The sequence below is a fragment of the Salvia hispanica genome, chromosome 2, assembly GCF_023119035.1.
Source record: "Salvia hispanica cultivar TCC Black 2014 chromosome 2, UniMelb_Shisp_WGS_1.0, whole genome shotgun sequence".
Lineage (NCBI taxonomy): Eukaryota > Viridiplantae > Streptophyta > Magnoliopsida > Lamiales > Lamiaceae > Salvia > Salvia hispanica.
The window spans coordinates 8833275-8958375 of record NC_062966.1 but is presented as its reverse complement, the minus strand read 5'-3'; the positions used below and the strand labels follow the sequence as shown (position 1 = coordinate 8958375).

Below are 125101 nucleotides of genomic sequence, written 5' to 3'. Positions count from 1 at the left end.
AAGGGCCAGAATTGTTGAGGCTCAAAGGAGTGATGAAGCATTAGAGAAGATTTATCTTAAAGTGAGGACGGGAAAAGAAGAGAGTTACCGCGAGGAGGCGGATAACGCCATCACTTTTGAGGGAAGATTGTGTGTGCCCAATGACGAGGCACTCAGAAATGAGATCATGAGTAAAGCGCATGAAACACCTTACACTGCTCACCCAAGGAGCACGAAAATGTATCAAGACATAAAGAAACAGTTTTGGTGGGATGGCATGAAGAGGAGCATAGCGCCGTTTGTAGAAAGATGCCTAGCATGTCAACAAGTGAAGACTCTACATCAACGACCCTATGGGAAAATGCAACCCCTAGAAATTCCCAGAGTGGAAATGGGAGCACATTGCGATAGATTTCGTGACAGGATTGCCAAAGTCGCAACGAGGAAACACTACTATTTGGGTGATCATAGATCGCCTCACCAAAAGTGCTCACTTTATACCGATTCGTATTACTTCCGGATCGGACAAGTTAGCTCAGATCTATGTACAAGAGATCATACGCTTACATGAAATACCGGTAACAATCACATCAGACCGTGATTCAAAATTTACTTCTAGATTTTGGATAAGCTTGCAACAAGAGTTGGGCACTAGATTGAATTTCAGTACTACATTCTATCCACAGACTGATGGGCAGTCTGAAAGAAAGATCCAGACTTTGGAAGATATGCTGAGAGCCGTAGTGCTCGACCGTGGAGGAAACTGAGAACAAGTACTACCACTTATAAAGTTTGCTTACAGCAACAGACAACTATAAACATGGCCCCATATGAAGCATTGTATGGAAAGAAATGTATCAGTGAGAGAAAGATGCACGGACCGGATTCTGTAGAGGAGATGATAAGAGATCAATCGTCAGATCCGTGAGAGAATCAAGGAAGCTCAAGATAGGCAAAAGTCTTACGCAAATGCTCGCCGAACCGATCTGCAGTTCAAGGCGGGAGACAAAGTGTTTCTGGAGGTATCCCCGTCTAAAGGGATTACGAGATTTGGCGTCAGGGGAAAGCTAAGACCACGTTTCATCGGGCCCTATGAAATTCTAGGAGAAGTCGGTCATGTGGCGTATAGATTGGCGCTCCCACCGAGTTTCGGGAATGTGCACAATGTTTTTCATGTGTCACAATTGAGGAAATATGTGTTCGACCCTAAACACATAGTCCACCAAGAGGAAATGGTTTTGGAACCAAACTTAAGCTATGAAGAGAAGCCAGAGGCAATCTTGGATAGGAAGTCAAAGAATTGAGGAATAAATTTATTGTAACAGTGAAGGTTCTATGGAAGCATCATGGTCACGAGGAAGCTACGTGGGAATTGGAAGACAAGATGAAGGAAAAGTACTCAGAGCTTTTTGAATAACATAAGCAAAATTTCGGGACGAAATTTTTGTTAAGGAGGGTAGAATGTAATACCCGCTTCTTTCATTATCCTTTTCGTTGATGTTTAATGTCGAACTAAAGAATCTTCACTCTATTGCTTCGTTGTTTTAAATAAGAACTCATTACTTACTGATGCTTAGTGTTGATAGTTCGCGAAACAAAACTTTGAAGTGAAAGTCAAACGAACTAAAGCAATTTAAGATATATATGAAACTTAGCAAATGTCGAGAACGAATACAGAGATATCATTCACGACTAAAACGTTCGTATACGTCCCAAACTACATTTCCACTTACATGATTAAATGTATGTGGGTTTATGAGTTTAAGAAAAAGGAATTAATGGGTGATATTACAAAATACACAAGTATGGGCCTAGAGCTTAAGAAACTATTTTGCTATTGCTTGCATTTTGGGCCTCTTCTTTCCCCCGAGCCCAAGTCGCACTCCACCGCGACCCTATCCAATCAGCCCATTGGGCCCAAGGCAGCAAGCCCGTCGAGGACAACAGCTGGGCAGCCCAAGTCCTCTACCAACCTGCAAGATAAAACAAGTGTTAATTGCTAAGAAACAAGGGAAATTAAGGAACTACTATTAGAAGAAAAGAAACAACCCTTCTTTGACAATAGGAGACCAAAAATTCACCAAAGAGGGCAAGTCAATTTCTGAAAATCCTCCACACCATATGGCAGCACCTGAAATGTTTATGTACCGGTCACTAGGTGGCCATATGAGAACAAGATGAAGAAAACAGCCAAATACCTAGTACTACAAATAACATAAATGCATAGTCCTTACCTCCTTAGTATACCACCAAACTCTGTTAAAGTTACTGCAAAAATCAAAGATAAGGGAGATTTGCTGCAGGAAAATAACAAAGAATTTCAACAGCCCCAATTAAGGCTACACGAGTACACATTCGTGCCTATAAAATCCTCCACACCACCTTTGAACACTCTCCTACACTTTCAAACTTTTTCCAGCAACATAGCAAGGTTGAGAGGAAGGGAGCTGAGGTTTTAAGAACTGTTTTTACCAAGGCAGCCGCAGCTTCAAGAGGATGAGCATAGAACAACAACACCATCTCGATCCCAACTTCACCACAAAGTATGAGGAGGCTAGCATGAGGAGCAAGGAGTAACAAGAAGCTTAGGATCAGCCACAATCATCAAGGATTCACCCAAGTCAAGGTAAAACACTAGCACACCCTCTGCTTTTGTTTCGAACATCATGCTAGGCTCAAGAACATAGAATCGTGGCCTTAGGAACCTCACAACAGTAGCAAGCTTCAATAATTAAAGAATCAACACTTTAGCCCCAAATACCAAGCTCATTCCAGTAACACATAATTTTTTTTTCAAAACCTCTAATTCCACATAGTTGCTGCCCTAAAACCCCAACTAAGTAAGCTAAGAATAGGATGGAAGAAACTTAGCTTAGAGTAGGGGGCAGGGCTGCACCGGGCAGCAGCTGCACAGCACGCTGCTAGAGGCGGCAGAAGAGCCCGACAGACAGGGCAGTGATACGGCAGCTCCGACGGGGACCGAACCCGGGCAGCTCGAAGGGACCGATGCTGTGAGAAAAGGGGAGAAGCCGGCGCTGCTGCTCGTTGGTCCTGAACCTGACGCCGCGAGAGAGGCGGGCAACGATGGCGCTGCTACGGCGGCGCTGCCTGAAGAAGAAGACGGCGTCGGGTGCCGAGTACAGTGGCGGCATCGTTGCGAGGGAGAGGCGGCGATGGTAGCGACGATTCCGCCAGGAGAGGAAGACCAAGTGTAGCTCCGCGTGGAGCACAGTGAGTGAGGATTATGAGAGAGAGATAGGGAGAGCCGTGCAGGAAGAGCAGTCGCCGGTTGGGGAATGATCCGAGAACACCGGAAAATTTCCGGTGACCGATTGATGGCGAACGGACACAGGAGAGAGGGAGAGGAATTGAGCCTCTAAATTAGGGATTTTTGACTTAAGTTGAGAAGAAAGAGGGGTTGAGAGAGAGAATCAGGGGAGGAGGGAGTATACGCCGGTGGAGTCCGGCGAGGAATCGGGAGGAAGAAGATTGTGGAGCCACCGATTTCTCCTCCAATTTTAGGGTTAGTGTGTGTGTTGATTTGGGGATTGTGTTTAGAGGGAGAGGCCGATAGTTTTGAGAAGAGGGAGTATTTGGGCCTCCCTTATTTTTATTTTTATTTTGTTGGGCCTCTTTAGTTTTGGTTGGGCTGCATTTTTTTTATAGGTTGGGCCACCAAATTAAATAAAGCATGGACTAAGAATTTAATTAAATCATGGACTCTCCTATGTTATGGATTAAATAATAGTCCGCTAATTATTTCCACGAGGATAAGTCTAATTTTCCGGAATTTAGTATGAGTGCTCAAATGATTAATTTTAAGAAATTATGATACGCTAACGATGAATAGACCTCGAGCCTATTTTTTTTAGTACTTAAATAAATGGCATAGGAGGTAACACCCCCTAGTTAAGTGAATAATTTTCCCCAATTTAATTAAATCATTAAATCTACTGATTTAATTAATATTCAAGAAATCTAGAACTCTTCTAGAAAATTTAGAGAAGAATAAAACGATCACGCACTTAGGATGCATTCATGTTTACGTTTAATGGATATCTCAAAATCTAATTAAGTATATGTATGTTATTTCCTAAAGGGACGTCTCCACACGTCGTCTAAGGCCAAGTTAAAGAACTTACGGATAGAGATTTTGCTTTGAGGTGGGCATTCTTTCAAAACGTGATTTCAGTATGAAAATGTGAATTTTTGCTCAAGTATGTTGTCATGCCATGTTTTGTTTTATGATTACCTATCTGCTTGGCTATGCCAATTTAAGTTAAATCGAATTCGGGTCCCAGTAGGGCCGCAAACCCTACTCGGACTAGTGTACACATAAGGGGATCGTGAGCTAACAAAGGAGTTGGCCGGTCCAGTGACCGTCGTGGAATGTGGCCACATTCCCGGTTCACACAAGGTTCAGATATGGTATATCTATGTTACGTGATTGCGCAATCAAATCTTCATGAAAAGAAAAGTATTTAGTGACTCGGGTCTTTTAAGTAAAACCCCGTGATCACTCAACTGTGGCATTGACAATTAAAGATAGAACTATTTTTGGCAATGTGCCCACTGAGTATATCAAATACTCAGCCCTGCATGTTATTTTCAAATGTGCAGGTTGAACGTGGACGAGCAGGAGAAGGTGTTGGGACAAGAATTTTAAATAAGTAGTTAGGTAGCCCAAAGTAGCATGTCTTCATACGTGCTATTTTGTCTTGGACTCTTCCGCTGCAATCTAGAGTTACGTGCTAGAAAGCTATGAACTTAGTCTTGATACTCTGAACACGTTTTGACTATGTACCCATATGCCTTTGATACTATTGACTTAAGTGATTTCATCCTTTTTATGTTGTCCCTTGATTATCGAGAATTGTTTAGTCGTGAAATAGCTACGCTCACTAGCACTAGGGAGTTGTGGTCGTGACAACTCCAGTAGTTTATTTGTATTGTGTTATATATAAATTAGTAATTTAATAAAACTCCCTTTGTTTTTTATTTAGAGTCTCATTTTGATTCCGCATGAATTAAAAAATGTGAAAGAAAGTAGTGAAAAAAGTTATTGAAGTGTAGATCCCACTTTTTTAGTAAAGTGTGGGAATTCACTACCTAAAATGAAAAATAAAAGTAAATGAAACTTTAAATTGTGGACATTACAAAATAGCAAATTGAGAAGTTATTTCAAGAACAAATGGAGTACTATTAGTTTATTTTATAATATCCTTATAATTCATATGTATTTTTGTTCACATAAAAAAAACTACTCATAATATCTACTTCGAATATAATCTTGGATACGTCAGGATAAAGACTAGCCTCTTTCGGCTTCCGCATATAACAAGGACGTGTTATGCTACACTTTTATTAAATTTTAGCCCCGGCTTCTTTAAATTTCTAATTTTGTCACTGCACGCGCACACTCGCGCTCTGATTGTGCACTAGCCATGAGTGCTTGCACGCGCGCGTGAGAGCGCGTGTGAGGAGCGGACTGCAGTCAGAGAGCCTTGCATGCAACTCAAGTTGCTGACTTCTTCATCTCTGATGGTGGGCAATGAACGGAAAAGAGAGGCGGATCGTCTTTCAAGCCACCGTTGTGAATATTTGTATGACGTTTTATTTTCTTTTGTAGGAAATCTGTAAACGTTGTTCATTTATTACATCTTCCCTAACGTTGTTCATTTATTACATCTTCCCGTTGGAATGTAATAGGGAAAATCAAATTTATTACATTTGACAAAATATTACTCCTCTATTGTTTAATTACTTGGGTGGTAGTAATTGAATAACATGAAAATATTGGAATGTTATTGCATAGAATTCGTGTGCCCAGTGTGGTATGATTATCCCCAAGAGGTGTTTGAAAAATAAATTTATTATTCAGAAATCTTTGCATTTTGAATTTTATTCCATGAATAATAAATAAAGTTTAAAACTAGAAAAACTCTTTAGAGAATTGATTTAATTCAAGTCACATAGGAGACAAAGAATTAAATTGATGGATTAATATAATCTTTAACGCGGGAAATATTGTAAAATAAAATGGAACCCAAGTTATTCGTAATTTGGTGATTTAGATGAGAGTGCACTATTTTTCTTTATTGGAACAAAATAATATTCCATTGGATAATATATTAAATCATGGGTTAATTGATTTAACTAGATATTTATCTATTGGGTGAGCCCAACATCTAATTCACTCCATGGATCCTCATTCTAGCCCAACAAGTCTTCTTATAAATAGTGATGTGATGTGGAAACCCTAGAATATATACAATACACATTTCACAACTCCTCCCCAAAACCCTAGCCGCAATCATAGGCGTTCTCTCTTTCCCTCTTTGCCTCGGTTTTCGTGCCTTGCACTAGGGAGAATAGGGTTCTTGTCTTGTTCTTGTTCTATCCTAATTCATAGGATTAGAACAAGACAATCTTGTGTTTTGTGTTGGTTTTCCTATATCTCATCTCACTATTTATTGATTCTTCGAGATCCGCCCACATGGATGAACAATCAAGGACGTGGGGATAGAATGGAAGATTTGTGGTCAAGAAATCAATGATTACCGGGAGGTTCAGCAAGCAACGTCAATCCTTCAACGGATCGAGAGGTAACAATCAGATCTACATCAAATAACATGTTTGTTTGTAATTTTGATGTGTTTTCTATAGATCTAGATTAATTGTATGAAAATTAGATTTAATCACATAGTCACCTAAATAGATCCGTAAGAAGCTGTTTGATTTCTGTGTCTTCCGCTGCGATAACCCCAACAATTTTGACTTGACATTGATTTTTTTAACATTATAACATATTTTGAAGTGTGATTGCTCTTTTTATAGTATAAATTCAAAATTGTTTTAAGCAACATATGTTTTTTTGGTGTTTATATTTAATACTTGTTTAAGTTTATATTCTTAGTCATATGATTATAAAGTGTTATTACATTTTTTGATATAAAACTCCAACTAATTATAAAGTGTTATTACATTTTTTGATATAAAACTCCAACTAATGATATTTTTTCTCATTTGAATTGATTAGTTGACAATGGTACAAAAAGAAGTGACTTTAACTACCGTCGACGATATTAAATGAGTTCAAGAAAAAACAAATCAATCGCGCATTGCTCGAGAGTTGACATTAGGTAAGGCATATTAAATCAGAAAAAATTAACTTCGATTTGGAATAATATAGGTATTTATTATAGATGGCAGTGTTCAATTCTATCAACAGTTGAAGATATTTGGACGTTTTGACGTTGATTTTTCAGCATTATATACTCCCTCCGTCCCATAAAAATATGTGCACTATCCATTTTTGTCAGTACCACAAAAATATGTGCATTCCATTTTTGGAAATATATATCAATTTAATAATGTAGGTCTACTTTACCATATCATTCTCGTCCTCTCTCTCACTTTATCAATTTTGTCTTAATTCTCGTGTCATACCTATTACCCATATTTTTATGGGACGGAGGGAGTAGTGTATTTTGAAATGTGATTGCTCTTTTTATAGAAGAAATTCAAAAATTGTTTACTCAGAATATGCATTTTTGCCGGGTTTTTCAGAATTATTTAAGTTTATGCTCTTAGTTGTATGATTTTAAGGTTTTGTTACATTTTTTAATATAAACTTCAACTAATGATATTGTTTCTAATTTTAGCTGATTACTTGACAATGTTAAATAAATAAAAAAAAGAAGTGACTTTAACTATCGTCGACAATGTTAAATGAGTACAAAAAATATTAAAATTACTCGTGCACAGTGCATCGCACGAGAAATGAGACAAATTACAGAGTATTTAAACATAACAAATTAATTTTTATTTGGAATAATAGAGGTATGTTATTATGGATGGTAATGTTCAATTCCATTATCAGTTGAAGAGATTTTGATGTTTTGACATTTACTCTTTTGACATTATAACATATTTTGAAGTCCGATTGCTCTTTTTATAGTATAAATTCAATAATATTTTAATTAGCATATGCATTTTTGGCGTTTTTATTTCAGACTTATTTAAGTTTATGTTCTTAGTCGTATGAATATAAAGTGTTATTACATTTTTTAATATAAAACTCCAACTAATGATATTGTTTCCATTTCAACTGATTAGTTGACAATGTTAAATGAGTACAAAAAAAAATTACTTTAACTACCGATGACAAAGTTAAATCAGTTCAAGAAAAAACAAATCGATCGTGCATTGCACGAGAGTTAACATTAAGTATGGCGTATTAAAACAGAAAAAACCAACTTTAATTTGGAATAATATATGTATGTTCTTGGACACAAGTTATTAGGCCCAAAATCAGTAAACATTTAATAAAGATTAGGTACTCAATTGAACTTTATCTCCTCTTGGTATTCTTTATTTTTCTAAAATTAGGTCTTTGCATATAAATATGATTTAATTTTGGAAAATTAGTAATTTAACTTTATAAGAGAGATTTCAACATTTATCTTTGGCAGATCTTATATAAGAATGTTTAACTAGGTCAAAATTGTAACATTTCATAAAAAAGCCATAAAAATTTCGATTAAATACCTAACTTAATGTGGAATATTGGAGAGAGAAAATGTGATTGTAAGTATTAAATGGAGAAAGAAAGAGAGTTGAATATTTAATAGGACAAAGAAAAAAGTGGGTGAGGCCGTGAGGTTATAAATTGGACATAGAAAATTACTAAAAGTAGAAATGTGTCATCTTGGTTGGGACAATCTAAAAAGAAAAGTGTGTCATCTTGATTGGGACAAACTAAAAAGAAAAGTGTGTCATCTTAGTTGGGGCGAAGGGAGTAATATTTATTTAATATGTTTATAATTATGATGACAATATTATATACTAATGAGTAAAATGACACATATATTCGAACATGAATGTTACAAAAAATAAGAAAAATTGCAAGGGGATTGCATGACACGCACACACGCGCTCTGATTGGGCACTAGCCATGAGTGCATGCATGTGCGCGTGAGGGTGGGTTTTAGGTGTTGCCTTTAATTTGTTTCGACATTTTAATTTTTTAATTAGGTATTTTAGGCGTTGCATTTAATTTGTTTCGACATTTTATTTGATTTAGTTAAGTAAAAACTTTAAAAAGATAAAAATAATGATGATGTGGATAATGGGGATGGAAGAATTTATAAGTTGGACTATTGCAGGTGTATGGCTGGAAGATAAATACTGATGTGGCAGGGAAAAAATGGAGATAAGTAGATTTATAGGACAGACTATAGTGAATTCCCTCATACTTAATCTATAAAATTGGATATTATTATTCGCAATTCATACATATAACATCTTATCCTAACGCTTATTCGATTAACCAAAACTATCATAAAATCGAAACAACTAATTTCAAGAATTCTAAATTTTTTTATTTTCAAATAAATTGCATTAAATCTTTTTTTACTATGGAACGGAGGGAATATTAAATATTGGGTTATACTCAATTGAACTAAATCTTCTCTTGACATTTTCTATTTTTTCCAAAATTAGGTCTTTGCATATAAATATAATTTTGTTTGGAAAATTAGTAAATCAAATTCATAAGAGAGATTCAACATGTATCTTTGGCAGAATCATACTCATCAGAATGCTTAACTGCTGGGTCAAAAACTGTTACATTTCATAAAAAATACATTAATAATTTAGATTAAATACTTGTCTAACATGCTAATATTTATTTAATATATTTATAATTATGATGACAATATTATATGCTAATATGTAAAATGACATATATATTCGATTAGGAATGTTACTAAAAATAAGAAAGATTGAAAGGGGTTGCATGACACGCGCAGCTAAGGACCTGCCCCCGCTCCAGCGGGGGCATAGCCTGTGCCGTCTGCCATTTTATATAGGGGAGTAGTCGAGGCTGTGGGAGAATGGGGCGGTGGGAGAGAGAGGGATTAATTGGGGCAGGAGAGGAGAGAGAGTGTTGGGAGGGAGAAAGGAGGCAGAATTGGAACTCCGTAAAAATGGATTGGGAATTTGGGATTCGTTTGATTGGGAATTCACTAGTAATAAATTTTACTAGTACATTTTCTTAACGTATATGGAGTATTAGTTTTAAAAAGTGTGAGGAAAAGTTATTATTATATTTTAATATTTTATTATTATTTCTTAAAATTTCAAGAAAAACAATTACTCAAAATTTTGCTTCATAAGTATTAATATACTTTATGTATTAATTTCTTGTATTATAGTACCCCAGTAATTTATTCATACTGTGTTATATATAAATTAGTAATTTAATAATACTCCCTTTGTTCTTGATTTATAGTCTCATTTTGAATTCCGCATGAATTAAAAAATGTGAAAGAAAGTAGTGAAAATAGTTATTGAAGTGTAGATCCCACTTTTTTAGTAAAGTGTGGGGATTCACTACCTAAAATGAAAAGAAAAAGTAAATGAAACTTTAAATTGTGGACATTACAAAATAAAAATTGAGACGTTATTTCAAAAACAAATAGAGTACTTTTAGTAATTTTATAATATCCTTATAATTCATATGTGTTTATGTTCATATAAAAATGAACTACTCCTAATATCTACTTCGAATATAATCTTGGATACGTCAGGATAAAGGCTAGCCTCTTCCGCATATAACAAGGATGTGTTATGCTATAATTTTTTTAAAATTTTAGCCCCAACTCCTTTAAATTTCTAATTTCGTCACTGCACGGTCACACACGCGCTCTGAGTGTGCACTAGCCATGAGTGCTTGCACGCGCGCGTGAGATCGCGCGTGAGTAGCGGACTGCAGCCAGAGAGCCTTGCATGCAACTCAAGTTGCTGTCTTCTTCATCTCCGATCGTCTTTCAAGCCACCGTTATGAATATTTGTATGACGTTTTATTTTCTTTTGTAGGAAATCTGTAAACGTTGTTCATTTATTACATCTTCCCGTTGGAATGTATCTATTGTTTAATTACTTGTGTCAACTTTGAAAAAAGTCAACTACAGTGAGATACATAAATTCGCTGCGTTGATGTTATATATAAACGGGTGCTCCAGTAAGTCTTCAATCATCGATTCTATTCATTTTAAAAATTTAAGGTTAGTTTTTCTTTCCCACTTTATTTTTCTCCAACCTAAATTTCTTTAGGTTGTAGCACTCCGATGAACGAAATTAAATTTCCTTTTTCTAATCTTCACCTATATATTGTGTGTGATCCTCTTACTGATTTTTTTTATTTTTTCAAGTTTGAGTATTTAATTTGTTAATCTTCACTATAAAGCTACGGCGATGTACTCCCTCCGTTCCGCCTTATTAGAGGCGTTTCATTTTCTGCACGAGTTTGAACGAGTGCAAAATATGAAACGCCTCTAATAAGGCGGAACGGAGATAGTATTAATTACAGTACTATAAATTAGCTATTTAAGTTCCACTCACACAAATATATATACATGTATGTATTTTGCCTTAATTTATTTATTTTTTGTGTCAAGTAGTTGTGCAATATTATTATGGTAGACTTTATTAACAACAATCTTGAATATATAGAGCATGTTTACCGAAGAAGAAATAGGCAATTTCCTTGGAGTGTTGCAAGTGACACCCCAATTTATAGAGATTGAATGTGGCAGCACCAATCCAAGATATGGTGATACAGCTGGCAATCTTAGGGTTTTCAGTGATGGGAAAGTGGAGGTGGATTGCATTTGTCGTGCTGATTGCGATAAAGGTAAATTAGAGATTTTCAAATTAGAATATTGTATGTGCGGAATCCCAAACTATTTTTTTTATGTGTGTTGCCCTGTCCTAGCTAGCTAATTGCTAACTAGGTTGCGTGCAGTTAGAGTATTCCCGGCGGAGTTTGCAAAGCACGCCGGAAAAATAAACGCGCACGAGAAGTGGGATAGGCAGATATGGGTGTTTGGCAAGGATGGGACTAAAATAGGGCTGTGGAGAACATGTTTGTTGAAGCATCACAAGCATACTTTCGTGAGGGGGGTGCGCCAACTCATCCATCGTGACGAGTTCATACGATGCTCCCAGTGCGACAAAGAGCGTAGGTTTAGTATGCGAACCAAGGACCATTGCAAGATCTATCATGACGCTCTTGTCAAACCAGATTGGACTTGTTCCGAAATGCCAAATCATACGTACGTAATTAATGATATAAATTAAATATTGTGTGTACATTAATTAATTAATTAATTAATTTGTGTATTGTGTTTATACTAGATTGAGTTGCAGTGTTGGTGAGGAGCGAGAATCTCGGAAAGTGAACAGAGGATGTCCCAGAGCTACGAAATGTGCGGGTTGCGAGCAATGTGTTTGTTTTGGTTGTGAGATGTGTCGATTTGAGACGTGTGCTTGTCAATCTTGTATTGATTTTATAATCAATATCTGATATTTTTTGGTCTAGAGTGAGTATGTAAAATGTACTATTAATTCTATTAGGCTCGCTCCTATGTTTTACTCTTAAAAAATAGTACTCCATCATTTCTTCACATCTGAATAATTTATGTGAATTTATACCCACATATATTAGAGAATGAAACTCAATAAATTACTGCAACATGTTTCTGAAATTACTGCAGACAATTTATTTTAATTTTTAATCGCAGCAATTTTACATTACCTCAATATTATCTCCAGCTAAGGAAAAGCCCCTTCTCCAGCGGGGGCTTAGCCGGTGTTGTCTGCCATTTTACAAAGGGGAGTAGTCGAGGCTGTGGGAGAGATAGGAATTAATTGGGGCAGTAGAGAAGAGAGAGTGTTGGGAGGGAGAAAGGAGGCAGAACTGTAACTCCGTAAAAATGGATTGGGAATTTGGGATTCATTTGATTGGGAATTCACTAGTACGGAGTAATAAATTTTACTAGTACATTTTCTTAACGTATATGGAGTATTAATTTTAAAAAGTGTGAGGGAAAGTTATTATTATATTTTAATATTTTATTATTATTTCTTAAAATTTCAAGAAAAACAATTAATCAAAATTTTGCTTCATATGTAATAATATACTTTTTGTATTCATTTCTTGTATTATAGTACTCCAGTAGTTTATTTGTATTGTGTTATATATAAATTAGTAATTTAATAAAACTTCCTTTGTTTTTTATTTAGAGTCTCATTTTGATTCCGCATGAATTAAAAAATGTGAAAGAAAGTAGTGAAAAAAGTTATTGAAGTGTAGATCCCACTTTTTTAGTAAAGTGTGGGAATTCACTACCTAAAATGAAAAATAAAAGTAAATGAAACTTTAAATTGTGGACATTACAAAATAGCAAATTGAGAAGTTATTTCAAGAACAAATGGAGTACTATTAGTTTATTTTATAATATCCTTATAATTCATATGTATTTTTGTTCATATAAAAAAAACTACTCATAATATCTACTTCGAATATAATCTTGGATACGTCAGGATAAAGACTAGCCTCTTTCGGCATCCGCATATAACAAGGACGTGTTATGCTACACTTTTATTAAATTTTAGCCCCGGCTTCTTTAAATTTCTAATTTTGTCACTGCACGCGCACACTCGCGCTCTGATTGTGCACTAGCCATGAGTGCTTGCACGCGCGCGTGAGAGCGCGTGTGAGGAGCGGACTGCAGTCAGAGAGCCTTGCATGCAACTCAAGTTGCTGACTTCTTCATCTCTGATGGTGGGCAATGAACGGAAAAGAGAGGCGGATCGTCTTTCAAGCCACCGTTGTGAATATTTGTATGACGTTTTATTTTCTTTTGTAGGAAATCTGTAAACGTTGATCATTTATTACATCTTCCCGTTGGAATGTAATAGGGAAAATCAAATTTATTACATTTGACAAAATATCACTCCTTTATTGTTTAATTACTTGGGTGGTAGTAATTGAATGGAAACCAAGTTATTCGTAATTTGGTGATTTAGATGGGAGTGCAGTATTTTTCTTTAGAGGAACAAAATAATATTCCATTGGATAATATATTAAATCATGGTTAATTGATTTAACTAGATATTTATCTATTGGGTTAGCCCAAAATCTAATTCACTCCATGGATCCTCATTCTAGCCCAACAAGTCTTCTTATAAATAGTGATGAGATATGGAAACCCTAGAATATACAATACAAAATTCACAACTCCTCCCCAAAACCCTAGCCGCCATCATAGGCGTTCTCTCTTTCCCTCTTTGCCTCGGTTTTCATGCCTTGCACTAGGGAGAATAGGGTTCTTGTCTTGTTCTTGTTCTATCCTAATTCATAGGATTAGGACAAGACAATCTCGTGTTTTGTGTTGGTTTTCCTAGATCTCATCTCAGTATTATTGATTCTTCGAGATTTGTCCACACGGATGAACAATCAAGGACGTGGGAATAGAATGGAAGATTTGTTTTCAAGAAATCAATGATTACCGGGAGGTTCGACAAGCAACGTCAATTCATTAATGGATCGAGAGGTAACAATCAGATCTACATAAAATAACATGTTTGTGTGTAACAATCAGATCTAGATTAATTGTATGAAAATTGGATTTAATCACATAGTCACCTAAATAGATTTGTAAGGACCTATTTCATTTTTGTCAGATCTAAATAAAATATGTGCACTTTCCATTTTTGTCAGTCCCACAAAAATATGTGCATTCCATTTTTGGAAAGATATATCAATTTAATAATGTAGGTCTCACTATCCACTAACACTACTTTAATTATCATCCTCCTTCTCTCTCTTACTTTACCATATCATTCTCGTCCTCTCTCTCACTTTATCAATTTTGTCTTAATTCTCGTGTCATACCTATTGCCCATATTTTTATGGGACGGAGGGAGTTGTATATTTTGAAATGTGATTGCTCTTTTTATAGTAGAAATTGAAAAATGGTTTAATCAGAATATGCATTTTTGTCGGGTTTTTCAGACTTATTTAAGTTTGTGCTCTTAGTTGTATGATTATAAGGTTTTATTACATTTTTTAATATAAACTTTAACTAAAGATATTGTTTCTAATTTTAGCTGATTACTTGACAATGTCAAATAAGTACAAAAAAGAAGTGACTTTTACTATCGTCAACAAGTTTAAATGAGTACAAAAAAAATTAAAATTACTCGTGCATAGTGCATCGCACGAGAGACGAGACTAATTACGGAGTATTTAAACATAACAAATTAATTTTTATTTGGAATAATAGAGGTATGTTATTATGGATGGTAATGTTCAATTCTATTATTAATTGAAGAGATTTTGACGTTTTGACATTTAATTTTTTAACATTGTAACATATTTTGAAGTGTGATTTCTCTTTTTATAGTATAAATTCAAAAATGTTTTACTCAGCATATGCATATTTGTCGTTTTTATTTCGGACTTATTTAAGTTTATGTTCTTAGTCGTATGATTATAAAGTGTTATTACATTTTTTAATATAAAACTCCAACTAATGATATTGTTTCCATTTCAACTGATTAGTTGACAATGTTAAATGAGTAAAAAAAAAATATGACTTTAACTACCGATGACAAAGTTAAATTAGTTCAAGAAAAAACAAATCAATCGTGCATTGCACGAGAGTTAACATTAAGTATGGCGCATTAACACAGAAAAAAACTAACTTTAATTTGGATAATATATGTATGTTCTTGGACACAAGTTATTAGGCCCAAAATCAGTAAAAATTTAATAAAGATTGGGTACTCAATTGAACTTTATCTTCTCTTGGTATTCTTTATTTTTCTAAAATTGGGTCTTTGCATATAAATATGATTTTATTTTGGAAAATTAGTAACTTAACTTAATAAGAAATATTTCAACATTTAACTTTGGCAGATCTTGTATAAGAATGTTTAACTAGGTCAAAATTGAAACATTTCATAAAAAAGCGTAAAAATTTAGATTAAATACCTAACTTAATGTGGAATATTGGAGAGAGAAAATATGGTTGTAAGTATTAAATGGAGAAAGAAAGAGAGTTGAATATTTAATAGGACAAAGGAAAAAGGGGTTGAGGTTATAAATTGGATACAGAAAACTACTAAAAATAGAAATGTTTCATCTTGGTTGGGACAAACTAAAAAGAAAAGTGTGTCATCTTAGTTGGGGCGAAGAGAGTATTATTTATTTAATATGTTAATAGTTCTGATGACAATATTATATACTAATGAGTAAAATGACACATATATTCGAACATGAATGTTACAAAAAACAAAAAAAATTGAAAGGGGATTGCATGACACGCACACACGCGCTCTGATTCGGCACTAGCCACGAGTGCATGCACGTACGCGTGAGGGTGGGTTTTAGGTGTTGCCATTAATTTGTGTTGCCTTTAATTTTTTAATTAGGTATTTTAGGTGTTTCCTTTAGTTTGTTTCGACATTTTAATTTTTAAAGTAGGTATTTTAGGTGTTGCCTTTAATTAGGTATTATAGTACTCCAGTAGTTTATTTGTATTGTGTTATATATAAATTAGTAATTTAATAATACTCCCTTTGTTTTTTATTTAGAGTCTCATTTTGACTCCACATGAGTTTAAAAAATGTGAAAGAAAGTAGTGAAAAAAGTTATTGAAGTGTAGATCCCACTTTTTTAGTAAAGTGTGGGGATTCACTACCTAAAATGAAAAAAAAATTAAATGAAACTTTAAATTGTGGACCTTACAAAATAGCAAATTGAGACGTTATTTCAAAAAACAAATGGAGTACTTTTAGTAATTTTATAATATCCTTATAATTCATGTGTTTATGTTCATATAAAAATGAACTACTCCTAATATCTACTTCGAATATAATCTTGGATACGTCAGGATAAAGGCTAGCCTCTTCCGCGTATAACAAGGACGTGTTATGCTACACTTTTATTAAATTTTTGCGCCGGCTTCTTTAAATTTCTAATTCGTCACCGCACGCGCACGCACGCGCTCTAATTGTGCACTAGACATGAGTGCATGCACGCGCCCGTGAAAGCACGTGAGGAGCGGACTGCAGTCAAAGAGCCTTGCCTGCAACTCAAGTTGATGACTTCTTCATCTCTGATGGTGGGCTATGAACCGAAAAGCGATGGTGGGCAATGAACGGAAGAGAGAGGTGGATCGTCTTTCAAGCCACCGTTGTGAATATTTTTATGACGTTTTATTTTCTTTTGTAGGAAATCTATAAACGTTGTTCATTTATTACATCTTCTCGTTGGAATGTAATAGGGAAAATCAAATTTATTACATTTGACAAAATATCACTCCTCTATTGTTTAATTACTTGGGTGGTAGTAATTGAATAACATGAAAATATTGGAATATTATTGCACAGAATTCGCATGCCCAGTGTGGTATGATTATTCCCAAGAGGTGTTTGAAAAAGGAATTTATTATTAAGAAATCTTTGCAGTTGGAATTTTATTCCATGAATAATAAATAAAGTTTCAAACCAGAAATACTCTTTGGAGAATTAATTTAATTCAAGTAATATAGCACACAAAGAATTAAATTGATGGATTAACATAATGATAAACGCGGAAAATATTGTGAAATAAAATGAAACCCAAGTTATTCGTAATTTGGTGATTTAGTGGAACAAAATAATATTCCATTGGATAATATATTAAATCATGGATTAATTGATTTAACTAGATATTTATCTATTGGGTTAGCCCAAAATCTAATTCACTCCATGGATCCTCATTCTAGCCCAACAAGTCTTCTTATAAATAGTGATGAGATGTGGAAACCCTAGAATATGCAATACACAACTCACAACTCCTCCCAAAACCCTAGCCGCCATCATAGGAGTTCTCTCTTTCCCTCTTTGCCTCGGTTTTCGTGCCTTGCACTAGGGATAATAGGGTTCTTGTCTTGTTCTTGTTATATCCTAATTCATAGGATTAGGACAAGACAATCTCGTGTTTTGTGTTGGTTTTCCTAGATCTCACCTCACTATTATTGATTCTTCGAGATTTTCCCACACGGATGAACAATCAAGGACGTGGGAATAGAATGGAAAATTTGTGGTCAAGAAATCAATGATTACCGGGAGGTTTGGCAAGCAATGACAATCCTTCAATGGATCGAGAGGTAACAATAAGATCTACATCAAATAACATGTTTGTGTGTAATTTTGATGTGTTTTCTATAGATCTAGATTAATTGTATGAAAATTGGATTTAATCACATAGTCACCTAAATAGATCGTAAGGACCTGTTTGATGTCTTCCGCTTCGATAACCCCAACAATTTTGACGTTTTGACATTGATTTTTTTAACATTATAAATATTTTGAAGTGTGATTGCTCTTTTTATAGTATAAATTCAAAACTGTTTTAATCAGCATATGCTTTTTTTGGTGTTTTTATTTAATACTTGTTTAAGTGTATATTCTTAGTCATATGGTTATAAAGTGTTATTACATTTTTTGATATAAAACTCCAACTAATGATATTTTTTCTCATTTGAATTAATTAGTTGACAATGGTACAAAAAAAAAGTGACTTTAACTACCGTCGACAATATTAAATGAGTTCAAGAAAAAACAAATCAATTGCGCATTGCTCGAGAGTTGACATTAGGTAAGACGTATTAAATCAGAAAAAATTAACTTCAATTTGGAATAATATAGGTATGTTATTATGGATGACAGTGTTCAATTCTATCAACAATTGAAGATATTTGGACATTTTGACGTTGATTTTTTCAACATTATATACTCTCTCCGTCCTATAAAAATATGTGCACTTTTCATTTTTGTCAGTCCCACAAAAATATGTGCATTCCTTTTTTGGAAAGATATATCAATTTAATAATGTAGGTCTCACTATCCACTAACACTACTTTAATTATCATTCTTCTTCTCTCTCTTACTTTACCATATCATTCTCGTCCTCTCGTTCACTTTATCAATTTTGTCTTAATTCTCGTGTCATACCTATTGCCCATATTTTTATGGGACGGAAGAAGTAATATATTTTGAAATATGATTGCTCTTTTTATAGTAAAAATTGAAAAACGATTTAATCAGAATATGCATTTTTACCGGGTTTTTTTTACTTATATATAGGACATACTATTGTGAATTCCCTCATACTTAATCTCTAAAATTGGATATTATTATTCGCAATTCATAAATATAACATCTCATCCTAATGCTTAAGCCTAAATGCATATACTCATAATCAATCAACCAAAACTATCATAAAATCGAAACAACTAATTTCAAGAATTCTAATTTTTTTTGTTTTCAAATAAATCGCATTAAATCTTTTTTTGTTATATTCTTATTATGGATGGTAGTGCTCAATTCTATCATTAGTTGAAGACATTTGGACGTTTTGACATTGACTTTTTTAACATTATAGTACTTCATTCGTCCCACTAAAAATGACTCACTTTTCTTTTTGGTGTGTCCCAACCAAGATGATTCATTACTAACAATGAAAACATCTTTATCTCTACTTTATTCACTCTTTCTTATTTTACCCTCTCTATTTTTATATAAAATAAAATTTCATAAATTCTCGTGCCACCCAAGGAATGAGTCATCTTCTTTGGGACGGAGGAGTATATTTTTGAAGTGTGATTGCTCTTTTTATAGTTGAAATTCAAAAATGTTTTTAATCAGCGCATGCATTTTCGGAGTTTTTATTTCATACTTATTTAAGTTTATGTTCTTAGTCTTTTGATTATAAAGCGTTATTACATCTTTTAATATAAAATTCCAACTAATGATATTGTTTCTAATTCAACTGATTAGTTGACAATGTTAAATGAGTACAAAAAAAAAGGCTATCGTCGACAATGTTAAATGAGTACTAGAAAAAATAAAATCAATCATGCATCGCAGGAGAGTTCACACTAACTACGGAGTATTGAAACATAACAAACTAATTTCAATTTGGAATAATATATGTATGTTCTTGAACAAGTCATTTTGGTATGTTCCATAGTAATGGAGTCATTTCCCTTTTTAGTAAAAGTCAATAGATTTCTTATCACTTACTTTACTCTCTCTTACTTTATTCTCTCTACATCTTTTTACCTTTTTTATTTCCTACTTTACTTTTCTTTTACTTCACTCACCTAAAAAAAAAAATTCTTAATCTTTGTGCCGAAAAGAATTGTCTTATACTCAATTGAACTAAATCTTCTCTTGACATTTTCTATTTTTCCAAAATTAAGTCTTTGCATATAAATATGATTTTTTTTTGGAAAATTATTAAATCAAATTCATAAGAGAGATTCAACATGTATCTTTGGCAGAATCATACTCATCAGAATGTTTAACTGGGTCAAAAATTGTAACATTTCATCAAAAATACATTAATAGTTTAGATTAAATACTTGTCTTACATGCTAATATTTATTTAATATATTTATAATTATGATGACAATATTATATGCTAATATGTAAAATGACATATATATTCAATTAGGAATGTTACTAAAAATAAGAAAAATTGCAAGGGGTTGCATGACACGCGCAGCTAAGGACAAGCGGGGGCTTGGCCTGTGCCGTCCGCCATTTTAGATAGGGGAGTAGTCGAGGATGTGGGAGAATGGGGCTGTGGGAGAGAGAGGGATTAATTGGGGCAGGAGAGGAGAGAGAGTGTTGGGAGGGAGAAAGGAGGCGGAACCGGAACTCCGTAAAAATGGATTGGGAATTTGGGATTCATTTGATTGGGAATTCACTAGTAATAAATTTTACTAGTACTCCCTTCGTCCCACAAAAGATGTCACACTTTCCTTTTTAATTTGTCCCATAAAAGATGTCACATTTCCCTTTTTAGAAAAAGTTCTCTCACATAAATATAAAAATTATATTATCTCTCTCCATTTAACACACAAAACAAAACCTCCTAAAATCATGTGTCGTCCCACAAGTGTGTCATCTTTTGTGGGACGGAGGGAGTACATTTTCTTAACGTATATGGAGTATTAGTTTTAAAAAGTGTGAAGGGAAAGTTATTATTATATTTTAATATTTTATTAATTATTTCTTAAAATTTCAAGAAAAACAATTACTCAAAATTTTGCTTCATATGTAATAATATACTTTTTGTATTAATTTCTTGTATTATAGTACTCCAGTAGTTTATTTGTATTGTGTTATATATAAATTAGTAATTTAATAATACTCCCTTTGTTTTTTATTTAGAGTCTCATTTTGATTCCGCATGAGTTAAAAAAATGTGAAAGAAAGTAGTGAAAAAAGTTATTGAAGTGTAGACCCACTTTTTTAGTAAAGTGTGGGGATTCACTACCTAAAATGAAAAAAAAAAGTAAATGAAACTTTAAATTGTGGACATTACAAAATAGCAAATTGAGACGTTATTTCAAGAACAAATGGAGTACTATTAGTTTATTTTATAATATCCTTATAATTCATATGTAATTATATTCATATAAAAAAACTACTCATAATATCTACTTCGAATATAATCTTGGATACGTCGGGATAAAGGCTAGCCTCTTCCGCATATAACAAGGACGTGTTATGCTACACTTTTATTAAATTTTAGCCCCGGGTCCTTTAAATTTCTAATTCTGTCACTGCACGCACACACACGCGCTCTGATTGTGCACTAGCCATGAGTGCTTGCACGCGCGCGTGAGAGCACGTGTGAGGAGCGGACTGCAGTCAGAGAGCCTTGCATGCAACTCAAGTTGCTGACTTCTTCATCTCTGATCGTCTTTCAAGCCATCGTTGTAAATATTTGTATGACGTTTTATTTTCTTTTGTAGGAAATCTGTAAACATTGTTCATTTATTATATCTTCCCGTTGGATTGTATCTATTGTTTAATTACTTGTATCAACTTTGAAAAAGTCAACCACAATGAGATACATAAATTCACTGCGTCGATGTTATATATAAACGGGTGCACCAGTAAGTCCTCAATCATCGATTCTAATCATTTGGAAAATTTAAGGTTAGTTTTTCTTTCCCTTTATTTTTCTTCACCTTAAATTTCTTTAGGTTGTAACACTTCGATGGACGAAATTTAATTTCCTTTCAAATCTCACATGCAATTCTTGTATGCATCTCATACTGTGTGTGATCCCCTTACTGATTTCTTTTATTTTTTCAAGTTTGAGTATTTAATTTGTTAATCTTTACTGTAAAGCTACGGCGATATACCCCCTTTGTTCCGCCTTATGAGAGTCGTTTCATTTTCTGCACTCGCTTTAAAAAAATAATATAATAACTAGTTAAAGTGGAGAAAAAGTAAAGTAAGTCGTCTCTACATTATTATCTATCTCTCTTATTTTATTTTTCTCCACTTTAACTATTTATTATTATTTTTTTTCAAAACGAGTGCAGAAAATGAAACGCCTCTAATAAGGTGGAACGGAGATAGTATTAATTATGGTACTATAAATTTGCTATTTAAGTTCCACGCACACAAATATATATACATGTTTGTATTTTGCCTTAATTTATTTATTTTCTGTGTCAAGTAGTTGTGCAATATTATTATATGGTTGATTTTTTTAACTACAATCTTGAATATATAGAGCATGTTTACCGAAGAAGAAATAGGCAATTTCCTTGGAGTGTTGCAGGTGACTCCCCAATTTATAGAGATTGAATGTGGCAGCACCAATCCAAGATATGGTGACACAGTAGGCAAACTTAGGGTTTTCAGTGATGGGAAAGTGGAGGTGGATTGCATTTGTCGTGTTGATTGCGATAAAGGTAATTACTATAAATTAATTAGAAATTTTCAAATTAGAATATAATGTGATATGTGTGGAATTCCAAACTTTTTTTTTAGCTAGCTAATTGCTAACTAGGGTGCGTGCAGTTAGAGTATCCCCGGCGGAGTTTGCAAAGCACGCGGGAAAAATAAACGCGCACGAGAAGTGGGATAGGCAGATATGGGTGTTTGGGAAGGATGGGACTAAAATAGGGTTGTGGAGAACATGTTTGTTGAAGCATCACAAGCATACTTTCGTGAGGGGGGTGCGCCAACTCATCCATCGCGACGAGTTCATCCGATGCTCCCAGTGTGACAAGGAGCGTAGGTTTAGTATGCGAACCAAGGACCATTGCAAGATCTATCATGACGCTCTTGTCAAAACAGATTGGACTTGTTCCGACATGCCAAATCATACGTAATTAATCATAGTCCTATAAATTATATATTGCATGTACATTATGTATTGTGTTTATACTAGATTGAGTTGCAGTGTTGGCGAGGAGCGAGAATCTCGGAAAGTGAACAGAGGTTGCCCTAAAGCTGCAAAATGTGAGGGTTGCGAGCAATGTGTTTGTTTTGGTTGCGAGATGTGTCGATTTGAGACGTGTGTTTGTCAATCATGTATTGATTTTATAATCAATATCTGATTTTTTTTTGTTCAGAGTGAGTATGTAAAATGTACTCCTACAAATAGTACTCCATCATTTCGTCACATCTGAATAATTTATGTGAATTTATACCCACATATAATGTAGATTTTTTATAAAACTCAATAAACTCAAATTACTATCAACATGTTTCAGAAATTACTGCAAACAATTTATTTAATTTTTATTGGCAGCAATTTTACATTACCTCCAAATTATCTCCATAGAAAAAAGGTATCATGTGCACGGATACAAAATACTTACTTATAAAATGGTATTTAATGCATAATAGTAGTAATTAACAATATAACAATAATGTAAAATTGTAATTTACCTTTTTCACGTAAATAAATTGCAGTCAATATAGATAAACCAATCTCCATTTCCAATTCCAAGCCAAACCGCGCGCTCAACAAAATATACCATCTCTTGGTATCGTTAATTCAGCCAAAGCTTATAGCAAAATAATACTACTAATAATAACTATAATGCCTCCTACATATACTGAAAAAGGTGATGTACTGTTCAAGAAATAATCATCAGCCAAATAACAAAATAAGATTGATCTGCTTAAACAACTCTTACAAGTCTGTCAATATGAAAATTGAGATTGTAAGATGTTCACTATGATTACTAGTGGTGGAAACTATCTTGTAGTAATACAACTATAATGACTCCTGCTCCTCAACTCATATCTCAAGGAACTGAATCCAAGGTAAAAGCTCGCGTTCCTTCCACCCCTCGGAGAAGAAGAGTTCTTACAATTTACCACTCTGCAATTCACCACTCATCTCAAGCAAACATTGATAGGATGTTCTTCTTTAGGGTGAATTCATCTGCCTTTGTTGCGCTGATTGACTGCATCAACAACAATGCCATGAAATGAAATGAATACTTCTTCCAGAATGCATGCAAGAAATCAAGGCTGTACATTGCTACTAGTGTAACGAAGCTTCCAACTGTATATCATGGAGAAGTCGAGGAAACTCAGTCGCACAAAACCATGTAGCAGAGATGTACCTTAGAAACTATGCGCTCCAATCGTAGGATTTCATTCTTCGCATAATCAGAGCCTTTTTCCATGCAGCTCTTAGCAGCTTTCACATAGATCTTCCCATATCTACACAATGATAATAAGAGGGAAGAAAGTAATCATCCAAGTTTTAATATGCACAATCTAGAACAAAAGCATGTTTTAACATCACTACACACTGATAACCTTGCAGTTGAACCCTTAAGCTTCCCAGCTTCTTCCTCTAACTGTTTGAATACAATTTTTTTTTCCTCATCTTTTGCACTCAAAAATTCGTTCACTAAGCTTCCAAGCTCCTCAATGATACCAGCCTATAGAGGAGATAAAGTAGATCAGTATCACAAACAGAAGTCCACGTGATCAAAATCAGAAACTTAGTCACAGACTTTGGAGGTCAGTTTTCCTTTAGCATCTCGGCTTGTTCCGCACTTCTCATTAATGAAAGTAACAAAATCTTCTAAATCTCTCCCACCATCATAATCTTCACCAGCCTTGTTGTTCTTAGGGAAGAACTTCAATGTAGGAAAACCGCTAATACCATACCTGCTAGGCAGAAGATATTTCATAAGAAAACCGATGCCACATTACCATCCAAAGGGAAGTGCACAATTCTCAGAAATCTAATGAGGACTTCAAGATGCCACTGATGGCTCCAGGCCAGAATTTATAAGAAACAACTATGTTTTTTAATGAAGTAAACTACTGTGCTTTCTGCTCTTACTTTTCAGCAAGATCTTTGTGTGCATCAGCATCAAGATTAGCGATGACCACATCTTCCTCCAGATTAAATGCTGTTGCAACCTTTTCATAGATCTACACGTCGAATAGATATAGGTATCAATATCTTAATAAACTCTTCTAGAGTCATGCTAGTGCAATTAACTAGGCAGTACTGCACTTACAGGAGCAAGGCTCTTGCAATGACCACACCTGGAAAACAAAAGCATCAAATCAGATGTATAAATTGGACATACTAATCAATTTGGAAAATATGTCATAATAAGAAGCCTTCACAAGCTGCTTTTTCAAGGTCAATCAAATAACTTAAATTGTTTGGACAACCACATCTCACATCACATTACAGTATTCAAGAGAGTGCAACTCAAGTACACTTACCAGGGTGCATAGAACTCAACTAGAACATCCTTCTTCTCATCAAGTACAACCTCATTGAAGTTAGCGGGAGTCAGAACCACAACATTTGAAGGGGTGGAAGCAATCTTGACATTGGTACCTGACAAAAGATCAAGTTGATGATCATCACTTACCTGGGTGACAAGTAAGCTAAAAGTAGAAACACTAAAAAGAGAGCATCACATTGTCCAATTCTCATCCATGAATTCATAACTAAAGATCTTCACGAAACTGAAAGATTGGCATACACATACGATTTGTTGCTCAAAACGTTATGCCACCAGAAATAACATAATCATTAAATAAAATATGATAAACCTACACAGATAATTGTGGATGATAAATATGACATAACTAGAAATGCTTTACCTCCTTCACTGTTAACAAATTCAGCAAGGGTTTCAGCAGTCCTTGCACCTTCATACCTATTAAATGAAATTTTTGGCTATTAGGCATGCTGCAGAAATGTTTTACCAGATACTTTAATGTTCCACTTCAAGGAAAAAGACAAGGAAAAAGATTTTGATAAGAGTATAACACACTTTTTGGGCTCCAATGAACCTTTAGGAAACCATTGGATAGTGGGATACCCAGAAACCCCATACTTGCTGCAAAGGCTCTTATGCTCATCACAGTCAACCTACAATAGAACACATGCAGCTGTTGACATTAAGCAATTATTTTATCATGTGATTAGGAATACAGAGCATCGAGTTGGGGTGTTACATCCCTGAGATCAAGATATTTAAAAGTCTGGTAACTGCAATCATAATTCTATAAGAAACATCTGCTAAACAGACCCTCAAATGAACTTAATACTGTGATTAAGGAACATTCTCAAACAAAAAACTTTTAAAATCACAAACAGAATTTGGCAGCATCAGTCAAACTATAAGTTACATTATATTATATTAATAGAAGAATAAGACATCAGAACAATATCAGCTGATGACATATAAACTGTTACAGTATAAAGCTACTAGGAAATCCCACAATGCATAATTATAACCTAGATGTGGAGGGTGGTGAGGGGGCTCAGGCCTCCCAAATTTCTCTGCCATTCAATAATCCCGTATGTGTTTTTTTTTATATAAGTTCTGATTTTTTTTTCCATATTTATTTCGTTGTCTCGAATAGATGTGTTCTACCGCACTAGCATAAAAGAAGATGTTTACTGTGAAGTCGAGAGTTCAAAAGCAATAATCTTGATTCTGAGTGACCATTCATCCTCCAAAATGGAACTAAGTAGAGCATTGAACATTTGACTGAACCGCAATGGAATATTTTGGGATGTAAACTATCTCAAGGCCTTTACTCATATATACTATGATTTCCAAGATTGAAAGCATGGCATGCGAATTACTAAAGCATGGGAAATGAGTATCACATACCAAATTCAGTCCCAAACATGAACAAGAACAAAAAATGAGCTAACCTTTCCAATAAAAACAGATTTTGCCTTCTTGAAACTTGCACCGAGCTTTTCGAACTCGGGAGCAAGCTTCTTACAGTGTCCACACCTGCATCATAAGATGAAGTCCCATATCACGAATCTGAAACTACATAACTGCAACAAAAGCGGGAATAATACTGAAATATTACACTGCTAGTTACAATTGATCAAGTTCGAATTCCACTTATTCTAAAATTTGTTGTCTGCAAATTGATAACTTGAAACTGAGATTAAAACCATTCATAATGATATGCAAATAGGCAGGGCTACAGCAGGGAATTGCCCAATGCTTACCACCTTTTATTACAGGATAAAACAACAACGCGTAGTCGCGTAGAAATGGATAATTAAACGCACCCACGACTTAACTAACTGACAAATATATCGAAGATGTAAGCGATCAAATCAGATCTTCATCAAAGATCTATCACAATCGTATAAATAAACATGGAAATCAATCACTTAAAACTAGTAGTATATTACTAAACACGAAACATAACATACGAAAAAAGTAGTTTAAAAACGCAGGTGAAAATTGAATAAGTAGATGAAATAAAGAAATAAATTCAATACCAGGGAGCGTAGAACTCGACGAGAGCACCACGGTCTTTGCCGACCTCTTGGTGGAAATTGTCTTCGGTAAGAACAATGACGTCTTCGGCGTAGGCCAAAGCGACCAACAACAGCGTTAGGGCGGCGAAACAGATCGGCGATCTCCACATTTTCATGAAAAGAGAAGTCTTTTGTGTCTGTTCTCTAATCCCTTAAGCTAATTTTGTGACTTTTCAGTGGTTTTACTTGTGTAGAGATGTACTATTACTTTAATTAGTTCTCCTCAACTCCACACTTTCTTTCTTTACATTCTTTTCGGCATAAATATTAAGAAAAATGCAACTAATATACTTATTAAATAAATAAAAAAATGTAACTAATATAATTATTAAGTAAAAAAATAAAGTAGAAGAGAGGAAAAGGTTAGAGAATAAAATAAGAGTACGGAAAAAATAAGAGTGATAAAATATCTAAAATGAAAAAATAACTCTATTACTATCAAACGGACGGAGTATGTTATTTCTACAAACAAGATAAGTATACACGGAACTTTTTAAAAATTTATTTTTTTCCACAAATTTTGAACATATAATATCACGAATTTAAATAGTTATTGAATTTTTTCCGACAAAATTTAATATATTAAAATGAGATGGATAACCCTATCTAGTTTTTTGGGACTTTACAATCACATCGCTATTATTTTCATTGGTAACCATATCTCATGTGATGTAAAATGTGCCCAAATTCTATTGTTGGTGGGAAAAATTCAACAATTGTTTAAGTTCATGATATTATGGGCTTGTTCGATCTTCCATATTTCTACTTAGAAGAAATAAATGTGGTCATATTTAATGTTGATGACCCCACCACAATGAAAGTCAATTGCATCATTGATCTACAAGAAATGAGTGCCAGAATTTGATGTGATGGGTTGGGTTGACTACTATTGTAGGCATGATTGTAAATATTGCCCCTGTCATTTCACACAAATTCCACCAACTACCCAATCCTATTAACCGCGCCAATACCAACATGTCAAATTTCATAGGTCAAATTGGTAATTTGACACACAATTATCGATGCACTGTAGCGGAGCAGTTTTCAAATATCAAGTAGGAGGGCCATAATAATATACGCCGAAAGTCGTGGCCAATAGTCCAGGCTCTTGGTCATATCGACTTATCGAGGGCCATGCATAAAAAAAGCGGAACACCGAACCATCATTATTCACTTGTTTTCACACCAATTATGTCCATTTAGCAAACACCGAACGAGTCCTATATGTCAACTTCAAAATTCATAAAAAATAATTTTTTTTAAAATTTCATGATATTAGTAGCCATTCTAAAGATATACAGACCTTGATATGTTTGTTTGGGTTCCTATGACAAGTGGGATTTTTTCAGTTAAATCAGCTATTCGGAATTCTCATGAAGAGGTTTCTCTAGTGCCACATTTGTGGAATAAGTATGTCCCTTTGCATATTGCAATTTTCAACTGGAGATTGTTTAATTGTCTATATCATTTCCTTGAGGTTCTTCGAAGATATGGGTATATTTTACAACCCTCGATATGTTGCTTCTGCCAAGGTGCTTATGACAATATTGGGCATGTTTTTTTCTCTTGTGCAAAATCACGTGGCATATGGACATATTTTTCAGAAATCTTGAATATAAATATCCATAATGACATGGGCTTATGGAATTATGTTCAATCATGGTCTCCAAAGGGGGTTCATCCTCAACTTGGAAAATCATTATTAAAGTGATTCCTTTGTTTATAACGTGGGAGCTTTGGAAGGCTAGAAACAAATACCTCTTTAATTTAGAAAAGTTTTCTCAAGATCGAATAGCAAAAGAAGTGCATATGCATGGAATATGCTTAAAGCTTAGGATTTAGGTGTATCTTCTCAAAGAGAAAATAACAAAATTAACAGTGCATTTGGGTTGAAGTTGAACATTATCAGGATGAATCCAAGTTATTTTGATTTGTTGGAAGCCTTCAAGCTCTTATATATGGTTACTATATTAGCTCTCCAAGAACGGCGAGATGCATATGTGCCCAGTGATCAACATGGTCACTTTATTATGGCAGAATCAGTGTTTTTGGGACATGTTGATAGTTTTACCGCTGAAATTATGGGAATTTTGATGTGGCTGAGGAAGTGTGCTTATATTGGTTTATGGAATGTGAGAGTCCAAACGGACAACACAACACTAGCACAAAGAGTGAAGGGTTCCCATGGAGGAATTACAACGAGTTGTGTGAAATTTATAAAATCATGGACATATATACATATGAGGTGGAGCATATTTACCGTGAAATGGATGCCGTCGCAAATTTCTAGGCGAAACAAGTCCTTGGGTATCTCAATCGAATACAATGGTGCTTCTATGCTCCCCCGCGCTGCAAGAGGTTTACTACGTCTTGATAGTATTTCCTACCCATACTTGCGAGAAAAAAAAGGGCAATAGCTCCGGGGAGACCTTCCAACATAGAAGATAATGGTGTGAAAATGCTCTAGTTGGATTTTTGTGTCAGAGAGTAGAGATGGGGAAGGAGAGGTGATGGTGATGGTGATGGTTAATGATAGCATAAGCTTATTGAATAGCTTCGCCATTTGATTGTTGCTATGAAAATAGAGATCTATAGTTTAAAAAAGAGAAGGCTATAAGTAAGTTGAAAATTTGTATTACTATCATTATATTTGAAGCTATCAATGGAAATGAATTATTGATTAAAAAAAATACTATAGTACTTCTTCTGTTGTCTAAAAATATAGATTAAATATAGTAGATTTTATAGATAACGCAGATTTTATTGCAAATTGATAAAATACAGGAAGAAAAATAAAATAATTAAAGTGTGTATTAATGAATAGTAAAAAACTATTCAAAAATAAAAAAAGATTAATTTTATGAGACATATTAAAATGACAACATGGACTTTTTTTTGGTGATATAGAAAGTACAAAAAATTTCATTCACGTTTTATTTTAACACATTTTGTCCGGTATGTTTATAAGTCATAAATTTTTTGTCTACTTAGTATACAAAACGTAAAACAATGATAAATTTTTCTTACCAATATAAAATAACGATGAAACTTTTTATATTGATGTGAAAAATGCTCATAGTTTGTACGTCATATACAAGTAAAATTAATATTGTCAAATATAATTGACAACAAAAACTATTACAAAAAATAAAATAAAATACAAATAATTTTTTTATATTATTAATGAAAACTTAAATCTTTATGTTTTTATAAAAAATATTGATAAAAAATTTGTATGATCAATTTTCTACAAAAATCTTCTCCTTCTCTAGAAAGAATAATTTAAGTCAAGAAAGCCCTCTTATTTTCATGGAAAACTAGCAAATTTCTTCCTTTCTGCATATTCCCGTTTTGAAAACTAGGGTTCAATCATCTGTCCATTTTTAAAAAAATTTCTCTCCCATTTTCCCCTTCTTCATAAATACGGGTTCCCTCCATCTCTACGCGATTGCTTTTGGTACGAATTCGGTGTAAGAGTCGGCAAACGAGCTGCATAATGCCTCAATCTGGCAACGGCGTAAGCACAAACTCGTGGTTCAAATTCATCTCTCTTTTGTGCTAGTTTGATTTCACTGACTCAAAGCACTGATTTTTTGTTGCTTTATGTGCAGGCTGCTGGAATTGATAACACTTTCAGAAAAAAATTCGACCGAGAGGAGTATCTGCAACGCGCCCGGGACCGCGAAGCTAAGGTTTGTCTATGGAGTAGCGTAAATTAAGTTTTTTTTCTTCAAGTTTTATCGTAATTTTGTTATTCCAGCTGGCATATTAGGTTGATTCTTTGTTTGTTCTTGTGTTGTAGGAAGAAGCTCGGAACAAATCAAAATGTATGGTTTCTGATCTAAATGTCTTTATGATGTTCTTATGCATTATGCTCTTAAATTATCAATCACAACACGTGGTATTATTATGCTTTATTGGTGAATGCTGTGTTCATGATTGATGCTTGCTATTGGATCTCTGTAATGATTTCCTATCTTTTGTGTTTGTTTGGTGCAGCAAGTGGTCCACCAGTGCAAAGGAAACCATTGAAGCACAGAGATTATGAAGTGGACCTTGAATCACGCCTGGGGAAGACTCAGGTATTGTTCAGAAAAAATTGTAATGTGTTTGGTCATCCAAGTATGCGAGTCATTTACTTACATTTATGGTGCTTAAAAAAACGAGTAGTTCTTTTCTTTCAGTTCATGCCCCAGTGAGGCAGTGATGAACTAACTTATTCACACATATATTATTGTTATTTAAATGAGTGGAAAGTGAATTTATCTACTATCTCATTTGTAGGTCGTGACTCCTATTGCACCCCTCAGTCAGCAGGTATGTGATCAACTATTATTTAAATACTATATGCTCAGTTATTTTTTGTACTGTCTTTAAAGGCACTGGTGTACTACTAATGCAGTTATATAGGAAAAAGACAGGACTCTGAATAGTTCTCATTTGTTAATACAAAAGCTAGTAGGATGAATTTTATTTTACACATGTTGCAGTTGGCAGGAGCCACTTTTGTGGTGTTATAAACTTGGAAAATCAATATGGATAGGAATGCTTATCTAGCTTTATAGTAAAACATTTTTGACCTGAAAGGTTCCCAATTTTCTCTTATCATCCCATGAGGTTTTAACTATCTGGTCTAGAAGAGCTCTTATCGATACAGAGAGTTAATCCATTGTCTCATCCACATCCAAGAAGCCTAAAACAAAGTAATAATATGAAGTCCAAGTTTTCGAACAGAATCTTATAAAATATGTTGTGTTTTCTATAATTTTATATCTGCAAATCATTTAGTTCGATTCTGTTGCAGGCTGGATACTACTGCTCAGTTTGCGAATGTGTAGTTAAAGATTCAGCAAACTACTTGGATCATATTAATGGAAAGAAGCGTATGTCAAAGCCCAGTCTGTTTCTTTTGGTTTTTAATCTGTCTATGTTCTATATAGTTACCAATTGATACGTGATTCTTTTTCTCTAGATCAACGAGCTTTGGGAATGTCCATGCGGTCCGAAAGAGCAACTTTGGAGCAGGTGGGCTTATTTACTTTCTATTATTGGGTACATGCATATTGACTGTTTAGCCATCAGAAATGTAGGTTTTAGCTGATTTTTGGTTTTCGACTGTTCGTCCCAAACTCCCAATGTATTATGGGATATAATTTGTCCCGTGTGAGGTATAACTAATGCATGAGCTAGTGTCTTCTTTGCAAGTAATAAAACTTGGTACTCCCTCCGTCCCAACTAAGTTGGTACAAAACTTTTAGGCACGGAGATTAAGAAATTGTGTTGAATAGATTAAATAAAAGTAAGATAAATACGAGAGGGAAAAAAGTAGGAGAGATGAAGAGAGAAATTGGTTATAAATAAAGTAAGAGTGATTGGATGTTTGTTATTTTGTCAAAAAGGGAAATGACTCAACTTTGTTGGGACGTCCCAAAAAGGAATACGACTCAACTTAGTTGGGACGGAAGGAGTACTATTTTCCCCTATCTCTTTGATTGTAGTTTGTACTGGCACAGTACCACAGGCATAATGTGCAATTGTGTACGACTGCTTAATACAGATTAGGTGGAGGAAAGACTAAAGAGTGATAAAGGCAAAATGGAAAGGAAAAAGTGATGAGACAAGAGAAATGTGGACTGGTTATTACTTGGATTAGAACTAGATAAACTGAACTGAGATACCATGTAATCTCATCATACCAAATGGGTTTTCCAACTTGAAGCCAGACTATGCACTAATTTTCTATATGATTGCATTGGTCTTAGAATTTTTTATTGCTCTCCCGCTTGACATGAATCCTAATCTAGTAACTTATCCTATTGCACGGACCACTTAAAGTGAACATAATTTACTAAATGACCCACATAATATGATAATAATATTAACCTTTAAAGTGCCCTTAGTACTAGAGATTGGTCAATTAGCTAAATCTGAAGCTTGTTACATGCAAAATTAGGATTATCCTGCTATAAAAGCTAAATAAGAAAAATAGTTCTCTTTAGGTTTATTATTTGACCCTTGAAAGGATTTGCACCGAGTCTATGTAGACTCACACTAAAATGCATGCAAGAAGTGTGTGAAAAGAAAATCTGAAACAAAATCATGATTACTATTAGTAAGAGGAGTACAGTAGTACACATCTAAAAAAAAGGAGTGTAACAATTAACTTGTTGGCAGTAGGTCTGAGAAATGTGCTTATGAGTCTTAGCAATTTCGCAAGGTTGGATCATGCATCCTACGTAGCTTTACCACCATTATCAACTCTCCCAGAAAAACAACTATCTCGCAACATGGAGCCACCTCACATCGACCAGATGCAGTTTATCAACATTGCGCCGCAGCCAACCATTGATCTAGTGCCGCCGCCTGAAGCTGGAACTAGGGTTCATCAGGAGATGGCGGACCAAGCAATTTGCAGCGTTAACCATCGATGATCAAGAGGCCTCAACCCCTAGTTCCAGTTTCAGGCGGCAGTGCTAGATCAGCGGTTGGCGGCGGCGCAAGTTGATAAACTGCATCTGGTCGACGTGAGGTGGCTCCAAGGTTATATCATGCATGACAGCATGAGATAGTAATAATAATAGTGTGTTCATTACTTTTGCTTTGTGGACAGGTCCAGCAGCGGTTTGAGGTTCTCAAAAAGAGGAAAGATACTCCGGGCTTTACAGAGCAAGGTATTCAATTGGAATATAATACTATGCTTTTTATGTTTGTGGATGTGTTCAATATATATTGTTGCGTAAGTACTCTGTGGCATGGTTTCATAGTAAAAGATTGTGCTCTGCTTTGCCATATGTGATCATGACACATTGTCCCTGAGCTTGTTTTATTTACATGTTCCATTTTGTAGACTTTGATGAGCGGATCTTAAAACAACAACAAGAAGAGGAGGAAAGAAAGCGTCAGCGTAGAGAGAAAAAGAAAGAGAAGAAGGTTAGTAATGACTAATGAGACCACATATCAAAATTTTGTTCTATGTTTCACTTTTTTAATTTCTAATGGTGGACCAAATATCTCAGAAAGAGAAGGCAGTAGAGGAGGAACCTGAGATCGACCCTGATGTTGCAGCTATGATGGGATTTGGAGGTTTTGGATCGTCGAAGAAGTGATCTATGATCTGGCTCCTAAATCAGAAATGTGGGTAAAGCACATACTTGGGTTTCTCCCATACTAGTCTATGTGGGAATCCATGCCTTTCTTTGTCGATGCACTGTAGGCTTTTAGAGAGCTTGACCATGATCGTTGATGCAAGATTCGCAGAGGCTTTGATAAGTTTCAGGTTGTCTTGTGATGTAATCTTTTCATCTTCGCGTCTGCTTTGTTGTGGTGCAAATCTCGAGGCCAAGATTGGGACCTTAAGAGCTGCTAGTTAACAATCAGTGATGCATAATGTTAAATTTGGGTTAAGGAGGAAGAGAAAATCATCTTCCGGCTTAGTCGATGCAAGAAATGAAGTTTTAATTTCAATATTTAAAGTTGGAAATTGGAATATTAGCAACTTATTAGGTCTCTGGGATATGTCATAGGGGTAGTGAATTTCATCTTGTTATACAGAAAGACTTAACATTTTAGGGTATTTGTAAACACTATTATTGCAGTTATCACCCCTACCAAACATGTCATAACTTTAATAGTCGAGAATGAGAGTTTTATGTGTTCTTAGATTTAGAGTAAATAATTCAAGTTTCGGATCTGCAACTCCAGGATAAGGCCTCTCATCAACTAGTAGAGTCATAATTAACACGGATTTAGAATATAAAAGAGATTTCACAACTAAATAGTAAAAGGGGTTTGACCAAAGGAAATCCAGAAATATAAAATCTAGATTTATGAACGCAAACTGGTGTCACTTTTTTTAGCAATTAAGCATTAGTGATCACATAAAACATTTATTAATTGAAGCTTAATCTAACCAACATCAAGTTTTTTGAGAAGTGAATGTAAATTTGAGGAGTGGTTGAAGTTGGCTTTGCTGGATATGGCTGAATCAATATGATTACACCTTTATATGGTTTTGTTGTACCTATCTGTTCCACCAATTTCCATATACGGACGGCTGAGACAACTAATTTCACAAATTATACAACTGCTCCATCTTGCAAAAACCTTAACTATCATAACTAACTAAACGTACAAATTTTCTTCTATATAACCGAATCTCATTCTCATCCCATAAAACAAAATCATAGTGACGAGAAAAATGTCCAAGAAATCAGCAATAGCATTGCTAGTCACACTCCTGGTGGTGACGAAGAGCATCGCCGTCGTCCCTGACGGCGATGCCCCGGTTCTGGAGCTATACATGCACGACATCCTCGGCGGCAGCAACCCGACAGCTCGGCCCGTGACGGGGCTCCTTGGCAACATCTACAGCGGGCAAGTCCCCTTCGCCCGCCCCCTCGGCTTCCAACCCCCGAAGAACGGCGTGGCCATCCCCAACGCCAACGGCGCCATCCCCACCATCAACGCCAACGGCATCCCCCTCGGCACCGGCCTCGCTGGCACTGCCTTCGCAGGAAACCCTAACAACAACAATATTAACACGGCCCAGCTGGGGCCGGACGGTTTGGGGTTGGGATTTGGCACGATCACGGTGATAGACGACTATTTGACGGCGGCACCAGAGGTGGGGTCGCAGCAGGTGGGGAAGGCGCAGGGGGTGTACGTGGCGAGCTCGGCGGACGGGACGACGCAGATGATGGCGTTCACGGCGATGATGGAGGGAGGGGAGTTTGGGGATAGTATTAACTTCTTTGGGGTGTATAGGATCGGGAGTAGCATGTCGAGGCTGTCGGTGACGGGGGGGACGGGGAAGTTTAAGAATGCGTGCGGGTTTGCGGAGGTGAGGTCGCTGATTCCGGCGGGGCAGCATGTTTTGGATGGGGTTCAGACGCTGCTCAGGATGACTGTGCATCTTACTTACTGATTCATTTCATTTCTGTATGTATGTTGTGGGATTGGTAGTTGATTGGTGTGCTAATGTAATACTCCATGCTGCTGCAGAAAATGTCAAGCAGCATATATTTCTACATATACTGCGTGCTGTGCTCCTGTTTGTATTTACTTGGGATTTTTCGTATACTTACCAGAATGAAGAAAAAAGAATTACTACCTCTGTCCCCAAATTTTGAAATTTGAAAAAAAAATATTAACTCAGGTATGGAGATGCGGGGTAGCAATCCCCATGCCTCTCGCATGTCTACCATCTGAGCTACATCCCCATTCTAGATATCTGAAACGTGAGAACTTATGTTTCAATAACTAACAGCGTTCAAAAGGGAAAATAGAACTTGGAGATGCGGGGTATCGATCCCCGTACCTCTCGCATGCTAAGCGAGCGCTCTACCATCTGAGCTACATCCCCACGTAGCAACAGTTGACAAGATTCATAATCAACATTTATTATTACATAACAATTTGGATATCATCGCACTTTCACAGTAGTATAACCATGGTTGTCAGTTCAGTTATTTGTGACTCGAGAGTTAGTTATAAATTATAATTGAACCCCTACTACTAAACTATTGCAAACCAAGAGGTTTACAACTCTTAATAGACCGTATTGCAAAATAGGGCTGACAATTTTTGATCCGACACGAATCCGCACGAAGTTAACCCGATACGAACACGCACGTTTAAGATTTGGATCCTTATAGGGTCGACCCAATAAGAACCCGAAAATTTTGGGTTGGGTTGGGTCGGATGCGGGTCGGGTTGGGTTATCCGTTAAGAAAAAAAAATTTATTTTGATTATTTTTATTAATTAATACTCCCTCCGTCCCACTTAAAATGAAACATTTGGGAATCGGCACGGGATTTTATGTAGTGTTGTTTTGTGAGTTGATGAGGAGAAAGTAAAGTAAGAGAGATGAAAAAGTAGAGACAGAGTTGTTTCCATTTTAGGAAACGTTTCATTTTTAATGGGACAAACAAAAAAGGAAAACGTTTCATTTTTAATGGGACAGAGTGGGTATAATATATTAAAATTTAATTTTAATTATTTTTATTAATTAAAAAATGTTATAATTTTAATTTTATTAGTAAAAATATGATTAATTCTATTAATATACTCCCTCCGTCCCACTCTAAGAGTCCCGATTGAGTTCGGCATGAGTTTTAAGAAATATAAAGGGAAGTTGTTGAAAAAAGATAGTGGAATGTGGGTCCTACATTTATATATTAGTTTTATAATAAAATGTGAGTGGAAAAAGATGAGTGAAATGTGGGGTCTATTACCAATTATGGAATATTCCAACCGGGACTCCTAAAGTGGGACATCCAAAAATAGTAAATCGGAACTCCTAAAATGGGACGGAGGGAGTATTTTTTATGATAAAAAATATTAGTGCATACTTAAATTTTATTAAAAAATAATTATTTTAATTATTTTAACTTTATTTGTTAGATTTAATTTTATTATTTGGATTTAAACATTATTTAATTTTGTAAGTATCTTATTTTATCATATGTCGGTCGATATCGTATAGCCTTTATATTGTGTAGTAACTTACTATCATTAAAAGATGACCAATATTTTTTTGGATGACACGAAATCCGCACGAATCCGACACGAATCTGTTTGGATTGAACCCGATAAGAACACGATGATTGAGTTGGGTTGGGTTGGGACCCGATAAGATTGGGTCGATATTGGGTTGACCCGATACCGACCCAATCCGCACGATTTGCCAGCCCTATTGCAGAATACCATATACTAATATATATACACGTATTAAACAAAAATGAATGATAGGAAAACGCATTTATTGGCCCTTGTTCTATGTGTTAAAATGAATGATAGGAAAACGCATTTATTGGCCCTTGTTCTATGGGCTTTTGGTGCTTCTGTAATGATTCATCTGGTTTTATATTTTTATTGTAGAGTAAAGGTCAAAATTAATTCTGAATATATGATCATTTTACGTTTTTTTGTCTAAAACATTATCTTGTTGATTTTTTGTCCTGAACATATAAAAATTTGATCATTTTGGTCCTCCGTCAACATTTCCGTTAAAAATTAACGGTCAACAGGTTTAAATAAGACTTTGACCAAACTATAGATGTTAGTTATAATTTTTAATTATTTTAAAATTAAAAACTTCACAGCTTCTCCTCAACCAACAATGGCAGCAGCCACCGCTCACCTCTTCCGCTCGTCCTCCCTTAACCTCAAACAGCCTCTCTCCCTCTTCTTCCCAAACCCCCGCCGCCGACTTCCATCCCAGTCCCTCCGCTTCTCCGCCGCCCCCAAAATCTCCGCCACCATCTCCGTTGGCGACAAGCTCCCCGACGCCATCTTCGCTGAGCAGCAACACCTCCTCCCCAATCTTCAGATCCGCTTTCCACGCCTTCATCACGAAGGCGTCGTTGATGGAGACAGGCGATGCCCTTTGCTTTGCACTCCGCCGCCTTCTCGACGAATCCGGGGAGGTGTTTCTGCGAGCACGTCGGGGTGAAGGCCCCGGGCACAGCGACCAAAATTGCCTTCTTATCGCGGTGAGGTCAGCGATTGAGACAGTCTGGAGCTCTTCGAAGGCGTCAAGGTAGGAGAGGATGTATTTTCACTAAAGGCTCAAAGGTAGTATATAATTTGATAGTTCATGGATCATAGATGTATTTTCACTAAATATGCCATCAGAGTTATAGAATAAGTGCTATAAGAAAAGAACTTTTCCAGTCCTACATAAAAGAGAGATGCTCTTCTATAAAATTTTTAGACATGAAACACTTTTTTGGTCAAATGGGATTTCAGCATAAATAAGCTCATGCTCCTCTCGTTTTCGAGGCTGAAATACTAAGTTATAATTAGCACAGAGATTTCAGTATCTATATCAAGTCTCAAAATAAAGGTCCAAAATCCCCCAAAAGAATTCATATGCTGACATTCAACAAGAAATAAATCCAAAATTTAATTCATTTAACCGAATGGGGCGAACAATCCTTTTAAAGAGACAAGTATTGAATGAAGTCTAACAATGTTATTGCCCCCTCTACTTGATATACTGAGAGACCCATTTGAAGCCATCTCCATAGCCCATCTTACGCACAATGCTGCACATGAATACCTCAATCGGGCGGACGTTCGAATCAGAGAGGTTTACCTTACCTTTCCCAGTAGTGATGCCGGACAACCCCAAATAGTAGGTCAACTCTTCTTCAGATGCAGCATAAGGAATATCAATCTTGTTGCCCAATATCAAGAACGGAACATTAGCCAAACTGTCGTCAGAAAGAAGACCATCGAGCTCTTTCTTCGACTCTGCGAACCTCTCCTTGTCATAAGCATCCACCAAGTAAACGACAGCGTCCACCTTCACATCCAAAAGATTTGTCCACGTAATTAGCTACCACTCAAATGCAGGGAGTTCAAGCATTGATTTTCATTGTGTGAAAGTAAAACATATTCGAACCAGAAAAAGTCTCATGGATTCTGTAAACGATAAGGAAAGACATATAACAATGTTGGTGATATCTCAACCTTTGGCTAGACTTTGAACTCACTGCTATATGAAAGAAGGATCAGTAGCTCAAGTTTTCTCTATATTAAAATATTCATAAACTGTTTTATTTCCTTTGGCGAGACATATAACAAAGTTATTTCCTCAACCTTTTATTGCGATATCAAAATATTTATTCTACATCTTTCCAAATTTTTAGAGGATTGAAAGAGTGCAGAAGTCAAGCAGTCATGAGCATCAACAACACTTTCCAAGAAAAGGATTCAATGCAATTAAATGACAGGAAAGGTGATAATGATGCCTAGTGAGTTAAGAAACAAGCTTTATTTGGGAAGGTCCAGTACTAAAACATCACATAGGCCACTGTCAAATATTTTCAGAATGATATCATCTATCTAGAAAGTAGAATCAACTACCAAGAAATCCTAATGACTGCTCGATACATTTACTATACACAGAAAACACCAATAGAAGAGAACACTCAAGAAGACAGCAATCTTAAAAATCATGAGGACTAGTGGTTTCAAAAAATGTCATGAAGACTAGGAGCTCAAGAATACATGTTGCAGCAAAACAAGGTTCCATCAAAGAACACAAAACTGAAAGGCAAAATTTAGAACATGGTTAGCTATGGAACCAGAGATAAATGGTGAACAGTCAGCATAAAACAAAAGAACACTCATCACTAATGATGGATAGAAGTTTTGCTGTTTTGGAGAGATTATACCTTGGCATAATAATCTTTCCACACCCTGCGTGCAATTTGATGACCTCCCAAATCAAATGCCTTAAACTTGATATTCCCAATGCTTAGCTCCTCTGATGTTGGATGCTGAGTTGGCTGATGCTGTACCAATCTCTGCTCATTTTAAACACCATAAGGATTTCAGTTTACTTCTAAAGTCAGGAAACCCGCAAGTAAAGCTCCAATTTGACCACACAATGATACATCCCCCTTCACAATGAGATTAGGACCGACACCGAGAGAATCAGGAAGGCAATAGCAGGAAAAAGTATGAGCTAATTAAACTTGTATTGGAATTTGAGCAGCTGAATACACTTTCAGAGACTCGTTCCAGCTAAAGACTCAATTATCTTTGGCAAGAGATACGATTTAAATACATCATGGACATGGATGATAAGAATGAATTACAATTGAAAACCAAATTCTGCCAAAACAAAAGGTGAATTGAATCAAATCATACTTCATCCCCTCATACATCCAGATCCAAACATACAAATTGCTCGATTTCATAATTTTTTCTGTTACAAAAAGTCGTTCATCATCTGATCTCTAACTCAACTTATTCACCAAAAAAATCAGTAACTTCGCATAAATATTATCGAACAAGGACTCAATTCATTCCAGCCTCAACACCAATTGATAAAAAATAAAAACAACAAAATAAAAGGGAAGTAAAGGGGACCTCGTCTTTGAGCATATGGAGGAGGGTGGTTTTTCCCGCATTATCAAGCCCTAAAAACAGAATCTTCCCCTCTTTCTGCCACAAACCGAGCGATGCGAGAACTCCATAAAACCAATCGAACAAGAACATATTGGGATGTTTACGGAGCAGGCGAGCTCGCAGGCAAGTCGGATTGAAGAATTAAAAGCAAAAGGATCGATCGATCTGCGAACGCTGAACCGCTCGCAATCGCTCGATCGAATCACGAAAACTGTTTGTCGCTGGAGAGAGAAACAATGATGTGTGCTGTTTGTGTGCTGGGAATGGTATAATTATAAATAGATAATTACCGAATCCTGAGAGAGAGAGAGAGAGTTTGGGTTTTCAGATTCAAAGTCTGTTTATTTTAGTAAGGCGCCGCCTTTTTTGTTTGCCGAATAACAAAAACGACCGCAATATTACACTTCTATTGAATTGCAAATTGCAGTAAGATTTCTTTTTTCATAATTACAAATTACAAATTTCAAATTAGGGGTTTTAAGATTATTGCAAATAACAATAATATTTTTTAATAAGAATTTAAAAATACAAACAACATAAAATATACTGCTCCTAATGTAGTATGGAGTATATCCTTATTATAATAGTAGTACCATGACAAAATAATATGGAAAGGTAAAAATTATTGCATTATTCCACGTAAAGTGGGAGGAAAACTAATTTTGCATGTGACTACTTTCATAAATACATAATTACTACTCCCTCCGTCTCATGCTACTTGCACTTTTCACTTTGACAGCGTAAATTTGAACATGAATAATTAGTGTAATTAAAATAAAATTTTAAGTACAATAAGACAACACTTGATAAAGAAAACACGAACTAACTCTAATATCTTAATTAAATACCATAATTTTTATCTAATATAGAAATAGTGCAAATAGTTTGGGACATATTGAAAATGAAATGTGCAAGTAGCATGAGACAGAGGGAGTATAAAATACACGTTTAATTAATTACTCACAAAAGCATACTCTTTTGCACATTGAATAGAAAATTGTATTGGAAATAGGTATAAATACAAATAATTTTTAGTATATATCCTAACTTCTCTAATACCATGATAATATTAGATGGAAAAAAGATAAAAGTAATAAGTGCATTATTCCACATAAAATGGACGAATTTTTTTTTCCTTACAGAAAATACATTGTAATAAATTACTCCATAAGGAATGCTTTTTTGCAGATTAAAATGAAAATTTAGGTATTTTCCATATAGCCTATACATGTGCATACATTTATTATAAATGTACATGAATAAATTTAGGTATTTTCGTTTCATCTTTAACTAATTACATATATATCACTGTCATACACAATAGAGCTATAATGCATCATAATTTTATCTCAAAACTAGATCAAATATATGAACCCGTAGATTAAAAAAATGTACAATGGAGATCTATAATTTTTGTCCGGTATTAATTACATGTGAATAGAGCATTAAAGGTAAATTGGGCTGATTGATAATTGTGTTATATATGCATATAATTCAATAATACACATTTTATTAGCATTATATACAAAGCAATTAGGGCATTATATATACTGCACTTGGAGGAGGATAAAATACAACTGCTTGTAAATTTTAAAAGATAGTTAAACAACATTACAATTTTTCACCATTATATACATTGAACTTGAGGAATTACATATACTGTACTTGCGACATTACCGTGTATTGTAAGATCGTCTCCGGTGGCGCCCCTCCCACTAGGATTTCCCACAAAAACTTTCTGCCATGTCATCACTAGGACTTCCCATTTTACTGCCACATCACTAGGACTTCCCATGCACTAGGACTTCCCACTAGGACATCCACTAGGACTTCCCGCAATTATTCAATTTACGGATTTTTTTATTTACGAAATTAAAATGTCGACACGGAATACGGGAAAATTCGAATACTTCATCAAAAAAATTACGTAATACTTAAAAAAAATTACATAATTAAAAAAAATTACATAATTTAAAAAATATAAAGAATATAAAAAATTACATAATTTATAGAGTTTTTTAAAATATATATATATATAAGAAATCGGACGTCCGCCCACCCGTGGGTTGGACGTCCGAGCCCATCCGACGGGCGTTGGGGACGGGCGTGGGCGCCCTTCTTCTTCACTACGACGGACATCCGGTCGGCGACGTCCTACCGCGACGTCTGCTATTGGAGACGCTCTTATAGCATTACATACAACTGTCTGCAAATTCAAGCATATTTAAACAAACAATTTTTTCGATATCAATATATTGAACTTAGGGCATTATGTACATTGGATTATAACAACGTAACAATGCAGTGAAGTGCATTAATCTATAAGTCATTATAGAAATATACTCCATCTGTTCAATAGTAATAGAATCATTTTGTTATTTTGGTACGTTCCATAATAATAGATTAATTTCTCTTTTTAGTAAAAGTCAACACATTTTTCCACACTTGCTTTACTCTCTCTTACTTTATTCTCTCTTCATCTTTCTACCTTTTTCATTTTCCACTTTACTCTTTCTTTACTTAACTCACCTAACACAATTTTTCTTAATTTCCATGCCAAAAAAGAAACGCCTCCATTATTATGGAACGGAGGGAGTACAAATTACAGCCAAAATTTTCGTAAAATCCTCTTTAATTTGATATATATAATATGTGAAAAAATATTTTAAATCGAAAAGATTATATAGAATTTAAGTTTTAGGGTGTTTTTTGATAATTTTAAGGATGGACTTTAATTCTCTAATTTACCCTTCGTACATTAAAACAAATACTCCCTCCGTCCGCGAATAGGAGTCCCGGTTCATAATTACCATAAATGATAAAGAGATTCCACATTCCATTAACTCATTCTACTCGCATATCCACCACTTTTTTCAATATTTATTAAAACCCGTGTCTGAAATGAATGAGACTCCTATTCATGGATGAATAGAGTAATATAAATCTGCTACATGGTGCTTTCTAGGCGATTTTTCATCCTAATCTAATGGCTTTATTTAGCTTTAGTTTTAGCATAAGAATGAGTTTTGATATACTTCATTCCTTATGCAAACATTTATTATAAATGTACATGAATATATTTAGGTATTTTAGTTGCATATAACTAATCCATATGTACATGACATGACTATTATACTTGCTAGTATTAACCTATTAAATTTTCTTCAAACAAAATAAAAATGTACTTAAAACATATAATTATAAAAGATAAATTTGATATACCAAAATCACTGTCAACAATTTGTAATAAAAATGCCGAAACCATTACCTAAAAAATATCGTATTTAAAAATAAGAAAAACAAAATCATTATATATTCAAGATCATATCCAAGATCATATCCAAGTTTGGAATCATTGTCAACAATATGGCAAATTTAAAGTTCGTGGGAAAAAATAAATTTTTGAAAAGTTTCATGATATTAAATGCCAATATTCCTAATTTTTTTTGTAAATAAATGCACTAAAGATATATAATAAGGATAAAAAGTCGATTTTATCCCATCACTTAGGACGTTCATTAAAAAATATTTCACCGTTTAAATAATTACTAGTATTATTTATGACCATTATTTTATTTTTGGAATACAATATCGTGAATAAAAATCAAGCGGGATATGTCATATGTGGCCTCTGTTAATGATGTTTATGCAACATTTTTACCGTAATGATCACCAAAGGTCCAAAAGAAATATACTACAACTGACTTAATAAGGTATACTAGTACTTAAATAAAAATTTATCTCCCTTTCCTCTTGTTTAGTAATACTATAAATTTCCACAGTGCTCCTTTATACTTTTGTTTTTTTTATTTCTTTCACAAAAATAAAATTTCAAATATATATTTTGAAAACTAAATTAATTAATTTTGTAATTAATCAAATATGGAAAATAATGCAAAACTTACTAATTGTATCTTGATACTTATGATATCATACCCAAAAAAAATCAACATATTAGGTGAAATCAATCTTAAAATTTATATTGATATATTTGATTTTTATCATAATTCTAGGATTGATTGTCTACATCTAAAAAATACTATACAAGTATAATAGTAAAAAAATATTAAATTTGAGTGTAAGAAAAATACTGAAAATCATAAAACTAAATATAAAAGAAAAATATATCGTATATAGATATTATTTCAAAAAACCATTTCCGAAAACAATAATATTCTTTTTTGGACTCTAATTCCCTCCCAACAACCATTTTTAGGCGTTGTTTGTAATAATCTAATATTACTATTTAGAGGCACGTTTTTCTACACTCGATGCATCAAATATCCGTCCAGTCTTATTTAATAAACTCTAATTAAAGACTATTAAATCATAATTAATACCTCATTGACTTATAATACCCAATTAGCGATTGTGGCCGCGCAAGAGTTTGGCATACTAATAATATTGACCGAACACCACTAGCCATAGTATAGTCAGTTATAGTAGGGACATATTCTTAGTTTAGGAATGATATAATGAATGAAATAATAAATTTGAATAATGCAAATTTACATATATTAACCTTTTTTACATATGGAGCTATCGCAATTTCAAGCATTAAAAGCAACAAGTAGTTAATCCATTCGAAAAATTGAACTCTAATTAAGACTATATTAACTGATAGTTTTGTTGATGACTCTACAGAAGCGTCAATTTGTAAATATTGGCCTCTTAAAATATTTTATTATTTTGATTTTGATTTTGATTTTGATTTTGGACTAGTAGTCTTCAATCCCTCACCAACTGCATGACCAACCTAATTTTATATACAAAAGACTTTGAATAGAATTAAAACGGCAGAGTAAAAACATGAGAGGAAAATGTGCAACGGAATTTGAAAATTCCATACATTTTTACAACATAAATGGAATAAATTATATTATTTGACTGATAAACAAGATTTATTTCCAAGTTCAACAAATTCCTACAAGAAGCCACATATAAGAAAGTAAAAACGTCAGTATACAAATCCAAAAATTTGACCATCCTTCACACGAGCCAGTGCAGACTTCATCAAATAGAGAACAATTGCAATACTATGTAAGATGATCTGTTTCAGCAATTCCTCTCCATGACCAACAAACCTAGAAGCCTAAACAGGGACTGCCTTAGCAACTGTTTTAGGGGCAGTGAGTTTAACCTGCAGTTACAAACGCAAGTGGAAGTATGTTTATTCTCCGATGAAGATATTTGCAACAAGACTCTGACCCTCAACGAAGTTGTACCACGATTTATGGAAATTGGTATTTATTCTTTAAGCATAGTACTAGTATTATTTTAGAGGAGAGCATAAGTCATCTAATGTACCATTGAAAAATCAGAGGGGGTAGTTTATGTTTTTGCAAGTGCATGAGGAGCCTGACTTGTTAGCTAGAGCATTTTGCTAACCCCGCACAGAAAGAAGTAGAGATGCGTGCATGTGTTGGCCTAGCGGTACAGTGGTTGATGTCCGGACCAAAGGTCACGTGGCACAGCCTTTAAAATTAATATTTATTTGCCAATTAAAAAAAAGGAGAGATTTGCACAGGGTATGACCGTATACTTTAGCGAAGAGTGGTTAAAAGAGTTCTCCTGTTCAGAAATCTGTAAAGAACCAATGTGTTACCTTTGCTGATTTGAAGAGTTCGTCCAGCACTTCAGACAAGGTTGGATGTGCATGCACGGCAAATTTTATGTCCTGCAAAGTACATAGTACCAAGAGTACAAATAAACATATGAAACTACAGGCAGATTATTCTAATTGAACTCTTTGACCATAATTTAATTAGTTCTTGGTGTGGTAGGAAGCAAATAAACCTCATTGCAGAAAAAAGTAAATTAATTAAAGGCTCAGATACAATTAAATAATTGACAAAAAGTTACGGAATGAGGAGTCTGAAAATATAAGCAATAGTAAACTCTGCACAAAGCCATCGAATGCGTGAATTTTCTGTACATCATTTTATTCTTTTTTCTACTGTAAGACATTTTCTTGTTTTCCAGGCTACAGTTTGTGCAATTGGCATCTTACCTAGAAGGCTCTCTATAAAGTGTAGTAGATCGTATTTTATAGGTAATGTACCTGTATACGTGTTCCCATGGCGATGGCATTAGATGCCTCATGTATGAGATCTGCAGCATGTAATCCAAAAATGTGAACCCCAAGGATCTCGCCGTTGTCAGGCCTGTATATCAACTGTAAAGAACAATGGATTCAGTATGCAAACCTAGTACATTATATATATCATATCTAGAAGGACCAAAAGGAAATGTATTGTAAGGGGTTCAGAACTAGTAGCCAGGAGCCAAATAGGCAGCATTTTACCCTGAACTTCATGTGAAGTTCACAAACAAGTTTTTCAAATCAAACTCATAGAGGAGGATATGTTGTAAGCTAACGTTTTAAAGATTCTTCTAAAAAGTGTATCATCTAAGGGCAGTAACTGTGACATGTTGATCACTTTATCAACAAATTTTCAGAGCTTGGGTCATAAGAACCAATAGGGCAAACAATCAAATGAACTAAAACAGAAGCAACTTATTGCGAATTATGCATTACCTTGGCTATTCCTTCTCCTTCATTTTCAGCAAGAGCTTTGGTATTTGCTTTGAAACTTGTTTTGGCAATGCTTACTTCAAATCCTTCCTTCTCAGCCTTTTCTCTGGCTTGAGGCTGAAAGAGTTTTAAAGATTTAGCAGCAGAAATGAGAAAAGAAACTATCAATATTTGTTTTCTTATATAATATGCCAGAAAAGAATTATGTCAAAAATGCACTTCAATACACTCAGCAGAAAGAAATACTTTCTTTCTACAAAAAAAAAATCAAGTTTACATCTTATTTAGTTACCCGCTCTTCACAACAAAAGCCATCATGAAGCATGACGGAAATAGACTCGCAGCACCTTCCGAGTTAAAGAAACAAAAGGTACTGCTATTTTCTCATGTGAAGTGAAGCAAATATCTGAAATAGCCAAGCAGTATACTGCTATATTCTATAGGATAAGAAAATCAAGCAGCAAGCACTGATTAAAAGCAATTTGAGATGGAGAGACATACCTCAGTCAGTCCTACCATGCTGATTTCTGGATGGGTAAAGCAAGCTGCTGGAATGCTTAAATGGTTCAGGACATGGTCGTTTCCTGTAACTTGCTCAACAACTGAGACCAATTCCAGAGGTTACAAAATGATAGGCAAAATCAAACTGCTGAAGTTTCATATGAACTTCATACCAGATATTCCTTGTGCACTGGCTGCATGGGCAAGCATCATTTTCCCATTAGCATCTCCAATGCAATACAAATGAGGAACCTAACAAGCAGAACTTAGGGTGAGTAGAAGGCACAATGTAAATACTTCTGCACATAGAAAAGAGAAAGAAAAAGGAAACTGCACACTCACCAACTTCCCATTTGCATCAATAACTCTCATGCGCTCATCAACAGGGACAAATCCACGTTGTGTTTGAACATTAATCTGGATTTGGATGTAAATATATTTTACAAACATTAGTTTTCAAACATTAAAATTCAATTTTACAATGTCAATGGCCAGTTTCACTAACATTTTCCAAACCAAGCCCTTTTGTGAATGGGGCCCTTCCAGTCGCAATAAGTGCGGCATCTACCTGCAGTAAGTCATGAAACAGATTACACTCCAATTATAATTAGCAGTAGTAACAAAACAGATGGAGAAGACTATAATTGAACAGAGAGGCATTGACATACAGCTGCTATCACAGTCCACTTATATCAAGTGAGATAACAATCTATATGATTAAAAAGAGGGGGGAGGGTGTTTATTGTTACCACTTCAGATAATAAAACTTGCAATTTATGACATATCACATAGTATAATTTTTCTTCATATATATCTCTTTTCTCAGCTTAATATATAGTATTTTTTACAGAAGTTCATTATGAAAAATAGTCCAGCTTGCTCTGTAACATACGGCACTCTGGATTATATCCTAACTTTGCAATATCAAGTGCAGAGGTAAGAATTTGTATAGGTCTTTCATGCCTGATTTCCCTTGAGATAGATTTCTGAACATTACCTCCAGAGTTTCTTTTGGTTCCTTTGTCTTTGCATCAATGAGCTCTATTTGTACTGGCTTCCCATCCTTTGCAGGAGTGATCTGTAGACGGCATCGACATCATAAAACTTAGGATGGATGATAAAGTTATAATATTTTTCTGCACAAAATAAGTAGAAAAATTGACTGGTGGGCACCTTGCTAGCAAATACACCAGTGTAAGAGTCAATCTTGCGAGGATTAACGAGAACTCGTTGTGCTAATTTTCCAATCTCAGGATCAAATCCTGGCATGATTTGATCCAAAGCTTCAATGAAAGTAACCTGTGTAATGAGATCATCAACGGTCCTTACGCCATGTCATTTACCTTAAGAGTACATGTAAAAAGAGATTGATGGATAGGTCATTGCTTAGGCACAGTATATGACGAGCAATGGTGGTAAGGGAAGTAGGATTATCAAGAAGACGTAAAAAAGAGTCCACTTTCCTAGCCAAAAAAATTTCTAATAATGTTTATATAAATAGTCTAGATGCAAAATAGTAGGGAAAAATAAGCTATCACACCTCACTTCCAAGGGCAGTATACACATCACTGAACTCAAGTCCAATGTAGCCACTTCCAACAATAGCTATCCACTGTGGAACAGATTCCAATTTAAGCGCATGGTCACTGGTAATTACTGTCTTGCCTGCAGTCAATTGATACCAAGTATATAGTCAGCCTAAGAGGCTAAGATAAGTGAAACAGTAAAAATTCTGACGAAATTGGCTTGAAAATATAAGAGCAAAAATAAATAGCAGAAAAGCAGCTACCATCAACTTCAATTCCCTTGGGCACTAAAGGAACAGAACCGGTAGCTACTATTATGTCTTTTGCAGTTATAATCTTGTCCCCAGAATCTCCTTTCCCAAATTTCAACTTTTGTGGACCCTGAATATGGTTTGAGTTATGAGTATACATATATTAAATGTAGATTATAATATAGTTTCCATTAGTTATAAACTAAATTTTTTTTGTAAATCTATACAACTAGGATATCTTAGAACTGAAGACATGGACTCACCAAAATAGTACCAAAACCTGTCAATATATCGACACCAAGAGCTTTCATTGAGTTGGTCAAGTTGCTTCTGATCTTTGAGGCCAAATTATTTGCATGGTCAGCAACTTTCTGTCTGTCGTATCCAGCTGCTGCAACCTACCATATGACAAATTGATGATCAGTAAGTTCACGGAACATTATCCAGAAAGGAAAGAAAACCTTATCTTGTAACTGAACAGCAAAACTGCTATCTACAACTCTCGTGCTGCAGATTACACAAAATCAAAGGATTTCTTTACAAGAAAGAGAAATACCTGCAGACCAAAAGACTTCATATGTTGTTCATTTTGAAGCTCTCGCATGCGACCGCTGACAGCAAGAAGGGCTTTAGAAGGAACACAGCCTCTATTGACACATGTTCCTCCAACTACATCCCCTTCAATAATGGCAGTTTTCAAGCCCTGCAATTTATATAAGTTCAAGATGATTGTCCAATAAACAGGATATTACAGTAGCGTGGCATTGCCGTTATGATACAGATCACAAAAGAGATCATTGTAGTCAAGATGGCTAAGCTGGAAATGACTATAGATGCCTACTTAACAGAATCAAATAGGGCAATCAATCAAAAGAAAACACTTTGAACAAAAAACACAAAAAGTGGCAGAATTCCGATGGGAAGAAAACAATTTACAGTCGCTTTTTATAGTAATTGATGAAATAATAGTACTAAGGTAGGTAACATCGCTTTTAGCCATTAAACAGAGAAAGCTAGCCCTTATTAAGTTTATTGTATCTATTTTTTTAGCATTAGATCACAACCAACTTTGCAATGGAAATTATGTTGAAAATGTAAATTTCAAGATGGAGAAAGTAAAGTCTGTATTTATCAGTTGATCTCAAGCGACATTAGCAAATAGTATACTGAAATTAGGCAAAGCACAAAATAAGAAAAGGAAATCTGAAACAGAGCGCAACGATCGCAAACAACTAGCTTCACCTTCTCAACAGCATGAAGCGCGGCACCGTGGCCGCCAACTCCAGCTCCAATAATGACGAGATCGTAGTCGAAGCCGCTCGACGAGGGCGCGCCGTTGCCTTTCAAGGCCGCGAAAACGCCATTCAAATTGGAATGCTGGGAACGCGAATTGAAGCTCGCCAAGCGCAAGGACGTCGCAGCCGAGGAGGCGCCGGCGCCGAATGCCTCTCTACGAAGGCCGCAGAAGCGGAGCGAGCGCGGCGGCGAGGGACAGGTATCGTTTGTGGGAGAGGGTCGAGCGATCGGTGATTGAGAGGAGAGGGAGAGGGAAATGGCGGATTGCATTTTGGTGAAGGAGAAGTGTGCGTAGAGTGTGAAGGAGGGGTGGTTTTAACGCCAATGGAGATGGTGGAGGCGAGCTTTGGGAGGTCCGATGAGGGGTGGCGGAGTTTGCTAAGAAGTGCTGCTGTCTGTTTCAGTAATGTTTTTCAATCAATTGGTTCATCAATACAATACATTTAATTTATTTGTTTGATTTATGAATCCATAAATAAATTGAAGTTGAGATTATAATAACTAAAATTCAGATTGTAAATGTAAACTAGTATATAATTAGTCAAAAAATAAATCCATCCATTTACATCTCACCACATTATTCGGTTCAACCAAATCCAACTATATTTCCTAAAAGAGAGAGCATCACTTTTTCCACCTTTGGGTTAAGAGTTACAGTGTGCATGAAATGGAAGCAACAAAATCCCAATCAATCATCTTCAATATCTTTGTCCAAAGAGGAAGAGAGAAAGCTCAAGATGAATCCATCAACATCTCCTTGCAGGACGGAATCCGGATCAGAAACCTCGTACTCTGTCCGATGATCCTTCACCATTCTATAAGGCTGCCAAAAAGAAAGAAGACTGATCAGCAAGGGAGAGAGCAATTTAGTGAAGAAGATGTTGAGATGCATACATGGAGCACGTAAGACCGGATCTGGCTGCCGAAGTTTATATCAGTGAGTGACTGTGTGTGCTCTGCGTTTATCTGCGCTTGACGGACAATTTCAAGTTGGTCCAGCCGCGATTGGAGCACGGCCATTGCAGAAGCCTTGTTCTGGTGCTGAGACCTGCATTATCGGACATCATGTTTTTACCTTAAAATGGTATTGCATTTTGGAAAGGCAAAAAATTGACAATGTGTGCCTCTTATGAAAATGCACAAGGTTGCATCTGTACCTTTCGTTTTGACAAGAGGCGGTGACTCCGGTTGGGATATGAGTGATCCGTACAGCGCTGTCAGTTGTGTTAGCGTGCTGGCCCCCAGGGCCCCCGGATCGATACCGCTCAATGCGTAGGTCGGATTCGTTGATTTGGACATGGGAAAAATCGTCACCTAGGATTGGGATTACAGCTACGGAAGCGAAGGAGGTGTGCCTGCGCTTATTACTGTCGAACGGAGAGATGCGCACCAGACGATGTGCCCCGACTTCTGCTTTGGCATATCCATATGCATAACCACCGTCAACCTTGATTGTCGCTCTCTGAAAGTTGAGATTTGAGGAGACAAATGAAACAGGAAAAATTAGAATGATGTAATAACAATAAAGATTCAAGACTTCAAGTTCAAATTTTGTTGTAATGCATTATAAAGCACCATTGTTTTTCATGGAAGAGAACAGACATAACTGATAATGATGAAGCTCCATCACCTATTCAACAGATTTACCATGAAAACATTCTCGTGATCTATAAACAAAAGGGACAGAACAGATCAATGGTTTCCGGAGTACGGATATTTGAAGCATACATTACTTGCATACGTGCACGTCAAAGTTTATTGTTCAAGTTAGTATAAGGAGTTAAGACTTAAGAGCATGAACACCTTGATTCCTGCCAATTCGCCTGGGATTTCCTCGACAACAGTAACTCTAAAATGACGATTTTCAGCCCACCTTTTGTACATCTGCATGACCATTGAAGCCCAGTCCATGCTCTCAGTACCACCTGCTCCAGCTTGAACCTAGAGTTAGCACTAAGAGGCGTCAACATTTGGCTTCACTATGTATCAAAACAAATTTCCAGTATGAGACAAAGCAAAACAGGTTCCAAACCCAATGAAAAAGTAGTCCTTGCAAAGGGTAAATTTCGCAAACAATCACATAGTAATATGTTGGAGGCTCAACTGAAAATGCAGTAAAAGATGTAACTGGATTATCAATAAATATTATGCTACCTCAATCTTAAACCTTCTCTGTATCTTTCTCCTTTCTCCCTTTTTTCATGTATTCTCATGGCAGTATCCTAAGGCTACGGACTAGTTTCTTAAACAACATAACTATGGTTCTGTACTCTTTCAGAAAGCACTTCCATACCAACAAATTTTTTTGCTTGTTACTTTTGATAAATCTCTGAGTAACTTTGGCTATAACCAGAAATGCATGTCAAAACTCAATTTGAAAAGGTATAAGCTTTAGAAGCCTTAACTAAAGAGAAGACAGTGAAGGACAGAAAGAAGAAGACATGTAAAGCACAAACTGCCACAGGGGAGCCTGAAGGAACTGGAAAACAAACAGCAATATCAAACAAAAGTAAACAGGAAAACTGAAAGAGATAAAGGGAAAATATAAAATATAGGATCAATCATTTAATGCTTCAACAATGTGATTTCATGCTCATTTTTCCAATCCACGAAAACAAGTATGCTAGCTAAAGATTTTCCCTCAATGGATCATGTGAAGCAAGGGTGAATCATTGAAAATAAGCATTCACATCATTCTATTTTATATTCATCTATCATGAACTCATTCCATCCAAAGGAGTAAACTACCCTTAGAGGCTTAGACATGAATGATGATGCAAGGTTGGATGTCCTTAAAATATAAACTTGTCATGGCAAGTAAAGAAATCATAAATATAGTAAGAAAAACTGAAAAATTTACCTCTATGAAGCAAGGACATGGGTCATGTTCCCCAGCTAACAAAGCTTCAAGCTCCTTTTCTTTGAGATGCCTTCTTAGGACAAGTAGAGCATTCAAGGATTCCTGGAACAAATAGAACAAATGGATAGGTAAGGGCATGAAATCATTGATCAACAAGGTAAGGCACCCTTAAATTTTACTGGAACAGAACATATATTATATGCAAACAATAGAATTACTATCATAAGAAATGCATATTTTTATACTTTACTGGAGGGGAATGAAATTTAACCTATTGATTTCCTTTTATTTCATTGATTAGCCTTGACTAAGTGATATTTATGTTGCTTCCACCCCTCCGACAGCTTGAAATATGACTCCACAGGATAACAACTGATATCATGCAATATGCCCCTTCTCAAGCTCGGATGCATTATCCAAAGATTTTCCATAATGTATAAACGAACATTTCCATTCACACTTCAGGCACATTTCAAGGTGGAAAAAATCATCATATAGCACCTGCCCTCGGCATTCATTAATCATATGATAAACTTTAGTAATTAGGTTATCGGCAATGAAAGGAAAAATCCTAGAAGTTTCGTTAAAGGTCAAATAATTACTGCTATATTGTTTTATGTTAGAATAAAAGTAATGCAAAGCCATAAAGAAATATATAGTATGTGCCTATAAGGAGAAAAATTGAGTCCCCACTGATTCCAATTCTGCATCATTCTCCTCCCGAGCAAGCTTTATCATATCAACATGTTCAAAAAGCTCTTGCTCAAAAGCATTAACCTCTTTCATTTTTCCCATAACTGAGCCGTGCTCACGACTTATCTTTCCTGCATGAGAAGGATTATCCCACAAATCTGGCTCATCCAACTCTTTTGATAACACCTCCAGTTTGGATATCAATTTTTTCCACTGGCAAAATACAAAGTAAATCAAAGAATCAAATAGAAAATATCAGCACACAACCAATTACAGAGATAGAAATCAACAATCGCATAAATTACTTTGCAAACTCACGAATTCTTTATGCAAACATCAGATATTAATTTTACTCAATCACAACCAATCAAAATAACACCAACAGAAGTACCAATTAGATCTTTTAAAACTAAAATTCACAATCAATCATTGTGATCCAAAGATACGAAGCTGTTTCAAATCACAAACATACTCTTAGGCGCTTCTTGATAAGGTGAATGGACTGAGCAATGGCAGCCGCGTGACTCTTCCAATCGCTTTCGTTTTCATCATAAATCACCCAATTGTTTGCAATGATTCCTCCCACCGTCAGCCCGTCGGAAGTGGATGCTTCAGCAGCAGCCTGAGAGCTCAAGAATCGCATAAAATTTGATCCCCTCCATTTCGCATCAAATGAAGAAAAGAGCCCATTATATTTGTCGGATCCAATTGCAGAACGAGGAGCTGTATGATTGCAGGCGGGGCTAGAAGAATAGTAAGCTTGATGTTCAGAGACAGAATTCAATAAACAGCTCGGAATGATCGACCTATGAAGTCGGATTCTACGGCATAATCTTTTCTGTATCAAAGACCACATTTTTTCAGAACGGGATTAATGTGATTGATTCATAAACATTAATTTGGGTGTTCAATCGAGAATTAGTGTGAGGTTTTGACGAAGGGTTTAAGTTTCAAATTTTAGGAAATGCAGAACGGGGAAGGTAAAGAATACGACGCCGTTAAGGAAATTATACTCTCAATCCTTATTTTTTTCTCTCTACCTATTTTCATTTTTTAGATAAATTGTTAGGCCGCCATATAGTAATTAATAATTGAATAAGGAGGTAATAGAACGAAGATGAGAATCGGGTTTAGAATGAAATGACAGTTTTATTCAATTCTTGTGCAAAGAATATAAAGGGAAATAAACTGTTATTCCTTATTGATTTCATTCATTTTGCTTGGTATCTACTTGTACAAATTGTAATAATGGAATGAAAAATTGTGCTTGCATGTAAGTGGCTGTGGCACACAATAATTAAATACTCCGTAAATACACACACTAAGCACACAACCACACACTACACGGTGGACATTGCACACACTACATGCACTTGGTGTACGAGTGTACGTGTAATGTGTGTATTGCGAGTGTATGTGCAATGTGTATTGTATGTGTACTTTTTTTTTTAATAGGATCAAAACTGGTTCCTCATCTACATAGTATTAACTCGAACCCCTGGCCTATTGGTTAGAGGGAAAGTCTCTTATCAATTGAGTTGCGCTTTATTGTCAGTGTGTGTCTAGTGCGTCCAGTGTTTGGAAAAAAAAATTTATTTAAATTTTTATAATTAAGAATTTCATAGTATTTTTTTAATTTTAGTTTCTACTTTCTAACAGTTTAAGAGAAAGAGAGGATTTGACATAAAGTTATTGCAAAACTAAACTGAGGGTTACCCTAAACCCAAACTCTAAATTTCAGGTACTCAAGCTATGGGAAAATATCATATTTAATCCTAAAGAGAGAAATAGAGAAAATAGCATATCTAGTACCTAGATATTCTATTTTTATAAAAGTCTGAAAATGTCATTCATGTCTTGGGGGCATTTTTTGTGCAAATTTGTGATGAATAGTGAAAAAGTATAACAAATGTGATCACACTTTAGTCCAGAGTCTACCCATGATATTGTCAAAGTGTAGAGACTATTGGCATACAAAATGCAAAATTCAGGGACCATTTGCATCATTCACTCAAAAAATTAAAAAGAAAAAAAAGACATGAAAAATTGTGAAATAAATTATGGCTTAAAATGGGGCTGCCTTATTGCAGGTGTTGTGACTAAAATTAAAAATGTTGGCGCGCCAGGAAAAAAATGGGTTGTGTCTGATTTTCACTGCATGAGTGCCCTGATGGACAGAGGGAGTGTAACTAGGGGTGCTTAAACGGTTCTCCGGTTCTCGGTTAATCGGAATCGGAACTGGAACTGACCGGTTAATTCAGGAACCGGAACCGGATTTCCGGTTCCGGTTCCAGTACCGGTTCCAACTTTTTAATTAACACCGGTTTCGGTTCGGAACCGGAACCGACCGGTTCCTAACCGGGAACCGGATTATAATTCAATTTTATTTTTTTATAATTTAATATACTAAAAAATCTAATTTATTGAATTAATTTTGAATTAAAGTAAAATAGTATGAAACATTGAGTGGTTTTTAGATTTAAATGTTTAATCTGTGATACTTTGAATCTACAATTATTTCCCTAATCCATTTTTTATGAACTAACTACAATGAATAGAACATCATAAGTTTGTTTTTAGTTTTCAAAAGAACTTATACAAATACAATATCATTTCATATGATATATTTATTACAAATTTATGTAACAATTCATTTAACATACGATTTTAACATATTTGTGAATAATTTATTAAGTGTTCCGGTATAAACTCATTTTTAGTATTGGAAATTCCAATGAATACTATGTTTAGCCTAAAAAGGGAAAATGAAATTCAATTTTAAAACTCATTTTTTTAAAAAAAATTGCTAAAGTTTAGAACTCCTATTTTTGTATTAATAAAAAATTGCTAACATAAACTAGTCCGACCCGACCTACTACACTTGGCATCACTCTTATCCATATATGAATATTATTGTATTGTTGGTTTGTATTTTGTGTATTTATTTTAAATTTTAGGTATTATTTGTTATAATTATAGATGTTGGATTATTATTTTTTTAGTATTGAACTATTTAAAATTATAAATAAATTCAGATTAAAATTACACATCGGTTCCGGTTCGGAACCGGAATCGACCAGTTCTTAACCGGCCGATTCCAAACCGGAACCGATCGGTCCGGTTCCGGTTCTTGAATGTATGAAAATTTAAAACCGGTTAACCGGTCAACCGGTCCAGTTAGAACCGGAACCGGCCGAATAAGCAGGCCTAAGTGTAACAATTCACATATTTTGACATAACACTGCACATGCCTTTGTGCCATATTCATCGGAGAAGATACCGAGATGGTGATTATGAGGTGTTACCCGTTTAATCCTCTCTTCCACAGTTGCTGTCGATGGCAGCGCCTATATCAAGATCTCGAAACACTATTTCTATAACACAAAGTCACAAAAGTTCGTTTGAGGGATCGAAAAAGGAAGGCTTCACAGTTTCCCTTACATTGTTTGTTTCAGTTACTTTTATCAATTAATTTCCCATTTTTTTTATTCATAATCTCTTTGTTATTTCACTGAACGTGTGAATTCATAGAATCTGTACTCTTGAATTCTTCAGTTTCTTTACTGCACGAACTGTTTTCAGAAGGTTGCTTATCTGAATTTGCAATATTTTCTTGTTATTTGCATCAGGAAATCTTAACATCAAGCACCATTGCACCAATGCTTTTGTAGGGAAGTGCATAGCTAAGTGAATCTACACTTGCTAGCCTGAAAGAAATATAACAAACTTTACAGAAACAAGAAAACATAAATAAGTGAAAACTAAAATTTTATTCATCAAAATGGATAAAATCTTCCAAGTATATCTGTTTCAGATGTTATACAAGAGGAGTCTCAATCAGAGCCACCATTAAGAATATCATTAAAGCAAATATCTCCTATCTCCTTCCTGATAAGTGATGGACCAGCAGCCCTTAAAGTATCTTCACCTAATGTTGTTGTTACAGCTATGCATCTGCAACCACACCAAATTCTCTATAAGCCCATAAATTAATCGCAGAGAAGAGAAAAGGAAAGGGGTTGCATTGAATTGATGAATTCCAAAATAAAGTTTGGGAATTGGGATACACTAAGTAAGGTCACTTGTTCTTGGGTGTCAAACCAAAAAGATTCCAAACTTCTATAAGCTTTTTACACTGTTATAATGTGGATCATTTAGTCATATATTTTGTACTTATTAATTGGCATAGCTCAACCTATTGTAAGATGCTGCACTTCAAAATTTATAAAATTTTCTCATTGCAAATACATAAATTTGTAACCAGAACAAGATGGAAATTTTGCATATGAACGAGATCATAGACTTGCATCAATGTACTCAAATGCACAAAGAGAAACCTTGCAGGAAGAATCAGGAGTAATGCAGAATAATCCGAGTGATAAGTAAGCCACAAATCCTTACCTCATGCAAGCAGATTTTGCAGCTTGAACTCCAGCTAATGCATCTTCAATCACAAGGCACTGCAACACAAAGATTCAGGCAATCAATCTAAGTTCTGGCACTCTTTTCATATCCTCAATGAGTTTTGCAACTATATATAATAACTAGATAATTTAAAGCACAAAATATCTGAAATGTCTCAATACTTTTTGGATGATAATAGCTACAGTACCATATAACAGTAAATTCATTAGATTAGACTACTACACCGTGGCTTCAATAATGCCTAATTAAGAGCTAAGAAAAAGAACAATAGCCACCGAGAAAGGCAGTTATAGAAGCAGACCTCATTTGTTGGCACACCCAATATTTTTGATGCAGCTAAGAAAATATCAGGGGCAGGTTTCAAATTTTCAAATGCATCCGCTGATACAACAGCATCAAACCTGTTAATGTAACAGAAAACAGACCAGAGGCATTTTCATCACCTGGAAAAAGCTACAAACGTATAAAACTTGTAAAAGTAAACTCCATTCAGCAGCCATCACTAGTTCCTCAAGTAATTGCATTGTTCTAATGTACAATTCTGGAATGGATATTCTACAGAAAAAAATTATTTGCTCATGGTCAGTATGATACAATATGTCCAAGCATTCACAGCCTTCCCTAATGCTCATATAGAGCTACAACAAGTAAGCAGTATAATCACACTTAAGTTTTAGAAGGATGATATTGATTAAACCTAGGACTTGAAGCTCAAATGAGTCTTGAGATAAACTTAACACTATTTCCCTTTGTTAGTACAACCTTTAGTCTAATGTTAGTTCATGATTGCATTTCACCATGTAAACAATGCCATCAAACATTTTACGACTAAACTCACATTGATACTTTCAAACCAGCAGCTGCTAAATTGGCATCAACTTTGATACGGTCAGCACTAGATGCAACGGCAACTTTAAGGCCATGGTTTTTGCACTGAATTCACACAGCAGTAAATTCAACCGAAAATAAAAAAATAGTGAAAATGAGCAATAAAAATGCTTTTGTAGCAAGTACACCTGCACTATAAGTTCATAGGCACCAGGGAAGCCAATGCCAGAATTTGGCTTTGCATACTGCAAAAAAGTGGAATATGTTCATGGAATGAATGGATAAGTAAATTAATTGCGTTAAAAATGCTGAACCACCTTATCCAGGTATAACTCAAAGAATCTCTTCTTTGCAGACTCCGGATTAAAGCCCTTCACACCCTTTACAGAAGCAACACCTCCCAAAAAATTAGCTTCACCTGATTCAAATTGATGGATAATAATGCAATTATACATTGATAAATAAACAAGAGGAGCAGAGTTATGAAGAGATCGAAAGAAATAGGAGTATACCTGTGCCCATAAAGGGTACGAAGTCTTGAGCCGTGACTTGAACTCCCATCTCGGCGAAAACATCGACAGCTGCTAACCTGGAGAGATCCTCACTGTTACACAGCACCCCATCCATGTCAAATAGCACAGCCGACACATTCCCCCATTCGCTGCCGGTTTCCGACGGGGTTGGTACTACTGGTCTCAAAGCCATTTCTGATTTCTTAGTGGGTTTGGTTTAAGGCTTCACGCAGATACCATATTAGAAGCCAGACAATATTGGCTTCAAATTTTATTTTAGCAAGTACTACTACTTTCAAATACTATTAATTTAAATCTTTTGTTTTTTTTTAGTTCTCCATCAGTCTAAACATTAAATTTGATAGAAAAAATATGCAAAATTAATTGCAAATCATATAATAATAGTATTAATAATATGTTTCAATATATTCATAGGGAGGGGAGGTTATATCAAATTAAAGATAATTTCATAAGGATTCTAACGAGATCTCACTTGCATATGTTCCGACGTCAAAATTTGAAACAAATTTAAAAATTTTTTAATTTTTTCGTACAGCACACAATATAGTATATAAAATACGTCAATATAATATATGTAGAATGTCAATATAAGCAATGCGTTAACATTCTCAAAGCGTTGTGTTGACATTCTCAAAGCATTATGTTGATATTTTTGAAACACTATATTGACATTTTCATCCAAAACCCTAATTTGGTATTTTTTAAATTTTTTTCGAATTAATTAATAAAAGCGAAAATTACACGCGACAAATTATAGACCACAAGTTTTCTAAAATGCTATGGTCATAAATTAGTTGTAGTTAATAATTAAATGACGAGTTAGCCATTGATCACTCCCCTTCATAGGGATGTATTTAGATTAATGTGTAAAAAGCTGTTAAAAATTAAAACTAATTCCATCCATTGATTAGTGGTTATCTGATGGTTAATATATGAGCCACTTGGAATTAAATTTAATAATAAAAAATTGAAAAGGGTACGGATGGTATAGCACAAAATCAACAGTTATTCATAACCCATGATTCACGTATGATTTTTATTCTGGGAGATTTGTTTTCCGTCATTATCACACATCACCACTAATAATCTTCTCTGCGCCGATTCTGGAGAGGAGAATTACTGTAATTCTTCATCGCCTTCTGCTTCCAACAATTCGAGTAAATACATTTGTTCGACCGTAGTCGTCAATTCATGTAGGAAATCGTTATTAAACCTATCAATTCATCTGCAGTTGTGGACGATGGAAGAAGGTAGTTTTGTATTTTGTATTTAAGATTTGTGAATACCCTTTAGATCTCTCGTATTGCTTGCATTTGTTTTATGAATTTGTGAATACTGTTCGTCCTTTGCTTGTAATGATGATCGACGCATATGATTTTTTAATGTACGAAATAAGCAGTTTAATATTTTGGTGTAGTTGAATCCATACCCTTTGGGTTTAGCAACCCATCGGGTTAAGTTGTAGTACCGATTGACTAAATAAAACTTCACCAAGGCCAAGGAGATTAATCCTTTTCCCTAGGGTTTATAAATCCATTTGGCTAGGGCATATTACCTTCAATGTCATAGAATTTATGTTTTTACTCTTTGGTTTTGGTTTCATATAAAATTTGATGTACGAATCCGTTTTTGTAATGTATATGCGTTCTATGATTAATGTACGAAAGAAGTAGTTTAATGTGTGAGTCTAGTTGAATCCATACACTTTGGGTTTCGCAATCCATGGGGCTAGGTTGTAGTACCGACTCACAAACGAAACCATCACCAATTGCATGGAGTTAGAATCATTCCCCTAGGATTTAGCAATCCATGGGGCTAGGACATATTACCAACACATGCTTATAATTTCGTTTTCTAATGTGAGTATTGGATTTATACAGGAAATAGTGTACGAATATAGTCTTATAATGTACATGCCTAACAATGAATAATGTAAAAAAATTATTCGTATAATGTACACATATGATTTTTTAATGTACATGCTCTCTCTGCATAATGTACGAAATAAGCAGTTTAATGTTTTTGTTGTAGTTGAATCCAAATCCTTTGGGTTTAGCAACCCTTCGGGCTAGGTTGTAGGATCGATTGACTAAAGAAAACTTCACTGAGGTCAGGGAGATTAATCCTTTTCCCTAGGGTTTATAAATCCATTTGGCTGGCATATTACCTTCACTATCATAGAATTTATGTTTTTACTCTTTGGTTTTGGTTTCATATAGAATTTGATGTACGAATTCGTTTTTGTATGTATATGCATTGTTTGATTAATTGATAAGGCTCATTTCATGCATTGGTTTTGGGTGATATTATACACTAACCGGGTTGATAATGTGCGAAAAAAGTGGTGAATTTAAGTGTGCTGGAACTAAAAAGTGTTGAAGCGGCAGAATGCACGAATAACTTGATCAACCCAGAAAAGGAGCGAAAAATGGTCAAATCTGAAGACAAATTGATTAGTTGGAGACAATCGGATCAAGAGGGCCTAAATGGATGACAATGCCAGGCAGCCATGCTAGTTGATCAAACTGGATCAAGCAGATGGTGCAAGCTAATCAGTGGGCAAAGGTGAATTGACCATACCAGGCGGCCAACAAGTTGATCAAGAGGAGACATGAGCTGATCAAGCCACCACATGAAGACGTATCTGCTGGATCATCCTAAATTACTGCAAGGGTAAAATGGTCAATCAGACGAGAAGTTGCCTTAGGGTTGAAGCTGAAGCCGCTCTATAAATAAGAAGTTTTCTACAATAAAGAAGGAGCGCTTAACGCTATCGTAGTTTAGGTAGGGAGCTTTCTTAGCTTAGTTTAGTTTAGTTACTATTTTCTTAGCTTAGCTCTGTAGTTCCGACGGAAGAATTGACAACTCCGACGTCGGGATTACATTTAATTTCATGTTTTCAAGACTTTAGTGTAGATTTACATTGTGTTGGTCGTTTTGACGGTGCAATTGATGCCTCCATCTTAGAAGCTCCTTCACCACCTTGCTTTCTAGTTAGACTTAATGGGTTCGGCAAAGGAATTGACGACTTTGGCGCTGGATCTCACTTATTTTCAATTTTATGAAGCCTTTGTTTATTTTCATGTTGATGATGCTATTTACTTATATTTCTTGGATGTTTTTCGCAATTGGTAATTTAGATGTTTAGATCCATGTTTAGCTCTGTAGTTTCAATAGAGGAATTGGCGACTTCGACATCGGGATTACATTTAATTTCATGTTTTCCATACTTTTAGTGCAGGTTTACAGTGTGTTGGTTGATTCGACGATGGAATTGATGCCTCCATCTTAGAAGCTCTTTCACACCTCGCTTTCTAGTTAGATTTAATGATTTCGGCAGAGGTATTGACGGCTCCGATGTTGGATCCTTGCTTCCTTTACCGCTTTTGAGACGCTGTAGTTAGATCCCTAGTTTCATCGGAGGAATTGACGACTCCGCCGTTGGATCTCGGTTTATTTCCAGTTTTATGAAGCTTTCATTTCATGTTTTCAAGACTTAGGTGTAGATTTACAGTGTGCTGGCCGTTTCAACGGTGGAATTGACGACTCCATCTTAGAAGCTCCTTCACACCTTGCTTTCTAGTTAGATCAATGGGTTTCAACAGAAGAATTGACGACTCCGCTGTTGGATCTCAGTTTATTTCTAGTTTTATGAAGCTTTAGTTTATTTTCATGTTGATAATGTTATTTACTCATGTTTCTGAAATGATTTCAAGCTTTTCTTTGTCTCAAGTTGCCATTAATTTAGGAAATTTCCATGTCTTGTCTCTGATTCCAATCTAGTTTTTCTCTCAAGCTTTCACAACACCCTTCCATTCATGCTCGCTTAGTTACATTTAGTTCAAGCTCTCAACCCCAGTTTAAAGTTCAAGTTTCCCACTCTAGTATTTAAATAAATGCTCAAGTGATTAAGGCGTGGTGGCTAACACCAACCCCGTGTCGTAGAAACAATCTCGAGTAGGTCCTGAAGGAATTGGCAGCGGAAGCGTGCTCCGAATTATCATAATTTAATAATTATTAATCGAACAAATAAATCACATAATAATCAGATCTATTTAGCAGATTATTTATACAAAATCTATTCACGTAATTCTCACATGTATCATGCTCATAACTTGAATTAATCATGCTTTAAGAATATTGAAACCTAAAACATGATTTTCTACGGAGCAGAATAATACATAATTAATTCTCCAAAGAATTGATGATGATAGCGACTTTTCCACGAGACGCTTTGAATACTAGACCACAGATCTTCTCTCTGGTTCCCGAACTGTACTCCAATATCAGTGTGGGCTGATCTCACCGGAATACTAGGACTTAAATAAAGAAGACAGAAGAAATCATTTTCCAATTTGGAGAGAAATTCGAACTCCTCTTACTAGAGGGGGACGAAAATTTTAACTGTAAAACTTATGATTTCTGTCTCCTTTATTCTCCTATTTATATTAAGTTCCTTTTGGGCTCAGACAGGGATCTATGGAAGGTTTTAGATATGGGCTCATTTACTAATTAAATTGAACCCACAATTTAATATAAGCTTTAATTGGAATATTACGAGCAGCCACTACAGAAGTAATATTGAACTCTCCCCATCCAAATCCGAAATTATAAGTAATCTGTGTTTCCGTTTTAACTTTCATTTCCCGCGCTTAAGATAAAAATGTCCATTAATTAATTAACGTCTGCTATGGACTTAATTAATTAACTTCTTATTAATTCTAAGAGTGGACTTAGCATGAAAAGCTTATTTATTATTCATAGAGTAATTAAACTCCAACTAGCTAGGTTCCGAATAATAAAACCTTGTTTCGCGCTCCTCTTGAGGACATTATCAAACGAGACTCACCTCACGCACGATTCAACATAATAGCAATCCTAGCACCGCTAGATATTAATCACAACTACCCAATATATCAGGATTATTGGGTTATGAAAAACCCGCACCATTTGATAAGTCAAAGTAATGCATAATCAATACCGTATGCTCAATGCTAACCTACATTGATTAAGAAACAAATATTTATCAAGACCTCGCCTTTCAGTAGATAGCCCAATGACAAGTCTTGTTGTTAGATCCGTTCAGTGCTTTACCACACCAATGTCATCTTATTTCAGTAAGGCTTAGAAATATGCGGACTGACATTGCAACCTTTCACAATGGATAGTCTAATTCCATCTAGGTCGTGAAATTCTTCTTTTTCTTTGTTTAGGACTGGCCGTGTTACCTTAAAGTGGACGCCGCCCACAACCGGTCTACTAAAACAAAGACTTAGACTTTGTTAAGTTAACTTATACATTTAAACATGCAATTAACATCCATTAAATGTAAAACATAACAACATTATGACAAAAATAATCTGTTTTATTCCTTGGAAAATAAAATAAGAGTTTTACAGTATTCAATCACTTGAAACGTGATTTCTAGTATACAAACTCTAACAATCTCCCAATTATACTCAAAACACTTTCGAGTATACAAAAATGTGCTAACGTCTAATTCTCCCACTTATACTGAAAGCGGATTGAGGTCTTGTATTAGTCGAACTCCCATTCCTTCAACATGGCTCTCAAATGGCTTGACCGCTAATGCCTTCGTGAAGGGATCTGCCAGGTTGTTTTCTGACTCAATCTTGACCACTTGTATTTCTCCTCTCTGCACTATATCTCTAATGATATGATACTTTCTCTCTATGTGCTTGTTCGCTCTATGAGTCCGTGGTTCCCTCGAATTTGCCACAGCACCAGAATTGTCACAATAAATAGTGATGCTCTTGGGCATATTCGTAACCACACCTAAGTCCAGAAGGAAGTTCTTAAGCCATAGCCTCTTTTGCAGCCTCCGAAGCGGTTCTCCTTCAAGCTTCCGTTCTGTCAAAATGTTCACCACCGATCTCATGAGACACTTGGTGGACATTTCATCAAACCATTTAGGTTCTTCAATCAATGACCTGTCGGGCTTGTCAATCCAGCCAAGAGCATTGCCGACCGAGGCCAACAAAAACTTCTTGACATGACCGCTCGCGGTATCCCATCGATCACAAGCATCCTTTTCCTTGTCTGATATGTAATAAGCAGAGGGGCGATCCTTAGTGAGGACCAACCTCAAATCGCTAGCCAACTGATCAATGTCAAGTCTCCTTTTCCAATCCAAATAAGAATCAGAATCGCGTTCCTTTGATTTAAGGATCACACTATAAACTTCCCAAGTAGTAAACATCTTTCGTTCAAGCTGAGAATAAATACCAATAATATAAACATGTAAAATTTCAAAGAATTGCAAATAACCACAAAACAATTCATCAATTTTACATCCACAAAAATCAAGCACAAATGTTCTTCTACTAGGAAGCCGTGTCTTATTCATGCAAGAAATTCATTATTTTTACTGGCCACAATGTCGACAGATAGTCCAGAGACCATAAGAATGGCATGGCTGACTAACAATGCTAAAGCGTATAACCATAAAATTAAGCACTAAGGATTCTTTACTTGTGCGTGAACTCCTCTAAAGAAAGGTCGAACCGGACAAGCACCTCCTCCTATAGCTCCCTCTAAGCATTATTAAAATACAATCCTTATAATTTCGCAGCAATATTGCTCCGGTAAAGACCAGTCGCGATATTACTGAAAAACTAATTTTACGATTTTAATAACCTTTATCTAGAGAAGTCCAAACTTACGAACTAGTAATGTTCCTCCCGTAAAGACAAGCCGGTCACTACTTCGCACTAAGACCAATTTTATGGAGGCCATATACAAACGTGTTGTAATTATCGCTTCATATTTTCTTGTTGGTGGTTTTAATAGTTTAATTATCACTTAAGCAGATAAGGCAGGTATCCACATTCAAAGAATAATTAAACATGTACTAGCTATGCATGCAAGGCAATAAGTACATAGGCGATGCATGAGTTAAACTAGTTTTTAACAAATAAAAACATAACTCAAATTAAATATCCATCTTTCATCAATAAAACATGTAAACACATTTACAAAAGGTTCACATAAACATAATGACGAAACTTGATCATTTAATTAAGCATCTAAAAAAACAGATAGAATTAAAATTCTATCTCCACATAAACAAGATTATCTAGACATTAAGTCTAATTTTAAACAATCATACATTATTAGTTAAAATAACGTATCTTGATTATTAGAATTACCTTTTAATACTATTAGGATTTACTTAGATAGAATTAATCCATTCTTATCCTAAAATTAATGTCTAGGTGTATATCATAAAAGATTAGCTAAGTCTCAATTTAAAATGCCCACTTGGATATATAAATCCGCATTTATCCAATCAAGATAAAATCCATTTAAAACACACCAATTAAATTCGAGAATTAAAATTCTCATAGCTTTCAAATAAAATCACATGACAAGAAGAATCTTATTACATCTTTAATTCATAATGATATTTTTTAGATGAAATAAAATTCACCTTCATCAAAATTAAAGAAAAAAAAATCAAATAATTAAGGATTTTAATAGCAAAATTAATGCTCTATGCATTTCTCATATCTTTAAATCAACTTGATGTTATCTAGATGAAACAAATTCACCTTCATCAAAATTAAAGATAAAATTCAAATTTTAAACTAGGTATTGAATTCCAATTAAAATCCAATTAACTATTTCAAACTTTAATAATTTAGGATTTAAGTAGCATGTTAATGCCAAATGAATTTTTCACTTCTTTAATTAAACCGATGTTATCTAAATGAAATCAAATTCACCTACATCATATTAAAGCCAAAATTCAAACTAGGAATTAGATTCCAATTAAAATCCATCCAATTATTACTAGTGCAATTTTTGAAAATTTTAATGGTTTAAAACAATTGAAAGACTTATGTCTTTTCCTTAGGTATATTTCTAGGAAATAATTTCATAATACACCAATTAAAATTAAGACAATTTCAATTAAACCTTAAAATAAAACATGAAAGCATATAGCGAGAATATTCTTTAAAATTTCATCCAATTATGGAAAAGCCAAAAATTAGATCAAACAAATATTGAATTTCCTTATGCTAATTATCATGATATTATCTAGATGGAAATAATCTACCAAAATCAACTAATTAACAAATTAAATCAATTATTTGACTAATTATTCAATTGGCAATATTTAAAGAAGACAATTATTCTCTTTTAAATTAGAATCTTGATTTAATTGCAAAATCATTCTAATTCCCACAAGATATTTAATTATTCTAGGTTTAGGATTTTAAACCACAATTATAAATTACTTGTGTTAGGGATGTCAATTGGGCTAACCCGCTCGGGTTCTGGCCAATCCACTCGGGTTGTCGGGCTATTTGGGTGCGGGTTGTTTGGGCTGTGAATTTTTCGAGTTATAAATTTTCGGCCCTAACCCTAAATCTTCGGGTTTCGAGCTAACCCACAGGCTATTAGTAATCTTATATGTACTTTCTATCCAATCCAATATTCTAAATTATTTAAAGTAGATTGTCGCAAATAGTAAAGTATTATCACAGTGATCAAGAGAAAGAAAATAATAGCAATTGAAAATTGAAACAAAATAGATAAACATATCGTTTAATTAATATCACACTGAATCAGAATACAATTAAATGGAAATCATGCATTTCATATAACTCTAACTTAATTTGAGAGAGAAGACATAATTACCTTATATTCTTGATATCAAATTTTGTACTATATTTAATATTGATATTACCAAATATTTTTCACATAAGTATATAATCTAAAATTTTAATTATATTTTATATTAAATGCTCAACCCGTGGGCTAACCCGCAACCCACCGGGCCAGCCCGTATAACCCACCAACCCGAACGGGTTAGCCCGTGTAGCCCGCTTCTGAATATGGGTTGCGATTTTTCAGCCCTAACCCTATGATTTTACCGGGTAACTCGGGTCGACCCGTGGGTTTCGGGCTAGATTGACATCCCTAACTTGTGTGTTAAGAAACGAAAACACGAAAACGAAGAACGAGACGACGCGACCAAAACCCTAATTAGGGTTTAGCCCACCACTGGGCCTCGCAGCAGCTGCTGCTGCCGCGTCTGACCTCCGCCGCCTCCCGCGGCTGCCGCCGCTGCTCCCACTGCAGCGTCGTCGCTATTGCTGACCGCCGCCGTCCGTTGCTGCCGCTCCCACTGGAGCAGCCGGAGCTATCAATCAACGAGAACCGCTGCCCCAACCGAAGTCAGGGAATCCGCTGTCCAAAGCGGCTGTTGCCGCTGCCATGAGCCGGCGATAAGCATGGCTGTCCGACGTGGCAAAGATTGAAGATGACGTCGCAGCTGCCAAGATCTGGAGCTGATCATCGCTGCTGTCCAGCGGCTGTGAAGCTGCTGCCCGGCGAGATGACAGCTGCTGTCCGACGAGGACAGCTCATCCGCCGCTGCCCGAGGACGCCGCTGCTGCTGCTTCTGCCCGGAGTCGCTGCTCGGTGAAGACGGCGACTCCCCGGCCACCGACTTCCTGAAGACGTCGCTGCCATGGCTGGATCAACAAGGATCCATGGCTGCGGCCTTCGTCGGCGCCGCTTCAGTCTCCTTTTCCGATCAGCCAAAGCCGCCGCTGCCTCTTCTACCGGATCTGGATCTCGGATCCCCAATGAAGGCAGTGCGGAACGCAAACATATTTAGGTTTTAACCCTTGTGTTCATTTAGTCGTTTTCAATTTAATTAACTTGATTCATCGCGGTCGCTTCACTTGATCGTGATCTTAAATCTTAATCAATCGTTTCTTAATTTGTAACAATCTTTTATGTTCATATCAAATATACATATTTAAACATCTAGCATTTTAGCAATTTAAATTGTTCTAGCATATTAAGAACATAAAACTATAGATCTATGAATACTTGCTTGGATCTAGAATATTATTGTGAAATTCTCGAATAAAAATTCAAGATTCATAATATTCTTTCATCGATCCAAGTATTAAATCATGGACCACTTTATTTCTTCATTTAAAAACATATATTCACTTAAACCCATACATATATGTAATCAACAAACATATAATCTAGTATATATATTACTTAGAATATATAGATCTAATGATGTGCATCATAGATCTAGAATATTTTTGTGAAAAACTTGAATAAAATTCAAGATTCATAATATTCTTTCATCGATCTAGAACATCATATCATAGATCCGAAAAGAAAATCGGGAAAATCATAGATCCAACACATATTATAAACATATAACATGTATTGCATTATTTTCGAAAATCCCAAGTTTTTACACTACAATTTTCGAAAAATTCAATTAATCAAATACATAATCAGAGCCTAAAAATTGGCTCCGATACCAATTGTTGGGACTACCGCAACGGAAGACACGGAAAACAAACAGGTCCTTAACGGATCTATTTAGGTGATTATGCATTCGACTCCAATTTTATGCAATAAACATAGATCTATAGATATAACATCAAATAAACACATAATCATGCATATTCGATGTAGATTCGATTGTTACCTCATAATCCGATATCGGATTGACGTTGCTTGCTGCACCTCCGGGCGATCCTTGGTTTATCGACCACAAATCTTCCGTACTATTCCCTTGTCCTTGATCACCCATCCATGTGAGCGGATCTTAGATAATCAATAAATAACTTTTGAATAGATATAGGAAAATCCAAACACAATACACGAAGTTGCCTCGATCTAATCCTATGAATTAGGATAGATCAAGAACAATAATCAAAACCCTAATTCTCCCGCGTGCTAGGCACGAAGATCGATGCCAAGAGGGAGAGGAGAGGAGGCGCCGATTTTTAGGCTAGGGTTAGGGTTTTGTGTTGTCTTGAATTGTGTGCTAGGGTTTCCACATCTCATCAATATTTATAGTGGACTTAATGGGCTAGTAAGGGGATCCATGGAATGATTTAAGTGGTGGGCTCACCCATTAGATAATTAACTAATTAAATCAAATGACTCATGATTTAATATATTATCAATGGAATATTATTTTGTTCCACTAAAGAATAATATTGCACTCCCACTTAAATCACCAAATTACAAATAACTTGGGTCCATTTTATTTTATAATATTTCCCGCGTTTAAGATTATCTTGATCCGTCAATTTAATTCTTTTGTCTGCTACGTGACTAGAATAAAATTAATTCTCTAAAGAGTTTTTCTAGTTTGAAACTTTATTTATTATTCGTGGAATAAATTCCAACTGCGCAGTTTTCTGAATAATAAATTCCTTTTTCAAACACCTCTTGGGGATCACCCCTTAGGGATTTAATCATACCACACTGGGCACGCGAATTCTATGAAATAATATTCAAATACCTTCATGTTATTTAATAACTAACACCCAAGATATCATGAACTTGAGTTACGTACAAACTCTCACATATTGATAAGTCAAAGTGGCGTTTGAATGAATAAACAATATTGATATTAATATCATAGACTAGAAAATACTAAACTTTCTGAAATATATTCTTTCAGTAGATAGCAATAAAGAATACATTTCGGATTAGATCCTTTCAGTGTTTTACCACACCGGTGTTACTAATCTCTTCTTAGGTAAGAGAGAATTATCACAAACACCGCAACCGTACCAATAGGTAGCCAAAACCTATCTAGGTTGTGAATACGTTTTTCTTCTTACTAGATCTGGTCAAGTCCCCTACTGGAAAACTCATGAGAAGATTTATCGAATTTCCCTACTTGACCTTTTTAGTAAAAAGCCTTAGACTTGTTTATTATATTTCAATAATAAACCATTATATTATATTATTTTTTCTCATAAATAGGTAAACAAGTGGACGTGGTGTTTCTCGTATACATGCACAAACTGATTGTACAAAGGCATGTACGCTCGAAGCATCTTTTAGTATACAAACCCCAACAATCTCCCACTTATACTCAAAGAATGCTTTCGAGTATATCTACCGCTTTATTGGCCTTGTGCTACACATTCACACACAATGACTTTCTTATATCGGAGACTATAGAATTCATAAGCTTTCGATCCTTTAGGGTAACCTATAAACACACATACCTCCGTCCTAAATTCTAGCTTAGTTGGATCCTTTTCCAATACATGAGCCGGACAACCCCATACTCTGAGATGTTCCAGATTGGGCTTACGCCCAGTCCACAACTCATATGGGGTAGTAGGAACTGATTTAGAAGGTAAGTTGTCTAATATATGGCTTGTAGATAGCAATGCATGTCCCCAAAACGAAATTGGTAACCATGCATAACTCATCATCGAACGGACCATGTTTAACAAAGTCATATTCCTTCTTTCAGCTATGCCATTCTGCTGGGGTGTGCCCGGCGCAGTCAGTTGGGATTGAATTCCCGACGCTGATAAGTAGTCCAAAAACTCGGCACTTAGGTACTCGCCTCCGCGATCAGATCGCAGGCATTTGATAATCTTACCATGACGCGTCTCTACAGCAACCTTAAACTCCTTGAACTTGTCAAAAGTTTTAGACTTGTAGCGCATCAAATAGACATATCCAATTTTCGAGAAGTCATCAATGAAGGTGATGAAATATCGAAAACCGCCCCTTGCCTCGGTTGACATTGGTCCACACACATCAGTATGAACGAGCTCAAGTACTTCCTTGACCCTATTACCCTTTGACCTAAAAGGTCTCTTAGTCATCTTGCCTTCCAAACAGGATTCATACTTTGAAAACGGTTCCTTCTCAAGACCTTTAGTAAGATCTTGATCAACCATCGCATGAATCCTTCTCTCATTGGCATGACCAAGTCTAAGGTTCCATAAGTACGTTTCGTTCATTGAAATTAAAGGTTTTTATTTTTTCTTAGAAACTTTCGATGTAGCATTGAGTTTTGATTTACGTTGATTAAATTGTGTAGAAGTGATTGTGTACAGATTGTTTTCCATGATACCACGACAGATATAAGAACCATCTTTCTTAATAACGCAATTGTCATTAAAAGAAATCGAATATCCATCAAAAGACAATTTAGAAACTGAAATTAAATTTCTTCTAAAAGAAGGTATCAACAAAACATTCTTCAAAATAAAAACTCTATCACAAGAAAAACGCAAATAAACGTCTCCCACTTCAACGGCCGCCACTTTAGTAGCGTCGCCCAACTAGACTTCGATCTCACGATCATATAACCATCTTGTCACCTGCATTAAGTCAGCTTCAAAACATATATGATCAGTTGCTCCAGTATCAATAACCCACGTATGAGTAGATGTCGAAGTTAAACATGACTCGACTACTAGAGCATGGTGCATACTTGTAGCCTTGCCCTTTTTAGGACAGTCTGGCTTCCAATGACCTTTCTCTCCACACTTGAAGCATTTTCCAGTAGGCTTCTTATAAGCCTTCTTCTTCTTCTTTCCCTTAGCATTCTTAACTTCCATTGGGTTCGGTGCCTTTTTCTTTCCTGCGCGAGGCTTAGAGCCAGAGGAATTAGGCGCCAAACTCAGCATAGCTTCCTTAGTTTGAACCATAAGGTCCTCCGCTGACTGAAGTTCAGTTAGCAGCTCAGCCAAAGTGTAATCCCGCTTGTTCATCTCGAAATTGAGCTTGAACTGCTGGAAGCTAGGGGGAAGACTCTGAAGGATTATAGTAATCTGGGACTTGGGATCGATCGTCCCTCCCAAAACCTCAATCTGGTTGAGGTGGCTCATCATTTCGAGGACATGTTGCCTCACAGATGTGCCTTCCTTCATAGTCTTCGTCATGATACTCCGAAAGGCTTGAGACTTAGTCGTTCGATTCTGAGTACCAAAAAGATTTGCAAGATTTTGCATAATCTCGGTGGCAGTCGCCATGGCAGACTGCTGATGCTTGAATACTGAAGACATAGATGCTAACATGTAGCTCTTAGCCATCTCATTCTCCTTATGCCACCGTTTATGCGCATTCTGTACTCCCACCGATGCATTAGCAGGGGGAACTGGAGGCTGTGGAGTAGTGAGCACAAACTTGTACTTTTCTGCTGTGAGAACGATATCCAAATTTTGTTTCCATTCTATGTAATTTTGGCCCTCGAGTTTGTTTTCTTTGAGAATTGCAGAAAGAGGATTAAAAGATATCTTGACGAATTTTATTGCACTGCAAACAGAAAATTTACTATTTGTCATAAACTTATGTAAGGAAATTGAGTAGATTAACCATAAAACTTTTCAAAATCTTACAACAGCAAAATTAAAATTTTGTACCTTCCAGAGGAGGTTAATACGCATTAAAAATTTGACAATTTTACTGGTCACAACACCGACGAATAGTCCAGAGACCACAAAATGGCATGGCCGCCTAATGTTGCCTAAGCACGACCATCGGATTTAGTATTACAGAATTTTATTTCTACAACACAATTCCATGACAATGTTCATGTGCTGATAATAAAATCAAGCTATCTCATAAATTCTGATTGAACCCTGAAACTTGTAGTTCCTTAGGATTATTGTCCCCACAGAGCAGGTGGCGATAATATTAGGAACCACTTTCTAGTTCATTCTATTTATTATGTGAGAAGTCCGCCCTTATGAACTTACTGTTTTGTAGGATTATTGTCCCCACAGAGTGGGTGGCGATAATATTAGAAACTAGCTTCACAAAATTTGACAGTCCAACCGATGGAGACCATATATAAACTTTAAGTCCATAATTATCGCTTAGATATTTGGGTTATGGTTTTTCATTAATTATCCTTTAGCCTTAAGGCAGATTAAGACTAATTAAATTCTATTGGTATTTAATTGACTGGATAATTAAATTTTTTATTATCTTTAGTGTCTTAGTTTAGGAATTAATTAATCTAGAATTTAATTCTTATTCATGTCATACTATAAGATATATCTAAAATAAAATACATTATTTAAATCTTAATTAGACATGAAAAATTAAATTCATATAAAATCCATGTTCAAAACTAAATTCATATAAAATAAAATACATTATTCAGTAAGGCTTAGAAATATGCGGACTGAAATTGCAACCTTTCACGATGGATAGTCTAATTCCATCTAGGTCGTGAAATTCTTCTTTTTCTTTGTTAAGGACTGACCATGTGATAAGGATAATTTCATGCATCGGTTATATGATGAAAAGTAACCATTTACTGGGTCTAACACATTGTTTAAGCCAGGTGTGTAAAGGAAATTCGCCAGGTCAAGGAAGAATTGAAGGAAGTGGAAGAAGGCGAAAAATGAGCAGAATCGAGGAAGAAAATGGCTAGACGAGGGGAGTCCGAAGCTGAGGGCAAAGAAGACAATTCACACAAAAAGCCCCTGTTGGACCCACTTTCACGTCTATATAAGGAGGAGCATGCAACACACATGAGATAGACGACAACTCTCAACTCACACACACACACTTGGGAAAGGGGAATTCTGGGGTAGAATAGAGGTCTGATCTTCAGGAAATTTGTGCAACACCGTCTTCAAGGAGGGCGAAGATACAATCATTTACTTTCCAGCGTTTATGTTTTGATTTCTGTCGAACTTCGCCGTTTCGAAGTCGATTTGTTCGTTTTGCTACTTGCTATTTATCTATGAATTTTATTTCATGGTATGATGGTGTTAATTCTGTGTTGATTTATGTTGATGCTATGTTTTGAGGAGTTTTGTTCCGGAGGTTGATTGTTATTCTCTTTGTTGGATGTGTTGCGTACTTGATCTGGGGAATATGAGTTGATCTGTTGTTGTTGTTGTTGATCTGTGGAGAATTTGGTGAATCTGGAGTTATGGAGATGATTTTGACCGGAGTTTGTCTCGGATGCTTGGATCCGAAGTGGATTTAGCATCCGAAGTGTGGATCTGAACAGGGGAATTGAATTGTGCATGGATTTTGAACTTCTGCTTTCGTTTTTGTTTTACTTCATCTATGAGATAGAGATCTGAGTTTTTGTTGGGTTCCTCGGCGTTTTTCTGACGTCCGATCTATTGGTCGCCGTTGAGTTACTATCATTGTTCTGTTTTCATCATGTTTCAGTTAAATTCCGATGATGCCTTGCGTTTGTAGGTAGTTAGGCTTAGAATTGGTTATTTTGCAGCTTTTTGGTCGTACACTTCTATTTTTGGAAAAATGGTCCCCACTGCATGCATCGAGTCTGTCTAGCTAGATTAGGTAGTTACATTACTAGATCTAGGAAGTTGGTTTGAAGATAGTGATGATATAATGCCAATCTTTGTTACGTGGTTGTTTTCCCGTTCTTAGATCTAGAGATAGTTATATATCTTTTCCTCTGTCTAGTATAAGTTCCTCAAACCCAATTTGCATGGTAGCAGCCATACCACCCAAAAGCCCTTTAAATGCATGATTTCGCATCTGTCCTCGTGGGATCGATCCCTACTTCCCTATACTAATTCTAGTATACGCGGGTTGAGGGTTTTGAAGTGATATTCTGTGTGTCCAACGACCAAGATCTTTCAGCGTTCCGCGAGTTCCTAGACCTTGTGATCTAGTGGATTCTCTGGACCCAGGAAGCTTGATATTCCATATTGTGCACGCAGCTAAAAATATCCTAGAGTTTCACCATATTACATTAAAGAGGACGCCGCCCACAACCGGTCTACTAAAACAAAGACTTAGACATTATTAAGTTAACTTATACATTTAAACATGCAATTAACATCCATTAAATGTAAAACATAACAAAATTATGACAAAAATAATCTGTTTTATTCCTTGGAAAATAAAATAAGAGTTTTACAGTATTCAATCACTCGAAACGTGATTTCTAGTATACAAACTCTAACAGGTCCATGGTGTCTGTGGTTCGACCCCTCTCTTGCCGCTTATACTTAGTAATATTTGTTACAAAAGTGGAAAACTATAAATCTTGTTGAAAGGAGGGACACGTGCACACGACACACGTGCAAAATTCCTCCCTTCAAATGGCGCCGTTGCCGGGGACTATGGTGTTATCTATTTGATTTTGTTTCTATGACATTGTGAATAGCTTTTTTTTTTTTTTGTATTTTCTGTTTTTGATCGTTTTCTTATCCAAGGTGTTTCCAAAGTTGAAAAGACCATGACCGAGGGGAAGAAGAGAGATGTGGAAATCATAAGCGGCTTTTAGAAGCCTATGGAGTGCACAAGTCCAAGAAATTTCTCTTAATCCTTTTCATTTTGCTGTTATGGTTGAAATTTACATTGATCCTTGGATATAAAGTATTGGAAGCTTAGTTTGTAAATATTTTTCAATAAAAAAAAAACCTGCAGCGGCAAGGTGCTTCTCCATCCACAACACATGGCGCGGGCAGCAGAAGACCACTTGGAAGAGATGAATCAGACTCCAGAGCTGCTGACTCCAAGAGGGATCAGCCTAGGAAGTGACCACCTGATGCACTATTTTTTAGCATTATTAATACCTGCAAGTATACATAATAGAAATAGTATAGCCAAATGTCAGTACCGGATACAAACAGAAAGTGTCTATCTCCTACTAGAACTCAATTACTATCTGGAGAACCGAAAGATTTTGGGAACTTTTAAAAAATGAAAACAATTGAAAGCAAATAACAACTTGATGTAGATAAAACACAGAGATAAACGATATAGATAAGGGGAATTCCAGGGTTGTGCGTTCACAGTTATGGTTATACAAATTCCAAACTACAATACCCTAGCACAATTATTACTTTGATAGGACAAGTCACCTAGCTTATGCTCATGCGATGCAAACGTTGATTACTAACATTAGGGTTCTCAATCCTAACACGTAACTCCGAAAAGCTCCTAAGACCCTTGAAAATTCTCCACTCTTAATTAATAGTGTCGTTTTAAAGGAAGCTAACTGTAGCGTCTACTAAGTGGACCTAATTCGCTAGAACTTTCTCACAGTTATGAAGCAAATTAAGTTTGATCAATCACAGAATGTGTCACTTAGACGTGAAGCGTCAAGATTAACTTAGGGAAGAAACAAAGTAAAAACAAAACGGATATTAAATAGAAAAACTGGAATTATATAACTAAAGTCGTTACTAACACATCCCTAGTATCCTATGAGTTTAGTTACACATAATGGAATAATCTAAACACATAGATTGAAGGGAAAACAATTGGAACATAAAACTAAAGCAAATAAAACCCGTAGGTTGAATCCTTGTCGTTCTTGATGTTCTTGAATCCTTCAACTCCTTGCCCAATGACGTACTCTAGCGTCTCCCGACAAATCGCGTTGGGCCAGTGGGAGCATGAACACGAACGTGCGGCGACGTGAACACGAGTAACCGTATTCTGAAACACGGAAAAAAATCATTGGCTTATCAAATTATCTATCGAGCCATGAAAAAAATTCAACAAAAGACAGAAACAAATCCACTATCTGTTTTACGTCAAGCAATACGTGGAGTAACTCCCGATATAGCAGTAAAAGCAAGACGTGTAGGTGGATCCACTCATCAAGTTCCCATTGAAATAGGATCCATACAAGGAAAAGCACTTGCCATTCGTTGGTTATTAGCGGCATCCCGAAAACGTCCGGGTCGAAATATGGCTTTCAAATTAAGTTCTGAATTAGTGGATGCTGCCAAAGGGAGTGGCGATGCCATACGCAAAAAGGAAGAGACTCATAAAATGGAAGAGGCAAATAGAGCTTTTGCACATTTTCGTTAATCCAAGAACAGGATCTATACATCTCGATCGGAAAAGAATCAAGAGAAAAGGAAAGAATCGGAATGGATCGATAGATTTCTCGAAACAAACGAAAAGGAAACGAAAGATGAAACATAAATCTTGGATCAACTAAGCCCTCCCGGGGACTTTCTTAAAGAGGAACCTCATGTAAATACCATGGAATAAGGTTTGATGTTGATCCTATTCCATTCTAAAAATGGAAAGTTCGACATCAGTGGGGCTCGTCCACGCCGCCGTCATGATCGAGGCAAACTTCGGAGCACTGCGGCGCTAGGCTGTCGACAGAGCGATCGGGTGGCGAAGCCACCGGAGATCGTGAAGGACCTTAACCCTAACTCTAAACCCTAACCTAGTCAAACCCTAGCCCGCGCGAGGCAGAACCGGAGCAGCGCCGCCATGTGCGGCAGTTGCTGGTTCACTCACGCCAGAACGAAGCGGCGGAGGGAGGTCGCCGGAGCAGCGTCTTCGGAGCTGTTAGATTAGGTGACGTCGACGGAGGGAGTATCTTGGGGTTTTTCCGCCGGGAGAAAAGGGAAGAGGAAGCAGCGCGCCCCGCGCGCGGATTGACGGGAAAGCTGGACGGCGAACTCGCCGTTCCGGCGAGCATCTCGACGGTGAACCCTCGTCGTTCGTCGTGCGTGCAAACCTCGCACGATGAGATAACGATGAAGGAATATTTTAATGATTTTTAATTCCTAAATTAAAAGATATCATTAAAAATTATATTATTTAATGAAATAAAATATTTTGGGAAGATTTTCCTAGATTTTAGGAATATTTTGATTATTTTCTATATCTATGGAATATTTTATATCCTAGATGATATAGATAAGAATAATTTAATAGTTTCCTAATTATTATATGATAGAAAGCAAAGATCTTTAAAATATGGTAAATCTTGGGCCCAAATCTAGGTCAAATCGGATTCGCCGCTTTTCACGGCGGCCGCCACATAACCTCCGGCGGTCGCCGCGGTAGTCTAGAGTCTCTGCCTCTTCAGCGGCGGGCCGCCGCACATCCTCTGGCGGTCGCTGGACGAGACTCCTTTGCAAGCTTGAATTTTCGAGGCGGGTCGTTACACTTCATTGGCCGGCGGTCGCCGTACAGATGCTAGTCGTATTATCTCCCAAAGGGAAAATGCTATAAAGGAGGCGAGCAGATCGCTTCGAAAGTGTATTACATGTGGTGCGATGTGCCATCATGATTCGAGATCATATCCAGAAAAAGATACGGATATAGGCAATGAGAAGCGTAAGGGGAAAAATAAATCGTGATAATTTTTTTATTGTTTTCCAAACATATTGTTTCTAACAGCTGCTTTGACATCTACATTATTTAGTACTGAATGATTACATTATATTAATGAGTTTTCGTACATATTTACTATTGAATGACTACCTAATTTATGAGTTTTTGTACATCATTCGTTTAGGCAGTGAATGACTACATTCTTCACTATTCAATGACTACATTATATATGAGTGAAAGACTACATTAGTTATGACTTGTATGTACCTCTTCCTATTATTCTATTACAATGGTACATTACTATATCATGATGCGTTACGTTCTCCTTACATTTACATTACCAACACACTTAATAAATAATGTACACATTTTTATACATTTATTGTACTATTCATACAATAAATAATGTACAGTAGCATAATGCACACAATGCTATCATTAGTGTACAAAAATCAAATTGTACATAAATATTTTAAACAATGTAAACGCTTTTGTGTCACGCTCAGTCACCCAATCCACAACCATTTCCTCCCTAAATTGGTGTATAAATGAAAGGGGAATGTCTTCATCAAAGTCGGTGGTTGTCCACTTTGATTCTAATAAGACATGCATACATGTATTAGTCCAGATGTAAATTGAATGTCTAAGATTGAAATAATCGATGTAATATAATGCTTCAAATTAGAATGATGTACAAATAAGACTGAATAATGTATCAATACATTGTAATTAATGTACACATTAAATCCTTACACATGTATATTAATTGTCACTTTTCATACATTATTAATTGTATGCAATCTAAAACTCATGAAAAAATGAAATTCAAAATGCATGTGGTGGTACTATATCCTAATCCCATGGATTTCTAAACCCTAGGAGAATGATTCAAACTCCCTACCCATGGTGATGTTTCTGTTTTGTTAGTGGGTACTACAACCTAGCCCCATTGATTGCTAAACCCAAAGGGTATGGATTCAACTCCCGCCAAACATTAAACCCTACAATTGAAGGCTAATTTTCGTACATTATTTACCGTGTGAAAATCAAAACGCACATAAAAAAATGAAATCATATAAAAATAGAGCATATAAAAATAATAATGTAGACTGGAAATAATGTACATATTTGATTCAATGATGAAACACAAACAAACAAAGAATGTATTATAACTACATGATGTATCATAACATAGTAATGTATCATTGTAATAGACCTTTTGTCAATTTCAACCAGATATAGGATGCTAATGTAAATGACATTAACTTTATCAAGATTCAATTTTGAGTAAAAAAGGGTAATCAATAACAACCGATTAACTAATGTAGACGGAAAGCTTGAAAATAATGTTGAATAATGAAAAGGAGAATTACAATGCAACATCAATTAACAAAATTCAAATTCAAACCAAAAATCAGCCACTCAACCATGGAAAAAAACCCATCAACACAAACTAACCTAGAAATCAAAATTGATATGAAATAATGTACACAAACAACCTAATAACAAATCCTCAAGTTTAGAAACTATTGGAATTTGAAGAAAATTTAAATTTTGGGTCTTACCTTTCACGCCGCCGTCAAAATCAGTCGGTATTTGAACTGATTTTGTTATTCCACCAACTCTTCGTCGTTGAAACTGAAGTTCCTAATTATAAACTGGAATTCCCGCTTCGTGATGGTCACCGATTCGCCGTCCTCTATGTCGTTCGTTGAGATGAGAGTCGGTAGAAGTGATTTTGAGTGAGGCAGCGACTAGGGTTTTCATCGATTAGCGATTAACGAGGGAGGAGAGAGGATGGAAGAAAAATGGGGGAGAGAGTGGGAGGGAAACGAATCGCTTCTGAAAAGAAATGCCGTAAATCTCGTAAATGAATTTTGAATTGTGAACCGTCTAATGTTTTGATACCCAAATTGCCCTTTAATGTACGAAAACAGTATCATAATGTACCGACTGATACTTAATCAAAGCCATCATATTTGTTGATCCAAAGGATTAAATTAGACCTAGTTTTATACTAGGGGGTGATAAGGAGGGTAATGCACCCCTATATTCATCTCACAAATTAATTAATTACGATAAAAAGTAAAAATACTAATTATAGTTGTTTTGGCTGGGTAGGAATAATAAAATGAAGGATCATCAAACAAGAATTTCTCTAAAAATGGTTATTACCGAAAACATCTCCAAGGAAAAAAGATAAATTGAAAAGATATATTTCTCATTTTCCTTTTCATAAAGGTAAGAGTATCTCCAAAGGGAGAGATAAATGGAGAGGTAAAGTCAAATAGTAACTGCCATATTTACCTTTTTTTCCATGAAAAATCATTCTCCAAAGAAAAAAGTATTTGAGAATGTGTTATACATTTTCCTCTCCATTAAAATCTTTTACCATATTTACCTTTTAAAGAGGTATTTTAGCTCTCCATTAAAATCTTTTACCTATTTTCATGAAAAACCATTCTATAAGGGGAAAGTATTTGAGAAGATATTGAAATTTATATTCTTTAATATATTTTGTACTAATATTTTTTTTTTAAATGATTTACTTTCTATATACTCCCTTTTTCCTTTGAATTTTGGAATGTGTTCACTTTTGGAAGGATATATTTCACTTTTTGAGAAGGTAAAGAGATGATATACCTCTTTCATTTACCTTTTCTGGTTGGAGATGCTCTTACTATACCTTCTTAAAAAGTAAGAGCATCCCCAATGGTGCTCTTGGGGAAGGACGCCGTTCGTGCCGATGGCGCGGCACCCTGCTGTCTGCCGCTGTGCTCGTGCCATTGGCACGGTCCTGCTTTATGCATAGACCACGTCCGTGCCAACGGCAAGAGCACGAGCAGCCGACGTGGCATGCTCTGATTGACCGTTGGTTTATCATTTTTTATAATTATTATTTTTTAAAAATTCGAAAAAATCTGAAAATTTCTGATTTAATAAAAAAAATATTTTCCCACTTCATAATAAAATATATCCATTTTTTCACACTTTTAATTTAATTTTTCATTATTTTTACCCCAAAATTCATACTTTTATCTATAAATACTCTCATTTCAAACACAAAAACAAATGACATTATACCAAACAACTCTCTCAATCTCAATTTTTAGGATTTAAATTATGTAATTTTTAATTTTTAGGATTTTAATTACGTAATTTTTAGTTTTTTAGTAATTTGTAATGGTATTGGGTATTTTTAATGCATTTGAATATTATGGAAATGTTTTTAGTAATTAAAGTATTTAAATTAAATAATAGAATGGTGGGACTCTTGAGCATGCTCTTGCGATAAAGCAAGGAATAAAAAATGAATAAAAATGGGTCCAGGCCCACTTCCATGCTCTTGCCAAAGAGCATGGTTGGGGATGCTCTAAGGGCATTTGCAATAAGGGCCTATCTCCGGAACCCATCTCAGAGCCTATCTCCGTTTTATCCTACCACGTCGGCAGGCTCATCCCAGAGCCTATTTCCCTGCAATGAGAGCCCATCCCAGAGCCTATCTCATTTTCACATCATTATTTTTATTTTTATATATTTCATTTTTTAAGACAAGATAATAAAAAAGAGCAAATTTCATTTTTTTAAAAAAATATTTCATTAAAAAAAATTACTACAATAAAAAAAAACAATTCTTCATTAAAAAAAAACATACTACATTAAAAAAATAAGATAGATAAAAACAACAAACACATATCAATCATTAGGTTCCGGCTCGTCATCCTCGTCAAGACCCATCTTCTTCTTCAACCCTAGGATGGTGTTCCAGATGGACTTCTTCACAGATCGAGAATTGGATTTCATGTGCATGTTCTTAGAGTTTGTATACTAGAAATCACGTTTCGAATGATTGAATACTGTAAAACTCTTATTTTATTTTCCAAGTAATAAAACATATTATTTTTTTCATAATGTTGTTATGTTTTACATTTAATGGATGTTAATTGCATGTTTAAATGTATAAGTTAACTTAACAAAGTCTAAGTCTTTGTTTTAGTAGACCGGTTGTGGGCGGCGTCCACTTTAAGTTAACATGGTGAATCCTAAACAAAGAAAAAGAAGAATTTCACAACCTAGATGGAATTAGACTATCCATCGTGAAAGGTTGCAATGTCAGTCCGCATATTTCTAAGCCTTACTGAAATAAGATGACATTGGTGTGGTATAGCACTGAACGGATCTAACAGCAAGACTTGTCCTTGGGCTATCTACTGAAAGGCGAGGTCTTGATAAATATTTGTTTCTTAATCAATGTAGGTTAGCATTGAGCATACGGTATTGATTATGCATTACTTTGACTTATCTAATGGTGCGGGTTTTTCGTAACCCAATAATCCTGATATATTGGGTAGTGGTGATTAATATCTAGGGGTGCTAGGATTGCTATTATGTTGAATCGTGCGTGAGGTGAGTCTCATTTGATAATGTCCTCAAGAGGAGCGCGAAACAAGGTTTTATTATTCGGAACCTAGCTAGTTGGAGTTTGATCACTCTATGAATAATAAATCAAGTGTTTCATGCTAAGTCCACTCTTGGAATTAAAAAGAAATTCATTCATTAAGTCCATAGCAGACATTAATTAATTAATGAGCATTTTTATCTTAAGCGCGGGAAATGAAAGTTAAACGAAAACCCGGATTACTTATAATTTCGGATTTGGATGGGGAGAGTTCAATATTACTTCTGTAGTGGCTGCTCGTAATATTCCAATTAAATCTTATAATAAATTGTGGGTTCAATTTAATTAGTAAAAAGTAAATTGGATGAGCTCATATCCAAAACCTTCCATAGATCCCTGTCTTCTTTACAGCAAAATCATAATTTTTACAGCAAAAATTTCGCCCGCCGATATAGAGAAGTGTTCGAATTTTTCCTCTCCTCATAGGAGTAGAACTTATGTCTTCTTTATTTAAGTCCTAGTATTCCGGTGAGATCAGCCACACTGATATCGGAGTACAGTTCGGGAACCAGAGAGAAGATCCATGGTCTAGTATTCAAAGCGTCACGTGGAGAAACTACTAGCCATCATTAATTCTTTGGAGAATTAATTAGGTATTTTCCTGCTTCGTAGAAAACATGTTTTAAGTTTCAATATTCTTAAAGCATGATTAATTCAAGTTATGAGCATGATACATGTGAGAATTACGCGAATAGATTTTGTCTAAATAATCTGCTAAATGGATCTGATTATTATGTGATTTATTGGCTCGATTAATAATTGTTAAATTATGATAATCCCACCCAAAACGCTTCCGCTGCCAGTTCCTTCAATGTTGTAGAGGCCTACCATTGATTGTGCGAAGGCGGCATGACTGATACGCTTGGATTTTGTACTGTTTTAAGACCATTATTTGGTCCGTTTTTAATGTCAAAGTTACATTACATGTCCATTGTTTGCAAATTTTATCTATTTTGGTATTTTTACATGTTTTGTGAGAAATGTGCATATTTGAGCCTAAAAAGGGAGTCAAAACGCGAAAGTAGGAAATCTGGAACTTCAGGTAGCGTTCGGCTAACGCCGCAACACTTCCGACGACCACCAGCGCTCAGCGGCTGACAAAGACACACCCGATGACCGCCGAGAAGTGTGTGGCGACCGCCACAAGGAGTCAGAAGCTTCTAATTGACGCGCGGCGACCGTCGGCCAAGGTGCGGCGGTCCGCCACAAAAACGTGGTGCACGACAGCTGTGTTCAAACTCACTTTTCTGGTGATCCTGAAGTCCGATCAGAGCGTTCTACATGTCATTATCTTCTTCTTCGAAAGAGCTTCGCGTTGGTACCAAGATCATCTCAATCGGAGTTTTTTAGAAAAAGTTATGGCCGTTCTACAAAGGTTATGCAAAACTGTCAAGTGCAGAATTAGGCGGAAACTCAAAGAAGGAAAGAAGACATTACCTTGTGAAGCCAAATCTTTTCTTTCTACTCTGGGGAACGAAAATTCCATCTTTCCTATTGCTTGGAGGAGACTTTTTACCAAATTTAAATCCTTCTCAAGCCTATATATACCCCATAACCTAATTCATAGAATTGACCCTTCTATAGCCCCCAAAGGGGAGCTCTCATAGCTCCTCCTCCAACCCTAATCCTTCATCTTTTTGCCAATTAATTACACATCATAAATTTGAGAGTTCTTCATTGTGCAAGGGGTTGGAGCAAGAAGCAAGAGATCATCAAAGAGCTACAAGGATTCAACCTTTGGGTATTATTTGCTTTAATACTTATGTTTATTTTGTCTTCACTTCAATCTATGTTTTTAGCTTATTCAATTATGTTTAACTAAATTCATAGGATTCCTTGGATGTGTTAGAACTTTTATTGGTTTATACAACTCCTTTCTTCTATTTAATATCCGTTTTGTTTATACTTTGTTTCTTCCCTAAGTTAATCTTGACGCTTCACGTTTGAGTGACACATTCTGTGTTGATCTAATATAACTTGCTTCGTAACTATGAGAGAGTTCCAGCGAGTTAGGTCCACTTAGTAGACACTACAATTAGCTTCCTTTAAAACGACACTGATAATTGAGAGTGAGGACTTTTCAAGGGTCTTAGGAGCTTTATGGAGTTACGTGTTACGATTGACAACCCTAATGTTAGTAATCAACACATGAACATAAGCTAGATGACTTGTCCTTTCAAAGTATAAACTGTGCTAGGGTATTGTAGTTGGAATTTTTATAACCATAATGGTGAACGCACATCCATGAAATTCTCTTATCTCTCATATTTTATCTTTGTGATTTAATTGCATTTAGTTGTTTTCTTGCTTTTAACTGTTTTTACTTTCAAAAATCCAAAATTCTCTTGTTTCTCTAGATAGTATTTGACGCTTAGTACATAATAGCCAGTTGCAATTATATTCCTCGTGTTCGATATCCCGGTACTGACCTTTAGCTATACTATTCCTACTCTGTATACTTGCAGATATTTATAGTGCTAATAAAAAGTGCATCAATGACCTAATGCATTATTAGCCTGGATCGGTGCGGATTGGGCATCCGTTCCGCTGGACTCTGCCTTCCTCTTTCCCTTCCTCGCTTTTGCCTTTGGCTGCTTTCATGCCCATTGGGCGCTGAGGAGTAGTCTCAATGGGCGATTGGTCCTCTGACAAGTCTATTGGCTCCGCTCCGCCGCTGCTATAGCTCCCGGAAAGCGTGAGGAGTGTCCGCACCGATCTCGTCCGCAACACCTCCGACATACCCGTTTTGAATTTGGGAAAATCCTACAGTTGTTGATATGTATCCCAGTACTTGAATCCTTTTGAGTTAACAGTGGCCCTAAACTCATTCATCGACAACTCTCTGACGGAGAGTTCGTTCGCTCCGCTACGCATTTCCCGCAAGCTGCCATCGTAGATACCGTGAAATTTAGCGCATTCGAACACTAGGCATTTCCAATGCTTGCGTAGATCGCCAGGCTTGTGTGTCAGCGCTCCATCGGGCTTGACTTGTTCATATCGTTGCGTGATACTCCCCCAGAAACCGCGCCCACCCTGATTGTTGACTACAATCGAGCCCTCGGAGATATCTGCCCAACAACGAGCAAGAGCAATCGACTCCTCGATGGAGTAGGTACTCCTTGTGCGCCCTCCTCGATGGAGTAGGTACTCCCACTTTCTCCTTCTTCTTCCCCTTCGCCGCCGCCTTCGCCCTAGGAGGAGATGGCTCTATATCGGACACCTCGTACTCGTCGGTGCTGAAGTTCAAGTCTCTTAATGAAATGGATGAACAGCATCACTGGAACTCGATGTGTTCATCGGTCTACCAGCACCGACGTAGCATCGACGTAGTCGCTTTGTGGGAAGTCGAGTATTGGGTACCGTGGAAAAAAGGTAGACCTCCTTGAGACAGAATCTTAGTTGAACATATCCCAAACTGGGATGATTGGGTTCCCAACCCGAACATGTTTTCCGCAGGAAATTGGCCGCCTCTAGGATATTGGTTTCCCGCTAGTAGGTTCGAAAACCCACCTCCTTGGCCAGTAAATTGGTTTTCGCTGGAATTATTGCTATCATTGGGATTCATTTTGCTAGAGAGATGAATGTGTGAAATGAAATGGATGAACAGAAAATAAATTATGAGAGTGAATGTGTGCAATGGAGGAAGGATGTATATATAGAAGTAATAAAATTAAAAAAAAAATGAAAATCGGCTCCGTCATCGGCCCGAGTCTTCGCAATGGAGGTCCATCGCAGGGCCGATGCGCCATCGGCTGGGGCATTTATCGGTCAAGGGGCGGAGACGTTGGGGAGGAGGAATCGGCCCTCCCCCCACAACGGTGACCTACCGAAGCCGATGAGGGGGCCGATAGATAGGCCCTTACTATCGGCTCCCATTGCCAATGCCCTAATGAACTCCAATAAAAGAAGGTAAATAGAAAGACAAACAAAAGTAACCAACTTTATATCTTTTGTATCAAGAAGAGGTAAAAAGATACATTCGCAAAATTAAAAGAAGGTATAATATCTTCTCAAATACTCCCTCCGTCCCAGATAATTCGTCCCAGTTTTCCATTTCGGTCCGTCCCACATAATTTGTCTCACTTCACTTTTACTATTTTTGGTAGTGGACCCCATATTCCACTAACTCATTCTTACTCACATTTTATTATAAAATTAATATATAAAGGTAGGACCCACATTTCACTAACTTTTTCAACTCACTTTTCATTACAATTCTTAAAATCCATGTCCGGTCAAAGTGACCCGAATTATCCGGGACGGATGGAGTACTTTTTTTTCTTGAGAATAAATTTTTATGAAGAAGAGATATAGTATATGATAGTTGTCTCTTTTACCTCTTCAATTTATCTCTTCTCTCAAGATGCTCTGACAACGACAATGAAGGTGATAGTCATTGAGAATTGTTCCATTTCTCTGTATTAATCACGCTACTAATGGTTAATAAGATAAAGTAATTGAGATTTGTTCCATTTCTCTGTATTAATCACGCTACTAATGGTCAATAAGATAAAGTAATTTGTTCCATTTCTCTGTATTAATCACGCTACTAATGGTCAATAAGATAAAGTAATTTGTTCCATTTCTCTGTATTAATCACGCTACTAATGGTCGATAAGATAAAGTAAAGCTATTGTTGTTCCATTGTGTCTTTAATAAAGCCTTAATAGAGGCTGATGCCTCGTATTACTCTAACCAGTAACCATTCAAGTAACGTTAAAAATGAGCTAAACAAATGACGAAGACAAACTAAAATGGGTACTTATTATTATCTAAAGTGTTAGATTTCTTCAAAGAGAAAAAATATTTTTATTTTGAATTTGAAATATTGGTGGATTAATTAAAGCATAAAAATACAGTAGTAGTACTAATATTATATGAGAGATAAGGAGTACATAAATAATGTAATTAAACTACTCTACAAACAGATTACTTTAATGAACACTAATTCCCAAACATATGAAAACCAAATTCGACGGTTGATTTCTGCAGTAATATGAAGAGTTGTTACTATCAATCTTATCCTATCAGAATCATCCATGAGTGCCAAATTGAATCTATAAATAGGGCTGGAATGGGTGAGAGTAACTCACTCCAAAAAAAGAAACAGAAACAAAAATGTCTTCAATTTCTTTCAACGCTACGACCTCCAAATACCATGTCACCTTCGGCGGAACTACCATCGAGACCACCGTCACCGACCAGGCCGCCACCGCCTCCGCTTGGGTCCAAGAGATCAACGCTCTCTACGGCGGCAGCCCCACCGTGGTCGGCCTCGATGTTGAGTGGCGGCCCCACCACGTTCCCTACATGAGCAACAAGTCGGCCACCCTACAACTATGCATAAACAACAAATGCCTAATACTGCAGCTCTTCTACATGGACCAAATCCCCCAATCAATCAAAGACTTTCTCCTCAACCCTAATTTCACCTTCGTCGGGGTTGAAGTGGAAGACGACATCGCCAAGCTGAGGAACGAATACGGGCTGGACTGCAGCGGGAAAATGGACGTTCGGGCAGCGGCTAAGGCCCGGTGGCCGTATCGGTTTAGTCGGCCTGGATTGAAGGATCTTGCGCGTGTGATTTGTGGGCTCTACATGGCGAAGCCGTTGCACGTGTGCAGGAGCAATTGGGATGCGAGAGTGTTGAGTGAAGCTCAAGTTGAGTATGCATGCATTGATGCTTTTGCTTCTTACAAGCTTGGCCATAAGCTGCGCTTTGAGCTTTAATTCAATGTTTTCATTTTATTGTGTTTTTCTATTCCAATTTAGCAGCTGGCTTATGTTGTGATCACCTTATTAAACAATGGGAATTTATAATAAGAATGCTATGCTGCCTATTTTATTTAAAATGTTTCCCGAATGGGATGTGTTGTTTATAAAGTATACTAGTATTTTCAAACAAAAATATAAAAACTTATTTATAAATAAGTTCTACGTGTAACTAAGCCGTGTTATATAAGTGCCGCCCTCTACATTATAAAGAGATTAATCGCAACCTTTTGCTAGTACTCCTAATACATTTTGATTTGGTTATTACATGTACAGATGTACTCCTAGATTAATTCAATATGTAGTATTTTCATTGTCGACTCTCAATATTATCTCCGCTATCAATACTCATGTCTTTTCTTTTTAGTTGGTGCACAAAATTCTTATTCAATTTGGTTATCTAATTCTCTCATACAGCATATTTTCTTTTCTTTTTTTTTTGAACATCACATTTTCGTATATAGATGATTCAGTTGAAAAAATCTGAAATTTTATGATTTGAAAGTTTTATTTAATAACCAAATTTTCAAATTTTAAATAACCATTAATCTTATTTATAGTCAATTCAATTTCGCCATAAAATGCCGATTCATGATGTTCGTGTATGCTTTATCTCTATGTACTGAAAATAATTCCCAGATACTGTTGCCAATGGAGGCCCAATGCACATTTTTCGCTCACCATTTCGCACCTGTTATATCTCAATTTCTATTGAACTTAATTATAAAAAAATTAATTTTATCTTTTATTGTTTCTCATTTTTACCCTACCAAAAAAAATCATATATTGGTGAAAATATTATCTCTTGTTGGAGTAGGGGAGGTTCGGTACGGTATACAATACCGAAAGTTACGGTTTGACAAAACACCATATTGATACCGCACCAATTTTTTTGGTATACCGGAGCTCGGTATACCGGAAATTCGATAAGGTGGTTTTTAATACTGTTATCATGTCGTGTTTTCTGTATACCATACGTTTGCGGTATACCGAACTGCGGTACGGCATACCGTTGTATCTGTTATACCCGAAAAAAAATCTATTATACCCAAAATATTCAAAAAAACAATTATAGTGTATAACTATTCGAAAACTCCAAAACAATTATCATCACAATCAAATCTTGTTCATACAATCATATTTTTAAAAAACTTTTAGTATAAATATAGCATATACAACGTCTCATTATATTATGTAAATTCACTCCTTATTGTCGAACCGCAAAACTTTACCAAATTAGGGTTTTTAGATATAGTTTTTTATGGATGAGATGTGTAAATGTATAAATTATTTTCGCCTTCATCATGAATCTATTTTACTTCATTCCAGAATATACATCATTCAAGTAGGTTTTTACTTCATTCAAATATGATAATTATTTCATTCCAGCACATACATGATGTTTTGCGGACGGATACGTCAAGGCCACCTCGTCGACGCTGTGATAGTCCCGAAATTCCAGCTACGACAACAAAATAAAGTAATAGCCTAATTGAATGGTGTAATAAGCACATTTAATAAACTATTTGAATGAAGTATGTGTAGAAACATTTGAAGTCCTACTGTAATGAAGTAAATACCTTGTCTGATGAAGTAATAACGTTGTTGAATAAAGTAAATACATTGTCCAATGAAGTAATAACGTTGTTGAATGAAGTAATAAACCTATTGGAATGAATTGTAGTGAATAAAGTAAAAACCCAGTTTAATGAATTCGAATTAAGCATGTGTTGAATCATTTCAAAACATACTGGAAGTAAGTAAAAACATACTGGAGTTTCAAGGTATTACGTACCGGAATGAAGTAATAAACCGGCTAGAATGAAATAAGTTGGGCTTGTAATGAAGACCGAAATAATTTACACATCAGCAAATTTCATCAAAAGGACTAGATCTAATGGCCCTAATTTGGTTTCTAGTTTGGTCTTTAAAATTAGTTCGACATTGATTACAACTCTAACATATATATTTATATATGTTTATTAGGTAGTGATAAAATGCAAACTCGTATATTGTACAAACTCCAAACTTTTCAAAACAACGTCAACACAATATCAACACAATGTCAACACAAACTCCAAACTTTTCAAAACAACTTCAACACAATATCAACACAATGTCAACACAGTGTAAAATTTCAAGATTTTGATGCCAATACAATCTCAATACAATGTCAACACAATATCAACACAATGTCAACACGGTGTCAACCATTGACACTGTGTTGATATTTTCTGTTTCTGTTATTTTGTAATTTGTTGACATTTTTTAACGGTCCAGATCATAGTTTGAAGTTTGTACAATATTTAGAGTTTGCATTAGATTACATTCCTATGTTTATATATATATAATAATCAATCGGTATACCGGTATACCGAAGCGTTGGTATATGTCGACGATTCGGTATGCCGCGGTATAGGAAATCTAATACCGTTACTGTACCAAATCTTTCAGTACGGTATGATTACCATACCGAAAACTACGGTATACTGAAAAATTGGTATTTCGGTACGGTAATTTCGGTATTACAGCATAATTCTCCACCCCTAGCTATATCCGTACAAACACCAAAACTTGGTGCTTGTATAATGATTCGGAGGTGTTGAAAATCATGTTATATTCATTCATTTTGTACATTTTGTACATTAGTGTATTTAATCGTTGTTCTCTTGTGACGGTTTCTCCTGTCGACCAAGCTACTGTTACCGAGCAAAGTGCTTATATGCTCTTTTACGCCAAGGAGGGTAGTGGTTGGTTTGAAACTGCGGCAGTCATTTCTGCCTCTAGCTCTTTTTATTACTAGTTTATTCTCAAAATTTTGTGTTGAATCTGAGTCTGTTGGCATGATGTTTCTCTTCTATCTCTTGCTTTTGCTCTTTGTAATTAGCATTTGTTTCTCTTAGTCTGTTGATTGTTTTCGAAATTCATGCATTTTACATGCTAATATGTTTCTTAATTTCAAAGTTGAGTTTAGTAGTGAAATTTAGGCATTGTGTTTCTCTCATTCGTGTTTGAGTGAATTTGGCATTTGAATTTTGAGAATTTCTACCAAACAGGAACTAAAGAGATGGCTAGCTCGTCGACCTTCCCACTACGCATATCGGAAACTGAGGAGGAGGAGGAGGAGGAGGAAACTGAGCTACCGCAGCCCAGACCGAAAATTAAGTCACCAAGCACTCCCCTCCTTCCTACCAAGGTAACAATGCCACCAAATATTCTGTTCTACATAGTTACTAGTGTTGTGTTTGTGTTCATATATACTTTGTTTAGACTATTGATTGATGTGCTGTGTTTGTGTTCATACTTTGTTTAGGTTGTTAGATTATGTGTTTTGTATACATATACATCAATAAAATTTCATAAAGTAGCTATAGTAAATAAACACAATCGCAACATTCACCGGTGAAGCCAGAAGTTTTACAATGGGGGGCCCAAATTATTGTTAATAGTCATATGATTTTTCGATGATCGCGACGTTGGAAGCTCGAAATAATTGATAGTTTCAACTTTTACATATGTATAATGGATGGAAATGATTTTTTTTAATGTTTAAATGTCACCATATCAAATATCAACGAACATAACAAAAATAATACAATAACTATTTTTAAAAATATTTTATTATAATGATGGAAGAAAACAACTACAAAGTGATAACGAACTAAAATTAACATAGTTATGATGTAAAAGAGAACAAATAAAAAGTATGTTTAAAAAATATAGAAAGCAAAGAGAAACAAAGTATATACATTATATTGCATAAACAGATTGAAGAATAAAAAAGTTGCATTAATAGAAAGAATGAGAAAAATAAGTTGTATAAATAAAATTAAAAGTTGCATAAAGAGATAGAAGAGATAAAAATATAGGAGAAATGTGCCAAGCAATTGCACTAACTAATCCACATATAATTTTGGGTTAGCCCCCACCCCACCACCCCCACCTGACAATATTGGTATACAAACATGCATACAATTGCTATAAATATGTAGATATCTTCCCTTTATCTTTAATTTCTTGGGTTTTAAGCTTACACATTTTATTCATGTTTATGTATTCTATTCTAGTTACTTATTTAACTTTTATCATTAATTTAATAAACTGATTGATTACTCTATGTCACAATCCAAACTATTTCAAAATTCAAAACTTAGATTCTAAGGTTAAAAGGTTAATTGTGATTAATATGAGACATGAGCTAGACTCGTCATATGGAATGGTACAGAGCTGCACAAAGAGGAGATTGGGATATGGCTGGACGAGAACTGACTTCTAAAAAAGACGCATTCCTAGTGAGGATAGACCCTTATGAGTAATCACCACTCCACATTGTCGTGGCCGCTAGGAAGTCAGACAATTTTGTGTCTAAGCTGGTTCAAACGATCCCCGATGGCGATGACTCTGTACTAGCTTTAAAAGATGCGATGAGAAATACCTTACTCCATGATGTCATTGTCGCGGAAAACTACCATGCCGCAGATCTATTGTTAGATACATTCCCAAGCCGCTCACCATGTCAAATGATTGCAACAGATTCCCCTATCAATTAGCGGCTGAATACGACAATAAGAAAATTCTTCAGACGCTAATAACCTAGACTGAGAAGAATGGTAAAATTAGTCCCTTTGATGATGATGCAGGCCTCCAGCTTATACTTTGCATGATAGATGCTGATTTTTTAGGTGAGTTTCGTCAATTAAGATATTTATATAAATAACTGCGGATCATATCTATCTTTATCAGATTTGGCATTTGGTTTGGTCACGAAGTATCGCCGGATGTGCCAAGGGAATCATCGGTTTATTGGTGCAATTTTACAGTGGATAGCATCCAAGGACACATCATTCTCCATCGACCATCAATGCAGCTTTGGGGGACACATACACTAGAGTGAGTAGTTAACTAACTTGATATTTTGGCAGCTCTCAGAGATTTTTGCTTAATAATATTAGCTTGAAATTGAAGGGATGAATGAGGAGGAGTATATGGAACTAATATATGTTGCCATTGAGAGCCAAACAACATACAACACTATTTCAGGCAAGTGATTCACGTCCACATCTAAAATGACTTCTCTCTTCTATTTCTAACTATCTAATACTCCCTTCGTCCCACGGAAGATGACTCATTCCTTGGGCGACACGAGATTTTATGTAGTTTTTGTTGTGTTGCGTGGAGAAGGCAAAGTAAGAGAGAGTTAATAAAGTAGAGATAAAGGTGTTTTTCCATTTTAAGTAATGGGTCATCTTGGTTGGGACAAACCAAAAAGGAAAGTGTGTCAATCTTCAATAGGATGGAGGGAGTATGATTTTGATGATTCCATCACAGAGTCGTCTAATCCTATCGTAGAAAAGCTTTCAGATCTTTGTCGACAACTTCTAGATTTCATTCTTAGCAATGAAAGAATTCAATAAAAAATGTTGATGCACCATAAAACACTAAAGATGGTCAAACTTGTGCGGTCGTGTGTGATCATTGGACTACAAAGATGCATTTGACATCTTCATAGAGGCCTTCTTAACCGCAGCCAAATCAGGAAACCATGAAGTTGTAAAAGTGATCATAGATAATTTTCCGCTTGCTGTTCATAGGGCTGGGGAATTATACCGGAATACCGGACTTACCATACCGAAAAAATACTGAAAATACCATTTTTTCGGTATACCGTAGTTTTCGGTACGGTATGATACCTTACCAATAGAGATCGGTACGATAACGGTATAAGATTTCCCATACCGCGGTACCGCGGTATACCGAAGATTCGATATACCGATGCTTCGGTATACCGTGGTATACCGGTATACCGATTGATATATATATAACATATAAATATATATTTATATATGTTATATTTAAACTATATTTTAAAAATAAGAATTTTTATTATAAAAAAAATAAAAGAATCAAAATTGGGAACCCTATTTTTTGAAGTAGTTGAAAACTAGATTTTTTTTTAATATTTTGGATATAATAGATTTTTTCACGGTATAATGGTATAACGGTATGTCGTACCACAAAACACGGTATAACGGTATATCGGAATGCCATATCGCAGTTCGGTATACCGCAAAAGTACGGTATACCGATAACACGGTATGGTAACGGTATGGAAAACTGTCATACCGAATTTCCGGTATACCGAAACTTATGGTACGGTATCGGTATGGTTTTTGTCATACCGTAACTTTCGGTACGGTATACGGTATGGCACTCCCGGTACGGTATATCGTACCGAACCACCCCTAGCTGTTCATATACAAATTCTTCGGGCCAGAACTCTCTCCACTTGGCCGTGGAGAACCGCTGCGAAAACGTGTTTAATCTGATTCATAAGAGCAGCAAGTACAGTTACCAATATTCAAACACACTCGATAAAAATGGTAACTCTATCCATCACTTAGCTGGGTGTTTAACACCTCCTCACAAGCTCAATTTGATTTCAGCGGCAGCTCTGCAGTTGCAACTAAACTACACTAGTTAGGTAAGATTAGTATTTATAAATAGAATACAAATATTGCAATATAATAATAATAATAATAATAATAATAATAAATAACTTATAGTATTGTGTTACAATGATGTGATTGAAAGAAAACTCGCAAGTTTGTTGTTCCTTATATTAAGGAACAACCAAACCATAGTAGTGATACTGCCTCGATAATATTTACAAGAGAGCACGAAGAGCTGAATAACCAAGGAGATAGATGGATGAAAGATACGTCAACGCCGTATAGTGTTGCAGCAGGATTGATTGGTACTGCTATGTTTGTTGTTGCCATCACAGTATACGCTGCCCAAGCGACTATTAATTGGTATGGTCACACTTTTCCTTTCCATCTTTTCTATGATGATGGCCTTCAGTGCGACACTGTATTTAGTATTTTGCAGGGAGAAGACATGGGCTATATATTTGTTGGCTCTGGTTACTATGTTACCGATTGTTTCATTCGTGTTGTTGGAGTTCCGACTTTTCATTGAAGTAGTTTTCTCCACATATAGCCGTGGTGCTTTCGGCAAGCCAAGTGGTCGTCAATTTAGCTAAAATCACATACAGATATCATCATCAATATTGTCCTTTCCGTCATTATTGTTGTTTCCTAAACCATCTTGTTACTGCTGGATATATAGTTTCTTGGGATGGTTGCTTTGATATATTAATGTACAAGCAATGTATGTGAACTAATGTGGCCTTAGGCATTATGATTATATATTTACATCTTTTAAAGAATGTATCCCTCATGTGAGGGGTGGTTCGGTACGGTATACCGTACCGTGAGTGTCATATCGTATACCGTACTGAAAGTTATGATATGACAAAATACGATACTGAAATCGTACCAAATTTTTTGGTTTTCAATATACCAGAAATTCGGTAAGGTAGTTTTTGATACCGTTACCATACCGTACAGCATTTCGGTATACCGAACTGTGGTACGACATACCATTATATCGGGAAAAAATTTATTATACCCAAAATATTCATAAAAAACAATTATAGTGTTCAACTACTTCAAAAAGTCCAAAACAATTAAATTTCATCACAATCAAATCTTGTTCATATAGTCATTCTTTTTAAATTTTAGTATAAATATAACATAAGATGATCCAAACAAGAATTCTAAATCCTGAAATGCAGCTCAAATCTTAGCCCTAGGATTATATGATCTAATGGTCAATAATTAACCAAAAACACGGAAGGTCATAATTAAGCAGTTTTAGGTCATATTATAAGATTTGAGTTTAATGTCATGTTAATTTAGGGGTGTGTTATATTGTTAACTCACTCTTAAATTGCTAACTACAACTAAATGATAAGCATTAGATTTTTAAATCAAGGACCAAAACCATTCAACTCCAAGTATCAATATATTGCACGAAAAAAGTCAATTAGGGTATTTATGTCAATTAATAACAAATTAGTTGTAACTAACTTTTAAAAAATATTCCAAAACTTAAAATACATATAACTATCTCGATTTAAATTATTTTTTCACACAATATATATCAAATTAAAGATAATTCTATAAGGATTCTAACGAGATCCTACATGCATATGTTTCGATGTTAAAATTTGATAATATTTTCATAAATTTTCATATATTTCGTCAACAGTTATATGTAACTAACAAAATATGTCACTTTAATACATGTAAAATGTTAATATGAAACTGCGTAAACATATTCAAAACATGGTGTTGATATGTTTAATTCACTGTATTTACATTTTGATCAAAAACCCTAAATTTAGAGGTGAATTAGCAATTGATCACACCCATATGTTTATATACATAATAATTAATTGGCATACCGAATCGTCAGGTATGCCGGTATATACCGATATACCGCGGTATAGGAAATCTAATACCGTTACCGTACTGAATCTTTCGGTACTGAAAACTACGGTATATTAAAGGATCAGTATTTTTGATATTTTTTCGGTACGGTAAGTCCGGTATTCCGGTATAATTTCCCACCCGTATGTTGGAGTAAAAATGAAGAAGGAAAGGCTGCCGATTTTGACTGTTATGGGCCAATCTTAGTTCTAAACACGCTCTTTTGCTTTCATTTTTATATAAAAATTAATTTTCATTTATAATTTTTATAAAGAAATTAATGCTAAAATTACGTAATCGCATGCATTTGAAGTATAAAAAGATTATAGCTACCTCCTTATATGCATTCATGCTATGTTGTTCATGAAATCTTTCATTGTATTGCACAATTGTCGATCTTGTTATCTCCTGGTGTGGACAAAAAATACAAAAAAGAACGAAGTTTGGCTATCGATATATATATAAAGACTTAGGAAAAAGAAAGATAAATTCTCGAGACTTGAAATGACTCAAGTCTACACACCTAAATGTACAAAACCCAAAGGCATGAAGTATATTCTTTGTAATGCAACAACCGTACGTGAAAAGGACTAAATACTTTTAAAGCAAGCTTGCACTTCAAACAATCCAAAACACGATTTGCCAGGCCAAAAACTATCACAGACGAAACCAAGAAACCGAAACAAACACAACGACAAAGTTTAAAACTCAAACTTTAAACTAGAGGGCACTTCACAAAACCTTTTCAACCAAAGTTGAAGCCTCCTGGAGGAACATTTGGCTTGCCATTGGCGAAACTGAAGCCTCCATCTCCTTGATTTGCATCCGCGCCATCAGCCAGATTTTGTTCTTCATCTTCCTCAACCCAGTACTTCTCTAATATCTTCACAGCCTTTTCGTATATTTCATTGTTGTCATGGCTCTGGAGATTCTCTATTTTGTCCAGTCCTTCACTCTCATCAATCATTTGTGCATATAGATTGATTCCACCATTTTGGCCGTTTTCTTTATCAGCCTCGCCTACCTTCAAAATGTTCTCAAGTCCCTCCAGGCATACAGTAACAATCCTTGCATCTGGACAAATCAAGAGATCACACAGCGGCTTAATACAACCTTGAGTCACCAAGAATCTGCAATTTGACATTACATATAGTCAGTCAGCATGTGAAGGTCCACAATCAAAAACAAAAGAAGATATATAAGGGACATAAGTCTCTGCTGATTCCTGCTAGCAAAAGCAGGAGTTAGGTGGGTCCAGAAATGCAGGAAATGTGGATAAACCAGTAAGAGATCGTTACTAGATCAATATAAAAGAATGTTAACTACAAACAATTCCTGAGAAAGAGAGCACAAGATGGTGCACAATATGGCCTATGATGCCTATACTAACATCACTGCAAGTGGGTGACAACAGAAATAACTAAAATTAATTTGAGTTACACCATACTGAATGCCCAAAGTGATATATTTCAAAATGATATTAATAATGAACAGATTGTGGATCATGGATTTGGATTTGGATTTGTTAATAGAAACAGGAGGGTCAAATCGGTACCCCCACCCAAAAATGGCTTGGTACTCTATCCGATACCCAACCCAAATATTATTTTGGGTACCCGATACCCAGCCCGACATTATTTTGGGTACCCGATAACCGATGCAGGTAACCCAACCAATCAGGTCCTGGAATGGATGCAGCAAACACAATGAGTCTTCTAAATGCCACGCATATGCAGCCCTTTCTAAATACAAATACCAAATCAAGGACAGAAACATTCCGGCCTCAATCATACATGAGAGCATGACAAAATATTGTCAAACTAAAAGTGTTTACACAGATTACAAGACTTAATGCTACATACTATATAACACGTGTGTGTATTTCCAGCACTAATTAATTTGGAGTATTGTTATCATTCTATCACCCTAATTTACACTGTCAGTTCTACAATTATTGTTATTACTCCTATTTTGTCAATATATTCACTCATAATTCACAAATTAATGTTATAGAAAAAGGCAATGAAAACTTACACCCCCTTCGAAGTTAATTAATATGTAGTGTTGTAGGGAGAGGCTTAGCCACTTAAAAGTTAATTAGAATTGAAACCCTAACCTAATCCTCCTTGAAATCAGGTATTGGGTATACTGAATATGCAACACGCACACACCTATTACACCCGATCATATACCCAATACCTGCCGGGTATCAGATCGGAATGGGTAATACCCGATATCCGATTTGACACCCCTAGATACAGAAATGTGGTGCCTCACCTTATAACCAAAATGACTCTTGACACATATATTAAGATGAACTATTTTCTGAAAATTCCCTTACACTCCAAAATGCCTAGGCTGCAGGCAGATGGCATGCTATAAATTCATTGATCTCTCTAACATTTTCAAGAAACCCCTAATTTCCAGTGCAAGAGCAAACCCAAATTCTTAGATAAAGAAAAACCTTTACATTTATTTATGCATACATTGTGATGTTGTCTACAAAGATCACTAAATGCATTTTCTTATTGCTTGTGATGGTTTCTGATAAATGTAATTATATGCAATTGTTCTATTTTACCCTGATTTGGAGCTCACATATTATATTCACATACATTAAATAAGATTATTTTTAATATCAGAAACTTTTTAAAGACAATTCAAATTAAGAGAGTGGATTACAGTTTGGGAATCCCAGATAGGAATTGAGGACTAATTTCTTGAGAAGGAAGGGGTATATGTGAAAAGAGGAAGGGAGTCACATTTGAGGGTAGAGGGATTACTTAGCATGTCCTTCCAAATTACTACAGACGACCACCAACCTATTCCTTTTAAATTCCATTATTGGGTGCTTCCAAACTTATCTCTAGAAAAGCATTAAGATCAGCTACATATAAGTATTATGCCTCCACATATATCAACCATATAACTCTGATATACCTAATCTGCTCTGGTGATCCACCAGAGGTTGCATTCGAGATAGCCCATGCAGCCTCTTTCTTTATATCAAACTCTGCATGCTGGAGAAGTTGCACCAACGGCAGAATGATGCCTGACTCAATGACAGCCTGTTCCAGAAACATAGAGGTGTAGATAGGAAACCAGTAACAAAGCACCAGATAAAAAATAGGTAGATTACAAATAAATTTGCTTCTCTACGTACTTCTCTCTCACTTCTGAAGAAATTCTCAAATAAAATCGAAGTCTGTAAATTGCCTCTTCATGCATATAATTACATTCAGTTGAATTCATATTGAGATTATAAACATCTAGCCTTATCCTTTCCTTTAAGATTAAACTTTATAGACATACTGCCCTCTAGGTTTATCGAAACCAAATCATAATTCACAACACCTACCTACAATTGTATATATTGAACTGAAAAAAATATGGCTGGAAAGTATAAACTATTGGAAATGTTTAATTGGCCTAACAAAAAAAATATGTTTACTTGTTTGGACTATTCCTCAAGTATTGCCATATAGAATGTCTTACATTATCTTCTCAATTATCAACTATCAACTACATGTGTTAGAGAAGACATTAGATTTGGTTTTCGGTCCATATATTGCAGGAAGAATAGCTATCTAACAAAGACTCACTTCTAACGATATAAAAAATCAACAACCACTGAAAAGCCCAAAAAATTTGAAAAAGTCCATTAGTGTCCATTCATTTGTATTTGGTTAAGTAGAGGCAGTATGGTCCATTCATGGATTGGACAGCTGAAATGCATTTTATAAAATGGATTCCCTAGCAGGAACAAAGAAAGCGTGTGTGTTGAAGGTACCTGAATTTGAGCTTTATTACCAGCAGTAATATTAGAGATTGTCCAACAAGCTTCCTTTTTTATGCTTTTCTTATGGTTCTGAGTAAGCAGCTGTTGGAGGCAAGGGAGCACTTGATTGTCTATCACAAACTGCCAAATAAATTAACTGAGCAAACATTCCGAGAACATGAAATTGAAGCCAAAAAAACCCCTATAATGAGTATTGCAAGTGTTTTGTGTCTAATGTTCCATCTGAAAAGGGTAAACTCGAACAATCTTATATTTGTCTCACTAGTACTCCACAGCAAGTCATCAAGTCATGGGTATGAACACGACAATTAAAACTAAATAAGATCTATGTGAAGATGCTTGCTTAATTAGATCCCGAAGTACACTACCAAAAAAATTACATGCATATAAGATTCTACAGATATTGTCTTTCATACATATCAATTGAGATCTTAATACAGGACACCATTACAGCTAGTTAATAAAGTCCTTCATGCATACAAGAACGACTGTTTGGCCTACTACACTCACTGCATTGAAAAGGGTAAACTCGAACAATCTTATATTTGTCTCACTAGTACTCCACAGCAAGTCAAGTCATGTGTATGAATACGACAATTAAAACTAAATAAGATCTATGTGAAAATTCTTGCTTATTTAGATCCCCAAGTACACCTCACTGCATTGAATAAAGAAATTGTACACATGCATTAATGTATACATATGATTTATAACTAAGAAATTAGATAAGTAGGAATGATACAAGAAGACTAAAGCAACATAAACATAACTTTTAAACTTTTACAAGAATATTTGGTAGTCACTATATCATCCATAATCATAATGAAAGTATATCCAATAATCTGAACCAATGGGGACTCAATTTTCATTGTAACTAGATAAGATCTTACCAATACTGGAAGCACATTCATCTCCAATAATTAAAAGGAGAGATAAATTGCATCAAGTTCTGAAGAAAATAGTAGGCACAGAGGAAATGTATGAAGTAACCACATACCTGTGTCTGGGCATCATCACCAGTGACAATATTCCCCACAGTCCGAAGAGCAGGTACTAGAACAGTGGCCGATGGATGGCTTCATGAGAAACAAATTGATGTTAGCAACATATAATTGATAGCTACACATTTTAGTACTTCTGCAGTGAGGCAATATATAAAATTCCATTAACTGAAAGAAATATTACAATAATATATATCTATACATAAAGAAAAAGATAAATGAAATTGAGCAAGAAAAAGAACATACAGTAGGAGCTCTACAAGCCTTGGACAGACACCTGCCTCAATCACAGCTTGGATTTTGTCATTTGTTCCATCAGACAGATAAGAAAGAGCCCAACAAGCATCGGTCAAAACCTCCTCATCATTTAGATGAATAAGTTGCCGTAGGACGGGCAATGCAGGCCTTACCTTGAAATGTGCAGAGAAAGACAATGCTAATTTTGAAGGCTATTTATAATAAGAGCAGATCTATGGAAGAGCAATGACCAGTAAAGTTTTTGGCTTTTTGCAACATCTCAATTAAAATTACCAAGAAACTAGACCTCATATTCTAACAACCTGTTCAAATGGAGTAGGTGGCTTCCCACGACAGAAATTTGAAAGTGTCCATGTAGCATTTCTAAGCATAGAGAGCTTTGAGTTATCATTTAACTGAGCTAGCAGTGGCATAAGAGCACCATGCCCAAGAACAAGATCCCTACAAGTTGGAGAATCGCCTGCAACATTACCAAGAGCCCAAACTGCCTGCACAGAAAGAGCAGTTAAAGGAAGATGCACTAGCACCCACTTGGATACCAATAGCAAAAGATAACCATATACATTTATATTTATTAACAACCTTGGTTAAGAAGTAACATAAATATGAGAAAACTCTCCAAATACCTGCTCACGAACATCATCACTGGCAGAACTGAGGAGTTCTACAAACTTAGGTACAGCACCGTGATCAATAACAACTCGTGTGTGTTCAGATGTCCCAGAAGCAACATTTGTCAAAGCCCATGCAGCTTCAAACTTATCACAAAAATAAGAAGTTATTGATTATTTTTTGCTTATATTATGAAAGAATTATCCAAAATTCCAAATGGAGAACTTACTTGCAGTTGAGGCAGATCTTGCCTTGCAAGGAACTCAATGAATCTTGGGATAACCCCAGCTTTAATCACCTCATCAATAGGCGGGCTTCGCTCTGCAAATTGAGGTCACAAAAATATATAGTGTAAATAATATAATCCAGATAAGAAAGGAAATATAGGCTTATATAGATAGTACCAATTGACAAAAGCTTTCTAAACTGGGTAGTTGCATCCAGTTGAGCATTTGTGTCATTTGACCACACTCCTTGCACCATTGAAGGAATACTTTCTAACTGTCAGGGGAATTCACTGTAAGCATCATCGTAAAACAGATTGTATCAAGTGCTAGTAACTTCATCATTTGAATCAAGTAACCGTAGCTTCCACCAATATATAGCCAGCTTCAGATAAAAGTTTTAACAAATCCAACAATAATTTATAGCATAAGAGCTTGAGATATGCATGTCACTTCTTAAGACATCTCAAATACTTGGACCTATAACCACTGGGAAAAGTTATTTTGCATTAAAAGGCATGAGCATGAAAGCAATCATCACAGTCAAGTGAAAACTAACCATCCATTGGTTGATTTCACTATTTTAATTTTTAATTAGGAAAACTGGGCTAAGCCAAAGCACATCGAGAAGATAATATAATTACATCATCTTTCAGAACCAATCCTCAATTCCAAAATAAAAATCGCTAGATAAGAGCTTTCCTTCTCCTACATTATCTCGACAGACCCCAATGAAATACCAAGCGAATCCAATCTGCCAACTATTCCTCTCAGAGATCCTAAAAAACCATAAGATCATTATTTTCTCACCGAAGTCTAAACAAAAATAAAACCCAAGCCACACACGCACCCTCAATTTAAAATCAGTAATCGGCAGATCACTAAGTATTACAGCAATCTATAGTCTATAGCCACTAATTTGCAAAAGGAAAAGGAGGAAAAAACGGATACAAACTTTATTCTCGGCGGCCGCAGGGGATTGCGATGGATCAGGAGAAAAGAGCGGCGTCTGCTGGGGAAAACTGCCATTGAGAAGGCCCTCGCGGCGCTTCTTGAGGAGGTTATCCTCCCTCTTACTCTTCCTGATCTCGACCAAATTGTCCTCCCTCCTACGCCGCGCCTCGTCGGCGTCGACGCCAATCTTGTAGCCCTTCTTCCGCACCTCCGCCCTGCTGCCCGGTCGCAGCGACATGGCTGAGCTCCGATTGGTCTGGTCGAGTTGTTGTGGCGCAGCTGTTGTGTTCGACGAAATGGGCGAGAGAGAAACAGAAGCAATAACCTCAAGAGTAAGGAAAGAAGACAAGAATAGAAAACGCGCAAATAGGTGACCCAAGTCTCAGTTCAACCTATTTATCCAAATTCTAAGCCAATCATCGATTAGTAGTGTATCATTTTTTTTATATTCTCCTATATGGTAAACTTAATTGTCACTTATTTATTAATCCAATTTTTAAGATTGTAGAAGTAGTTATTTTATGGCACGATTGCAATAAAAATATAAGTCCAATATTTACTCACTATTATTAGACTTGACAGCTACTGACTACAGCAAAACATCATCTTTTATTTCATTATAATCGAAGGGCTAATTATAGCTTATGGCTAGAGACCATTATTGTAGTTATGTTATGACATTACGTTAAAAAAAATGTACTCCCTCAGTCCCATAGTTCTCCTATTATGGTTATGAGTTTTAAAAAATATAAAAAATAGTGGAATAGAAAAATTTATGAAATATGAGACCCACTTTTTTATATTGATTTTATAATAAAATATGAATGAAATGAGTTAGTGGAATGCGTGACCTACTTACTATTTATAGTGAACACAACAGCCTGCGCCACAAATCAGAGTATGTTTGACTAGATTATAATCAGAGTGGGGTAAGGTGAACTTATTAAGATTGTATTGCGGCTAACTCGTTGGCATAAATCTTATCAATATTGTATTGCGGTTAACTAGTTGGCATAAATCTACCGTGCTTTTGCCTTTTTTTTGTTTACTCCTATCAAAACATTTTATTCTTGTATTCTTGGTATAAAAAAAAGTTTATTTGTATTTCTTAGATTGGTGCAAGTATCAATGTAACACACTTTAGGTGGAAAAAAATTTAATCCAAATTTAAGAAGCGAAATTGAATGTTAAGCCACATTTCGCCAAATTTCCTTCTTTGTTATCATGTTAAGGTGGAAATTGTGGCTAAGCCAATTAGAAACCTCTGAATTTTATGCTTGTACGACAATGATAACAAAATGTTTTAAAGGAAGAAAATGTTGGAATCGTAAATAGTCAAGCAATTTGATTAGACTGTATAAATAAAGTAAGGTTTAATTTTATTAAATTAAACGGTATATAGAAACCTACATTTTGAATTGATGATTGGACTGTATAAATAAAGTAAAGTTTAATTTTATTAAACTAAACGATATCGAAACCTACATTTTGAATTGATGATTGTGTTATATTTAGTAAATGATATAGAATCAATCTATAATTTAATTTAGTTTATCACTTAAATATTGAGTTTATGGGCCGCAGGCCTATGCCTAAAGCTACAAAGTGGACTTGGACTTAGATATTGACAATTTGCCTTGAATTGTTGTCCAGCTAGTTCGTAGGGGCTAAGTCCTGGACTATTAACTCGAGCTACAACTTGCCCAACCTAAAGATCATTATGCGCTTGGATTAGGTCGGGCTTGTTCTGCATAGGAGATCGTTCAGGTTCATGTCTCGACCTGCCCAAATGTGCATTTTGGTGTTCAAACATGAATTGACACCAATACCATTGGTAACGTGAGGGCGTTACACTAGTACTACTAATGATCAGTCTTGAATGGGTTGGCTGCAAGTTGGGCTATCAGTTACTTTTATAATTGCCCAAAACTTGATTACAACAAAACTCTCATATGTCGTGGGTTGGGCCTATAAATAAAATAGTCATCCTAATGCATTAAAAAAAAAAGGCTTGGCAACATTCTTGCTAATTTTAGAAAGACAAGAATTTGCACTCACTTTGAAACTCAAACTTTGCATACATTTTTACATTCATACCTTGTTAAATCTTTGCACTAACCTTATCCAGTTCTTCAGAGCTAGTTTTGGTTTACAGTGCTGCTACCTTCAGGACGAAGTTGTTTTAACTTTGGGATGACACATCTAAACCAAGAACATTAAAGGGTGTATCTTGTCTTGTGGGAGAGGGTTTTCTTGGCTATTTGTGGTTTTTAAGTTACATTATATTTCGATTTTGTAGTTATTATTTCTTTATATTTTCTTCTCATCTATTAGTCATATTTGAGATTATATTAGGTCCGCAAATATTTTGTAACTCATGCCAATTTATTTAAATGAAAAACCACCTTAGAACACTGCAATAGAAACTTGCACATGGTTGGTTAAGAGATAATTGTATTTTCGTGCTTTGTGAACGGTTGCTTACTTAGTGATTATGCAACATAATTTTGGTCCCCACTCTGATAGATTTCAGAAAAATGGATTTTATTCATTGACCTTTTGTAATTTGAAATTAAATTCGTTGACCTTTTAAATTATTAGATCGAAGCATGCGAATTTTTTATAATAAGGGAATTTTGTTTTTTATTTTTTGTTTTTATCTTTTTTCTCTTTCTTTTCTTATTATTTCTTTCTCAATATTTATCAATTGGCCAAACTACCCATCTTATCAAAATTCTGAAAAATAATCAACATAGTTCTACGATTTGCTGGAGAGGGGTTGATAGAAAAAAATGAGAAAAAAGAAGAGAGAAAAGATACTAAAAATAAATAAAAAAATTTTATTCTGAAAAATTCGCATGCCTCGATTTCATATTTCGAAAGGTCGACGAATTTAATCTCAAATTATGAAAGGCCAGTGAATTTAATTCGTTTTTTCTGAAATTATCTCTCTCATCTCCGTATATTCATGCGATGACGCTTTGATTATGCTACAATTGATTTGCTTAATCTTATTTTGTCCTTACTTTTGTCAATTGTTTGAATTATCTTGTTTCACTTTATTAGGGTTGACTGGTTGTGCTTTTCCCGAATTTTCCAAATACATAAACATTTAATGGATCATTTAATTATATTAGAGTAATTATCAACTTATGGCATCAATTTTACAAAATTATTGATTTGTCAATACTTGGGAAACATTCACAATCTTCAGTTTAGCATGAATTTGGTTGTTTTACAATTACTAAACTAACAGAAATTTAAAGTCTATCAAATCCAATATTTATTTTTGGACATTAATCACTCTACCACTAGGCTGATACACACAAACAATTTTGGTTCTTTCTAATATAATTATATGTTGGCGTCTAATGCCTGAATATATAGATAAAGTTTTTCAAAAATGGATTTACATGTGCACTTCAATCCATCAAATAAAAAAGTATTTAAATCATAACTTTTATTGATTTATGTCCCATAGAACTATTTATTCGGTAAAATTGGTAGCATAGGAGTCGAATTTCCGACGTGGATGAAACGCCAATTTTTCAAAAATTTTATCATCTAGGTACTCTTGAAATGACATTGTTTCAATCATTTTAATCAATTATAGGATATTTCACCCATAATTTGCATCATTAACATTTAAATTTTAGGTTTCGTTATGTGAGGTGTGTGGCTTCGATTGACGACTATAGTTAGCAACTCATCTTTACATGGTAGTTGGATTGAGATCAATACTCAAATCCTCAATTAGGGCATTCACAGTTTGTATTAGGACAATTGCGAATTGTAATAAACTTACGATTTTATTTGTAAAGTTTGTATTAGGACAATTGCGAATTGTAATAAACTTACGATTTTAACTAAAGTGTAATTAAAAATTATAATTTAAATAAAAATTTTCTCATAGTTTTGATGCAATGACAATCCTGAAAAAATGGATGAAACATTAGAATTTGATAGGATATTTTGTAGAAACACAACAATGCTAGAATGGACGTCTCTCTCATCCCATTATAAAACCTGCTCATAGTTCAAATAATTTTCCATTTCATAAAAACAAAAGAAAAGAAAATAAAAGAAAAGGATGTGCTCGTTTTAAAACAGCAATTAATTTAGGGAAGTTTTTAGATGATAAAATATTTCAAAAGTCTACCTCCTTTAGATGGTGAAAAGAAAATTACGAAAAATTGCATCAGATTGCTATAACAATTGTCAAGAAAAAGTGAACATAACAGATGATAGAATACGTAGATCTAATCATCTTATCAAGGTTTTTAGTATTTACCCACTTGGGCATAGATTGTATTATTATTAGTAAAAGAACATAAGAAGAAAATTTAACAAAATCAGGATTTGGAAGGCACTAGAATAGCTATGGTAAGCTTATACATGGAAGCAGAAGATTCAGATTCCACTGGTGGCACTGCCTTGAAAATATGATACCAGTGAAAATGAAGCAGAGGGTTAAAGCATTTACACTTTTTGCACAAGAAAGGCCGCTATGAAGACTTGGGATCCTGCACTACAACCAAAACACAATTTAGTTACTCATTTTTACACAAGCATGAAGCATTTAGGAGGTAAGGGCTACATTTGTTGATAAGATGTGCAGGTTACTACAGATGATTTCTCTTTCTCGGATTGGTCGACTAATTACATATACATGTTATGTTCTACACGACTAACATGGTAGTAAGAGCCATCCTACTACAATGTTATTTCTACTTACCTCACAAATTCAATCACTTGTGCTAAAAGATATTCTTCACAATCATCACCAATTTTATGATTTGCATATATCAGTTTACAGCTAGAAAATAGGAGTAGTACCTTGGCGGCAATATGCCATTCGCCATTTATCCATTCCTGATGCACCCGCAACTGAGAATGATAATACATTAACTCCTTGTCAGGCGTCTCAAAGTATACGAAGTATCTTCCTCTTCTTTGAACCTTCGTAATCGTACCAACCCACCAACCATCATTGTAAGGAGCATCAACCTTTTCGTTAACTTGAAATCTGTCAGTGACTCCAACATCAGGAGGGCTTGGCCTTAAATAGAGTCCATCAGTTTCTTTTCTCAAGAGGCTTGTGCCATCATCATTCATCATTGGTTTGTACACAATCATATAGTTGTCAGCCTCTGTTTCCTCAAGAACAATTGCAGGGAACCAAGCACCATAAAAAGCATCTTCATTAATCATGGCTTCAACATGGTCTCCTGAGTTAAAGTTATGTTCAGTCACTGCTTCCACTTCAGGATAGAACTGCTGTGTTAAAAGGCAAGTTATTTTTAGTCAATGGAGTAAAATACCTTACTACCATAATTGGTAAAAGAAGTGATTAGGAATTTATTAAGAAAATTAGTACTTACACATTGGTTTAAGATACTTATTTACTTGTGATACTTCATCTATGTATCTAGCTTGAGCAATAGTTGTCAACAAGGTAAAATGGGACATCCAAGTACTTATTTCACAACTTATACAGGTTCAAACAATTAATCATCAAGATGATCAGAAACAGCAGGCCACATATCAACAATTCGAATTCACAGAAGTATCATTTAAAGGATGCTTACATCAGCGTTGTACGAGGAGGAGGGATCCAAAGGGGGGACCCACCTCTCGTTGACCCAGTCACGGTGAGGCCTCAACAGCGAGGAGGTGAAGGAAAGATGCTCCTTTGTCATGTCCAATAACACCTGATATCTATCCGCTTCCTCCAATGTTTGGGTGATCTTCCCCTCCCACCACCCATCGTTTAAGAAAGCATCAACTTTTTCGTTATATTTTAATCTTCCAGGGACTTCACCATCAGGAGGGCGTGGCCTTAAACGGAGTCCATCGACCTCTTCTTCAAATAGGCCTGTTTCATCACAGTTCACCAGTTGTGGGCAGTCAATTAGATATTTGCCAGCCTCTTTTTTCCCCAAAACAATTGCAGGGAACCAAACACCTTGAAAACCATCGTCATCGCTTCTGGCTTCCACACGGTCTCCTTTGTTAAAGTTGTGTTCAATCACCGCTTTAGACGGTGATGGAGTTTTCTGTACTAAAAGGCAAGAGATATAATAAGCACACGCTCTGTTGCGATTTCAGCTATGGATGAACTGAAATCGCAAGCTCAATCACACCCTTGCACAATCCATGGCGTAATCGACACAACAACTCCACGATCCACACCAATCAATACAAATCAACACCCAATCAACACTTTAAACTATAACAGAAACTATAAGAACACAGATGAGTAACACCAAATTGCATAAGTTGAGCTGAATATGGATGTAATCGCGAAGAGCAACGAGAGTACGTAAAGAAAACGATAAGGAATCATGGAGACAAGCCTATTGACCTTCTTCTTTATCATTGCTGCCTCATTCTCTCTAATTCATTTTTATAATTGGAACACACTTGTTCTCTTGTTCCTCCGCTTAAGCAACTACTCTCCATCTTTGCAGCAACACGCTCTTAGTCATTGAAAACTAGGGAGTAAAATGCAGTAACTAACCATAGTTGGAAAAGTAAAATCAGCAATTTGAAGAATAAAATCAAGAAATAAAATAAAATCAAATCAAATCAAGAAACACATATCAGCAATTTGAAATGACAGAAGTATGATTGCAAGGGTGCTTACATTTTTCGAAGGGAGGACCCACTCCTCATTGATCCAGTCGCGGTGCAGCCTCAACTGCGAAGCGGTGAAGGGCAGCTGCTCCTTCCACAGGGGGAAGTGCACCAGATATTTACCCCTAAAAGTTTGGGTGATCTTCCCCACCCACCACCCGTCGTAGTAGTAAGCATCCACTTCGTCGTTGATCTTAAAGGAAGGGCGGTTCTCCTGAGGCGGCGACGGCCGCAGCTGCACCAAGTTCAGCGGCTCCCTAAGTGCCCGCTTTCCCTTGTGGTTCTCCGCCAAAGTTGTGTACATCACAAGAACGCTGCTGGATAAGTCTTCCGGCGCCCCAAGCACGGTGCCCTCGTACCAAGACCCGCGAAATCCGTCGTCGTCGATCTTTATCTCGATTGCAGCTCCTTCCTTGAAGTATTGTAAGATGCCGTCGTCGCCGGCGCCTTCCATTCCGCCCAATTTTTCTAGGGTTTAACTATTGCGGTGATCGGAGCTGAAAGAGAAATGGCGGGACTCTGGAGAATTTGATTTGTCAGTTTTCAGATGACGTGTATGCTGCTCAACTTAATTTTGGTGGACAAACTATATTGAAAAATAAAATATGAGGAAGAAAAAAATTTAAAATGGTAAAATAAAATTGTAAATAGAAATGAAGTTAATTTTTGTGGACAAACTATATTGAAAAATTATTTCTCATGAATGTCTATCATGTAACCATCATCCTATCCAACTTGTTCAACTTTTTAATAAAATACTCGTATACATAATAATCCTCAATCCAAAAATATACTAGCGTTCAATTGTTACTGTACATGGGCAACAATAACAAGATAGATCATGTGATTGTTGAAAGTGAACTAATTACATTAGTTTGGAGCTAAAAATTTAAAAGGGGTCATGATACTTTTACTAGCTGAAACGAAATAAAAGGCTAATTTTAAAGACCAATTGAACCAAATGGTGAATATTATCTAAGTTGATCTAAGTTGACGAGGTGACATATGCATGAAGGTGTATTGGAACATTTTAATACGGTACAGTATAATCATCTAAAAACTATACATATATATGAATATTTATTGAATGATCTGAGTAGATAAGTCAGTCATCTATATATAAGTAAGAGGACTTTTGTGCAAATATCATTTTAGATAATTTTTGTGATGTAAGTAGATGACAAGTTATTAACCAATATTAACTGACCTTGAATTCTTTTCTTCTACCAATTAGAGTTTTTTTTTTCCTTGTTTACTTCCTTTATAATTTATTATCTTTAACTTTTTTTCCATAAATTTAAGATTTTCTATGTCTATTTTAAGGTCCACATTGCTGGACGACAAAAGCAACATTTGAAGATTAACAACTTATGACTTTTATCTTCTTTCTTGAATTTTCGATTTATTGAGTCTTTTATCAGACGTATAAAACTAATTTTCACATGGCACCATTCATCCCAATTTTACTACTTATCAACCGTAACCGTTGTGGCGCCATTCACCCCTCTAATCCATCCTTTTAAGTCTTCCGCCCCAATCTTTTGATACATTCTTTGTCGTTCTTCAAACAAGCGACATAAGATCGTATCATACATGGGAGCAGATGGCTCTGGGAACACATGATCATCGACATAGGGAAAGAGAAAGAACTATTGAGTCTATAATAATTAAAAAAAATTTAGTCGAATAATGAAATATTTATGCATCACATTCACAAGTTGAAAAATATCATAAATTTGTCTTTCTGATCTTACTTACCAAAAGGACTAAAATAGCCCATAGGCACATTTTCGACCAAAAATATTCAAAAAGTGTAATATTTTATCGAGTGATATATCCAGGGTTAGAGTATTTAAAAATATTTTTATCAGATGAGGGTTGCGTTTGATATTACTGTAGAGGTGATGGACAATTGGACATGGATCATATTTATTGCATTTGATATTACTATAGAGTTGATCGTATTTTCAAAATAGAAACTATTTCTATTTTGAGCGTCTCTTAAAAATAAAAATTTTAGAATCTTTCTATATTTTGGCGTGGATCCCACAATTTACTGACACTATTTTCACTAGTTTTTCTTTTCTTCTTTTTTACTTTATTCATTTTTTTTCATTTTCTTTATTAATTAGTAGTACTTTACTATTTTTTTTATTTTATTAATTATACATTAAAATTCATACCATTTCAAATATTTTTATTTTTCAAAATATGAAGATTGTATTGGTCTTAGATAGCAAAGGAAAACATTATTCATCGACTTTAGACTTTTCATTAATTGCATTCATTTACCTGAACATAAACAAGTTCCTATGCTCTTTTATGGATTGAAGCATTAGAACCATGACATAAAATAATTGGCATTATAAAATGCATACGTTCATATATTAACAAATACTGTGAGATAAAAAGAGATAAGACGTTTAAAGATGTGTGAAAATATTTCTAAAGTAGGGAGAGCGCAAAAGTGTAAATGACAAAGTTTATTGGCTAAACTGCAGTTCTTCTTCCAATAGAATGAAACAGTGAAATAATTAATCTAGAATGAGCCATAAAATTTGAGGTTATTTTCTGGATTGCCCTAGTCACACATATATATTCTCTTTCTTTTTTTCTTTTTTTTTTCTTTTTTATAAAAAACAAATACTCAAGCCACGAAATGGTGAGCTACAAAAAGCAAGCCAAAAGGGGAGAGTACCAACAAATTCGAAACCCCCTACCTTTCAGAATAGAGATTCAAAATAAGCAAAAAATCAGCTAACCAAACAGTCCAAAGCAATAAAGCAACCACCCTCTCACTAAGCCAAAACCTACAACAGTGCCATAAGAGCATCTCCAATGGCTTTAGGTCAGCCATAGGCCAGCCAAGAAACCCATCCTGCCACATCATCAGGACAAGAAACTGGACAAGAAATAGTCTAGCCATAGGCCAGCAAACAATCACAAAAAATATGGAATTAAATTTACGACACAGATATGGGAAAATGCGATAATTTTATTTAAATTAAAAAAAAATTACAAAAAAAAATTACATAATTTTAAAAAAAAATCTATCGTCGTGCAGTCTTCCGCGTCCACAACTCTTCAATTAAATCCTTTTGGAGTTGAATATGAGCATCCACTTGGCGCATGTCGGTATGTGCCTTGAGGCGGCCGACTTCACCGTGAGGTACCCCCCTTCGTACGTTGGGGGTGGCAACGCCATGGCTTAGACCGGCTGCATTAGCATCGTCATTGGTCCAACTGGTCAGTTGTACGCCTTCATCTTCGACTATCATGTTGTGTATGATAATACATGTGTACATTATATCAGCAATGCAGTCGACATGCCACAAACGCATTGGACCCCTAATTGCCGCCCATCGGGACTGGAGCACACCAAATGCCCGCTCCACGTCCTTACGCGCCGACTCCTGCCGTTCCGCAAAGTAGGCCTTTCTTTCATCAGATGCGCATCTGATCATCTTCACAAAGATGGGCCACCTAGGGTATATCCCATCCACCAAATAGTAGCAGATATCATGCTGGTTGCCGTTGGCGACAAAACTGATGGCCGGACCGACATCCTGGCACTGCTCGTTGAAAAGGGGCGATGAATTGAGCACGTTGCGGTCGTTGTTCAACCCGGCTACCCCAAAATACACATGCCAAATCCACAGCCGGTAGCTACGGCCTCGGGGATCATCGTGGGATTCTTTTCCTTGTAGCCGGTCGTGTAGAACCCTTTCCAGGCGGCGAGACAGTTCTTCCACTCCCAATGCATACAATCTATGCTGCCCAACATCCCTGGGAACCCATGCTTCTCCCCGTGCATCTGCATCAGATCCTGGCAGTCTTCGGGGGTAGGGCTTCGAAGATACTGCTCACTGAATATTTCAATGACGCCCACTTCAGACAATCCATGGCAGTCGTCTCGCCGATGTGGAGGTACTCGTCTCACATGTCTGCCGCGCCTCCGTAGGCCAACTGCCTAATTGCCGCAATGCACTTTTGTATAGCTGTGTGGCCGGGTTTGCCTGCCGTGTCGTACCTGAACCGGAAACATAGGTATCGACGCTCTAAAGCGTCAACGATACGCATAAACAGTGGTATACTCATCCTAAAACGCCGCCTGAAATGGTTGGCCCCAAACCGCAGCTCCGGAGCGAAGTAGTCTTCATATAGCCGCTTATGTGCAGCGACGTGATCCCGATCAACCACAGCTCGGCGGTGGACAATGGGTCGAGGTACCGCCGGCTTCTGCGGCTGCAAGACCCTTTATTTCAGCCGATTAACCTCGCGGGACATATGGGCGTCCAACTCTTCGTTCAACCACCGTTCGAACTCCTCAGCATCCCCACCACTACCACCATCACTACCACCACCACTACTCATTTCGCGATATTGCTCTTGTACATAAATTAAGAGAGAGAGAGAAACTCATTAAAACAAGCAGTGTGAATGAAATGACGTTAATATCGCGTATATATAGAGTCTCGAAATTTTTTTAAAAAAAGGGGCGCTCGCCGATCGCTATCGGGACGCTACAATGGCGGCCAGCGGATCGGAAAGCGAATTGGCTAGCGCACGCGAATCAGCGTGGGCTAGCCGATTCGCTCACCGATTTCGCGCTCGCCGATCCCAATGGTCGGCTAGCGGACCGGCCAGCGCGCGCGGAGCGGCTTGCTGGCCCGCTAGCTGCCATTGGAGATGCTAAGGTAAAATCAACAAGAGCCCAGAGTTCAACAAAAGTCAGCACAACACACCTCTTCGTGAAGCTCTTGCTCCTGTCCAGCCTCTGACAACCTTCAACTCATTCACTAACAACCCCGGTGCAAATGAAAATTCTGGGCACTATCCGATCAGTTAGGTTTGAAATCTTGGAATGCCATTTTGTTTCTAATATGCCAAATTGTCCACACAATGACATAAAACATGGCGGTCCATAAAACGCTTATGAAATTTTTTGAACGGAGTACCCACACAAGGAAGCAGATATTTCTTTGGATCTTTTTTAAAACAAAAAGACATATCCCAATATTTATCACTCGAATATTTGCAGATAAAAAACAAGTATTCAACCATTACAAATATATATTCATAAATCGTAATTCAGCCGCATTAAAGAACATTCATAATGTAAGGCTATTTTCTTTTAATCTAAACTATCTTTTTCTTAAAGGTAATTGTAGGGTGAGTGAAAATTTTGAGACCTTGTTACATTATTTTAAAAGTTAGATTTAATTTACATCAGTTTTGCAATATTAATTATGATGTACTAGTAATTTACACCTAATTAATCTATCGTAAGTTAGGAGATTACTGTTGTATGAGATAGTCTAATCTAAGATGACAAACTTTGAAGCCAAGCCCATCTAATAAGATTATACTCCATCTGTTCCATAATAGTGAATTCATTTTATCATTTTATCATCTGTTTCATATGAAAAAAGGTACTGATATCAGAAGACAACATATTTCTAAGACTACTAAGATGCAAACATAATTCTGTCATCTCACAATAGCAGTAAAATATTGTAGCGTACAAATACACACAAGGGGATTCCCTAATACTATAGGACTCAAATTTTACCAAAATTCCATTTTATTCATCACACAAATTCTTTATCATTCTTCCTAGTTGGTTTTGCTGCCTCTGTTTTATTAGAATCACACAAACAAATCAATTACAAGAACTAATCAGATGCTGAGAATTTGATAGGATTTTGTATACTATCGATCAGCAATAGAGCATTCTAACAATTATGAAGAATAAGATAAACCCTAGTTGAGGTGCTAGAGGGCGATTTCCGCCAGAACCAGGAATGAGAACAAGTAATTAACTTTATTTCTCGATGAATAAAAGAGTACATAGACCTCTAATTTATAGAATACTAACTAGAGTCAATAAAGATAAAGATCGCATAAAAATAACTAACTAAAATAGAAGATATGCTAAATAAAATAAAATCAAGAAATATATGTTGGAGATCTTGGATGAGATATTCTTGCCGAGAATCACAAGATCAAGGGCCCTATCAACTCCCCCACTGTTGAAAACCACCTTACCCTCAAGGTGGGTAATGAAATAAGAACACGTGTGTCTCGTCCAAGGTGGAAGTACTCTCAAAATCTCCAGGGTCAAAAATATGGACTCCTTTCATCGCACCACAACAAAGAGTTTCATGCCCCTGTCTCATACGAGTCGTGGCAAATGTTGAAGTAGTAAAGAAAGGCGATGATACCCGCTCCTCCAGAAACTTGTGGCAATAATAGTGAAGCATCATGACATCCGCAACACAAGCAGAGACACAGGCACCGACAAAATCCGACGAAATCAAAATCTCACCATCAAACTCTCCATGAAGAACTCCATCGCCAACGACACCAAAGTTCTTCTCAAGGAAAGCATCTGTCAAGTACATGGGCTTAACATCCTTGCCCAGTGATTCAACAGCATGATCGTAAACCTCTACACTTTTTGGCAAACCAAGGGAGTGTTGAATTTTCAAGTGCCTCGTGTCGCATCCACCACCATCAGTCTCAAAGAATGCATTCACAACCTTAGATGAGTGTTTGGCAGCACTAGTAGGGACCTTTACCTCACGTTCCTCAGAATTTGCAGCAACAATGGTAGCGGCTGTCTCATCCCGCTGTAACTCAGACAAAGTACAACTAGTAGCCAGCTCTCCGAACCGAGGAGGTATAGTGCGAGCATCGCCGTATAGATCGAGGAGCCACGTTGCATCACTTGGAAACCCTCGAATAGGCCGTGTCTCAACGTGCAATATACCCTCGCCAATCTTGCAGCTTTGGAAATTAACATCCACACATGTTACAAATGTAACAGTTGGCTGCGCAAGTTCACACGCAAAAAGGGACGTAGTATCTTCATCTTTAGATGGGTCTACTTCATTCGATCCCAAACTCTGATCATACACAACCTCATCCATGCTAAATTTTTTTGTAGCAACATCCAGAACGGAGTCTGTAGCGGCATCAAGAATTGAAGAATCCGCCGCAACAACAAATTCTTTCAAAGGTAGAGCATCTAATTTATTTTCTTCACCTACATCTAAGATCTCCTTGTCTAATTCTAAGATCATCTTACCAACTTCGTCCGCTGGTTGGGTAGCACGAGCGGCGGTGGTGGCCGAGGGAACAGCCGGAGACGGAGCTTCTGATAAAGTGAGCAGATCCGAAGTGGAAGAGTGAGGCTTCCGAACAGGAGTAGGCGAGTAGCATTTATATATATTAGTGCAGCCCCATCTGTTTCTTCACCCATCCCGTAGGTAGGGACATGTCGGTCCGAGGTATCGACGCCAACGACATCTAAGGAGGACGTTTGTCGCAGGGTTGCAAGTCGCCCTTCATACGGATCGGGGTCAAATCACCGGTTGACCGCCAATAGAAAATCATCCCAACCCTTGCCGGAATTATTATCCATCCAGTATGCCAACCAATCTGACGTCGGGTAATCAAACAAGTATTGTATAAGATAGAGGCGATCATCTAGCGGTGTGTAGTGGTAGTTATAGTACTCTTGGATCTTATGGATCCAATCTCGGGCGTTCTCTCCATCAAAACGTGGTGGTTCGAGACGGAGGCGTGGTTGGGCTTGGGGCTTAATACCCAGCGGTGCGATTGTGACCGATGGCGGAAGAGACCAGCCCCGTTGAGGTCCCGTGACTGTCTGCTAGTCCGGTGGCCGAGTATTCCACGACTGATGTGGAGGTGAGCGCTCGGCAAGGCTTTCCGGAGCCTCCTCGGTATGCTGTCCGAACTTGGCTAGAAATTCGCCGTGAGCAGCGACTAGACGACGTAAGTCCATGAGAATCTCGAGAGCGTGTTGTTGTGATTCCATAGTTCGTCGAGAATATGAGCGTAATTTTGTGATGTGTAGAAAAATGGAAGATTGAAGAGAACATGGCTTGAGTTTTTGAGATATTTTGGGAGAGATTTGACGTGAGTTTGAAGGATTTTGAGAGATCAATTTGGATGGAGGAAGAGTAATCAATGAAAGCACCAATTGATAGGATTTTGTATCCTATCGATCAGCAATAGAGCACTCGAACGATTATGAAGAATAAGATAAACCCTAGTTGAGGTGCTAGGGGGCGATTTCCGCCAGAACCGGAAATGAGAACAAGTAATTAACTTTATTTCTCAATAAATAAAAGAGTACATAGACCTCTAATTTATAGAATACTAACTAGACTTAATAAAGATAAAGATCGCATAAAATAACTAACTAAAATAGAAGATATGCTGAATAAAATAAAATCAAGAAATATATGTTGGAGATCTTGGATGAGATATTCTTGCCGAGAATCACAAGATCGAGGGCCCTATCACAATTACACGAACAAATCACATACATCAAAATTAGAAAACAAAAATAAAGACTTCAAGTAGTACAAAACTGTAGAATTTTATAAACTTATTTATGAATTAAAAAAAAATCATGAAAAACTTTGGTTAAAGAAAAAATAACATAAACTAAACTAATAAACAAATTATAAATCTGTTGATTTAATCAAGCATCTTACCTGTTAATGGAGTTAATCACGAAATTGAAAGATCGAAACGAAGAAGAGAACTCGGTAGTGAGATATGAGAAGAGAAATCGGCAGAGATGAGATATAAAGAAGATAATTAAGCAAAAATATGGAGGAAAAAAATCGCTAGATGAGATTTGGATAAGAGAAATCGAAGAATTAAACGTATAGAAGTCAGAGAGAACATATATTTTGTGTATTTTGGCCGTATCTTTTAAAATCCTCAAAGCGGGGAAAAAAGGATAACAGCTTTAGACTGAGGAATCAGAATCCTAATATTTCCACTAACTTTTCCTAATTTTAGGAATAAGATTACATTCCTTATTTTCTTATTATTGAAACAAACAAAGAATTTTAAAATTCTAGGAATCAGATTACTTCGTCAGCTGACAATCACACGGGGCCATAGAGACATTTCGCAGGTTTACTTCCTAACATTTTAACCCATAATGTTCCACGTGTTCAGGTAACAATTACTTCGACTTTAATTACGCGTGGGGTTTAAAGCTAAGTTGTGATTATGTAATGTCAACATACAGAAGGCACGTGGTGATTGGTTGGGTCCCATGTTATATCTACACGTAGAAATCTCCAGTCTTAGCAGTTAAGATTTGGTTCTCATATCTCTACACGTGTCCCAGTGGAAGTTATACCTCATTAGATTTTGTTGGTCGTTAATTAGAGTCTTCATTTGGCGCTGTGCTAATTTCTTGACTTTGTATTATTCTATAACGGCATTACCGACTAGATAAGTCATTAGCGGGGATTAATATAAATTGGTAACTTTTGCAATGTCCAGATTTAGCTGACTAAAGCGAGATAATCATATTCATACAATCATACATACCCATTACAATCATACATACCCATTGCCTTTACTAAAACGACAAATTAATAACTAAACAACATTAGGTAGTTTGGAATTAATCGTAGTAAGATAAATTGCTGCAGTAGAGGGATATGAAATTTCAGTTACGGATAACTAATCTTGACTGGAATACAAAGACTGATTTACAAGTCTTAAAAGTTACAATCCAAGTCTTACTAATTCATTATTTGTTTATTGTTTTTACATAAATTGGAATACTCTAGAGTGACTATCTTAATAATCATTCTGATTTTTCAGCCTATATATGATTAAAATATGCCAATGTTAGATGTGACTCAACGTTTTCTCTGTGTTTTTTAATGTCCACGAGAAACACTTCACTTTAGAAAAATGCAATAGAAAGAATAATTTAATAACTGGATTTAGCAATTAGTTGCAAAACACATTCAGGTGTTCATGCGTATCTGTGATTCGATCGAGTTAATTGTGGTGGGGGAGAATTTCTATATGTGATCAATTTTGAGTTCAAAGCACAAGAAAGAGGTTTAAAAATGCATTTATACATAAGTACTAGTGTTAATATTAGGGAGCAAAATGGTAAACATATTTGAGTTATTATATACTCCATATTTGAAGTAATTACAAATACACGATGAGTCACCGGCGGTAGGATTTTAAACCCAATACAAATACTACTATATGATAAATAAAAAGGAAGAAAACACAGGCAGGCACCCCAGCCGGTTTCCCCGTGTAGCGCCCAACTATACTAAAAAAAACACTCCATAAAAAAGGTAAAAATAAAATTAAAAATAAAAAATGTTTGCAAGCCATGTTTAAGTCTAAGCGGCCGAAGGGGCGGGAACATAACGAACCACTCCGGCCATGGGGATCAACTTCTCGGCATCAGCGAGGTCTCCCTCTCCCTCTGCCTTGTAGTCAAGCGTCTCGTCGTTGTAAATATCCCACCACTTATCCACCAGCGTCTTGATGTCCTGCCGATCCATGTTCTCCTCCTCGCCGGTGTATCGCCACGGCTTGGACCCGGCGGCGCAGTAGTGCACCACCTTGACCTCCTCCAGCCGCACGTTCTCCGGGTGGCGCCACAGCATCGCCAGCACCAGGTTGTAGTTGTTGGGGATGGGGCGGTACACGTCCCGGAAGAACATGTTGAGGAAGTCCTGCTCCGCGAAGGGCGTCGCTGCCGTCACCTTCAGCGTCTGCAGCAGGTCGTGATACGTCGGCAGGCTCGGCTCGAACACGAACATTCCCGCGTTGAAGTACTTGTGCGGCTTCGGGCCCAGGGACTCGGGCCACTTGACCCGCTCCGGGCTCTGCTGGCAGTACCCGATCTGGAACTGCGGCGTATGGCTCCACGTCTTCTCGCAGAAGCAGTCCATCACTGCGTACAGATAGCCACTTTCCATTTCGAAGAGATGGTCGATGTTCTCCAACACCTGGATATCTCCGTCCAAGTAGATCATCTTGCTGTACTCCACAAACTGCAAATTCGATTTATAAAATCAATTCTGCAATTAATTATGTGATTAATTGATACTCCTATATTATATATACCTCCCAAATGCGGAGCTTGGAGTAGTTGATGACGTAGTAGGCCATGGCGAACTGCGTCTGATTCTCGGGCGGGTACACGGGCTCGATCTCGCGGACGATGCAGCCTTGCTCGACGAGTATCCGGCGGTGATCGGCGGGGACGTCGGGGAGGACGGCCACCACGAGAGGGTAGATGGTGTTGACCTTCCTAAGGCCCTTGGCCAGACCCACCACACCCTTCACGTAGTCGCCGTTACCGGCAAGGAACGTAACGTAGGCACGGCTGGGAAGGCTACCGGCCTTCGCAAGACCAGAGGCACCCCTATTCAAGGGACGGTTCATGATTTCCGGCGCCATTTTTCAAGGGAAGTGTAAAAGCTTTCTTGTTTAGGAAAGAGAGAGAGGTTTTTTTGTTAATGTGTTTGATATCGAAGGAGGGGACTAGTGGCCGCCTTATATAGAAACGTTTTGGGAGGAAAATTGACTATTGCATGGAATATACTACGGACTACGGAGTACTATCATCTTTTGCATAGAAAATGTTAGATGAGTCTAGGTGGGAAAATGTATTCATAGTGAGAATTTAGTTTTGACTAAGTAGGATAAAATATTCGGAGGTGTTTGGTCAGTAGTAGTACTACTAATAGAGTATGTATCTCAAAGAATCTGGGGCGTACGCGTGGTAGGGGTTGCAAAAGTAGGGCGGTGGAGAGTGTAAAGATAAATAAGAGGAAGAATATTCCTTAACTTAAACTAATTGGTGATTGGCCCACCGTTCCATCTCTTCCTTATTACATTTTCACAAACCTTAATTAATAAGTGGCGATTAAGTAATTATCTCTTAATGAGGGGATTGCACTTTTGCCGCGTTGATTGAATATTCATGAAACATGATTTTGGGTAACATTTTTCCGATTCAAGTAGGCCCCATCTCTTTAATTTCGCGTTTCTATTTTTATTTCTCAGTATTCTTATTCTATCTGAATCAGATATAATTGATCTATATAAAATTCTAAGATTGCAAATTAAATACGTACAAAAATATCATATATTAATTCGATCAATGAAATCTATTTAATTATTTAACAATCAAGTATACAAGACACTGAAATTGATTATTTTATTCACTGATTTTGTTTTTTAGTTTGACATAAAGTGGTGATACCAAAAAATGCAATAGAAGAAGTGATGCATATAGTGATTTAAATCTAGGCTAATCTAACTAGCTTACCCTAATTATTACATTTAGCAAAGAAATCACCGAACAAGATCGGCCTAGTTGGAGCTCCATACGCCTTTGCTTCACTCAAGTTTACCTTTTGTTTTGCCATGTTCACGAGTCAATTAACACATTAAAACATACGGATTAAACTCTTACCTAAAAACTGGCTTAAGATATTAAATATTTATAAAAAGA

At 36.0% G+C, this 125101-nt stretch overlaps 14 protein-coding genes and 1 non-coding gene across 21 annotated transcripts; 5 read left to right on the top strand and 10 right to left on the bottom strand.

Moving 5' to 3' along the window:
- Positions 1 to 1603: 1603 nt before the first annotated feature.
- Positions 1604 to 3547, bottom strand: LOC125208365. Of its 5 annotated transcripts, XM_048107962.1 has the most exons (5): positions 2780 to 3547; positions 2362 to 2701; positions 2214 to 2276; positions 2061 to 2110; positions 1604 to 1952 (listed from the first exon to the last, which is right to left on the bottom strand). In XM_048107962.1, exons 2-5 carry the CDS (start codon positions 2497 to 2499, stop codon positions 1883 to 1885), a joined length of 321 nt encoding a protein of 106 aa, XP_047963919.1. In that variant the 5' UTR covers positions 2500 to 2701; positions 2780 to 3547; the 3' UTR covers positions 1604 to 1882. The 5 variants fall into 5 exon arrangements, 4 of the variants coding, with proteins under 4 accessions (XP_047963919.1, XP_047963918.1, XP_047963921.1 ...); XM_048107961.1 differs by having other exon boundaries at positions 2362 to 3547; XM_048107964.1 differs by having other exon boundaries at positions 2452 to 3547.
- A 7952-nt stretch (positions 3548 to 11499) lies between these two features.
- Positions 11500 to 12363, top strand: LOC125208363 (protein ULTRAPETALA 1-like). Its single transcript, XM_048107958.1, has 3 exons — positions 11500 to 11677; positions 11789 to 12098; positions 12181 to 12363. The coding sequence occupies exons 1-3, from the start codon at positions 11500 to 11502 to the stop codon at positions 12347 to 12349; spliced, it is 657 nt and encodes a 218-aa protein (XP_047963915.1). The 3' UTR covers positions 12350 to 12363.
- Positions 12364 to 22420: 10057 nt separating this feature from the next.
- LOC125208364 (protein ULTRAPETALA 1-like) lies at positions 22421 to 23021 on the top strand. Its single transcript, XM_048107959.1, has 2 exons — positions 22421 to 22598; positions 22708 to 23021. Exons 1-2 carry the CDS (start codon positions 22421 to 22423, stop codon positions 23019 to 23021), a joined length of 492 nt encoding a protein of 163 aa, XP_047963916.1.
- Positions 23022 to 23788: 767 nt separating this feature from the next.
- Positions 23789 to 27668, bottom strand: LOC125208362 (probable protein disulfide-isomerase A6). Its single transcript, XM_048107957.1, has 11 exons — positions 27443 to 27668; positions 26852 to 26936; positions 25959 to 26056; positions 25786 to 25841; positions 25399 to 25516; positions 25185 to 25212; positions 25004 to 25095; positions 24669 to 24825; positions 24469 to 24593; positions 24270 to 24369; positions 23789 to 24107 (listed from the first exon to the last, which is right to left on the bottom strand). The coding sequence occupies exons 1-11, from the start codon at positions 27595 to 27597 to the stop codon at positions 24042 to 24044; spliced, it is 1080 nt and encodes a 359-aa protein (XP_047963914.1). The 5' UTR covers positions 27598 to 27668; the 3' UTR covers positions 23789 to 24041.
- Positions 27669 to 30794: 3126 nt separating this feature from the next.
- Positions 30795 to 34947, top strand: LOC125207437 (zinc finger matrin-type protein 2). The gene is made up of 10 exons (XM_048106778.1): positions 30795 to 30998; positions 31093 to 31173; positions 31284 to 31308; positions 31481 to 31563; positions 31766 to 31798; positions 32286 to 32364; positions 32454 to 32506; positions 34092 to 34152; positions 34329 to 34411; positions 34498 to 34947. The coding sequence occupies exons 1-10, from the start codon at positions 30978 to 30980 to the stop codon at positions 34585 to 34587; spliced, it is 609 nt and encodes a 202-aa protein (XP_047962735.1). The 5' UTR covers positions 30795 to 30977; the 3' UTR covers positions 34588 to 34947.
- Positions 34948 to 35627: 680 nt separating this feature from the next.
- Positions 35628 to 36589, top strand: LOC125207436 (dirigent protein 18-like). The gene has a single exon (XM_048106777.1). It carries the CDS (start codon positions 35679 to 35681, stop codon positions 36402 to 36404), a length of 726 nt encoding a protein of 241 aa, XP_047962734.1. The 5' UTR covers positions 35628 to 35678; the 3' UTR covers positions 36405 to 36589.
- A 180-nt stretch (positions 36590 to 36769) lies between these two features.
- Positions 36770 to 36842, bottom strand: TRNAA-AGC. Its single transcript has one exon. It is a non-coding gene; the product is annotated as a tRNA-Ala (tRNA).
- Positions 36843 to 39374: 2532 nt separating this feature from the next.
- Positions 39375 to 41714, bottom strand: LOC125207959 (GTP-binding protein SAR1A-like). The gene is made up of 3 exons (XM_048107481.1): positions 41364 to 41714; positions 40664 to 40795; positions 39375 to 39789 (listed from the first exon to the last, which is right to left on the bottom strand). The coding sequence occupies exons 1-3, from the start codon at positions 41490 to 41492 to the stop codon at positions 39469 to 39471; spliced, it is 582 nt and encodes a 193-aa protein (XP_047963438.1). The 5' UTR covers positions 41493 to 41714; the 3' UTR covers positions 39375 to 39468.
- Positions 41715 to 46225: 4511 nt separating this feature from the next.
- Positions 46226 to 51926, bottom strand: LOC125205643 (dihydrolipoyl dehydrogenase 2, chloroplastic-like). The gene is made up of 15 exons (XM_048104700.1): positions 51458 to 51926; positions 50772 to 50918; positions 50479 to 50613; positions 50228 to 50345; positions 49979 to 50103; positions 49612 to 49737; positions 49436 to 49516; positions 48944 to 49006; positions 48781 to 48855; positions 48612 to 48690; positions 48439 to 48539; positions 47941 to 48054; positions 47464 to 47577; positions 47008 to 47079; positions 46226 to 46542 (listed from the first exon to the last, which is right to left on the bottom strand). Exons 1-15 carry the CDS (start codon positions 51779 to 51781, stop codon positions 46495 to 46497), a joined length of 1722 nt encoding a protein of 573 aa, XP_047960657.1. The 5' UTR covers positions 51782 to 51926; the 3' UTR covers positions 46226 to 46494.
- A 92-nt stretch (positions 51927 to 52018) lies between these two features.
- Positions 52019 to 56067, bottom strand: LOC125205644 (peptide chain release factor PrfB2, chloroplastic). 2 transcript variants are annotated; one of them, XM_048104702.1, is made up of 7 exons: positions 55537 to 56067; positions 55149 to 55277; positions 54372 to 54473; positions 53315 to 53452; positions 52669 to 52973; positions 52406 to 52559; positions 52019 to 52334 (listed from the first exon to the last, which is right to left on the bottom strand). In XM_048104702.1, exons 1-7 carry the CDS (start codon positions 55918 to 55920, stop codon positions 52200 to 52202), a joined length of 1347 nt encoding a protein of 448 aa, XP_047960659.1. In that variant the 5' UTR covers positions 55921 to 56067; the 3' UTR covers positions 52019 to 52199. The 2 variants fall into 2 exon arrangements, with proteins under 2 accessions (XP_047960659.1, XP_047960658.1); XM_048104701.1 differs by having other exon boundaries at positions 55065 to 55277; positions 55537 to 56066.
- Positions 56068 to 58815: 2748 nt separating this feature from the next.
- Positions 58816 to 61081, bottom strand: LOC125207747 (protein SUPPRESSOR OF QUENCHING 1, chloroplastic-like). Its single transcript, XM_048107223.1, has 7 exons — positions 60830 to 61081; positions 60635 to 60735; positions 60506 to 60562; positions 60328 to 60422; positions 59791 to 59890; positions 59466 to 59524; positions 58816 to 59018 (listed from the first exon to the last, which is right to left on the bottom strand). Exons 1-7 carry the CDS (start codon positions 61020 to 61022, stop codon positions 58898 to 58900), a joined length of 726 nt encoding a protein of 241 aa, XP_047963180.1. The 5' UTR covers positions 61023 to 61081; the 3' UTR covers positions 58816 to 58897.
- A 29200-nt stretch (positions 61082 to 90281) lies between these two features.
- On the top strand, positions 90282 to 91038 carry LOC125208470 (Werner Syndrome-like exonuclease). The gene has a single exon (XM_048108097.1). It carries the CDS (start codon positions 90294 to 90296, stop codon positions 90903 to 90905), a length of 612 nt encoding a protein of 203 aa, XP_047964054.1. The 5' UTR covers positions 90282 to 90293; the 3' UTR covers positions 90906 to 91038.
- Positions 91039 to 99857: 8819 nt separating this feature from the next.
- LOC125205556 (importin subunit alpha-4-like) lies at positions 99858 to 106503 on the bottom strand. The gene is made up of 10 exons (XM_048104583.1): positions 106130 to 106503; positions 105355 to 105451; positions 105180 to 105271; positions 104965 to 105096; positions 104641 to 104826; positions 104327 to 104490; positions 104077 to 104155; positions 103071 to 103199; positions 102221 to 102348; positions 99858 to 100410 (listed from the first exon to the last, which is right to left on the bottom strand). Exons 1-10 carry the CDS (start codon positions 106364 to 106366, stop codon positions 100026 to 100028), a joined length of 1629 nt encoding a protein of 542 aa, XP_047960540.1. The 5' UTR covers positions 106367 to 106503; the 3' UTR covers positions 99858 to 100025.
- Positions 106504 to 110453: 3950 nt separating this feature from the next.
- Positions 110454 to 113291, bottom strand: LOC125208599 (protein AGENET DOMAIN (AGD)-CONTAINING P1-like). Of its 2 annotated transcripts, XM_048108249.1 has the most exons (5): positions 112775 to 113291; positions 112094 to 112184; positions 111717 to 112003; positions 110965 to 111405; positions 110454 to 110656 (listed from the first exon to the last, which is right to left on the bottom strand). In XM_048108249.1, exons 1-5 carry the CDS (start codon positions 113216 to 113218, stop codon positions 110507 to 110509), a joined length of 1413 nt encoding a protein of 470 aa, XP_047964206.1. In that variant the 5' UTR covers positions 113219 to 113291; the 3' UTR covers positions 110454 to 110506. The 2 variants fall into 2 exon arrangements, with proteins under 2 accessions (XP_047964206.1, XP_047964205.1); XM_048108248.1 differs by having other exon boundaries at positions 110965 to 111402; positions 111717 to 112184.
- A 9434-nt stretch (positions 113292 to 122725) lies between these two features.
- LOC125207197 (galactinol synthase 2-like) lies at positions 122726 to 124261 on the bottom strand. Its single transcript, XM_048106441.1, has 2 exons — positions 123706 to 124261; positions 122726 to 123632 (listed from the first exon to the last, which is right to left on the bottom strand). The coding sequence occupies exons 1-2, from the start codon at positions 124039 to 124041 to the stop codon at positions 122973 to 122975; spliced, it is 996 nt and encodes a 331-aa protein (XP_047962398.1). The 5' UTR covers positions 124042 to 124261; the 3' UTR covers positions 122726 to 122972.
- Positions 124262 to 125101: the final 840 nt, after the last annotated feature.

Bases quoted from the DNA above. Each gene is read 5' to 3' on its own strand.
- LOC125207437 (XM_048106778.1), top strand. From the start codon at position 30,978: ATGCCTCAATCTGGCAACGGC. The intron at 31,564-31,765 runs GTATTGTTCAGA...TCTCATTTGTAG, and splicing joins CACGCCTGGGGAAGACTCAG to GTCGTGACTCCTATTGCACC. The intron at 32,365-32,453 runs GTATGTCAAAGC...CTTTTTCTCTAG, and splicing joins TCATATTAATGGAAAGAAGC to ATCAACGAGCTTTGGGAATG.
- LOC125207959 (XM_048107481.1), bottom strand. From the start codon at position 41,492: ATGTTCTTGTTCGATTGGTTTTATGGAGTTCTCGCATCGCTCGGTTTG. The intron at 40,796-41,363 runs GTCCCCTTTACT...TAAAATGAGCAG, and splicing joins TCCATATGCTCAAAGACGAG to AGATTGGTACAGCATCAGCC. The intron at 39,790-40,663 runs GTATAATCTCTC...TTGGATGTGAAG, and splicing joins GGAAAGATTATTATGCCAAG to GTGGACGCTGTCGTTTACTT.
- LOC125208599 (XM_048108248.1), bottom strand. From the start codon at position 113,218: ATGGAAGGCGCCGGCGACGACGGCATCTTACAATACTTCAAGGAAGGA. The intron at 112,185-112,774 runs GTAAGCACCCTT...CTTTTAGTACAG, and splicing joins GGGTCCTCCCTTCGAAAAAT to AAAACTCCATCACCGTCTAA. The intron at 111,403-111,716 runs GTAAGCATCCTT...TTAACACAGCAG, and splicing joins CCTCCTCGTACAACGCTGAT to TTCTATCCTGAAGTGGAAGC.
- LOC125205643 (XM_048104700.1), bottom strand. From the start codon at position 51,781: ATGCAATCCGCCATTTCCCTCTCCCTCTCCTCTCAATCACCGATCGCT. The intron at 49,738-49,978 runs GTGTGATAGCTT...CTCATTACACAG, and splicing joins ATACTGCCCTTGGAAGTGAG to GTTACTTTCATTGAAGCTTT. The intron at 48,856-48,943 runs GTTAGTGAAACT...ATCCAAATCCAG, and splicing joins AAGGGCTTGGTTTGGAAAAT to ATTAATGTTCAAACACAACG.
- LOC125207436 (XM_048106777.1), top strand. From the start codon at position 35,679: ATGTCCAAGAAATCAGCAATAGCATTGCTAGTCACACTCCTGGTGGTG.
- LOC125205644 (XM_048104701.1), bottom strand. From the start codon at position 55,920: ATGTGGTCTTTGATACAGAAAAGATTATGCCGTAGAATCCGACTTCAT. The intron at 53,453-54,371 runs GTAAATTTTTCA...TGCTAACTCTAG, and splicing joins CATGTCCTTGCTTCATAGAG to GTTCAAGCTGGAGCAGGTGG. The intron at 52,335-52,405 runs GTATGCATCTCA...TCTTTTTGGCAG, and splicing joins TCCGGTCTTACGTGCTCCAT to CCTTATAGAATGGTGAAGGA.
- LOC125207197 (XM_048106441.1), bottom strand. From the start codon at position 124,041: ATGGCGCCGGAAATCATGAACCGTCCCTTGAATAGGGGTGCCTCTGGT. The intron at 123,633-123,705 runs GTATATATAATA...TCGAATTTGCAG, and splicing joins CCAAGCTCCGCATTTGGGAG to TTTGTGGAGTACAGCAAGAT.
- LOC125207747 (XM_048107223.1), bottom strand. From the start codon at position 61,022: ATGGCTTTGAGACCAGTAGTACCAACCCCGTCGGAAACCGGCAGCGAA. The intron at 60,736-60,829 runs GTATACTCCTAT...AATTTGAATCAG, and splicing joins CGTACCCTTTATGGGCACAG to GTGAAGCTAATTTTTTGGGA. The intron at 59,525-59,790 runs GTCTGCTTCTAT...TTTGTGTTGCAG, and splicing joins TGGGTGTGCCAACAAATGAG to TGCCTTGTGATTGAAGATGC.
- LOC125205556 (XM_048104583.1), bottom strand. From the start codon at position 106,366: ATGTCGCTGCGACCGGGCAGCAGGGCGGAGGTGCGGAAGAAGGGCTAC. The intron at 105,097-105,179 runs GTAAGTTCTCCA...TTTTGTGATAAG, and splicing joins AAGATCTGCCTCAACTGCAA to TTTGAAGCTGCATGGGCTTT. The intron at 102,349-103,070 runs GTACCTTCAACA...TTTCTGGAACAG, and splicing joins GTAATAAAGCTCAAATTCAG to GCTGTCATTGAGTCAGGCAT.
- LOC125208470 (XM_048108097.1), top strand. From the start codon at position 90,294: ATGTCTTCAATTTCTTTCAACGCTACGACCTCCAAATACCATGTCACC.
- LOC125208363 (XM_048107958.1), top strand. From the start codon at position 11,500: ATGTTTACCGAAGAAGAAATAGGCAATTTCCTTGGAGTGTTGCAAGTG. The intron at 11,678-11,788 runs GTAAATTAGAGA...GGTTGCGTGCAG, and splicing joins TCGTGCTGATTGCGATAAAG to TTAGAGTATTCCCGGCGGAG. The intron at 12,099-12,180 runs GTACGTAATTAA...TGTTTATACTAG, and splicing joins TCCGAAATGCCAAATCATAC to ATTGAGTTGCAGTGTTGGTG.
- LOC125208364 (XM_048107959.1), top strand. From the start codon at position 22,421: ATGTTTACCGAAGAAGAAATAGGCAATTTCCTTGGAGTGTTGCAGGTG. The intron at 22,599-22,707 runs GTAATTACTATA...GGGTGCGTGCAG, and splicing joins TCGTGTTGATTGCGATAAAG to TTAGAGTATCCCCGGCGGAG.
- LOC125208365 (XM_048107961.1), bottom strand. From the start codon at position 2,499: ATGGTGTTGTTGTTCTATGCTCATCCTCTTGAAGCTGCGGCTGCCTTG. The intron at 2,111-2,213 runs GTAAGGACTATG...TAAACATTTCAG, and splicing joins TTTGGTGGTATACTAAGGAG to GTGCTGCCATATGGTGTGGA. The intron at 1,953-2,060 runs GTGAATTTTTGG...TTTATCTTGCAG, and splicing joins AAATTGACTTGCCCTCTTTG to GTTGGTAGAGGACTTGGGCT.
- LOC125208362 (XM_048107957.1), bottom strand. From the start codon at position 27,597: ATGAAAATGTGGAGATCGCCGATCTGTTTCGCCGCCCTAACGCTGTTG. The intron at 26,057-26,851 runs GTTAGCTCATTT...GTTCTATTGTAG, and splicing joins AATCTGTTTTTATTGGAAAG to GTTGACTGTGATGAGCATAA. The intron at 24,594-24,668 runs GTCTGTGACTAA...TCTCCTCTATAG, and splicing joins AAGGAAAACTGACCTCCAAA to GCTGGTATCATTGAGGAGCT.